Here is a 144,179-nt window from a genome sequence, read left to right as displayed (position 1 = left end):
TGCCCACACATATCCCATTCCAACTTATTCCTTAAATATCTTTTTCAAAAATGCTGATAACATAGCTGTAAATGTAATCCAGAGGAGTTCTGCTTTCAACATACAGAAATTAATATACAGCATCTAACATTAAGTACTCCAAAAATTAGGTTATAAGTTTGGGGTTTTTCTTCAATTTGTATATCTTGGATTATTTTATATGGATAAAACCACTTTCTTTCCTCCCTCATTTCTGTAGAAGATGATAGAAATAAAATAATTAAGAATATGAAGACTCAGACATTGAGCAGCATGAAAATGCAGTAATTCAGACTTCAGTGCAAAAATGAGCAACACAGAAGGCAGAAGGCTACATGTCAAATGTCAGGCCAACAAAGCTGAAATACAGTTGTAACTGAGACCTATATTTAATATCTACATATTTAATCTCAGTTGTACAGATTGCAGTCAGGGAGTAAGCATTGGAATTCACTTAACTGCAAGGGAGCAAAGAGTTCAAGAATGTCTGGTCATGGAAAAAGTAGTGGATGGACATGAAAAAGAGTCTGGAAAGAGCATTTTGACAAAGAGGCAAAGCATGAAGAGAAGCCTAAGAGTAGCTGGGCAAAAACTGGAAAAAAAAGCCACAAGGAGAAATGAGATAAACACTCATTGCATTTTAATACATGTACTGTATCAGAAAACCTCTGCCACATGGAGAGTAGGGAGGAAAATTTGCTAAGATGTTAGCAAAAGGTAAGAAGACTGGACAGTGCTATCAATGAGACTGAAAATTGGGAGAAGTATTTGGAGTAAGAGCTATAGTGGCTACATAAGAAATGTGGAACTGTATATGCAAAGCAGAAAAGAGATTTGACTAAGACAGTGGCTACACAGCAAATTAAACTTTTATACTTTTCATTTCTCACTTTCAGCTTCTCAGCCTAAAGCTACCTTCCAAAAAGTCTTTTTCACTATTACTTTCAACTTTATCCTACAGTTTCCATTCAGTTTCTCTCTCAATCTTCTAAGACTCAGCAGACGTGTTGTTTTCAACCTCAAGACGATCCAAGCACCAGCAGCCAGGCCAGGGCTCACAGTGGCCTAGCTGAAAAGAATTGCATTGCAAATCACAGAGCTGATGCCTCATTGCTATTCTGGCTCAGAACTGCTCTAAGAAAGAAATTTATTCTGAGTCAGAACTAGTTCAGTAGGAATGGCCCAGGTGCTAACTGATGAGGCAACTGCGTGTCTGGGGTGAATGCAGAAGCTCTTGTTAGATGTAGAAAATGCAAAGGGGAGAAATATATTCAGCTGCCATCTCTTACAATTACAAACTATGAAAGTATAGAGCATGCTTAGTGATTATGATAGAGCATTAGAAATTACATCTCAGGAAGTCCCTGATGACTATACATACACTGAGTATACAAACCCAGTTTTTCAAAAGATAATAAATCTTGAAGGAAGGGAATGGGGAAGGAAAAACCAAGTGTGGAAGCTTTTAGTAGAGACTTTTGCAAGCAGTAAACCAAGTCATACTTCTGATGTAGCAGTTAGTCCCATGTCAAAGCACAAGAGCCACAAAGTATTTAAATTAAAGACTGCTTTTTTTTTTCTTCCCCCTCCCCGCCCCCCCCCCCCCCCCATTTCTTTTTAGTTTCTTCCTAATAAATGACTGGGCCATTTTTGCTCTAATGACCATAATAAACAGGCTGAGGCAGAAACCAGCATGAAAATTTTTGCACCAAATTTTTAAACTTAGGCACGTTCTAAATAAATGAAAATGGGCCTGTAATACTACTGATACTATATCCATACCTGTCAAACCCTTCATTGGGAAATACTATTCCTTTGCAAAGACCAAACTATTTGTAATTATCATATGATTCTGTCTTTTAGAAAGAAAATGTTTTAGAAACATTTTACCACATGATACATGATAACTTTATCCTTAATGCCATCCATTTTTTAACTTCACTTCAATTCCTGACTGTAATATTGGCATAAGCTACAATGAAGATCCCATTGATGGCATATTTGTACCACAAAATAAGTTTAAAAGTAAGTTAATCATATTCTAAAGTTCTTTAAGGTCTACCTTTTGAAAAATGCTTAAACATTCATTACTCACCAAACAAATGAACACAGATGTGAGATTATTTTTTCCAAGAAATAAGGATTTCTTTTTCTTAAATGGTAATTAGCAAAAGTAGAAAAAACTTGCATCATATTGTCTTGGTGGTCAAGAGGTTCCATTGAGAGGTCAAAGTGATTCTTTGCTCTACTTAAGAAATAGAAGAAGATACTCTGAAGTACACTGATGAACTCATGCCTCTACTCAGCTTTATGTTAAATACTTACACATTCATGCTAGCAGACAGAAAAAAATCACTTTCTGTCTACGTAGTAAAATTATTCTCATGGAGAGAAAGAAAAATAAATTTGTCTTTCCTGGCACAAAGGAAGAAATTGCACTAAGATCTCCCACATCTGAGCTGGACATTCTAGCATATAAACTCTCACACAAAATAGATAGGGCAACACCACTATCGTTTTACATCATCAGTCTAGTCTTTCTTTTTATTTTTTTCTACTTTTTCTGAAGGCTGTTGTTTGGGTAAGTCCATCCCAAACTGTGATTTGTTTTAAGTAAACCAAAAGCAGAGACCTAGACTGCATTTAAGAAAATGAAAAAAGCAGTAGGTTTCTGATTTTTTAAAAGAAAGCTTCTCCCAGAATTAGTAGCCTAAAAAAGACTTAACATCAAGGAAGAATGCAACAACGTATGATTTAGTGTCGCTAGAGGTGACAACAGAGCTGTAAACTACAAACACCTAAAAGCTTACAATACAAGCTGTCAAGCAAAGAACTCCCTGCAGGTTTAGACCATCTGGATAGCTCCAAACTTTTCTTTATCTCAGTCAGAAAAGAACATGAACATGAACATGGATGTATAAACAGTGGAATCTCAAACAGGAATGGAGACACTACATAGCATCAGCTACTTGGTTATTCAAATAACACATCTGATTTCTGCATCCACAAACCAAAAATAACATCAGTAAGTAGCTAAGTATTCACAATATAACCATCAAAGTACTCCAAAATATGACCGTAAGTGAGAGAATCAATAAATTTCACCTTCTTAGTATAATGGATAGCTATATTATAGTCTATAAATATATACACAGGAAGACAAAATTCATTTCAGTCTCACAGAGAGAGATGTAGAGCATAACAAGACCCAGGGGCTACAAACTGAAGACAGAAAAACTTAGAATTAACATCTTAATTACCAATGATGAGTACCTCATTGAAAATTGTGACAGACACTCCCATCCTTGAAGTATGCTTTTTAAAAAGAAAGGTAGAGAGGTTTTTTATCTTTAGAGAGACATGACCTAGTTCAAATAGGAAGAAACTAAGACAGCCATGAGGTCTCTGTTGTACAGTATGCCAGGCTAGATGATCACAGTACTCCCTTCTGGCTTTTTAATCCATGAAACTGTGTACATTTCCATTTCAATGAAACAGCATCTTTCAATGAGCATTTTTTAAAGGAACAGCTTTCCAGTGAGCTCTAGTTATGCCTTGAAGGCATAGCACTCTTTTGGTGGAGGCTTGTGAAAAACTTCTGGATAGCACAATATGGTGTTACTCTGAATGGAGGAAGCATTCAGTCCTTTCTGAGGCAGAGCTGGGACCAAGTACAGAATACAGTAGAATCTGCTTTATTTAACATATTAATTTGAAAATTAACTCTTTGCAGCATCACACTGAATCAGTTTAAGCCCTCGGTTCCCCATAATTTCATCAATTTGGCAATCGCTTGGCATAACCTAATTTTTTGGTTGTGTTTACCAGATACTTTCTCTTAAATAAGTATAGAATGGGGGTGTCTAATGTGAAAGTGTTATGCTGGAATGGGTTTGGATAGGGACTTCTGATTTCATTTCTTCAAAAAAGAATCCTATTTTTGCACATCAAACTACATGGAAACCTGAACCAGAAAAAGACAAATGGATATCATTGGGCAATTCACACAGAATATTTTTTATTACACCAAGACAAATTGCTACGACAGACACAGCCTGCAGACACCCTCTGGTTATGGCAATCTAACCAGTTCATTATTTTACATCTGAGTTAAACTATCACTTTATAATATTAGATAATAAAAGATTTTTTTTTCTAAAACCACCTCACTATAGGATTTTGAAGTTTTGCAGTCACTTATTTTGACAGTTAGCAATAAATTTAAACTAATCTGTTTTCAGTATGGAACACAGAACATTACTTACTCATATCTATTTCATTTTCTTACAGCAGTTTCCATTTCATTAATATGTTCTTGTGATTTTTATCATCTCATTTCAGATGTGTAATGACATCAAGGAATCAGACAAAAAAATAAAAAAATGAAGATAATTCTGACTGCTGACACACAGAAGTAAAACTATAGATCCTTTACATGAAATTTTTCTGCAGGTAATACAATGAAGTGCAGAAACCTTCAAGTTCAATGACATAATAGCAGCTTAAATGCAGTTAAATAAAAAACATAGTGTATAAATACTTAAAATGCAAGCATATCTAAGAGGTAGAAAGGATAATCAGAACAGTTTACTACCTTCTGAAAAGATTTCTTTATTTTGTGAGTCAATCTCTGACTGCAATTTGTATGTGTGCATGCACTGTAATCACATTTAACCTTGAGAAAATCCTGCATCTGTTACATGCTTTCAGCAGGGAGTACTTGCACTAGTAAGTTTTAAAAACAGATCTGACTTTATACTTCCTGTGATGCCAGCAATGCCTCGTGCAATTATTTGTCTGCTTTTACATGAGTGTTTGTGAATAACTTCTTATACCAGCTATTAGTTGTTATCTTTTTGTTAATATTTTTCATCATCATGTCTGTAGAGGTCACTGTGATAGAAAGGGCAAATCATATATAAAATATATGTAGTCATGAATAAAGAGTTTGAAAAGAATGCTATTTCTTTTTCACTGTTTCATCCACAATGTTACCTCTCATGGTCTGACCTCAACTGTGCAACAATATCTGATGAGAGCATAAGAATAGCAACAACTGCATGTTTCTCCATAATTGCTGTTTGTCAGCCATTTCTTCAGCATTAACAACGTTCCAGACAACTCAAGGTCAGCTGTATTTTATGCTAAGGAAAAACACCCCTCCTATGAAAAGAAACAGGCAAGCCAACCAAATATATTGCTAGCTTCCAGATGAGTGCTTGCTTCTGGCTCAGTTTTGTACCCACAACTAAGGAAAGCAAAGCCATTGAGTAAATTCTGCCAGTATAAAATGGTAATCAAAGGAACTAAAAATATTGCCAATACTGTTTTCCCCTTTATACTCAACTCTGTGTTTTTGCATAGTTTTTTAACTCAGAGAGTTAAACTACTGCCCTGAGATGACCTCCTTTATAGATCTAACCTTAAAAGGGTTCTAGAGGATGTTGATATGATGACAATTCTCTAACAATTTCTAGTGTATATTAAAAAGTATAAAATTAAGTATCACCAATATTTCACCTTCAGTCTTACTAAATTTACCACTGAAACTGGTAAGAAATATTAACCTAAAATAAGTTAAATAATATGGTGTTACAGATTTGATTAAGACTTGTACTAGGCACACAAGGGTTGAAGAATTTAACCAAGTACTGTTTTAGAAGAATTGCATACAGAAAAGAAACAGAAATAAGATTAAATCAATTTAGAGAGAGCTTTGCAAAGAAAGCAGCCATATGTCACCAATTACAAAAATAATGTATCTTAGGAATGTAAATAGGAATTACTCTTTGTGCTAGATAAAACTGTATGAAAAGAAGTATTCTATAGTTTGATTTCTCTTACATTAAAATCAATGAGAATTTATTCATTCTCCATAATTAGCTAACATTCCTAACAACAAAAAAAATAGTTCTCAATTTTTTGTAGGAAAATTAAAACAAACACATGAAAAAGCTATCAACTTGAGTTAGAAAGCATAAAAGAATAGTGCTTTATTCAAAGATGTAAATGCCATTCTAAAAAAAAAAGCTTTAGATTCTTTTTCATTAGAAAATTACTTTCAAATTTAATACTGGACTATTCAGGCTTTCTGTGGAGTACTAAAGGACAAGATTCATGTATTCCACTCTTTCAATGGAAGATTTTTTAAAGAAAGATTTAGAAGGGTCTAATGCCATGGAGCATTTGGCAAGAACATCAGTTGACCTTATGCACCAATTGTTTCATGTCTTTTGGCACTGAAACTGTTTTTTCTTCAGCTCCACAATATGACCCCTGTTTCACTGCCAAAGCAGACCTTGACATTAAGAATAAAAATTCTGGTGGGAGCAGATTTTAGGGCATCAAAAATGGCAGATTCCACATCATCAGTCTCATGAGAACATTGCAGTATGATGATGGAATTTCCCCCTCAAAAACTGTTCAGTATCAACCCTGCTCATAAAAACTGTGCCACCTACTTTTCTGTTGCAATGAAATTCATATTGATAAATTTTAAAGCTTGCAAAAACATATCTGTTTCTTTTCTATCTAAAAAACTATTGGTAACAAAGATGCATGTCTCAACAGCCAGATATCAACTAATGAAGCTTGACACCATGCTAAACATACTATTATAAGTAATCTATGAAGTTTTACAGAGATTAAGTGATAAGTGCTACAAGCTCTGCTCAGTCCAAGTTCCAGGTTTAGAATTATGATGTGCATTAACAAAATTTGTTTGGACTCTGTACAACAGGGTTAAAGTCTTGTCATTGTAATAATTCAGTGTATAATTAAATGCCAGATTAACTCTTAGCTCAGTTTCTTCCATGTATTAAAAAAAAAGAGACATTCTGATAGAAAATCTAGGTGTAAAGGTATCATTATAACATGTAGCACAATAAATGTGTAACATATAAAATATGTTTGTTGAATCTTCGTGGTTTTTAGTTATTGTAAAGTGACAGTCTACCTACAGATCCCAAAGTTTAGAGCTATTTCACTGACCACGTAATCACTGAAGGTCTCAGTAATGTGTAAGTGAATACAAAACACAGAATAGGAAGGATCAAAAAGATGACAACACAAACTGAAGAGAAAAAAGATTTAGCGACAACAAAGACTAAAACAACATTACCTCTAAAATTTCTTGCTTGTGTTAAATGTAATGATTTGAAGTTTTGTATATCTGCACAGTACTAAGGGAAATATATGCCTATAACTCTACATTTTTTGACTGTATTTCATCTTCCTGACACTCTTCTGTTTGGGCCTCAAGTTCACTGCAAACACGTTTAATTTTTATGTGTGTGTAGCTCCAATGAAGTCACAATGAGGTATTTGGTATATGGGTATCTTTAGTATGTAGCTTCTCTAAAGGAATCATCATTTCACTCTTTATATAAACATCTCCTAAAGTAAAGTTGAGATTTAGTGTGGGACATTCAGGCAATTGTAAGCTTAATTTAATAGTTTAACAAACTAAATAGCAATTATGTTTACATTGTATAATACTGTTAACCAGGTATAAAAATATAATATCTTCTCTAAAGCACAATTATTATGTTTTCAAAACCCTTTTTAAAGCAGAAAAAATATTATCCAAGACATTTGTTTGTTAGATTTCTGTTGAAATTACATTAAAAAATTTCTTCAGAAACACTTAATGTAATGCAGCTATTCCAGAATAAAAGGAGGTACTTGCTCAGCAGGGTGCTGACACTGCAAAGCAAGTACAGATTTCTCTATATTATCTTTTCCAGCATTCTTTAGAAGCACATAATACAACTACCTGGCAGTATACATACTCTATTCAATATTTTTAATGAGAAGAACAGAAAAGTTATGCAACTCCAAAAGTGTGATGAAGTTATGTGATGCAGGAGGGGTGTATTGCACCAGTAAGTGATAATAAGCCCGTTTCCCTAAAATTTTTTTTTTAATTTGTTAAGCACAGTAAGGATGTTTCAGAATTCTTCTCTTGTCTGCCCCTTCACAATTACAGGAATAATCACAGCACACCAAAGAGTATAGGATTAGATCTTTCTAATGTCATCTATGTCAGCTGGGCACCAACAATGAAGCCAACAATGAATTAAGTACTCATGCTTTTACTCATGACGACAAGCTACACTGACTTATAGCAATGATTAAATAATCTTGATTTTATGGGAAATATGCATTGGAACTAAATTGCACACTTAATTTTTTTTCTGAAATAAGTCTGATCAGAAGTATAAAGCAGACATTTTGCTTCTACAAGAGTCTTTTTGAAATGGGTGTGAAGAACTTAATTCTCCTCTCAGCAATGCTTAGCTAAGATGGCAAGTAAAGAACAAACACATCTTAGAATGCATTGTTAAACTTCTGGTATGCATGACACTGGAGCTTTTCCTCTGCTTATTTACTCCAAAGGAAACCATTGGAAGACATTTCTTCTATAAGCTAATACAGCATTACTTCACTAGAAAACACAAGTTACAACGTCCTTTATCACCAGTGTTTTTTATCCAAGATAATTAGGAATATATGATCAGAAATAGTGAGTTTAATGGAATAAGTATTAACTTTGGCTGAATTTACAGGATCACAGAATGTCTGAGGTTGAAATGAGCTTCTGAAGGTCATCTGGCCCAACCCCCCATATTAAGCAGGGCCACCTATTCTTCTATTGCAGTCATGCAACCATTCCACCACATCTCAATGATCTCAACAAGATAATATCCCTGCAACTGCACATAAATCTCTAACTTTCCTCATATTTATTCCCCACACTAGTGTACAGACCATCACAGATGCATGCCAGCATGCTGATATCTCAGAGAGAGTTGGGGTTGTTGGTTTTTCATAATGGCTCTTTTCTATAAGGCAATTCCTTCTTTAAACACAAACGCCTGAAATGCCCCCACTTTTGTCTTGTTTTGTTGGTTTTGTGCTCCCTTTCATTCACATCACCCCAAGATTTTTGCTGTTAACCCCGACTGTCTCTCACAGGGCTACTGGTAACTCTTGCCCTTGTTGACCTGGGTATTTGAAAGCCCTAATTACCAGGTCAGACACTCCGCTGCTAAAGACACCATTGGTCTGCTTATGGGGGTGGATTCCAATCTCTTCCAAGCAGGTGTTGGTCCTCAAGCAGGGCCCCTTGGTCATAGAAACTCAATCTCAGTTGCCACAAATGCTCCATAACCAAACCCTGATGTGCAGTATCCTTACAACCTCACCTTTCCTTGCAGGATGGAGAACAAGATCTGGGCCCCCACATCACTGACTATATCGTCCACAGCTCTGCTGTCAATTTTGGTACTCTCCAGGTTTCCACCAGCAGTAGCACTGGCATCCACATGGAAGAACATCAGAAGGCAACAGTCACAGGTCTGGACAGGATCTGGCAATACAGCCCTGGATCCAGATCTCAGGCAAGAAGAAAACTTCTCTAGGTGACAGGGTGGCTTGGCAAACCGTTGCCTCCAGCCCCCACTCCATGGAAGTTCCTAATTCTATCACTCCCCATTTCCTCCTATCAGTCTTGCATATTTAGGGTAAGGTGGCCTAAACGCTTTCTGTAAAGTATGCCAGGTCCTCCTCACCTTTAAAGAATCTCTTTTTACTTCTGCCAAAGCCTGTTTTCTGTTGCTGGGTATCCAGTGTGCAATCACATCCTTAATTCCAGAACTACCGGTTCCAACCTTCCAGATACTGGTTAGTTAATCTCCTATAGAAGGCACAAACTCTTGCATTTTTCTTTCAGAGAAACTACATCATGGATTATGCATATGGAATATATTTAATTTTTGAACATTATTGATTAAGAGGGTGTTAAAAGGACACTTCCTGTATTATACTGATACTCTGAGTTACATGATTTATTATTTCTATGAAAGGGCTTTGGTTATTGACAAGAATTTATTATGAGGGTGTAAAAATAACTGAAATAAACAAAATACTTTAAGTATATTCAATATTGCAAACTTAGTTTTGTATAGTGAGTATTCCAAAGAATTAATGTTTGATATATGAGCCAATTAGACAAAAAGAACCATTCAATTTACTTTATAACAAATACATTTTATTCAAAATGCCCTTGAAAGCAACTATACACATCCTGAGTGTATAGTGTTCCTTCCTACGTACTCTCTAATCCTTGCCAATGAAATTAGTCTTTATTGATTTCCCAGCTCACTAACAAAAATGTCAAAATAGAAGAGATAAATGAAAATATTACTGACCTCAGTTCTTCAGTTTTGTACTTTTTGTCCCTCTTTACATATATGACAACTTTATTCATAAAGTCACTTTTTGTGCCTTTTTTTTTTTCAGATGTTCCAGTTTGTCTAACACAGGATTTAAGAACATCAGGGTCTCACTACAGTTTTTAGTATTACCTGCTGAGGCCTACCTTTTGTTAGTTTAATACCGCATTTTAATACTGCACAGACCAGTGTGGAACTATCCTGCAAATTTTAGGTTCATCTCCATCACATGCAACCTGAACCCAGGTCACTTGGCCTGACTGAACCCCATGATATTCCTATCAGCCCACTCTTCAACCTTGTCCAGGTCCCTCTGGATAGGATTCCATCGTTCAGGCAGGCCCGCAGTACCATACAACTTGGTGACATATCTGTCAACTGCAGACTTGCTGCGGGTGTACTCTATTCCATTGTCTGTGTCACTGATGAAGACATTTAATAGCATGGCCCCAGGACAGACTCCTGAGGGACACCACTTGTCACCGGCATCCATCAGGATGGGAAGTCATTGATGATTTTGCATTATTCCTGTATTTTGTCATGTCCCAATGTTGAGACTCAAGCTCTTTCATTTGCTGCCAAGTCTTTTTTAATTGCACAATTGAAGGGACAAAACCCCAAAAATCCTCAACCAAAAGTGAAACAATCTCCCCTTTGTTCTTATTTTCCTTCAATTCTTCTAAGAAAATCTGTTATTTCCTTCAGTTGCACTGTTTTGTTTGCTCACAAATCTGGAAAATTTAGAGGTTAAATATTCAAGGAAGTTTATAAGATCTTTCAATATAGCCTCTTCAAAACACTCCTTCTCTTTTGTAAATTTTTAGCAATTATAGAGTGAGTCTGGGATTTTTTTTTTTTTTTTTGAGTATTCTCCATTGATCAAGAAGCTCATGAGATTATTTTAGATTTTACTTGTAGGTCATACAGCTATTAATTAGATAAAAAGAAGAAGTAGTATCTTGTACAATATTCTTGAAGTGCTTCACTTTTTTTAGAATTATTAATTTGTGCAAAATTGGCTTAGAGTGCCCATGTTTGATAATATAGAAAGATGTGCAGAAAACAACAGGAAAAATATGTGTTGTTATACTACAAATTTTAATCCTGTCTTTGAAAACTAATTTTTGGTCACCTAAATGCACACACACAAAAAAAAGCAAAAATAGAGCAATTAAATGACTGAATATAAGTGAAAAAAGTCTTCATTAGTTATCCATTATGTAATTAGGATGACTTTGAAGGGGATCAGAGATCTCTAGAGAACCATAATGTAGCCAACTGTACACAAACATATACATACTTACAGATATGTATACTTAGCTTATACTTGTATGTATACTCCTGCATATACATACATTTGGAAAAAATTAGGTCCTGCTACTTTTCCACAAGACCAGAGCAATAAGTCCAGGTTGGCCCAGGAACTGCTACAACAAACAACTCTCAAGTTGCTCTTTAAATTGTTTTGCCTTCACTTACTACATTTTGTATCAAATACAGAAACTTTGTACTTAAATACTTCAAGTGAATTCACAGAAAAATAGCCAAGCACCTCCAAGAAGAAGCCCCAGGAACTTCTACATACAGTTTCAAGTCTGCTCCCGTTGTTATGGTATTAAGACAACTTAGAATTTAACAAGCTATGCTTTATAGAATCACAGAATCACAGGATGGATGAGGTTGGAAGGTACCACAGTGGGTTATCTGCTCCAGCTTGCCTGCCTGGGCAGGGTCATCCTAGAGCACATCCTAGAACCAGATGGTTCTTGAATATCTCCAGTGAGGGAAACTCCACAACCTCTCTTGAGCAATCTGTTCCAGTGCTCAGTCACCTGCACAGCAGAGAAGTTCTCCCTCATATTCAGATGGAATTCCCTGTGCATCAGTTTCTGCCCATTAGTTGGTTGTCCACTGGCCAGAAAGTCCTTCTCTGCAGAGCTGCTTTGCAGCAGGTCAGCCCCCAGCCTGTGCTGGTGTCAGGGCATTTTTCCCCAGGTGCAGGACTCAACATTACTTTTCTACAGATTGCCTTCTCCAGATTTGCAGAACCATGTCACACATATGTGCTATTGAGACTCAAGAATGAAAACTCAAACTGGATTTGAATATTTCCCCTTAGCAGACAACTTGTATACTTTTTCTTCTCCATGATGTTCCTTTTGATTAATAAAAAATATAGACTTTGACAGACTAAATGTGGTTATTTTTTTCTAAGTGTTGAAGCATTTGAAACACATAATATCCCAATACACATTTAAAGATTTATTTCTTTTACTTTTCAGTATATTTAATTTTCAGCCACCACAAGAAGCCAGGATGGAAGAGCTAGAAAAAAAAAGGCACTTAAAGATCAAAAAGAGTAATTGTGGCAAGTATACGACCTGAAGATTCCTTAGGTCATACCATCAAAATTATTTCTAAAAACTAACTAGAAAAACTAAAAGGTATAAGATGGAAATATCAGGAAGCTTAGACTCCAATTCTCCAAAAAAGAATCTACATTATACTAAGTTTTTAAAAAGCAGAAAGTCAAATCAATGATTCCCCAAAATAAAACATCTATCAGTCACTTTCATTGATAAAAGTGGTAAGAAGCGTCAGTCACACAACTGACACAGTCAGAAAAAAGATATTGCATGAAAAGTCACAGAAATTTTTAAGTATGTAAGAGTGCTTTTTCTTGGAAAATTAATTTCAACATACATAATATAAAAAACTCCCCCAAAATACACTGTAAATATCTGTGATATTGTAAAAGGAATATTTCTTTAGGTGCTCTTTAGGTGAAGAATCCTAGAAAATTAAGAATCTGGAATATGAACAGGTCTTGAATGTAGAGTTTTATTACTCTATAAAATCTGCACCTGCATGCATCAGTGAATCCAATTTTAAATAAACACATTTTTCTGCCTATTTTTTCAGGGCTACATTGTAGGCAGTGGCTGCATATTTACCTGTATAATTACAATACTCCCTAACCCTGAACCATTAACCACAATGTAAAACATAGCAATACAAAAATAATGCCCAACAAACAATCTTTGGATCTGCTAACGAAATTCCATGTGCGTGGAGTCTCATTCTCTTTGATGGATCACGACTGATACGTGAATTTCCATTCTAGATGACTGTTAAATTTCTCGACAAGGTTATCAGTTTGGGGCATTTAAATTCAGCCAAAGCAGCAGATGTTTTGTGTTAGTTCAGTAGCTATTCATGAGCACATATAACAGGTACCAGAGGAGCTGTTATCAAAGATGATTCTATTAAAGTACTACTACCAACTGTCAACTTTTTACTATTTATCACTTCATGTTCGTAGAAATATTCCAATATTTTTTCTTTCCCTAGATTAAAAAAATTGATGACACAGAGAAAACATAAAATTACATAATTTTAGCTAAAATTTCTAAAGATTTTTAAAGAAATAAGAAAGAAACCTGATGGGTTTTTAAAAGCTCAGAAAATGTCTACCTGTCAATAACTGGTGATTTTTTTTTTATTTTTTTTATTTTTTTTACTATTGATTATGAAATAATTGAGGGAAAGGAATAGAGTATTTGGGGCTAGGAAAGTGAATAATCCAAATGCAAAATAATAAAAAAATTGCTTGAAAAAAGAAAACTGTGAATACTGTAGACCATAAAATAAGAGATATGAAGAGCAGAGGACGGTAAGGAAATAGAAATGCAGGGCATGTGGTTCAGTTTTCTAGGGTAAGAGTAGAAAGAAACATCAGTAATGGCTTTCCATCAGAAGCTCTTACTCCTAAAAGCCTGGCACCTGACCTGATTCTTCAGGATATGGATCAGGTTTCTATGAATAAGAAATAATGAGTATATTTAAATTAGTTTAAATGAAAGAAACACCATATCTTTACTAAGACACCAAGCTTGGCAGCATTTTTTGTAGACTCTGAGAGAACAAAAAGCTCCTTGAACCAAAGACTATTGTTCCTTTTTACATGGTTTCCTGAAAAAAATGAGCTGCTTTGCTCAGCTCCTCTTGATCACTTCCAGTAACCAATTCCATCTAAGTCCAATACATGGGAAAAGGTCTCAAAGATTTAACATTCCTCCAAACTTTGTGAAAGCAGACAGCTGTATGGGGTGTCTGCTAGCTAAAAGAAAATGCAACATGAATGCAACTTTTACTTAGTAGTGCAAAACTCACTTCTCAGTAAAGGCCCCCCTTTCAAATTGATTCTCTCTTGTTTAATACAGGGTTAGTTTATATTGAAGCCTGAGTATTACTCAATTAAAATACCAACTCACAAATCCAAACCCCTAGGCAATATGGAATAATTCAGTCTTACAGGACTATTTCTTAAACCAAAATTCTCTAATTCAAAACATAAAGCCAACCAATATGCTGCTCATTCCACTCTCTCCCTCTCTTTGGCATGCAGCCCACCTCTCTTTCTTCTTCTCCCTTGCACTAAGAATCTGGCATTTCTGCCTGCAGTGTGGCTCAGCACCCACTGTCTCCCTCAATCATCCCTCTCAGACTATTGAACAACCTGGTACTTAAAACGTGCTACATGAAAACACAGATGTGATCACACTTAGGGATTTCTGCAGATCTTAGTGCTGCCCATCTGCACTGAGAGCGTACCATGTACCTCTCCCAAAACATATCAGACACCTTCAAAGATGAAGGCAGCATTTCAGCACCACCCTTTTTGTCACTAGATTTTAACAGACACTGAGGAGAAGCAAGAGTGCAGTGGTCACACCAGGTAGCTAAATGCAAGAACCTAAATTTAAGGGGAAATTAAGATCATGGTAACACATATGTGCTGAGTTTAAGGGATGTGCTGGTTTAGGCAATTTTAAGAGCACTGATTTCCATGCCATTTTCTAGAATTTATGTATCAAACTTCAACAAATCTCATTTTAATAACCAAGACAAGCAATCAAGTTCTCACTGCTCTTGATCATCAAGAATCATGCACATAAACAATGCCCAAAAGTGGTATGGAATTGAAGTGTCTTATACATCTTCTACTTTTTCTAACATTATGCCAAAAAATGCTGCAAATAACTAGCGAAATGTGCAATGTGTTGGGAAATGTGCATTTTACTACTGTGCCACACTGTTTTCTTTGCAATTGGAAGCTCGTCTATTCTTTGGATCAGATTTTAGGTATAACAGTTGCTTTAAGAACATTTGAATGGGATCAGATCAAAAGTCCAACTGGCTCAGTATCCAATATAGGTGGAAAGCAACAGTTGGAGAACACTGTTAGTAACAAGACATGGATCATATAACTTCTGTTATTACTGTAACTCAACGATGCAGAATTTAAATGGGAAAAAAATCTTGTATCAGACTGTTGTATTATACTGAGCTGCCATGACAATTTACTTGGTTTATTAACAATTTATTAACAATCTTTACAGTTGAGCTGGAATGAGAGAAAGTCCATAAACAGTGTTAAGACTGGTAAAATTAATACTGCTTTGTCTTGTCAACTAATAATATTTTGAGAAGCATTACCATTTTGAACCTTGAGTTTCAAAAATCTACTATTCAAAACGTATATGGAGAGCGACTCCAATTTGTACACTGCAACAGTGTATTGGGAAGACATCCAAAATATTTGTTCAGATCAAGATATGTCCTGAAGCAGAAGTAGACAGCAGTATTGCATCACCACAAAGCTGTGTTCAATTTAGCTGCTGTGTAAAGATTTACAATACATCAGCTCAGAAAAAACAATATGCTAGTTCAGTGATATAATTTTTGAGATCCTAGCCAGTGTACTTACACTTCAAATATAACACAACCGGCTTGACTGACCCTCAGTTTAGGGTAAGGGAAAATTTGTGGGTTAATTATCATACTGTTTATTTATAATGGATAGGTGGCTTTTGTGCAGCCATGATTATCTCATATATCTAGCTGATTTCCTGCTAATAATAGCTCGCTCCAAGAAGTATTAAGAAACAGTATTGATTTCAAAAAGATTAAACCACTGTGCTAATATACAAGAGATTATTCAATTAGTAAAGATTACTGCAACATTTATCTACTGCAACATTTATGCTCTACAGTGAATATCTAAAGTATAATTTAGCTAAATACATAAAATCAAACACTCAAAAGCAGTCAAAAATGTGAATTCTAAAATTTCAGGAACAAGAAACAATTTCCAGAAAATAAAGGTTCAGAAAACCTGATCTTGAAGTACCTCAAACTGCTGCTACTAAATAATCAGCTGTTATTTTAAAAAAAAAACTCTAAAATAAATCTAATATGAATTAAATTGCCAGATTTTCACTCTAAGTTCTCCAGCACATTCTTTTCCATAAACCTGGCAAATTTTTGTCATCCAGTTGCTATACTGAGAGGTATAAAGGTTTTCTCTATTGGTAAATACTGAAAAAAGTTAAATTACATTCTCTTTTTCAAGTTTCTTCGTGAGATTCCTGTTGGCTTTCTTTTTATTTTTTTTTCTGCACGATTTATTATATCATACCTTCCATTAAAAAACTAAAATTCAGCTTAAATAGGCTCTAGACGAGGTCAAAACTATTTTCATCATTTCAATCAACAATATTGTCTCTAGTGTTCATTATGTCAAACAAACAAAAAAAAAATCTCTTTTCTTTTCATTAGTGTAGAAAGAATTTATTCTCAAATAGCTGTCTATCCAGATGTCTGCCTCAGTGAGCAGCTGTCCACACTGAAATAAAACTAAATTTTCACTATTGAAAATGGTAAATTCTTAGGGTTTTTTTTTGCTTTTTTACTAAGAACCATATTTGTTCATGCACCAGGACAAGGGACTATGCAAGAACTTTTTCCATCAAACTGCAAGGGCCAGCCATATGTGCTCAGAAGGATGAGGGCTACTTATAATTCATCCCTTGATGAAACACAAATATCATTCATTTAATGTACCTCTGAAAACCTGGGTTTTTTCCCAAAGATACAGTGATAAGAGAGGTCCATTGACTCAGTTCTTCCTTTAAGATGGGCTGTCACTATCTCCTGGAATGTTCAGCTTGAATTTGTAGTCAGTGTTGAAGTGAGAAAGGTTATTTTTCTAATTTAGTCCATAAAGGATAGCCATATACTGAAAATCACATCAGTCTGAGCATGGGATAAATTACAATATCTTTGGAGTGTTGTATTACTGGATAAGGTTGACTAAAAGCATCTAGCTCTAAATGTAATTACAGAACAATTTTACAGCTTTTATCAACCTACTTGAAATTATTAGGTCTAATCTGTTATATGACACCATTGCATAATTTTCATTTTCCTTATTTTGTAAGTATTGTTAAATCTATTAGAATATGCAATATGCAATTAGGTATGATTCATTACTTATGCCCAGTAGTTAATTTGAGATGCATTTTCTAATACAGTTTTCATGATAACGTATTTTCATTCCTCTAGTTTTAGCTTGCTGTGAGACAGCTGCCAATTTATTCTCATTGCTCTCTACTTTCATTGCTCCAAGCTTAAACTTCACATCAGATTGACAACAAGGAAAGTTTAATGTACTTTGAAGTCTTACAAGCATACCTGGCAAATTACGACACAAAACTCTCATTAGGAAACCTAAGAAATCTCTAAAAATATATAATTCCTTTCAGCTTCTCTGTATGTGTTTACTAAAAATAGTGGAGCTAGAATAAAATTTAAGTCATTTTACAAAGTGAAAACTACTTCAGATAGACAAACTTCCCCTTCTCTCTTGCCAGAAAGAAATTTCCCTCGAGATTTCAGATCTAGTCATCAAACATCATCCTCACCCTTCTCTCTCGTATAACCTTTCTCTGCCAGAGAATAATACAACTCCTATTCACATCCTACCATGGACATCTGGAGACAGGATCATCACAACAGCATTATTTGCAGTTATCATACAGACTCAGGCCTTCGAAGGTTAGATACTAGATAGAGGAACAAAACTCTTCTGGTTTTTATCCATGACTGACAGACATTGCAGAATAGTTCCTTTGTACAGTCATGTTAAAGTTTGTTATTATGAACTCTTCAGCCAGAATGCCTGTTTCAGCAAAATCTATTTAAGTTGTTGCTGTCAAAACAAAGATTACATCATTTTGCACCCATGTTTTACAAATTAGGTAGCCAGGACATCTGCAAAATGAAGCGTAAGCTCATTTACTTTGGCAAAGACTTTGATATCAACTGATAAAAACAGTATCTGTATACAGTGTTCTTAGTGTACTGGCTAACAGCTCATATTTGGACTACCTGTACTGATTTCTAGGTACATTTTTAAAAGCATTTGTTTTCACTGGTTCCTTTTATGTTTCAGAATGCCTTTAAAGAGAAAAATCTTCCTTTCTTCATGACTTACTTTTTCCAAAGGGGGAAAAAACCCCAAACACAAACCCCATAAACTTAATAGGAAATAGTTTTATAAATATCTATTTTAGTATAGGTAGCTAAAAAGTATTTTATGACACGGTTCAGATGGCCTTATCCCACACACTGAAACAAGTACCATGGTTAACAAAATCTAAATGGGTGGGGAAAAGCTTCAGGGATATATGATGGTGTTCCCACCAAGCTCTAAGAAGCAGAGCAACGGGAAATCATATTAAAGGTGTGCGAAACATGAATGCAAAAACATGACCTAAAATTAATAAAAAGCAAACTAAAACTAAAACACACAATTTAAATTTGAAGGCTTCAATGCAGAGGTCCTTCTAATAATTAGTATTTTGATAAATTTATCTTGCAAATCTTGAAATAGAGTTTTAACAAGATGTTAATGTAAAAGATATTTTACAGGCAGCATATTAAATGACCTCTTCTGCAAAGTGTTTATCATTTTAAGAATCAACTCTTTCCCCACGTCCTTTCAAGAATCTCACTACACAGATGCTCAGCAGAACTCCTTTAGGATAACCACTAGAAACACTTTATGATGACCACTAGAAACACTGTATACTTGCTCATACCAACCTGGTTTTATACATTTGCTCAACTCCTGGAATAGCTAGGAGCCTCTCAGTGTCTTTAAACAATCCTAAGATGTCACTGGTGTGCTTTAATGACATACTAAGAGACAAAACCTGCATGAAAATTCATACTGTTCAAAGAGATTTGAACTTTAGATTCTGTGAAAAGTAGGAAGGTTTCATTTTCTATTACACAGCTGAGGAATGGAGATGCAAGAATGAAGTGAGTTCCTGAAATCATGTAGATGAACTATGCAGAATGAGAAACTGCATATGAGCCATCACCTTTGAATCATTTTTGCTAATTATATCTCTGTTTCCTAAGTTGATAAAGGAGGACCTGAGGTATGCAGAGCACTTTCTTCCTTCCACTATATAAATATTACTGTAATGTTCAGAGGGGGGAAAAATCAACATATTTTTAAATACAAAGTCTTTGAAGTTTTGCTAAGTATCCAATAGTCATCTGATTGTTTTTTTTTTTTGGTCAGGTTACATTGAGGCAAAGAGCACAAAGCACTGAAAAAAGAAAAAGGGATTATTTCTGAGCTTGCATAAGAATGGACAAAATAGCGTGGTGCTGGAAAGCACAGTTAAAGCTTATTGGAGATCCACTTTTTTGAATGATTTCTGTAATTCTCAAATTACACTGGTCAAAGCTAGCTATTTTGCTTTTTATACACATCTTTGAAAATATGGTTTACACTGAGTGCCTTTGTATGATATCTGCATTCACATCACACAAAACATTGATCTACTTTCTAAACTTAGAGCCTCTGGACAAGTCAGGAAAAAGAGCTTTCCTGACTAGCAAAGTGGGAGCCCAGCCTTTTGTCCCAACACTAAACAGTGCAAAGTAGACAGTGATAGTTGAACTCAGAGAATTGCATCACTTTCAAATTAACTGCCTTCATTCAAATAATGTCAATTAAAAATCCATGCAGTGGTGGTAAAGCAAATATTCTGGTTAAAAAATTTGGTATGAAAAAGTTTGTGATATGGTTTAGCCAGAGCCTCCTGCTAAGCTTCATATTGGACTGCACAGTTGTGCCTTCCACTTCCCCAAGTACATCTGCATAATTGATACTAACAACACAGTACATCAAAATGCTGATAGACAGCTGCATCACAATCACTCTCATCTAAAGCTACTCCTTCTGGAAAAAACCCCAAAACCTCAGTCTACTGAACTGACACAATCAGCTGGACTGACACAATCCTTCATCTGGACCAATTGAGTCTGTATTGTCACTGTGTACCACACACCAGAAAGAATTTAGGTACCTAAGAGATGAAAAGCTTTCTGAATAATATTGGATCTAGGGTCTCTCTGACAAAGTATTATATTGGAGAAGCAAAGATAGTAAATAGAGGGCACTGAACAGAAATATTTTGAGGATAAGTTCTGCTCTGATGTAAGTGGCCCATTTATTTGTCAGTTTTCTTGTCGACCTGTCAACTTCCCAGAATCCAGATGAAATTCTATTGCAAAGAGGTTAAAAGGTGAAAAGCCTGTGTTACTAGGGATTAGAAGGGGGGCAGTTAAAATTATTAACTTCACACACTTTATGTATTCCTACTATTAGAAAGAGTCTAAACCCTCTTTATTTTGTCCTCTCTGCAAGCACAGAAAAACCCCTTGTTTCCATCAATGATCTTGCAATCTAAATACTGCAAGAGACAAGAAATGGGATACTACAAGAAAACAATGAGAAAAAGATAGTGAGATATGAAGATTTCAACGACTGTTGCAAATACTTGTAGAAACAAACCAAGAATTTTAAGGAGGGATGCTTTGGGAACTGCAAAAGCCTCATGAGCTTCAAAAAGAGCATGGGGAGAAGCTTACAAAGACTGAAAAATTATGACACAGGAAATTATAACTCAGGTTTAATGAGGATTTGAAGTAGTTCCTGGGATAAGAGTCAGTATGGAAAATATGTAAAAATGATAACACAGAAGAAAAGCCACTTGGAAGCAGTGAGATGCTTTTGTACAGTATTAAGTATTCCTACTACTATTTTTTCTGGGCTACTACAGATACGATAAGAACTACAAAGTTTTATGGATTAACATTTTCCAGAAGATTGAGTATTTGAACTCATCCAGTACATTATGTAATTTCCAGCTTGACTTTGCAGAAAAAAGCCCAAACTGGTTTCTACTATGAATATTTATTGCTATTCTATTTTACATAATATATACATAGGTTTATATATAGGTTGGAATTCTTAGCAGGAAGCCAATTATATGGAATCTTACAGACTAGAATGCATATGTTCTACTTGTGAAATATTTCCTAGAAAGCATTAGTGAATATAAATTCATTTGAGATTTCTATCAGATCTTCTGACTACTGTCATTCTATTGGCATATATGCTTCAGTGGAGAAACAGATAAATTTGGAATTAAAAATATTATCAATAACTCTCCACTCTCAGTATGTATTTCCTTTAGTCAACTTTCTTCTTTGTCAATCAAGTTAAAACAATGACTCAAAATGAAGACATCTTGGCATATGCATCTATTATTCCTTCTATAATGTACTACTCCCACTGGTTTTCATGGGAATTATGCATATGAAAAGACTGCATTATTAGGCTAGATTAAGAGAAGACATTTAGAATTACTTAACTCATCATACCACTTCAGAACCTAATATTTATAATGATACTTAGGCCTGGAGCAATATAAACAAAAGTACAAAATACAAATCTTGGAAATATACTATGGATGGATTTTTCTTAACTTTTTTCAATAAAATTTAATTGACTTAAATCTGGTTTTCTTGGTTTTTGACATATGAACAAATAAAAAAATATGAATCAGATCACTCCAAAAGACTTGCAATATTCCCAAACCAGAGAAGTCACAGGTCAGTAGGAGGATGGCAAAAGGGTTACATTGCACCTATTTGAACTAGATGTCTGCTTAACCACGTAAAGGTCCATAAAAATTTTCTTGTTAACCCTACATCTTTTTTAACATATTAAAACTGATCCTGTGGAAGCACAGCCAGTCATCTTTTACTCTTCAGACACATGATTTCCATTTTGACTTCCTAAGTGAGGTTCTCCCATGTCATGACAACTTAAGCATAGTATGAACTATCTTCCTCTGACACAGGAAAGATATTGGGCCCTTTCCTTCTCTGAGCTAAAATTGAATGGGTCTCCACTTTAACAGATTGGGTAGACAAAAACAGGCTCTTTCCTGGATGCATAGTTCAGATGTAGAGTCAACCTTCTAGGCTAGTTAGAATGGGATAATTTTCTAAAGTTTTCTCTTTTTTTAACTTAAAACAATACTGCTGCACAGTTAACACCAGACTGTAATTTTTGATTGCCAGTAATACCCTTGCCACTTTTGTAAAAAAGTATTCTCACCTATCTGTGATAATGCCTCAAATTAAGATTGTCCAGTCTGACTGGAAAAGTTCAGATTTTAACTTCTAGCCACCTCTCTACTTTAAAACATGGGCACAGTTATAAAATTTTTACTCTGCAACAGTATTTCTACAACTTTAAACAATCCTCTGAGGACTGAGCACTTCAGATAGTCTTTACAGTTTAATAGCTCACATCTGGACATCACTAATTGGGTCAGTCACAGGTACTTATCTTGTGAGATAAGGATATTGGAAACAATATCCATGAAGACTCCTGCTAGAAGCATAAATCCTTGAATTAAAAACCTGTTCAAACACATGCTGCATCTTTTCCCATTGTACTGTAGATACCCTTTTCTGAATCCTGGGTTAACAGATGTCTTTGTGCAAATCATTGTGTTAAAATTTTCTTAGGGGAACAAGGTTTTCTTAAGCAGTGACAAGCCACACTTCATTAAATGAAAATACAGAACTCATATGGAGTTTGAAATCATGTCTATGTCTATTTCAAGAAAGAAATAATAAGATTCCAGAGCATAATAATAAGAATTAAAGAAATACAAGAAAAATACTGTGGTTTTTTCTATAAAGAAGGAAAAAAAAAAAAAAAGTAGGTACTGTTTAAAATAATAACACAGTGGAAACATGACTGAGAATCTCAAAATTGTAAGAGTCTGGGGCAAAGAGAAAAATAAAAATCCCAGTAACTAGTAACTAACAAAAGCTAATGGGTTCAACTAATTTACTTTTAGGAAGTTAAGTTTAAGATCAGAAAGCACAAAAAACATTCCAATGGGAAGAGTAGTGAAATACTGGAATGGATAACTTACTTAGGTAAGTAATCACAAAAAATCAGGCAAGTGCTCACTTAAAAAGACAACTTTTATTGATCATGGGTTTGGAGGAAGAGTGAGAGGGCAGGTATGACACATTTTGGGAGTAAGTTTCAATTGTATGATTCCATGCTGAAGTCACTGAAGAAATGTAGCCATGTAGTGACCCACTTGCTGAGGGATCTTGACTTGGAAAGTCTTTTTCTAGAAAAGACCAAATCAAGTTTTTCATGTATACAATCACTTGGATTCTGATACAATCTATGAACCACCTAGCTACATTGATCCAATCTGCAGCTTCTTTATTCAACAGTTTAATGATAACAACTTTCAGGACTGGACTATATACAACCAGTATCTGATCCAGCCTTAGGATATAGGATTCTGCTTGCTAAGAGGAATTAGGAATATGTCCCATGGCCTTGAGGCCAGACAACACTAGCAACAGATGCTAATAACACTGAATTCCAGATGTAGACTGCTGAAAAAATTAAAGAACTAGTTTTACAATATTAAAAATCTAGATGTGCTCCAAATTCTTATTCTCATATCTTCACTTTACTATTAAGTGGGGATATTTAATGTTTTATTTGTTTGTTTTTAATTTAAGCCTAAAATTTTTACTGGCAGATCAACTTGAAAATCATAATTCTGTACAAAGGCCACAAGTCTTTGAAGTCTTTGGAGTCTTTGGAGTGTTAACACTAAGTAAAGAACCCTCTATAGTCAGTTATTTTGTTTCCAATAAAAATATCTCCTTAATGGGAGAACACAGGACAAATATACAGCTCCTAGTCTGATTAGCAAATAAGGATGGAAAAACTATAATTTTCCAGCTTCATTTCAATATTCTTGCCTATTATTCTGTAATAAGCAGTACATAGAAGTAGGAAAGTTACATAGTCATACTTATCCCCTACATTTAAATCACTTGATCTAACACCAGGTAAATGATCCAAAGAAAAAAGAACAAACCTTCACCACAGTTCATCTTTCAGATGATGAGAACTAAAGTATTAGAAAATAAAGTTTTTAAAATGTATAAAGACCATGACAGCTGAAATAGGCACAACAACAATACAGCGAGTATCAGGTGTTCTCAAAGTTTCTACACATAACAAAGTAGCTCCCATTCAAAACATCGTAATTTGACAAAGTTACGAACGTCAGTGCCTCCAATGAAATCCTTTAAAATACATCTCACCTATACATCTCACATGATTGCTCTCTGACAGTGCGTACGTTACTGCCCTTTTCACAACCACTACAAAGAGGCACCAAACGCAGCTCCGCCTCCGCCCTCCGATCAGTAAAGTTGCCAAAAACACAGTCCCGGAGTGAAAGGAGCCCCCGAGTTGCCCCTTCGGGCTGTCCGCGGTGTACTCACCATGGCGGGCTAGTTTTGAAGACTTTCTTCCCCTCCCCCTGCACCTACGCACAATGAGGGAGAATGGAGAGCAGTTTCAGCATTAAATTTGAACTTCCCTGCTTTTGTTAGCATGAGTCACCACCTTAACATTATCTCAGCTGTAGACTTTTATCTGTGAATATCTAAGCCCTGTCTTGTGGAAAACTAATTACTGAGCCACTGAGAGGCTTCATAATGTCCTGCATTTAAGTCCTGAACATCATACATAATGCATAGGAAGCAGTCGCTGCACTCTGATTACAGAACACTGTCATTAAGAGAGCAAATTAAAGATGTGAATAATTCACTGGCTGAGCTTATTGTCAGTGCTGCATTGTGAAATTAGAATTTCTAATAAGTACTGCAATTTTTTTAACCCAATTAACACAGAGAACATCTTGAGTCTGATTAGTACAATAAAAATTATTACCTTATTCTTTTGCTTCACAACAGCCAAATTAAATACTGTACTTAATTATGCAGCATTCATCGCTTCTGTGCTAGAAATAATAATAATAAAAAATTCTCACTATCGCTTTAATAAGACTTCCAATATTTAGAGTGCAACTGAAAAATAGAGCATATGAATCTCCTGCACAATTTCTTATCACAAAGTTACTGGCTTTTTTTTTTTTTTTTTTTTTTTTTACAGTCTTTGAAAATAGGGTTTAATATCAGCAGCCGACCATGATGTCACTGCTGAACTCTTCTCTGGAAACAAAAAGGTATTAAAAAAAAAAATCCCATAAAACGACCCTTCTGAACAAGCTCTGAATATATATTGTGAATTAACTTTCTCCGGGTTTTTTTTATGGCATAAAAAAAAAAAAAAAAAAAAAAAAAAAAGCATTACCACCCACCACCTTGAGATCGAATACACAAATATACAAACATAGAAATGTGTACACAGACACACACACACACACACACATATAGGTTGTTTCAGAAAAGATGCTTAGGAAATATACTAGGAAAAAAGCCGAGCTGGATCAGCTCTCTTACCTCAGTTCCCTCTTGGCACGGGATAGATAACATCCTTTCATCCCAGAAAGGAGAAAAGTCCGATTCAACATCCAGCGTGTTGATTTTTCCCCACACGATGTCTGCTGCCATGTTAAATAAAGAAAATGATCACTGAGGATGCAGCTTTTGTCTCCAAATATTTGAATACTGCCTTTTAGTGACAAGAACCCGAGGAACCTTCGCACATCTGGCAGCAGGCACCACTGGCTACAGCTGCTGCAATGGGATTTTTCCTCAACCCTATTTCATTTCCAGCTCCTTTTTCTTCCCCATCCTGAGGAAGTTTAATCACCGAGAATGGCTGGGGCAGAAAAAAAAAAGAAGCAAAAAAAAAAAAAAAAAAAAGAAAGGTGGCATTGCAATCACAAGCTTTCTCGGTTTTGTCCTAGAGACAGGGACTGCAGCAACCACCTTGCATCTTTGTCTAGTTATTTTAGCATGTGCGTGCAAGAGGGGAGAAAAAAAAAAAAAGACTGAAAATTATTCAGGCATAATGCAATAGACATAAAGAGACAAAAAGACAAGGAGAGAAAGAAAAGGGAAGAGAAAGAGGGAGCGTGAGGGAGGGAGAGGAAACAGAAAGACTAAGAGAGGGAGAGGGGGCTGTCAGTGCAGATAAATCTGCATATGGAAATCAGGGTTATCCTGGGTACAGTTTTATTTAACCATGATGTACTGTTTTTTTAATTAGACAGGAATTTAAAGAAGGAAATGAAAGATTCTTACAGACACAGGAGCAAATGAAGCATTTTAAATCACAGCAAAGCTTTCAGAGCAAGCTGTAGCAGCAACAGCAAAACTTTTTATAGCAACTTTCTTACTAGAAGGAAGTTTTGTGCATTGCTGCTATTTTGACCCAAAATCCAGGCAAAGCTGGGAAAGCATTCATTTTGAAATGAAATCAAGCAATGGCAATCTAAAATAATACAGCACTTTTGAAAAAAAGATCCAAAAGCCACCAGGTGCACAGTATTCACTTTAAGCTAAGTTATGCCAGGCACAGATCTTAGGACTTTTGCCCTGGCCCCCATTCTGTGGTGACTGTCACACTCAGTGGAGATGCTGCAATAAATGCTAGGAGTGATACCTAGCTTGAGTTTCAAATGCACTAAATGCCACTTCCCAAGCTTGATGAGAATTGTGTTTGTTTGGGGGATACGAGCATTACCTGACATACATAGGAAGATTGGATCTGGATCTGTAAGGCATCAGAAAAGACCAGGAGAACCTCATGACCATCTCTGTGAGGGAGCATGGGAATGAGGGTGAGAAGGGAAATGAGGTTCAGGTAAAGTCCAGACAAGACAGACACCAGACCGAGGTAGGGGACAGTTGCGGTACAAGGAAACTTAAGAGGAAAGATGGGGCAAGGCTTTATAACAGCATGTAGTGACAGGACTAGGGGGAATGGGTTCAGTTTGAAAGAGAGTAGGTTTAGATTAGGCATTAGGAAAAAAATCTTTACTGTGAGGGTGGTGACGCACTGGAACAGGTTGAACAGCGATCCTTTTGGATGCCCCATCCATGGAGAGGTTCTAGCCCAGGCTGGTTGAGGCTCTGAGCACCGTGGTGTAGTTGAAATCACCACAGGAGAGTTGGAAGTAGATGATCTTTAAGGTCCCTTCCAACCCAAGCCATTCTGTGATGATTCTGTGAGCACAAGGGAGGCAGCTGAACAGCAGGGGCAAGATGGTGGCCTTCACGTGAGGGGTGGCCAGAAACCACTTGTGGCAGCTGCCCCGCCAAGGGACGCCCAGCCAAGCAGCGAAACCCGCCGGCCGACCAGCCTTGGTAGGCGCGGCGGGCGGCGCTCCGCCCCGGGCTGGGCGGGGATGGGAAGGGGATGGGAAGGGGCGGGAGCGGGCGGGAGCGGGGCCGGCGCTGGGTCGGCGGGAAGGAGGCGGGGCGGGACGAGGAAGCGCGGCCGGGGAGGAGCGGCCGGCGGCCAATGGGCGCCTCGGCGCCTGCGCAGTGCGCGGGCGGCGGCGGCGCGCGGGCCGTACGGAAGGCGCCCGGGCGCGGAAGGGCAGCGGCGGCCCGGGCAGGCACCGTGAGTCCCTCTGCGGCCCGGGCAGGCACCGTGAGTCCCTCTGCCGCCCGCCCGGGGCTGGCCCGCCGGGGAACCGCACCCGGGCACAGGGCGGCGCTGCGGAACCGAGGCGTTACACGTGCGGGTCGTGTTGGTGGGCGCGCCCCGGGGGCCCGCCGTGCAGCGGCCGGCGGCTCCCGCCGCTTTGCAGCCTCCTGCCCGCGGATTGCAGCCGTCTGGAAGGTTCTGCTTGGAGGACAAGGAGGTTGAGGTGCTTAAAGTCCTTAATTGTTTCCGCTCTATCAGGGATGTGGTAGACAAGTAGGGAACTGGTGGAAGTTATGACCGGGAAGAGCTGCTCTCTTATGTAACTGTTCCCCCAGGGTTTTCTATCGCGGGGGGCGTTTTGATACCCCGAACTGAACAGGATTTCCTTAGGAGCTCTTGTGGGTGAGAGCATTCCCTTCAGCTGCCTCACCAGCTGTGCCAACACCCGCACATAGGGTCCTGCTATAAACTGGAGCACAGAAGTCACTTTTTCCCTACTTGCACGGCCGCCTGCTCCGCAGGAATATGAATGCACGTGAGAAAGTGGAACAGAAACTGTTTCCTTCTCTGTTTTCCCTTGAGCTTATTTTTTAGTTAAGCCTGTAGTACCAACCTCTAGCCGTGCTGTGTACTAGTTTCTGCAAGAACCATATCAAAGTCTACCCGCAAAGAAGTTGAAAACTTTAACGTTTTAGTTATATTTTTTGTATATTATTATAGGATTCTCCAAATCCTGTTGCCTCTGCTGTTTCAGTATACTGTATCAAATACGAGTACACTAATATTAACTGTACAGTGAACTTCTTTTGGACATGGTAATCCACATGGCTTTTTTTCTCTTATTTCAGAGTCCTAGGTAGTCAGAGTTTTTTAAAATATTGGGAGCTTATAATACATGATGTACTTCCATAGCATAGCTATTCTGGTTATAAAATGGAATGTTGCTGGAAGTAGCTTTGTAATGCATTCCTGCCTCGTGTTACAACCTACCGCTAGTCTAACCTCATCGCTAATTAATTTAGAGAGCTAAACAAGAAGAAAATGTACCTGTTTGGGGTATTTTTTAAGTCACTGACACATCTTCCCTAACAGTCTCTGTTCAATGAGGGCGATGTGGTTGCACAAAGTGGCAGAATTGCATGACGGGGCGTGTGAGCGTGACTGCCCTTCTTGGTGGTGTCTCAGCTTTTACTTCAGTGTTACAGCTGGTCAGATCTGTGTCCTCACTTGAGCTGAAGGATGATGTGGAGTTGTAACAATGAGAAATTTATTTGAAGAAATGCTACAAGTATTTTATTTGTTTATTTATTTATTGCCAGGTGAAAACAATGGAGGATGACGTTGGGGCTTCCTCCACATCCCCATTTCTCACTGAAAGCTTGGAGCTGGCAATGGAAGTGGAGAATGAGAACTCAAGGCCGTCTTGCTTTTCTTGTGCTTTTGACAGCCAAAATGGAGGAAGAAGGTTCTCTGCAGAGTCTTATTTAGCAAGTGGGTCTCTTAAGAGGTATGGGATCATTTTAATTACCAATATAAAAGCCTTCTAAAATGTTCTTTCCACTCATGTTTGGTGCCTTTGAATCCTAGCAGGTTGCCAATTCAGTTTGTTCTTCAGCTCTTCTGATCCTGAAATCAACTTGGTGATACCAAAGTAGGAAAGGCTGTTATGCTCTTGATGCAGTTCTTAGCTTTCTGAAGTTACTTTTAAGATACTGTAATGGTCATTTACAAGCCTGTTAGGATCATTCAAAACTGGCTTGCTGGGCAGCAGCATCTGAGATCACTTAAATTTCTGAGGAGGCTTCAGCACTGCTTTTCCCAGTCTTGTGCTATATTAAATGCTGACCATTTTTTCCCTCTTTTCTACTCTGCCTGGCTTCCCCAGATTGCTGGGGCTGGCCCTAGTAGCTTTAAGACCATTGTTTTAAGATGAAGCTTCACCCTTGCATGCATTCTGGTTTAAGATTCTGAAGTCCTAGGCATAGTAAGTATGTATTTTCTGTGAGATTTTGAAACGTCACTTTAGTTTAGTTGTCATCTGCCTTATTGTCTGTCTTTCAGCTTAGTTTTCTGTGCTGTTTGCTCACCTTGTAAAGATTGTCTTGTTTTTCCTACAAAAGCCTAATCTTTCTGTCTGTCTGTCCTCCTGCCAGGCTTTGTATTTTGTGTTGTTAGCTTTTTTTCCACAGTGTTTTCCCTAAAGGCTTAAGGGAGGTTCCACTGCATGTCTCCCTTTCTCTGCCTTATTTATCCTGTATTTTAGTTGCATCAGAGCACATTCATTCAAATTTATGTCAGGTAGATGATTGGGGGATCCTTTATGTGCATGAATATATCAGTAATGGATTCCACATTGACAAAGAAACATTTCACCTGGAATTGTTTCTGTCATTAAAACTCACTGAAGAGCTTGTATGTAGACAAGTTTCCCAGTCACTATAGTTGTGATAATACTGTTCTTCTACTGTGTATTTATGTTGTCTACCTGGATTTCAAAATCCTAGAAAAGCCTCCATGTGAGGGACTCTTCTCTTCATTGCTTGGAACTGGAGTAGCTGTATTTAATTGCTAGAGGCTTCAAAACAGTCCAATGTTCATGAAGTTACCAAATGAACTAAGGTGTTATGGGAGGTTGAGCCAATTATTCAGCAGATTCTCTTTTTGTCTTTGAGAATGAAATTGGAAATAGTGCATAATTCATGCAGAATATGAATTTTATATGTTATGTAATGGAAACTAAGCGCTTACCCAGTATATATTTTTAATTTTTGAAAGAAAATTACTTTTTACATATTAGAGAACTGAATTTCATCTGTGTGGGATTATTTTACGAAAGGCAGTGGGAAAATTCTGAAATAATTTACTGTGCTATCATGCAGTTTACTGTGAATTTTTAAAATTTGTGTTAAAGAAACATTTTTATTTGCACAATTATGATGTTTTAACAATACAGGCGTCTGATTTTCTCCTCTTTGAGTAAAATGGTAATTCTGGTGTTGTTTTACTTTCCTTTAGCAAGAGCAAAGGGTAATTATGGCCTAGTGTTAGCTTAAGTTATAATGACAAGGTCTCATTTTGACCCTTATCTGTTAATTTGCCTAAAATTGTATTTTTAGCACTGTGTTCAGCATATATATCATTAAATGTATGTAACTGAACAAATGTATGTTCTAGCATTGGTTACTAGGGGTGTGCTAGTACTAGTGTGCCTTGAGACAGATCCCAAACATACAGAGCAGTGTGTTATCTTACCTGCTAGCCTCTTCTCTTCACAGTCTGTATGTTATGTGTCAGCCCCTTTGTAAGTATGAAAATACTTCAAGTGGGTAACATGTTAATTTTTGTTTCCAAAATATACTTCAGCCTGTGACTATGTCCTGTTTTTATGCTTTTGAAGCTAGGAGTTGTCATATTTCTGTAGACCATATTGCTGTAAAAGGTACAACTGTCTTTGAGACGTCTGTCACGTACATGTTGCTGATAAATTCAAAAAGTATTGGTGGTACACATGTATTTAGACCTGTAAATATTGTACTCCATAGGTTTATTGCTGGAAAATGTATAAATTTTGTTTGCTCTATTTTGCAGGGTTTTGCTGAGACTAGATCCTTATCCAAATGACTATGAAGAAAGTACAGTGGAATTGTTTGGCTTTCAGTGGGTTACTGAAATGGCATTAGTTGAATCCTGTGAATTTCTCTTTGGATTACTTAGGTATGATAACATTATATTTTGTAATTAATCCACATCTGTAATTATACCTACTGTTTAGCTTGTTTATACAAGCTTTTCACATTTTCAAAAGTAACATCATAAAAGACTGGGCTGTGCAATGCATCTAAAAAAAGATTAATGTTGTCTGTTTAATGCTCCAGTAAGTGATGGATAAGACACAGATGGAATTGCAGGAAGAAGTACATTGTGTCATGGATTCTTTATATTATGTGACTTATTATTAAGTTTCTAAGTAGTGTGATGCATATCTTAGGCATCACCAGATAAAAAAAAATTAGGTGTAGCTATTGCAATAGAGTGTTTGGGTTAATTTAAAAGGCTCTAGCTTCAGAATTATATGAATAGACTATGTAAGATTTCCTTGAATGAGATTGTGCTACCATATAATTGAAGTTGTCTTTTGAAGATTTTTAGTCCTTTTTTGTGCATAAAGGAAAGTGGAGGTTAAAAATCAAATACTATAAATGCCAGATGCAGTGCTTTCTTCAATTGTTTGGATTAGGATAGCTTCAGCAATCTCTTCAGATTCAGTTACTCAGTGTTTGACTAATTCAATGTAGATGCTTAATCTGGTCAATGCAAATACACAGATCACTGATAATCCTCTTTGCTACTGATAATCCTCAGGATGTACAGCACATACAGAGAGTGGATAGGAGAGGAGCTTTTGTATGATTTCACAAATATATGTGATGTATTCTATCATTCCTTGCATTACAGTGGATTCTTCCATCCCTTTAGGGTATGACCAAGGGCACGATGTGCAACATGATTGATAGGGTCTGGCTTATTGGAACATGGTGACATAGATGACTGGAAGTATATTAAAACCACTATTATTTAGCTTTGCTCGTTTGATGGAAGCTTTGACCTGACTGTGTTTTTAAAAAAACACGAAAGTGATAAAGGGGGAGATAGGAGTATAATTAAGTTAAAAATTTCAGCATTTAGTCTGATTTTTTTTAACTGTTCATTATTATGAAATCACTTGACAGTGACACAGGAATGTTGAACTAAATGGCTATTTTTAAAGGGCTTTTTCCCTGTAACGTAAATTGCTCTGTAATTGTAATAGAGATGAACGTAAGACACAATGTGTTTTATTGTGATTTTTAAGTTATTTAGGCTCTACATCCTTTAAAACCTACTGACCTGGTAGGAATAATGGATTTCAGCTAAGTCTTGGCTGAGTGGTTGGTTGCTAAGTTGTCTTTTGGTCTGACAAGTCCCTCTGCAAAGGGGAATGTCTCTGCAAAGACATTCAGTTCATTTGTTCAGTCATAAAATGGAATAGTTTCATTTATAGGCCAGCTGACAACTGAAAGTTGAAAAACTCCTTTTTCCTCTGTGGAAACTGAATATGTTAGGTACAAGTTACGATAGTTTTGGGGGATAGGGTGGCTGTAAATAGTTAAATTTATGAAGTTCAATGAATATCTATGTTTAAATACATACTTAGAAAAAGCTAGTCTCTTTTAATGTCTGAGATTATACTTAATATTATAATTAAAATTATTTACAATTTTTAATATTATAAAAGTATACTGAAGAACTGCAAGTTAGAATAGTAATTGCTGAGTAAAAATTCTTATTTATGGGTTTTCATGTGATAGAAGTGTGAGTCAAAGTGAATGAGGCTATGTAACCATTTAAGTGGGTATATTAAAATAATATATATTTGATTAATAAACAGAAGTACCAATTTAACTGTTGCAATGTGTATTTGCAAATCAAATGATTTAATAATTAACAGCCATGAGGATCAATCCTTGAGGTGCAAATGCAAATTTTAATTAAAATTATATATTTAAATAATGATATTTTTATGTTTCTTGTGTCCAGTTTGTGCTTTAATTTTATCAGCCCACTGTATTCTGTCTTTGTCCATTCACCAGAGAGTCTTTTTCTTTTTTTTTTCTGTGCGGCTCCTTCCTGGTACCTTCCTTCTCTGAACACCAGTCTCAACAGCCCTGTTTCAGACTTCCTTACTTTTTACACGGTTGAAATCCTTGAAAAATCCAGGCAGAAATTCAACTTTGGTTTCAAAACAAACAAAAAACTCTACAACCCACCTAAATGATGGAAGGATAGCTGACATGGCTTTATCCAAGAAAGCAAGAAAGAGCTAAGGGAGATCATTTTGCTGTGTGTTTGCACTTTAATATGCAAGTTACAACCTGTAGTTTTGTGTATTTTAGATGCTTCCTAGTTTTCAGCATTTTCTTCATAATAACATTTGTTTTGTGGTAGATCCAAGTAGCCTGTTTTAGAATCCTTCAGTAGTTATTGCTTTGACTGCATAAGAAATGAGGCAGGGAGCTCCCTCCTCAATTTATGCAGCATTTTCTTTCAAAAGTCTGTCTGACATGGTTGTGCTTTTCATATATTCAGTTTAGTACTGCTTTATCTCTGTGGAAATTCTACTGGAAGACCACTTGCAAATAACAATTGTTACAGAATATGGCCGAATATTTACCTTGGTTACAGCTTTTTAAAAAATACTCATTAAAAAAATGCAATGGCACTTAGCTTCTTTAAAAATCTTCTATTTCCTCTCCAAGACTGAACTGAGCTTTAGCTTTTCTAAAGACACCTCGTTTTACAACTGTATTTGTTGCTGTTTTATGCTTTGTGCTGGAACTAAGGAGCTGACCACCCTAAGCAGGAAGCAGGAGAAGCTGCTGGTGGGATGCACAGAATGCACATTCACAGGTGGATTAATTTAGCATATACTGAGTGTATGCCATGAGGACTAACTTTTAGGTTTATTCTGTGGTCAAATATGAAGAGGACTTATGCTTGTGGAAAGATCACTTGTGGGGGATGGCTTTTGGGGTTCTTTGTACTGTTTTTTGCCTTCCCCAATATTCAGGCAATTGTAGGTTTTTTTTGTTACTGCGTTTAATGATTTATAAACGTGCAAGAATTCTGTTCAACGTCATCCTTTCACACTTGGATATGTCCTTTGTCTTCCGCTAAAACTCTTTTCTAAGTTAGATTTCCATAAGCTTTTTCAGAACTACAAAGCAAGACACCTCTTACCTTTCTCTGTTCTATTTTGAGCTTACTAAAATGCAGTTAAACAACTTTTACCTATATAAATACCATAAATCTTTGTATTCCTTTAATTAGGCAACAGATATACAGACTGGAAAACCTAGTACAAATGGGTTCATCTGATTTTGGTAAGTTTTACAAATTTAATTTGACATTGCAATAGGCAACTGACTACCTTTCATTAAAGAAGTAAATTCTCACAGATCACACTTGTGCTTCGACTCTTGACCGATGGATTTTGGACTGTGCCTCAGAACAATATATAAACACCATAAAACTGCAGTAGGGGTTGAAATATGGGCAAGCAGTGAGGTAAGATAGTAGGGAAATAGGTAGTGGAAATGTTGGGGAGTCACTTTAGACACAGATTTGCCTGTGTGGTAGATGCACAGGGCAATTCTTACTGACCTTAGTGGAGCATTTTGCATTAATCTGACTTGAGTTACAGTGTCACCCCTAGAGCAGAATTTGGCAAAACTATTAACTTTTTATTAAAACCAGAAAATTTCACCAAACATCACAACAAGTTATTTTAGTTACAAAAGGAGTGGCTTGGAATTTCTTTCAGTGTTCCATGGGCTTATGTTTAAACCAGTTAGTTATATTTGCTTAGTTTAGAGTTATTTACAAACTTAATTTGTCTTTGCAATAGGATCGATGAAATGGGATCACTACAAAATGCTTTGTTTCAATTAAATACTGAGGCATGAGAAGCAGCATGTTTCTGAAGGATTATTGCAGCCTTGGGCTTAGTGTAAGTTGAAGGCTGAATTACTTAACAAGTTTAGAAGTTCAGTAATTACTCAGAAATAAACTGTCTATAGTGTCTTCTCATTATATATAACGTGCTAGTGTTCTATGAGTGAATAATTTTGCACATTACAATTTTTTATATCATCATTTTCTGCCATTTAAATCATTGATATGAATTTATCATCAAGCTTTTTTCATATGCAGTTATTGAAAGTACCCAGAAAATCTAATTTTTTTACATAGATGGAAATAGCCTGTTTTAAATTACATTTGAACTTTTATATTGTAGTTGGACATTAAGAAACTGTTCTGCAGCTGGGTTTTTTTTCACTTAAATTTAATCACCTGCTTGGTTGTCTTCTCTTCTTTGTATCCTGTTTTGCACTTGTCAATTAACCTAGTATAACAAAGAACTTGAATTCTGTGCTTTGCATCAGGCTTTTTGAATCGGAGCAAGTCCCTGGTTCAGCTATGACTAAGTTCCTCCTTTATAGAAGTGAGCTAGTAGAAGAAGAGTGTCATGAGGATTGAAGTATTTATTTAAAATGGTCAGGCAGGGTAGTGTTAGTTATCATTGGTATCTTAAATAAATGTGCTGTCTCCACTGTTTAAAACCCAGTTAAGAGTTTTGGCTCAGTAAATATATGTTATACTGTGTGTTTATATGGATATCAATATTGTACATTGAATTTGTGTCCTATCAGTCTTGAGTTTGGAGACTGAGAACTGTGTAATGTAGAAGGCATGTAAAAATACTGTAATACAGAATTTTGCTTAAACCGAACTTCTGAGAATTTAGGATACAGTATTTGTTATTGCTACAAATCAGCAGTAATATCTATAATTACTTTAAGAGCATCGATTCACTCTGTTGTAAACTTGTGGTTAATTACCATGGCAGATGCTATGGCTTCTAGTGTAGGAAGGCCATAGACTGGAATATTCTGTTGCCTGTATCAGTTGATTTGCTTTGCCCATTGAATGTTGTTCAGAAGATGATGAGATAGGCTTGTATGCACAAAGCTTTATTTTTGGGGTCTGTAACAAGTGACATACATGAACTGCCAGGTTAACTGGAGGAGTTGGGGGAAAAGAAAAGGAAGAGTAGAGCGAGATAAGGATTGAAAAAAAGGAAGACTCCTCAGTGGTCACGTGGGGAGAGGAGCAAGGATAACTGTCTCTCCTTGGCTGTGCAGTCCAGTGTAGTAGGTGACCAAGAGTTTTTGCCAGGCATCTCCTCTAGGATGATGCACTTTTGTTTGGCCCTGCTCAAGGTCCTCATTTGATGCTTGCATTGAAGATGCTCTGAATAATCAGCACATGTTCTAATCAGGTACATGTGTTGTAAATCAGGTACACATGTTGCAGGCTGACTGCTTGCTAAAGTTTTAAGCTTTTATGCTAAGCTTTTTTGGGCTTTTTAAGCAATATATTATTGGGCAGTAGTTGTTTAGTATTTAAATGACTATATTTTGTTTGTTATGCACTAAGTTTCATCTTTCTCTAACATAAGCTGAAAGCCAGAAGCCCAGATGTAGGAATAAATAAGGAGTGATTCTCACACTGTGGCAGTAACTTCCAGTGAGTCTCTGCTCTAATGGGGTGTTTGAGCGTGCAGGTACAAGGTGAGGATGGTAACACCCTGAGAGCAGCAGCTTCAGAGAACAAAGGAAAGGAGACATATAGCCAGAATAGCTACCTGAAAGGATACAGAGCTGCAAGTGGAAGGCAGGATTGTGAATGGATGGTTCTTAGCATTATACAGCTGAAAGTTCTGTGCAACAATGATGCTTCCAAGGAAAAATTATAAAGTGTATTTACAAATAGGTTCACCTGTTTAAGTCTGTCAGGAGAAAAGGGTGCTGATTAATTGTTTTACCCATGTCTTTACTGAAGGTGTCGTGGAAGTAGTCAGGGAAGCAGGGCAGTAGGGCTGAATGATTTTTTTCTAGCACTGAATGCTTACTCTCACCTTTCCTGAGGGTCTTCTTTTCTATGTGTGTCTGGATATGTGCCTGACATGGTAAGATAAAGAATGGATCCTTCTGGCAAGATGACATTTAGAAGTGGGTGTTTACCATCAGTCCCCTCCCAACTTGTCCTCAGAGGATGTCTTTCCAGTGGTCTGGTTTAATTATTGTGGAGAATGCAAATGTTAAATAAGTCATGGTATGGTCACATCTGCTTTAAGCTATTTATCTCTTTTACTTCAGGTCAAGCTGCACACTTGCACTCTGAAGCAGAGAGCATCAGGCATCAATGTCTTAAGTTTTTGCATTATGTGAAAGTTTTCATCTTCAGGTGAGATTTACACATTTTACTAAATTGGGTACTACAGCTGCTACTTACCTGTTTTCTGACTGTGTGCATTTTTCTCTACATTCAGGTATCTGGAACCCCCTAAGGTGGAAAATGATGGAATGCTGCATCCTTATGAAGAGCTAGAAGCTCAGTTACCATCAGTGTTGGTGGAAGAGCTTCATGCTTTGACCGTGCACGTTGGTCACCTTTATGAGCTTCCTAGTAATGTTCTGGCAGCATTTACTATTCAAAATCAGGCAAAGGTTGGTTGGTGTCTTTTTATAATTTGAATTTTTTATGTGATGTTATGTATTCAACTTGAAAAATTTTGGTTTAATGTAAGTTCATCTTTTTTTTTTTTCTTTTTTTTTTTTTTTTCTTTATTAAGTGCCATCCTCTACTTGCTAAACTCAACTAATGAGGTCTGGATTTTCTGTTGTTCTATTTATCTGGTTTTGTTCTATAGCTTTAGAATTCTTCCTGTGGTATACAAGAGATAATACCAATTACAGGTAGATAAGTAGGCTTGAATTAGCATAGCTTGTTTAAAAAATTCTTTGGTGTTTGTCTCTAGTAATGTTTAAAATTTCTGAGCATCCCAGTAGGCGGGGCATTTCTTTAAAAATGCATTCAGAATGGGCAGAGATCTTTTATGCAAAGAAAAGTGCACATGTGGAAGGAGGCACAGCAACATTAAATACTAGTGAAGCATGCACCAATAGGATTTGTGCATACATGTAGCTAATGACATCAATTCTTTTATAATGACAGAAAAGGAATTTCAGGCTCATGTTGTATAAACTAGTATCTGGAGAGGAATGATCCACCAAGAAGAAGCAGTTTGAATTTTTGTTTAGCTTGTCAGTAGTGGGTGAACTGATGAAAAACAGTGATTTCAAGTAAACTTTAAGGAAGAGAATACTAAAATTTTGGAGTTATTTTAAGTGCTCACTTTAGCAGTTTTTGTGCTATGTAATACTGCTCTGTGAAGAAAAGGTTAACTTAGGGTGTTAACTTAGGGTAATTTCTCAAACTTGAATCAAAACTTCATAAATGGCCTAGTACAGACAGAATTGTAATGAAACGTTTTGTTTCTTTTTTTTTTCTTGAGTTGAATGACATGTTTGTATTTGATCATAGATATTCATAATGTTCATTGCAAACAATCTTAGAATGTCAAGTCCAACCATTGCTCCATCACCTCCATATTCTCCACTAAACCATCAATGTGGTCCCCAAATGCCCCATCCACATGTGTTTGAACACTTCCAGGAGTAGTGATTCCACCACTTCATCTGGGAAGCTTGTTCCAAAGCCTGGCAACCCTGTCTTTGTACAGTATCCAGAACTGACTGAAGAATTGTTAAATACAAGTAATTATATTTCTAATCACAGGTCCTTCCTCCATCGTGGCACTTACTGCATCTCCATTTGGATATTAACTGGCTAGTGTTAGAAATTCTTCACGTACTAGGTGAAAAACTGAAGAGTAAGTATGCAGGCCTTTTTCTTGAGCTTATTGTTTTACATATGACTTACATAGTTTTCCCACTTTGATTTTTCCAAAATCAAAACTACTTTTGGTAGTTTTTAAGCATAGCTGTGTTTAATGGAGTAAACTCAGGTATGGTAAGGGTAGGTGAATCATCATGTGGCTCAAATTAAATAAAATTGTATTAGGAATTTGTTTTGTCAAAACAAAGATCACGGCGTTCATACTCAACTGATACAACATACAAAATATTTAATAACAATGTATTTCTTGACATCACAAATAAAAATACATTTACAGATATCCAGAATGCATAATAATGAATGGCAATTCAATGAAAACAATGTAGGAAAAGTGTCCAGGGATGGAAACCAGAGCAAAGGTTCTCAGAGGAGAGAATTTGTATTATTAACCATGTGCAGCACTAAGAAAATATTGGGCAAAAGAAGAAGCCTCAATCAGGGGAGCTTATAAAAGTACAGAAAGAAAAGGGCAAGGCAATATCTTTTAAAAAAATTTTATAAGGCTTTAAAAGGGCAAAAAGTAAGTTGATAAGAGTAAGCTGTTCATAGAAGTTAGATTAAAAAGGTCATAGAATGCAATTGAAAAACTCAATTTCAGAGTAGTTCAGTTTGCTGAAGAATTGTTAAAATACAGAAGAGAACTATATTTGCTTTGTGAGGCTTATATCTATCTATTTTCTGTGTCTATTCTATCAGAATAAATCACAGAAGTGTGTTTTCTTCTATAAGAGTGTCACTGCAACCATATCTCCCCTCATGCCACCTGATTATAAGTTGTTAATATAAATTCCGCATAGGAATTGCAACAGTTGAAGTAATGTTGAGGTATATAAACATATAGTGCCTTCCAGAAAGAAGGCACTATATGTTTACCCCAGCAACTTATGTTGAATCTGAACTCTTGGATTCACTTTTGCCTGCTCCAAGTGCTGTCACAATGCAGCCTTTCTCCCATTAACACATTTTCTCTGTTTCTACGTTACTGTATAGTGTGTGGGTTAGCTTTTTGTTCCATAATTCTAAGTTTCTTTTATGATCCATTGTGGGATAGCCTGTTTGCCTTTTCTAAGGCATTTTGGAGAAGGATAGTGAAACTGTTGGAGGCAATTTATTTTCCAGAATTCAATATTGATTTCTAGATAATGTTCTGAGTAATAATGCAGTAATATCTTTGTAAGAGAAAGCTCACGATTTTTAACAAGAAGAATACAAGATGTATATGTAGAAATATGACTGTCTTGGCTAGTAAATTTATTGTGCTTAGAATTTCTTAGGTTTTTATCTCATTCTGTAAAGTGTTCTGAGTGAAAACTTCACATTGCTGAGACCAGTTACAGGATAGTGGGTTCAGGGTTTCACCTTACATTTGCAGGAATAAAATACAGGCGCATTCTACATATTGTCTGCCCCACTGATGTCAAGGGAGATGTACTGTTGAAAAGCTTGTGGGATAAGATCTTACAGCCTCTTAACTTCACCATTTTATCTGTTAATGCCTACAAATGCTCAAGTTGGAACATGATCATGCCAGCTTTTTACATCAACACATCCAAAGGAAAGTGTTAGACCTCTCCAGAATTGTTTGTCATCAACTTGCATATCTGCAAAACATGTCATGATTCCAGAACATGCGCACTGGCATGTGACAAAGAGGAACTTGCAGATAAATAAATCTTTATTCCTTTGCAAAATCTGTGCCAATAAAAGGCTGTAAAGTGCCAAGCTTTTTTACTGTCAACCTGAATAATACCAGATTTCAGTGCAATGATGAAGGGATTAGCTTGAATTTAGGATGAGCTTTCTCACATGAATTTATAAATTGAAATTGCATACAGGTCAACAAGCCCATTCTAAAATATATAACTATTAGAAGATAAATCCTGTCTGTTTTATATTGCTAAAACTAAACCTGGAACTAAACAATTCTACTTTTCTTTTGTGTTTTAGAACAAGTTGTATATGCTAACCACTTCATTAATCTAACCGGAGAGAATCTAACCAGTACCAGTTTATTTGAAAAACACTGTGGAAATCTCATATCTGATTTAATAAGCTTGGCCATCAACAAGTATACAAAGGTAACTCTTTCTCTTTATTCAGGCCATGGACAGTTAGATGCTGATACTGGGAACCATATGAATTGGGCATTGCATCAGTGCTTAGATGACTTCTTAGTGCTTAGTTTTAAATGTTATGTATGGCTTTGTATTTCCATGTTTTAAAGAGTGTTATTTGTTAGGAGCTCAAATTGTGTTATATTTATTCATGACCATCTGGCAGTTGAATGAGAGAGTAATATTGAAATGCACTGTGTACAGAGCAGAAGTGAGTGCCACATTTTCTAAGTTCAATGTTCCAGGTTTAATGCCAAACATGGCACAGTCTAAAAGGTTTAGATAGATGCAAAAAAAAAAAATCTTTTCAGTCTCTCTCAACAGGAACAAAAGAGGCTAACACTAATCCTGGAAGTAAGCTAACTGGACATTTACAGAATGTCATATTAAAATTTATTGCTGCAGTGCACCTATTTCCACCACCTCAACTTCCTGTTACAGCACTTCTTCATTTGTCATGGGAAAACTTTTCTGTGTCTTTTTTCCTTTTTCTTTCCTTCTATAGCTGCAGTATTTTTCTCACTTATTTTGAGCACTCCAAAGCTAGAAAGCCATAATAGCTCCATATAGCAGCCAGTAAAAGGGCTTTGTAATCATTGTGTCATTGTGAAACCTGATTTAGACGGACATGTGAGATTCATGAATACAGAACTGAACTCTGAGAATAAGTAGTATTGACCACTGCTATAGACAATATAGCATAGTATAATTACTGTTTTCCTAGTAGAAAAACATAAGAAATGTAATCCCTCTTCTTCATGTTAGTTTTGAGGATGGGGGAATGGCTGTATTAGCCTTTGATAACTGTTGTTTTTAAATACCTTCCTGTAGTAAACTGTTACCTTTAAAATCAATTTTGATCTCTTAAGTTATCATACAGTAAGGCAACCTTCTCCCCTGACAAAAGGCAAATATATGAGAATAATGTTTGATAAAAGAAAATTCAAATAGTCTCTATCTGTTGAACATAATGCTTGATGGGTAGGCTTGGAAATATCAGATGATAAAATGACCGATTTGACGTTCTTTCACAGAGCCACATTACAAAGAGAGAAGATTCTTTTGCCACTGCCTTTTCTTAAGCTTTCTCTAGGTGTGGCCCACACCATTTGAATTAGTTCTGTTTGAGATTAATTTCTGAAGTGAAGCTTGCACTTCAGCTGGTGACTCCTATAGAATGCGAGCATTGCTGTCATCCTCTAATGGAAATAGTATCCCTCAAAATTGTTGAAAATGCAAGTAAAGCATTTCCATCATAATCAACAGCTCACCACTAAAACATGTCCTTGGGCTTTTGGCTGAGAGCATTCGTGAGTGCAGCTCTTAACATTTGTGGATATCCTTGGAAAGGGGGACATAAGCTCTAGTGTTCCAGACTCACATTTTCTGATTGATTCTTGGGCAGCTCTGATATCAAAATGCTTGACTTGGTTTCTATAATGAGTCCAGTGTACTGTGGGGCATATTTGGCAGAGAAATATATATCCATGGATATCTTTCTTCTGTCTTCAGTAGTCACACCTCTGGCACCAGAGCTGTATTGTCCCAACAGCACCACAATTGGGGGTTTTAAACATTCTTACCGAAAAACTAACTGAGGATGTTGTGAGAGGAAATCCAGAGTATCTCTGAAGAAAGCAGTATCTTGGCTATCCTTAGTCTAAGCAATATCTTACGGTGTCTTGCTTTCATACTAACTGCCCAGACTCTATCCTGAATGGATATGCACATTTCCTGCAGAAGAGATCTTGCAGTCTTGTAGCATAGCACAGTAACAGATGTAAACAGTAGACGAAGAAACCTTCTGCAACAACTGATTGTCCGCCTAGAAAGCATGAAACTCGTTTCTAAGATAGTTTCTGTGCCTAATACCTCCATAGACACCTGCTGTGTTACAGTGCATCTGTAATAAGTAGACTGCTCATTTCCAATGGATCTGTTTTTCTCTTTGGCAGTGAGTCTTAACCAGAGTTATTTTTGAGGTGCTTCAGTTTTGGAAAGCTAGTAGAGAAATAACAAATTTTTTCAAGCGGCTTAAGTGGTCATACTGCTTATTCTCAAAATAATATTTACATAAAATTAGTTGAGGTTTCTGAGAAATTCCTCTAACAGATCTTTAACTAAAAGTGTGAGGAGAGAGAGAGGCACGTGAAATGCCATGAGTGTATGCGGAAAGTGAATAAAGCATTATTTAAAATAGATCAAGTCTGCCATGACAATTTATAGGATAAACAGGGTTCTTGAGAGAGAGAAAAAACAAGTAGTGTCACATTTACATATAAATGTAAGTTCATATTTATAATTAAAATTATTTAAACCTGATTTGGAGCTGTATGAAACTGTAGTTGTAAACATATTATTGTAAAGGCGGATGATAAAGAAGAAGTTTGCATCCTTACAGAATATTATACAGATTTGAAATTATTGGTGATATACTTGTTGTTCTAATTGTGAAAATGTGGGGTTTTAGTCATTCATTCCTGCTTCAGTAATGTCTCACAGAGCCACTGCTGTCACTGGCATTGCATATTCTGATTTAATTTTTAATTTACGTTGTTAGGCTTCCAAATTCAGAAATTATTTTAAGTGCCAATGTGATTTGAGAATAGTTGTGCATGAATGGATCAGAAAAAGCATGAGGATATAAAAATTTAGGCTCCACCTCATCAGATGTACATGGCTAAGAGTTAGTTGGCTGAAGTAGTCACTCGAGGTAATTTTTATTGTCATGGAAGGATAACAACAGTTCTGCAGTGAGATTCATTAATCTCTCTAGGTACCTATTCCCCTCTGTTTGCTTCGAAGAGGTGTAGGTTGATTATTCAAACTTGGACTACTCATTGTTTAGAGATAAAATGAGTATAAGCTGCTTTGTCTTCCCTCTTTTCTTTCTACATTTCTGCCGTTATGTACTTGCTGAAGGAAAAAGGTGCTGAATTGTGCTATTTAAGCAAAGCTTTTCTCACAATTTTTGCCACCTCTGAATACAGGTTATTGGATTAATATGTCTAAGGATAGAATAAGTAAAGTTTTGTCTATAGTGTGATTATTTCAAATACAGGTCTGGTTGATCTTAAAAGCATTAAAGTATACAGAGTTTTTTATGTATTTAGCACTTCCTTTTGCTGTTTTGTTTTGTTTCACAATTCAGAGAATGTAAAATTGAAAGATGAATCACAAGAAGACTATTTTGCATTTGAAATACATCAGTCTGAGTGAATTTTGTTAAATATGGAATAGTAATCAAATAATGTACATGACTTGAAATATGCTGTTTTCTGCATATTAAAAGAATGCCTTGCAGTAAATTTACCGAAAAGCAGATTTTGTGAAATGTTGTGGGAACATTAACATCCTCATGCCAACAACAACATATTCTACTAGCATTATGCCTAGTCATTAAGGATTTTTCAGTTAAAAATAACAATAATAGCTGGTAAATAATTTGAAATCTTTTTCTTCTCAAGAACATCAGGAAAATGTAATCAATCATTTTCTTTTCCCTACTATCAGACAGTGAATTAGTATTTATTGTAACTTCTTTTCATTTAGACATGGAATGACACTTTTATGTGATTAAATAATATCTGAGAGTGGATCAGAAGAAACTAGGAAATTGCACAACCTATAGCTTACATAGAATTAGGAAAGAGTCTCTGTTGTATGAGAGAGATATTTTGTATGTTAGTGAAATAATGCACCTTTGAATGTGTAATTGTAACTATATTATTTACCTAAAAAAAAACCACCCTCAAACCAAACAGCCAAGACAAGAGGAAATATTGATATATAAAACACAATTTCAAAAGTTAACACTTCTGTGAATAATTTTATTCTATATTCTCTTTCAGGTGCGACCTTCTGAGGCCCTTAACAGTAGCCATTATCCCTGTACCTGCATTAAAGAACTATGGATTCTACTTATGCACTTACTGGACCACAGAAATAAAGGGTCTAATACAGAGGTAAAGGAAGACCACTGTTATATGTACAGTATAGTCACCAGATGTTCCCATATGGCCACAAATGCACAGATCCAATGGTAGAACTGAACCTCATACTTGCTCCAGGACTAACATGCTGTGGTGTCTTGGGCCACTGTCCTGAATGTGCATGAAGTCCTGACTCTAGGTTTGCAGTGAACTGTTGAGTTATGACCTAGGGCATTGATAAGGAGTGCTCCTAGTGCTAAACAAAGCAAAGCAAAGGAATACACTGTGGAAGTTCCATTCTTTTTATGAAAGAGCAAAGCACAAAAAGCCACGTTTAGTTATTTTTTAAATTATTTTGCAGTTTCTGTAATGTGTTGTGCAATGAGTCATCTCCAGGCATTAGAAACATGGGTGCAAGTAAAAGCAATGATCCAGGTAGCTCATGTTTTTGTTACCTATCTATACAAGAACAACCTGTGTACAATTTTGAATCTTGTAGTTGGTGACTTCTCTAGATGCCCTGTTATATACATCTATTGGAAATCGGCAAGTCACTACCTGTTTTCCCTCTTTATGCCAGTGCAACCTTATATGCCTCTTCAGTTTGTTTAGTTTTTTTCTGATATATCCTACCTTCTGCATTTTCTAGGCTGAAGAGTCTTACTTCTTACAGTAATTCTTTTTTTCAAGTGCCTTTTTCTACCTCTGGTCATCTTTGTCACCCTTCTCTGAACCATTTTCCATATTACCACATCCTATTTTGAATAACAGAGTGCCAGGATTACGTTCAGTATTCCAAGTATGGGTTAGGAGGCCAAATGATTTTATACGTTGCCTAATGATATCTTCTATTTTGTTCTTTTCATTTGCTGATATTTTCTAGCATTTTAATTTTTCTTTCTTTGACTTCTGGTTAGAACTGGACTGATGTTTCTCTGAATGAATACTAAAAGGTGACAAAACTTTTTGAAAGTTTTCTGAAATAGTCTTTATAAGAACTGAAGTGCCCATCTGTGCCATGAGTACAGTTCACCTAGTACAGAATGAAGTACTTCGGAGTAGAGGGTTTGCACTGATGGCTGTTTACTTGTTAGTGGCAACAGATGTAAAGGTGGACAGCACAAGTGAAACTGTGTTACTGTTAAGCATTTGCACTGGCAAGAACACATTGCAGCTAAGTTAGGATCAGGACCCAGCTAAGTGGGTGAAATACACATGCAGAGAAGTCCTGGAGAGCTTCCTTAAAACTAGGAATGATAGGCATAGGATTTAAATACTGTGATATAGGCAAGGGTCTGAATCAATGAGAATTAATCAGCACTAGAAGATTTTCAAAAATATAACAATTCTTCGTTGAAGAACTCTCACCTTCCTCTTGTTCATATTGGTGCACCATCCTGTCTGTATATATCATCAATCCATCAGCTTGTAATTTTGTCTGTGAAATATTGCACTGAATTCCTCCTGCTGCCCAAGCTTATCTTTACATGTTGCTTCCTACTGACGTTTGAGAGAGGACTTTCTAAGGTAGCCTTGAGTTTTCTGTGGTAATACTGACCACTGCTTTTTGTTATTTTCTTTAAATGACTGTTATCTTGCTTGTTCTCTATATAAGCAAATTAATCAATAGGGCAGTGTTGTAGAGAAAATTATTAACATAGGTTTTGTTGTTGAAGAGAGTTCAAATTACCTTTTGCATTTTCTACAGTGTTTCTGGAGCTTGGTGAATACAACCCTAAAGAACATCTTTGAACGGCCAAGTACTTCTGAAAGTGTGTCTGGGTTTGAAACAGTTCTTTGTAAAGACCCACTGAGTTTTAGCTGGTGGGTTGTGTGTCATCTGGCACCACTCTACCAGTTTGACCGTAATGGAAATCTAGATGAAAAGGTGAGTATGCTTTTTTCTAAATACGTAAGAGTTATTTTAATTGGTTTTGATCTCTTTAGTTATTTTGGTTGACAGAAAACAATTAGTTCCGTAATGCAGGAATCTTCATACTCCTTAAAAGAAGTTGGTTTTATGTTGGATGTGTTAAGACTTTGTCAAGTCAATAGATGTTCGAGGAGCCCCAGACAGATTCATGTTACCTACCGGATATTCAGTAGAGTACTGTGTGAAGGAAACGGGAAATATCTCAACTAGTCAGTAGCATATACTTAATGACATAGCATATGTTTTAAGATTGTCTGCCTATAGCATAAATGCTTCACTGGATTTGATGTTTTAGGAATTGAGCACATGAGTTTGTGCTTTGTGAAGTATAAACCTCAAACAGACTGTGCAGTTATTAATGCCACTTATTTTTCTGAAGTGGTAGCTCTGCTCTGGATAAATTTCTATCTGTCTAATTGCATTGGCTTTGCATCAGAGCCATAACATCATAAGATGCATTTGTATTTGTGTATACAGCTTGATTTTTACATTGATGTGTTACTTGAATTCAAGTTTCAGTTTAGGGAATTTGTACTTGCTGAGGCAATTCATCCATTTTCAGATGTATAAAAATCTGACAATTTTTCTTAATTGTCTACAGAGGAAGCTTGTTAGAAGCCTGTGAGATGGATGAAGACCCAGAAACTGAGGGGTTTGGGGTGTTCTTGGTGTAATGTGTTTTGCCTGGGTTTTTTCTCCCTGACAGTTTCTTTTGCACTAGGGAGACTGGTCATGCCATCTTCTGTCATTTGTCCTTCTGTTCTTTTATCTTCTTATTGTTCTTTTTTTCTGTTTGTTTTGGTTTTGGGGGTCTTTTTTTGGGCAGGGGGAGGTTGTGGTCTCATTGGTTTTGGCTTTTTTTAGTGTGATGGCTTTTTTAACCTTTCAGCTGTGTTGCCCATATTCCCTAATTTTCCAAGCATAAACTCTCTAAGGCATCTTCCACAAACTGGGTGTAATTGCCCTTTGTTGTGAATTGTCTTTTATTATTTGTAATTTCACAGTGCATATTAAAACTGGAAAGGCTGTACCCTCTTTCTGTTAAAATCTATACTGTGGTTTAGGATAAAAGGCTAAAACCTGGAAACATGTTTGTGAACTGCAAATCTGTAAGAAAGGAAGAATCATGATGTAGGTTGAGCAATTTTGGTAACTTGAAATCTCTCTTTTTGTCTTTAGATCTTTAAAAGCATTAAGTCTATAAATTGAGAATGAAAGCAAAGTGTTGAAATTCTGGGAATGCTTGCAATCCTAAGTAAAATTAGACTTTCTAAAAAAATTAGGAATTACTTGGATTTTCTACTCTAAAAATTTGTAAAAAAGTTTTTAAATGTAGCAAAGGTGTTTCAGTGCTTGAATACTTCATTGAAAGACTCATGACCGACCCTGTCTGTTCACTGGAGGACTATTCCTATGTGGGATGCTTATGCTTCTGTTTGCCAGTTGACAAATCCTTTAGGAGGCCATGGCAGGCTGCTTGTTATCATGTGGCAAAATGAAGCAACTTCTTGCACATTTATACAGTGTAAGCTTGCAGTTAAGACAGTGTAAGGTCTTGTTACATTGAAGGTTGTCTCAAGCTTCCCTTGTTTTTGCCCCCCCTTACTACGTGTTGGGAGAGAGAGACATAGTCCAGAGCATATTATAGAGGGACATTGGAAGATAGAATTACTACATTGCAAGGTAGAATTCTGCTTCTTAGAGGAATTTAGAAAGTGAGAAAAGGTTATTTCCAGGTGAAATGCAGAAGTCGGTGTGAAGCACACATTTATACTGGCTTTCTTGTAGCTAATGCCTTAATCCAAATACAGTAACAACTGATTACTTTTATCATTGAGGCCTTTTTCCTGTATCTCACTCTGATAGATACTATGGATTTAGCCTCATGAGAGATTATTTTTTGCCCCAGGCACTATATTATGTTCATAAGCCAAAAAAAGGATGTAGACTGGAAAAAAAGGATTCCTGTTGTTCTCATTTTAAAATAGGAATCTGAGACACAGTGCCAGAAAGTGACTTGGCCAAGATTAAATAGTAGTGTTTCCTTAGACCCCACCTGGGAGAAGAGAATTTCCAAGTCTTGATTTGTGAATCATGAGACCATCCTGTGCATGCTTCTTTTGATGTTTCCAGTAGTCTTTCTGTTCGAGCTGTTAGCTGTGCTTTGCATTTTTGAGTGTTACTATGGATTTGTCCAGAGATCTCTGTTCTCATGCAAGAAAATCTTATCTGTAACATTTCATCCGCCATTTCACCCACCACAGTAATATAATTTGTCATAGACAGCTGATGGTAACCATCTGTTTAGGTCCTGTTCCCCTCCTTGAATTGCAACCTCAAAATATTTTTTGAACATTATAAGGTAAAACATTCTGTGATATGAATTTTTGACGTCAGTAGAAATACATGAGGACTCAATAGTCCTGTTTTGTTGGTGAAAGATATGATGCAATGGCTTTGTGACACATGCTTTCTTTTAATTAACTATGATCAGGAGTGGAAGAGTGATGTGGCACAATGATGGTTATTCATGTGCTCTGTAGAAAAAATTGCCTCCAAGCCTGTGTCACCTGCGGAAGATTTTCAATTTTTTAATGTGGTCTGCATGGCTGTAAGGTTGTTATGAAAGCTTTTAAAATTCTAAGTATGTTTCAGACTTGCTTCTTTTTATTTTTCCCCTTCAGCTCATAAAACACAATTTCAAATATGCAGTGATTCATGTATATTGAATATATATTTCACATACATGAAACCATATTTTTAAACTAGAAAATTTTGGACAGGTTTCTTAGAGACTGTTCTGAGGGATGTACAGTACGTGTCTCTTTCCATATTCCCCTGTTCAGGTCCCACTTGTCTCTTCTGAAAAGCAGGATTTGTATATTTAAAACTCAAATGGGACCTGATGAGAAAATTTGCTACTTCTGAACATTGCAGGGGTCAATTTCAATATCCTGTGGGCTAAGGAAATATAGCCAGAGTTACTTGGGGCTAAGAATTCTTGCCTTTGAATAGAATAATCTCAAATGACTACGTGGCAAGATATGCAAACATGGACTTCCAGCTAAGAAGCCTAATATGGCTTTTCCAGGTACGCAGCTGTTAGTCCTTGCAAAAGTTTCTTCCTGCAAACTCAGCTCAAGTTTTTGGTTTTAGCAGCACTTCCATGCACTGTGAGGTCTCCAGGTTCTGTTGATTTTTTATTTTTTTTTAGGACTCTCTAGGGGTAGAGGGAGGATGTTTTAAGACACACAGTTTGGAGTCAAAGATGTAAGTTCTTTGTATGCTTTGACAGGGGCAGATTGTAAACAATGGTTAACAGGTGCTGTGCCGTATTGCCAGTGCAGCAGGGGAATACTGTTGGCTATAAATCTATTGGGATTTGAATGAAGCAAGTCTGTTAAGATATAGATACAGTTGTAACTAAAAAGAGTGCAGCAGGTGGTTGGAGTCCTTCTTTCCTGAGTTCAGGCTGAACTTGGGTGCACTCTTGTAATCAATCCCACTTGGTGTCAGGAGTTTGCCCTACATTTACTCTGAGATCTTGTAAGGTGATCTGCATACTGCAAACAAGCTGCAGCTTTGGCAATAAACACCTGTTGTATAAAGCATGTGTCCTTGGTCTATGGTACTGCTAAAAACATGTTCTAAGCAGCTGATCCAAACATTCAGTGCTCCCATAGACATTTAGCCTACCTTTAATAGCTACTTGTTGCTGCCAAAACTTGCCTTTTAGCAGTTCCATAGCTTTACTTGAAATCTGCAGTAGGATGTTGCCAGTTTGTAGGTGTATTCACGTAACATGAGGCTCTAAAATACAGTCAAAAATCAGATGTGAATACCGTCCAGATCTGTCTGGAAATGCTGGTGGTTCACTTCCTGGATTTACCTGTTACTGAAGTGCTGCCTTTACTCCTTGGCTATCTGTTGATGCAATGTCCTCTCCTGGCACAATGCTAGTTCTGGCTTCATGATACTGAGCCTTTGGCTTAAATCCTGTTCACCACCCTAGGCATGGTATGTCTTCTGCTGTTCTGGCACAATTTTTGCCCCACAATGTTTGGCACAATGGCACAATGTTTGTCCCACAAACACAAGTACCAGAATAACTGAGCATTGGCATGTTATACAGCTGTGAGGAGAAAAGAAGAGCTGTCAGGATGAAGAAGCAGCAGTGGGAATTTCTTAACTGACACGAGTCAAGTTCCTGTGTCATGAAATCACAGCTTTAGTGTAACTTTCTGTAGCTCTGTCCTTTCATTTATATTTGTTCCATAAACAGTGTATGGACTGTGGCTTGCTTCCATTTGTCTTTCAGTTTTCTCTTTTTCTTGTGGTGCAAAAATGTCAAGTTACCAAGTAGTCAAATATTGTTGGATGAGTATTAATCATCTTTAAAATGATTGTTGGATGAGTATTAAGCATCTTTAAAATAATTAAAATTTTTAAATTATCTTGGTACTTTCTGAAATTCTGTGTGACACTGTCACCAAGCCACACCATTAACCAATTTAATCAGTAGCAGAGGAGTGTGGAACACAGTGGTGTTGCTGCTGGAAAGTAGTTATATTTCAATTACCAAAGCATAAAATGCTCTTTATTGTAAGTTCTAAGCTGAACTTTAAAGGACAGCTATCTGCAGAATAATATACAAGGCTTAACAGTTGTGGTGGGAACAAGTGTGGCAGGCAGTACTTCCATCAGGAAGTACTATATTCATACATCTGCTTATCTACAGAAGCTATATACATAGCTGAATGTAAGAGAGAATTGTTGAGTCTCCTGGAAGTGTAAGTATGTTGGCCTGGTTGCTCCCCTTTTTTTTTCCCCTGGGAAAATGGCCTTAGTTGCAGAGCCTTCTACCCTTTTCTTTCCCACCTTGCATAAATAGATGAAAAAAAAAAGGCAAGAAAATGTGCGATTGTACCTTTTCTTCCTTCTTAGCCCTTACAGCTTCCTTTTTACAGAACATTAAAGAAACTGTAGGGCATACTGCTTGGACTAATAAAAAATGCCTGAATGTTTTGCCTCTCCATTAAAAGTGAAGGTTGGGATTGCAAATGAGTCACTTAAAGTGGTTCAAGATGCATATTTTTTAATTTTTGCTTTTTATTAGCTTTCTGATGGCTAATTTTTAGGACAGAAATCAATTACATTTGTATAACAAAATGTTCTTTTTGGTGATGTCTGCAGTATTCTGTCATGAAATTAAATAATTCTGGAAATATTTTGCTTGCTTAACTTTCATGTTATTACATACCACTTCCTGTAAGGGATACAAATGCTATTTCATGTTGAAAATTATTTTTCAGAAACAGAAGGAACCCAATTGGAAATTTGTGGAAGAACTCCTCAAAAAATCCACTGATGCTCAAGTAAGTGTATAAAGGAAAGAATAATGAACAAGGAAAGTGTCAAGGATGCTTTCAGGAAAAGACAGTGCATGAAACAAAGTCCAACTAACAAGTGTATTTTTGGAGTTGTAGTGTTTTTATCACTGGTAAATGAACAACCTTGATGTAGCTGAACTATGACAGTGTACAGTTCCCTCCTTGTTAGCAGTTCCACTTGCTTTAAAGTGCTTGTGCTTGATGCTAAATTGTCAGATAAAGAAAAAAAGATAATTATCCTGGAAGGGTAGTATATGGCTTCTCAGACAAGATGTATTCAGAATAAGAACTGGATGCTTAGAAAATGTAAACCAGATACTGAATGTAAGGATATCAAGTTGAGGAGACATGATGAAGGAGATAGTCAGTTGCATTGAAAATTCAGCTATATCCTCATCACAGCAGGAAGGTGACTTGCCTTGCTGAGCAATTTGTCTTACAGGCTTGAATCAAGCTTATACTGATAAGGTTCTAGTTTCTGAGCACTCATTTCATACCTTATCATTTTTCTTTTTGCAGAACTGTTAATGCAGTGCTTCATGGCCCAGAGGTCAGAATTGACCTCCTTTTAATATGCTTTTAAATATGCTGTTCATCAAGTTTTTAAAATAAGTTGCATTGTAGCTCGGTAAATTTGTTCTGAAGTTGCATGGTACAAATTGCAAATGTTGCATTGGCAATGCCTGTAAAAATAATTTCTTTATGTATGTTTAAGACAAGAATAAATGTGTTTACTTTTTCATTTGGTCTATGAAATTTATTTTTTCATTTGGTAAGAAATTAAGAAAAATCCTGCAAAGTTCCATTGTTGAAAGCTGAAGGGGAATCAGTTATTTCAGTTTTTTTAATTATTGTAACTGTCTTGCTCATAGACCAGCAACAACTGTAGTTAAAGCTGGGCTATGGAACAATGCTTGTTACAACTTTTCAACAAAAAAGTATTTATGGCTGTTAAGAGAGTTGAAATGATAGCATGATTTTTCAGGTGTTCAATACTCTAAACATAAACTTTAATGCTTGCCTATGTAGTCTTTCATCTTAAAAGATAAAATCTGTTTGAATCACTTTACAGTATATGACCGAAAATATAAACTGCATATACATTAAAACCATAAGTGATGACATTACTTATTGGATGCTTACCATTCTGCAAGAGAAATTGGAGAGAATTAGATAACATGCATAAAAACTGAGTAGCTTATTAGCCACCTTGCTGTTTGCATCTTCTGTATGGCAACAACCTGAGACACAGTAAGAAGGCATTTGTAGTTAATGTTCTTTTCTTCAAAATTATCCCCTTTTCTTGTGTTTATTATTTTGAATAAAGATTACTTTGAAGTAGACTATATGTAAAATACACAGTATTTGATGCTTCTGTTAAAGAAATTATTGAACAGTAGACAGTTTAGAAAGGCAGCTAAGTAGCCAAGTTCAGAAGACTTGCATATTGAGCCAGTCATGACACAGTAATGTGAAGCAAATATGTGTTTTAATTTCCAAAGGCAACCACTGTTGGAATTAAAACAAACCCTCATTTGCTAAAGACATGGTTGTAGCTATTACCAACCATCTAAAGGGCCATCTAGTTTATTTCCTTTTTTATTTGTTCATTATTTTTTTCTTGCATTATGGAGTTAACTGTCCAAGGGAAGTGCTCCTTTAATTCCTATATGTGCATGCACAAGTGAATGTAGGACTTTATTGAAATATGCCCCCTGTCCCTGAACAGCAGCCTTCTTGACGGTGTCTAGGAGAGAGAATTCTTTTGCCAGTAGACTTGTCCATCTCTCTGTTGATCTGTCAGCTTCACGTGGCCACTCCTACCTTTTATCTTAGACTTTTGCGTCTCTTAAGTATTTTTGAGTCCAGAAAACGTAATAATGAGAAGTGCAATGAGATATCAAGAAGTCAATAATGAAATGGAATGTGGAAAAGTGGGGAAAAAAGCAAAAGTCATAATAGTACTCTTCGAATGAACAGCAGGACAGAACTGCTGATACTGCCTATTAACACTTGACATGACTTTGTTAGTTAATCCTATTTGAGCCATCCTTTTCAGCATATAGCCTATTGTCTACTAAAGTTGCACAGCAATAGCTGTGCAAAATAAATTAAAATAAATAATAGTGCTGAATCACTTGTTTGCTAGTGAGGGCAGGAGTTGGTAGTTAAAAACTTCATTTTTAGGTATATGGGAACTTAAAAACTAATAATATTTAGTACTGTGTTCGTCAACCTCAATCTTTTTGTGCTTGTTACTCACTTATTTCCCTATAGCTTGTAGACTGTACATGCTCAGAAGAATGCCAATTACACTGAATGGGGGGAAATGAAGAAGAAATCAAGTATATGTAGTTTTATGTGTTCAAAAGCATCTGAAAAAAGGTGCAGAACATACGTTTGTAAGCTAATTGATAATCCCTCTCCTACCAATGATTCTCTTCATGTGAGCTTTAAATTCTATGCTGTGAAAAGATAATTCAATAGGCACTGTTGCAGCTGTTGAGGGTAACAGACCATCATGAAGCAGCAAAAGCTGGAGTTAGCTTTAACATCCTTAGGACAGTGAAGTATTGGGATACAAAAACACCTAACCAGTGTTAAATCTGCAGCATTTTGGTAGTTTCAGTGATATGGTTGCATTTAGTGGTCCACATGCAGGCAGTAGAGCGCCTAAGGATTAATCTAAGATATGCTGGATTTTTGGTGTGATGAAGACCTCCAAAGGAAGGACATGCATGTCCACGTGAAGGTGGTCGAGGGGTGCCACAATGCCCTGTTCCAGATAGGAACTCCTTTAATATTCAGTCAGCCTGCTGCTGAGCAAGGGAAAGAGATGAATGTGCCGTCCATCTTACGGGATCAATAGTGATAGGAAGCAAAAGGACCCAGTGAAAAGTAATCATGGGTACCTGGGCAAGTGTAGTGTGCTTCTTCCTTTGATACATCCTTTCAACTTCAAACAGTTGACCAACAGCTGAGTTCTTCAGCCACAAATCATTCTCCTTTTAAATTCTAGATGAATAGGAGTTGAAGAAAATTGCTCATGGGAGTTTTTTCATAGTTCTATCACAAAAAAGGGCATTTTTTGGGAAGCTAGTCATATGAGGTGTTTCCCATCTTTTTTTGATTTTTTTTTTCCAAAAGAAGACAAAAAGCTGGTTTACAATTCCTTTTGTACTACAAACCAAAAATTGTTGTTCTAGTAATATTATCATAATTTTATTTGTCTACTAGGCAACATCAAACTGACTAAATTTATGGGTTGTCAGTATAAGAGGAATTTGTGTTTATGAAGTTTTCTTGTGAAAATCAAAAGCTTTTTAGTTCAGAAGAACTAATAGTCTGTCTTATTAGACTTCTCATTTTGGAAAAGAAATGCTTTGTGCCGTTTCATTTCTGCCTCAATTTTGTTATACTTTTGCTGTATTTTTTGTTTAATTTTACCTTAAGAGAGATAGAGAAGTATTTCTTGAGTTTCCAGGAAAAGCAATTTTGTTACTACAGTAGGAGGTCATAAGAGAAAAATGTTATGTTTAGATAGTACTATCATTTTGATAGTATCAGGTGTTCTTCCCTTCTGTGATAAATTAAAAACTGACTACCTCAAGAGTTCTGATACTATTTCCAGCAGTGAAAGAGACCATTTTAAGCAAAAGAGCAATGAGAGAATCCATTAATCCCAGGGATATTTGAAGCCTGGATAACTCTTTCATATTAAATTTGAGATAAAGCCTTCAGTGCTGTCTTGGTTTTGGAAACTGTTCTAAAGCTATTGTTGGACAGATAAATAATGGTTCAAATTGGAGCTGCTCAACTGCTGTGTTTATTGTTGAATTAATTTAACTGAAGCAGTCATTGTTGAATTAGGTCCTAGATGTAACCCTAGACTCAAAATACAACTTCAAGACCGCATTCCTTTTCTGAATGTTGTGTGTTTTGGTTTGTTTGTTTTGGTTTGGTTTGGGTTTTTTGCATCCTTTTAGCTGGGTAAATTCCTCTAGAGAAACAGACATCTTCAGCTGCAGTTTTTTTTGTTTTACAAGACTCCTGCTTTTATTCATTAAAAAAAATAGCAGCTGTTCTGTCGCTTATTTTTGGTGCAAGATGGTTGTTTTTGGGGAAGTCTATTGAATTAATAGTTATGTCATATATAAAAAAAATACTTGAGTATACCTTTCATCTGTAGGTATTTTTATTACATTTGAATTACTACTCTGGATGTTTTTAATGAGTCTTTACTGGAAAGTTGCTTTCCTATTTCATTGGGTTTTGTATCTTATTCATAATGTCTTTAATATATCATTTTCTGTGACAGCTGAAAATGTCTTTTCAACTTTCAAGTTGTTTTAGGAATGTACCACTTTAGAAGCCATATACCCTGCATTAATTGTCCATGAGAAGAGAAGGCAGATGTGGTTAGAAGCTACTGTAGGTGATTGCATAATTGTTTGCAATGTTGTGATAAAGTATAGCAAGTCAAGTTTTCCACGTGAATGTAGAGCCAGGTAGAGACAAGTTAATGAGTGAGACTCATTTGTGTGGCATTGAAAACAGGAAAAAACACCACTCAGAGACATAGCAAGTCATAAGAAATAGCACTGTAAGTCATAGCATCATGGAATGGCTTGGTTTGGAAAAGACCTTAAAGATCCTCTACTTCCCACACCCTTGCCATGGGGTAGAAGTGTTAGACTCAAGCATGTAAGAGACTACACTTAAGACAACTGCATGCAAGTTGGTCCATTAAACCACTTTTGCAGGCAGTGGAGAGAGTAAAGCACTTATAGGAATTAGCATCCTAAAGTAGATGCCTAAAATAGGCTGGGTTAAACACATTATTTTAGTCAGAGCATAGAGCTCTTAATATCCTATTTCCCGTAAAATTTCACTTTTGTCAGCAAAAGCTGGATGATAAGAATTGCACTTTCATTATCCCACAATTACAACGTAGATGCTTTACTGTGTTCAAATTGTTTAGTAATCTCTATTTTCTTTCCTATGGACCTTTTTAGAAGTCTTTTCTGACCTAGGTGACCGACATTCTATGATTCTGGGATCAACCAGCACTGGCTGTTTTGCAGGGTGCAATTGTCAGCTTTTGAGTTCATTGCTTGTATTAGCAGATTATTTACTCTGCAGTATATAATTTAAAATATCTTTTGTATTGGAACATTACTTTGAATAGTCTGGTAGTACTGGTTTTGTGTATCCTACAATTAATTTCTTACTTTCTTTTCAAGGCTGGTGTGCTAGAGGAACAGTTACGAATGCATCTTCAGTGCTGTTTGACTTTGTGTAGTTTCTGGGATTTGAACCTATCTGTTGTCACCATACTCTGGGATTATTACAGCAAGAATCTGGTAAGTAGATGAATATATAAAAATGTAGAATTGCGTGTAGACAGTCCTTGATTTTTGCCAAATAATTCTGATTTTCCTGTAGCCAAGCTTGATTGCTATACTTCTGTGAAACTATCTAGTCAATGGCAGGATCCTTAAATTTGCTGTTTGTTTAATGAGTGCATCTCACTGCCTTTGTAATATTGGCAGTTACTGTTATTTATAAAATTTTCTGTTTTCATCTATTCTTTTAGAACAGCTGCTTTACTGTTCCTTGGCTTGGTCTGAAGGATCTGGCATATATTAGTAAGACTTCTTTGTCAATGCTTGAGTTGGTGAAACGCTGCTGCTGCGAACAACAGATCCCTTCTCTGTACAACTCCAGCAACAGTTACTTCATTTTCCTCAGCATTTTGGCACGGATTATGAAAGAAGAGAACAATGGTGTGCATCCTTGGAAACAAATTAAAGGACGGTATGGATGCTATTTAGTTTCTCATTTTATAACAAGTGTAGTGGGTCAGGGGCCCTTCCAGCCTCATGAGAGGCAGAGGGCACTCTGCTCATGAAAAAGTAAAGGGGGTGAGACATCCAGGGTGACTCATAATTTGAAGAAACCAGTTGTTCTCTGAAGTTTCTGTTGCCAGCTGAGGCTGTAACTAGGTCCAAGAATCACCTTGGCATCTGTAGCATGGGATGATTTACCCCATCCCACTGGCCAGGAATTTGGTAGACTGGCAACCAGTGCAGTGGTACAGTCCAGTTGCCAGACAGATAATGTAATTTAAAGCACAGAAATTGTGTTTGAGCTGCAGGTAAGCCATGTGTTGTTCAAGAACATGCAGACCGACACTTGCTAGACCTGCATTTTCATTTAAATGTTTTATTTCTTTTCAGTGGTTTTGAAAATTTCTCATAGTAATTTTTTGAGGATTTTAATTTTTCACTTAATTTTGAAACATACTAATTAAACACAGTCAGTCATTATATGAAAAAAGCATAAAATATATGCTCTAACTGAAAGTCTTGGTGTTTTAGATGCTTACTGAACCCATGAGACTTTTCTTAGAGAAATGAAGAGAGCACTTGTAATGATTACTACAGACTTAAATTTTTTTCATGAGATAGAGAAAACAGAAATAGTTTTAGCTTTGAGTTTTGAGTTTTTTTAAAAGGATTTTATTAAGTATTAATATAATTAATTAAAACTTAGCTAAGTATTAGTAAGATCTTCATGTACAGAAGTAATAGACGTTAAAGAATTCCCTTGTGTATGCACACTTTACAAAGTTGTGGTTTTTTTCTTCCAGGAAAGAAAGGTTATCTTGGCTGTCAGAAAAGAACAATATGCCTAATGTCTATGTACACTCCAGAAGTTGCTATAGTCACTGAAGTTGGGATTTATAAATCTCTGAACTATGTAGAAACAAATATGTTGTTGAATTCTGTATCAGTGTTGTGTTTTTTTTTTTTTTTTTAATTTTAATTGGCTTACTCTGTTCTTACTGAAATGAAATTATATTTACATTTTTGTGCCCTTATAACTTGTTACTTTCCCTGACTTAAGAGGGGGAACAATAACACACAACACACAGTGCATCAGTCTGCTCAACCAGTTTTCTTCATTTCTACCTTGAAAAAATCAATTACACAAGTAGCAAAACTTAACAGCCTACAGCTATGATTTTGGAATGAACTCTGTTTTCAGCAGCTAACCAAGCATTAATTGACGCATGAAAAACATAAATGCCTGTCAGTAGTAATTTACTACTAAACAACATTAATTGGATTTGCTGTAATTTTTGGTGGCTAGATTTGATAACCTCAACATCACTTCCAACTATTTTCCAGGTGACAGAATAGGAAAACAGCACTTATGGATGTTTAACTACTGTAGGTGGAACTTATTTTAAAGTAAAAGTGAAGGATATACCCAAAGTTTTAAACACAAAAATGAAAAAGTTACGCTGTTTTCATCTTACTCCTCTGTTAGCGGAATGGTGATTTTTAAATAAAAGTCGACATCCAAGCAAAGGTCCCAGAAAAGATCTCTTTGTATAAGCTTTTTCCTTTTTGCCAATCACTTTAAAGTTTCAAAGTCACAGTGCTTGTCACCATCAGCTGTGTATGAATTGAATATTGTCCTGTAAGCAGTGCAGATAAGGTTTCCTAACATCGTCCTGCCCAGAGAGAGGTTTTCTGTCCAAATGCCTCAGTCCCTCCATTTTCTTTCAAACCTGTCCATACTGTAGGTGTGCAGCACAAGTTGATACAGACTTTGGCAAAGCACTGTGGATAAAAGGAATTTTCTATCAGAAATCTTCCTTTTACTGCAGTGATGGTTTGGTGGGTGAGACTTTGATCATTGCAGCTGCAGCACTGGCAGAAACCAGTAGCTGATTTCCATGTGGAAATGAAGAAGTTTCCAGGAAAGAAGTTGGTGTACAGGAATGGTTTGCTGTTGCAAAGAGATGCTACGTGACAGCTTCCTTTCCTAGGAGTCCTCATGGGCTAAACTTGATTGATTTGAAGGCACCTTGTGCGGGACATCCATCACAGACAGAGTAGAGAGTCTACTCATAGCATTGTGCTCGGCTTGGTACTAGAGGCTAGATAAGGGGGAAAGGTTAGGCTGCACCTCTGATTGGAAACAGTGTGTGCTTTAAATCAAAGGCAGAAACTGAAAGAGCATGTTTGTTCCAGTAGCCGTAAGAGTAATGAGAAAAAAAGAGTATTTAAAATTTAAGGGTTACTGGAAGTGGATAACCATAAATTAAGCCCATAAAAATGCAGTTTTAGTCACTCAAGATAGAAAATTGCATACTTTAAAAAACTTTTAAAGTCCTTACTGGTTTTTTTAAATTTGTTTTTCTAATGCAGAATTTATTCCAAGTTCCATCGGAAAAGAATGCAGGAGTTGACAGAAGTGGGGCTGCAGAACTTTTTTAACCTATTCCTCATGCTGGCAATTGTTGTGGAGACAGAAGATATAGTGAGTCGGGTGTTGGATCTTTTGGATTTCCTGACTCCATCCTCCATCACCGCGTCTCGGAGAGCTCTCCTCTGGAGAGGTCATTTTGCTTTCCTTTTAATTTATGTTGAGAAGAATATGGACATTAATGCCCTGGCTGAAAAAATCTCAAATGCTTTCTGTGAGAAGGCAAAGGAGTTTTTAGTAACCAAAAATGACTACACACAGAGACAAAATCTCTGGACTCTGCTATCAACCTACATTGATGGTGTCCAGGAAGTGTTTGAGACCAGCTGCTACTTGAGTCTTTCTGAGGAAAAGTTGCTAAATGATGGCTTTACTATGCTGCTGCCTGCATGTCGAGGAGCTGAGCTGAGCATGGTCCTGAATTTTCTTCAGGTTGTTCTAGCCAGACTTCGGTAAGTTATTTATTTAAGTTGTGGATATAGAGTAGCATTTTGTTTTAGGGTTACACTGCAATTCCTATTTTTTTTTTAACTGAAATTGAGTACATGGAAAGGTAAAGCTCTGAAGGGCTGTGAATGATATGTTAAATTTCAAAATCCACCAGTACTTCAGTGCATATAGAATCTTTGAAATGTTTCTTTACTATTTCAGGAGATTACGTTTGACATCGTGATGTTTTGTTATAAATTAGTGTCGCTTTAGAAAGTCATCCAGTTGTTTCTGTTTCAGATAATATCTCTTCTTTTGGTACAGGAAACTTGGAAATTATTGTCTGTGTTATTTACATTAATTGGGGGAGGTGGTTTTTTTTTGGTTTTGTTTCTTCATTGAATGTATTCTCATTTTCAGACTTTCCATTCTATTTTTTTTTCTTTTACCAAGGTTGCATTCAAATATAGAGTTATGGAGATTTAAATACTTGTCTGGGGTTCGATAGGAAGGAAGGAAATCATATTTTGCCACTTTCAAGCAGTTTTGCTTTGATGTACTAGTTCATTTTTCAACATCCACAGTGCCCTTCAATAAGCATATTTTTTTGTCTACTGATGCCTTTGAGAAGCAGTCCTTCAGTTTGAAGCCCAAACTGCTTTTTTTTTTTTCATAAGATATTAAGAAGCAGCTATTGATCTGCCATTACTTCAAATGTGCAAGACTGAAATATGTGTAAAGAGCTGTGGAAGAGTGCATAATAGGAATACTGAGGCCCATATGCAAGATCTCTCTTTAACTAGGTTCTTTGTTATTGTCTAGTAGTTTGACTGCAGCTGTCAATAGCTTATAGATCCAAAGACAACTGTTTTTCAGGCAGTCTTTTGAAAAAAGATGAAGCACAAAACTAAGTTTAGTTGATTTATTATTTATTATTTCAGTTCAACTGAATGTATTTTCTGGAATAAATTGGAGACTTCAAATATACTTTGACATTTTCTCTATTACCTAATACACAGTATTTGTTGTGTTGTTTTTAAAGATGAAGTAGGGATAAATTTGAGACTGGTGAAAAAATTGCCTATTTTATAACTCGGCATTATTTTTAAGCTTTCCAGGGCTGGGGGTTATGTGGCCCTCTTGTAACACAGAGAAGAGGGCATGGAAGTTCAATCTAGACTTCTCAGGTCATCACAGACAAGGTACAGGACAGTATTAGTACGCTTTCTTACAAGAAGTAGTTCTGCTGAAATATTTGAATTACGAACAAGCTCAAATAGTAATTGGTACGAGTGAGATTTTTAGAGCCTTACTTTTAATATTTATTTATTTCAGTTTCTGTATTTACACGTTTGGTTACTGTTACCAGCCTATTTATCCCATCTACAGAGGAACTAAGTTCCTTAACACTTCGATCTTCGAGCTGTATAGAACAGGAAAATGTTAATGATTTTCCTGCTTGGACAGATGCACTGAAAATGGTCAGTCCTCTGTTACCATGCAAATAAAACGACATTAATACCATGTTTTTTTGGTTCGGAAGATATGGATGACTTTGTGCTAACCAGATGCTAAAGTGTTACTGAAGTGACCAGAGTGATTAGGCCTTGTCTGCTGTCAAACTCAGAAAAGGATGAAATGCTTGTTTTTAAAATCCAGACTGATATAAGATAGTAGGCCTTTCATAAATATAAAGTTTTGTGTACACTGCACTCTTAATAATTTTGTAACTGTATGATGTGGAATTTAGAGGTAGGAAGGAAGGGAGAGCACCAATTAAAGAGACAAGCTGCTCCCTCTAGGCTGTTAGATAATAATAACTTCATATGTTACTTTCTGCTAACCCCTGATGATGGTTCACAGGAGCATTTCCTATTGCTGATTAAGTAGCATTATAAAAATACTTACTTGGTTGTGTTAACTAAGTGCCTCAAGATTTAAAGCTCATGATGTCAGATAGTTTTCGCAGTCCCCTTAAACATATCTTGTTGGATTACTGGAATCTCATTCCAGGTTTCCCAGTTGTTTTTATTTGAGGATACTGTAAAAAAAAATTCTAGTCTTTTATTGTCAGAGTGAGGTGTAGCCAAAAGCTCTTCTTTAATTATAGCTATTCGCGCTGCTGTGGTTAAGGGTCTGTCAGCATTTCCATTATAAACCCTTATTTTCAAGGGTTTGTAACAGCAGTAAAAACTTGCTCTGGGCTAAAAGTTGGCAAACAAGGATTTGAAAGTGCGCTTGTTTTCTTTCTTTCTTTTTTCTTAAAAGACATCTGAAAAGAGACCCCACCTTCACTGTTTTTACACTATACTGCTTTAAAATATCCCTTTCCAGCTTTTTCTTGTATTTTTCTTGTCTGTCAGAAAAGTACTCGTAGCTTTTGATTTTTGTGTTTACCTATGGTTAAACTATTTAAAATAAGGTTTCTTATACCACTTTTTTTATTGGTTGTTACAATTATGATTATTTGGGGATCCATATGTTTAAATAGAACTATGTCTTGGCAGGAGAAGTCATTTTTATCAGTTTTTGATACATGGTGAGTGAGTAATTGGAATCAATTCTCAGATACTTGCTGGCACTTGCAAGTATCTGATCTTCATAGTAAAGTTCACTGTGAAATGTAAGACTGTGTTTTAATACTGTCTCCTTTTAAAAAGCATATAATAATAAACAGTATTAATAAACAGTAAATAATCAAGAAGCTCCCCTAAATCAAAAAAATTAAGTGCTTCCTTAGTGTGTTTGCTTATTCTGCTTCTAGCTCAGACATAAGTTTTTTCAGGTTTTTTTTTTCTGTTTTTAAACAATGGTTTAAAATCCTATTTGCTTTTTTTTTTTTTTTTTTTTTTTTTTTTTTTTTTTTTTTTTTTTTACTGAAAGGTAAATGCAGGATGTTTGCCTGTGTGTGCTTTCATTTGTTCCAAATCTCTAGCACTATCTGTCTGTCATTTGAGTGCCTCATGGCACAAAAAGAAGCCCTAGATTAATAAAAATACAGACATTAAATACATTTGGCAGAACTTGCTGTAAAAATGGATACAAGACTCAGAGAAATTGGCTGTAGGTGCCGGCACTGCAATATGGAATTCTCAAAAGAAGGGTTTGAAACATGCTAAAATTTCTTGTATTGTAACGGGGTATTGCTTTGGCATGAGTTTTTTCTTGTTATTGTCATCCTGGCATTTGGATTTTGTTGGGTGTTAGCACAGAGTTACAGGAGTAATATGTAACATGTAATACATGCCCAGGTGTAAAATCACTGCTCTGCTCCAAACATTTTTGCTTAGTTTCAGGTAGACTTGATACTGATTCCCATAGGAGAAATGAGAAGTACCACTAACCTAATACCATAATAAATGGTAATTTTACTTTGAAAACAGTTCTTATGCATTTGTGCCCATTTATATTTTTTTGGTAATTTTTGAAAATTTCAGTGTGTAAATTTCATAAGTTCTTACAGCAATATTGACCAAGTAAACCTGTCTCTAGTAGAAAGTTACATTAATAATTGGGCCACAGGTAACAGGAGAACTGGATGTTTCTATCTGTTTCAGTGTGTTTAGCCTTGAGGTTGTGAGAGAAACCACAATAGGAATGGATTATCCAGTATATCTTTGCTATGGAAATGTACTGTCATTTGTAATTTTTTTTTTTTTTTTGAGTTATACTTCCATCAAAACAGCCTGTGGGAACCTTTTTGAGACCAACAGAACCATCTCTCCCCCTCTCTGTTACTGTGTAAGTCAGTAGATAAGCTCAGGAGGAGAATAGAAAGGTCCTCCCTCCTTCTTTTCTTCCCCCTCAGGGGTTATAGTGTTAGTCTTTGTAAAATCTTCTTTCTGATGTTGAGCTTCTGAAAACAGTATTCAGAAGAGTTTGGACAATCATGAATCTTCACTTACCCATCCCATCCTGTGAGGATATTTAGAGCTACCAGCTGTGATGTCCTGATAAGCACAGAAGGCAACTCTGTGGCTAAGCCGCTGAACTGAGAGTCAGAAGATGTTACTTTGACTCTAAGATCTCCCAGGTTTAATGAATGACCACTAAAAGTTGCTGTAAACTTGGTTCACTGGTGTGAAAAAAAGGAAAGAAATCCTTCCTTTTTCACTCTACAGCAAATGTGTTATGCTTGGGGAGCAAGCATGCCTTGCTATGTTAACTTGACCTACCTTTAAAAGTATTTTTACTGGTTTTTTTGAAGTTCAGTTATTCCATTAACTAGACTGCTGTTTAAATGAGTGTAATGAAAATATAGTCTCTGAATGCTCTAATGCATGAGAAGGAAGTACTGGTTTAGAATATAGCAGCATTTTGAGAGGTTTACTGTGTCTAAATCCTTAAAAATAATCTGTTACCCTCCAAGGGAATGCAGTGTGTGTTCTTAACTACAGTTGTTGCCTTAAGGTGTGGCTCTGGTAATTAAAACTGAACTTTCTTTTCTTCTTTGTAGATTTGAGGTTTATTTTCAGGTTTGTATTGGAGACTAAAATGTTTTAAAAATTTGTCCCTTGTATTCTGACCTTCAGAGATGACTACCTAAACCTAATGTGTGTTTTGATTGTTCCTACTCTGCTCTGAGACTATTACCGTGTAAAGAAATGAAATGAGACAGCAGCATATGCTGGAAATGTGTAACTAATACTTTGCATACAGAAAGTTCCTGTATGTGTCTGTCATTGGTCAAGGTTTGCAAGAACATTCACTTACCCTTCTCAGTGCCCATTTTCTTGAATCAGTAGGTGGACATGTCAAAGTTGAACAATTGATTAACGTTAATTTCACATTGATGTTTAGGATGCAATAGAGAGCATCTGCCTTAGGAGGAGGGCAGCAAGGCTGGAAAGCATGTCCTATGAGGAGTGGCTGAGGTTTTGGGGCTTGTCTGGTTTGGAGAAAAGGAGGCTGAGGCCATTGCCCTCTACAGATTCCTGAGAAGGGGAGGTGTAGAGGGAGGTGCTGAGCTCTTCTCCCTGGGCTCCACTAATAGGACATGTGGCAGTGGTTCAAAGCTGCATCAGGGGAGGCTTAGACTGGACATTAGAAAGCATTTCTTTACTAAGAGAATGGTCAAACACTGGAACTAACTTCTAGAGAAGTGGTTGTTACCTCAAGCTTGTCAATGCTTAAGAGGCAATTGGACAATGCCCATAATAATTTACTTTAGTTCTTGATCAGCTCTGAATTACTTAGATAGTTGGACTAGATAGTCATTCTACATCCCTTCCTACTGCAATATTCCATTCTGCTGTTCTATTCTAGAATCACTTTGGAGCAAACTGAAACACTAAAAGCTGCCAAAAAAACCCTTCTAATTGTTGATGCCCAAAAGAAGTCAGGCTTAGTAGACACCCAAAGCTAAAGAAACTCACTCAGGTCTAGTATTCAGACATGAATCATGAAGATACACAGTTCAATCCACTGTGCTACAGATGGAAACACTTTGTGTTCTCTTGTATCCATTTAATCTTCCAAAAATTAATCCACATAAGCTTTCTGTAGCCTACATGACAACAGTACAAGACTTCTGTTGTGAAAGAGTAAATCCATGGAAGAGAGAGTAAAATTGTATCCAGTTGTACTGAGAACCTGCTGCTTGGGACCCTGCAGTTGTTTAGAGAAATATGTGCTCCCTGAAGGACATAACGCGCAGATTTGTTTTCTGATGGCAGTGTCTCACTTCTGAAACTATTTTCCCTAAATTAACTTTCCTCTCAGTTTTCCTTTTTTTCTTCACATGAGGTGTGAGAATGACTTTTCATATGGAGTAGTTTTTTTGTTGTGCATGTTAAACAAAAGAAATATTTTTGTCAATAAAATCATTATTTGCAAGTAGCCTTCTAATCTCTTAATTTTGATTGTTTCTTCGTTACCTTACAAGATCTATATTTCTTCTCTCTTTAGGATATCTCATGTCAGATTTAAGGCTTATTTAAAATGAACAGAAAGCTGAAGCAATTTTCTTTATTCCATTTCAGTCTCCTAAGGCCTATTTCCCCCTGGTGAGCTCATAGCAACAGGGGGGTTTAAGGGAATTCAGCTTTCTGCAAATTAATGTCTCACATCATGAAAATTCAGGACCTTTTTTTTTTCTATGTCTTGAAAAAGTAATACAGTGAGTGCGAGTATTATTTCTTGCCAGCGGGTGGAAGATGAATGATTTTGTCACAGTTTTACTGCTTGATGAGCAGTGTCCTGAGGGTCAGGCTTAAGTCTGTGTCACTATGCTGCTCATTACTCTTGAGCTAAATAAGGGCTGATTGGATCTAAATTGCCTAGCACATGGGCCGCAGATGAGCTCAGTGAGTAGGGGATGACCTGCTATTCAGGCTGGGAGTAACCCCGGTGTGCAAATGCTGCATTAGAACACCGTGGGAGAATGAGAGGCTACCGACCGCTGCCAGCAAAAGAAATCGAAATGTAAAAACTCTTTGATGCTGCAATGTTAGAATTTGAAATGTAGGAAGTGACAGGTTGATGGTACTTATCAGCTTTGGCTGGATTAGAGAACAGTGTCATCTTGCTTATATAATGACAGAAGAATGAAGCCCGCTCCCAAGTACTTTGCGGTGTGGAGCTGCTGCTGGCAGAGGCGATGCTGCCTCCTACTGACAGCCAGCGCGGGAGGATGGAGGGAACCACGGGGAGCTGCCTGTCGGCCAGGGCCTGCCTGCCCAAGTGCCCAGCTGTGCCCGGGCTTTCTGGGCTCTCGGCAGAGAATCAGAAACCTGGCTGATTCAATAGCAAGTGCACATTTTGGGACAACGGCAAGCCGCTGCCTTGGATGTGTCAAGAATGTTTAGACGAGTCAATTATGTGCACTGAACCAGACACATCTGGCTCTGCTTCACCCAGAGTATTTCCCTTTGCGCTCTTGTCTCCGTTGCTGGCCTCTGAGATGGGAGTTGATATCTTTGGAGAGGAGAATTAATTTGTGCCTATGTGTTTTAAAGAAAGTTGACCTTTAAAGTGGAGGAAAAAATCTAAACCAACTCCAATGAGAATCCTTATGTTAACCAAACAGATAAATGTGCTTGTCTTAATGGAGGAAAATGAAGAGCAAGGAAAGCACCTGCTGGGTGCTGGATACAACACAGATTGAAGCACTTTGTGCAGTTCTGAAAGATTCAGTTCAGTGGTTCAATAGAACAAGCCTTTGGGTTTTGTTCACCCCCCTTCCTCCCCATCACTCATACTTTGAAAACTGGTTATTAGCTACAGTGATGAGAAATAGCCACTTCCTTCATTTTTTCCAGATTTGTTTCAGATTCTGTTACTGACAGCTGTAACCTGTCAGCATCAACCCTTGCTACTAACTTCTGGGACTGCCTAATCAGCAAAAACAATTTTATATGGTCTCTTGAAAGCAATGACCAAGTGAAGAAAAGGGATGAATCTCAATACATTTGTGTTTTCCATTTACTCCTCAGTGTTTTCCTGTTTTCTGGGTATATGCTGTTGATTCTTCATCCCTTAGGATGCTTTTGCTTATGATTGAATTCCTTCTTTGACATAAACAACTTCTAGTGTACTCATTCCTGGATAAACCTAACCAAATCCTAACCAAAAAAAAAGGCAGAAAAAAGAAAGCAGCAGTCTTAAAAGTCTGAACAGTTTTTCTGTAAAGTGGTGTGAGTCTGTGGAAATGAGAGAGAAAATTGTCATACAAATCATCAGTAGTGTAAGGCTTCAGTGTTACTTGTGTAATCTTAGTATGCTTAGTGTTTAATGGCATTTGTTTGGATCACTGAAAGGGAAGAACTGTTTAGCACAAGTAGTTGTACTAGATGAAAAAAAAATTAGGGTTTGAGTTTGTATGTAGCACAGATTACTGCAAGCTCCAGTATTGTCCCTGCTCTAGCAAGTTGCTGCCTAATGCAGGGGGAAAAGCTGAAATTGTTTATAAAGTGGATTTCTTTGTATCTTATAAGGAGTGGGAAGTGAAATTACCCAGTATGTAAAAGGATGTTACAGGTTTTCTGCTTTTCTTCATCCTAGTGAAACAGAAATAGTTAATTTTGGACAGAAGTTTAAAGTGGTTATTTAGAATATGCTGCAAATGTAGCACCCTTGCAGGCTTCAAGAGAGACTTGTGGAATCGAACTTATTTATTTTCTTTTTTTTATTTTCCTGTTCTCTCTGGGGAGAAAAATTGAACTTGTTTGGTGCTAGTGTAGCCTTCTTGTTCTTGGACTTTCTGGGATGGGAGTGTTAAGATGGCTTCTACCGTATGCACTAGACGGTGGCCCGGCAGAAAAGGGTGATGAGTTTTTGGTGGTTTTGTGTTTGGGTGTTGAAATCTGTCTAGAAAATCACTTTGCAAATGCTTTTTTAGGAATTGATACAGGGCATGTAGATGTGCATTGCTATGTTTTATTTGGCTTGGAGCAAGTCCAAGTGGCACTAATTGCCAGCGGCTAAATGCTCCAGCTTTCTTTACAGTGGCACTAAGACAGGGACAGTGGAAATGTGTCTAGTGGGAAATGAGCCCAAAATAGTAGGCCACCCTATATATCCTCCTTAAAAACAAACTGGAAAGAGGAAAACATACTCTGCAACATTGTGCAGGGTCTTGTGGGGGTCTCTTCCTAACATTTCTATTTTTGGGAGGAGCAAGTAGAGAAAGGTAAAAGCAGTTTGTGGTTTACTTAGTTGTCTGATGAGCTGAAGGTACTGTCTATTCCCTCTTTCACAACCAGAAGGCCCTGTTTATCTCTAATGGGGGTTAATTAAAGCCTCAGGGCAATACTGATCCCCTGCCAAGGGCTGTAAGGTACAGACGTAATACAGGCTGCAGCCCCTCACTGTAGGGAAGAGGGAGGTAACCATGGGCTTGTCACAGGCTCTGATAATGCAGATGTGCTAAATGCTTCTAAAAATACAGGAGTGAACATAATTTTGGTTCATTCATTAATTTCTGGCAATTATCAAAGACTTGTATGAAGTGTCTGGTTTAATGTGCATGCTTGCAAATCTGTTAAGAGGCAGAAAGCTCCTGGTTCTCTCTGTGGTAGTGCAGGGGCTGCACAGACAGCCACAGCAGCCATTATGCACACAGCAGGAGCGTCCTGCTGCCAGGGATGTGTCAACCTTTACTGAGGGGCAGGAGAAGGGAAGAGCAGCCAAGTACGGATGTGCTTGCCAGGACAATGAGGTTTCCTTCTACTGCTTTTTTGCAGTCTTGTTTTTCTTACAAAAAGTCAACCATGAGAATAAAACAAAATATTTTCATTTATATTCTTTCGTTTTTCTGGACAGGAATATATTGTTTAGCTATTGCAGACGTGCCTTTAGAAATACTTCATTAAATGTTCCACATATCTGCCTATTAAAAATATTTTAGAGTGGCTAAAGATTTTCTCGCAGGGAATTCCTCTGATTCACATCACACCTATTTATATTAAAGGATATTCTACAGCAGCTTGAATTGGTGAGGAAAAACTGTGTATATTTGTAGTGTGTTACATTTGTGTAGATTTCTGTAATAGGTGCAAAGATGACAGAAAGAGTAATGTGATCATCTTTTAAATAATAATTAACTGTAACACAACCATGATCATCCAAACATCATAGGGAGAGTGAATATATTCAGGCAATCAAGGGACTTTACAATATAATTATTAGGCACTGGGGAGATGTGACCCTGTTTAGGGTAATGGGGAGCTGTGGTTAATTGATGCTAGGATAATCAGATTTTTGTTGTTTTATTGTTCTGGGACTCTAGGCTTTGCAAGAATATGTATGCATGCACTTAGGGGAAAAAAAAAAGAAACCCCAAGCATATGAAATTATAAGCCTAAAAGTGAATCTTAAAGTTATGCTTATATTATCTTGCCTTGCTGTACTGAATTACTGCTATGATTATAACTGTTCAGAAATCATTTATATTGTCTGTAAATCATCCCCATTTTACATCACAGTGAAAATTCAATACATCTTGATTCTGAGTCGTTTGTAAAGGTATCTATTTTCCTAAGATGTGAAAAATGACTAGCTTTTTCCAAGTCAAACTCAAAAATTGAAGGTGTTCTTTTCTTGCAGCCAAGAAATTTTTATTTTCTTTCGTGAAAGAAAACCTTTGATATGTGTACAGTCTGAATGTTAAAACTGAAAATACAGTGGATGCAGTCCCCCTTGAGCTTCATTGTCTTCTCCAAAGTTAGAATGTGAGATAAGAAACTGGCGTCAAGTTGCACCAGGGAAAGTTTTGATTAGATATTAGGAAAAATTTCTTCGTGGAAGAGGTTGTCAAGCACTGGAATAGGCTGCCCAGGTGGTATTTAAAAAAAGGAGATGTAGCACTTGAGGACATGGTTTAGTGGTGGACTTCGCAATGCTTGGGTAATATTTCGACTTGATGATCCTAAAGGTGCTTATCAACCTAAAGGGTTCTAATGATTCTGTAGGATGTAAAACAGAATTTCATTTCATTAAATATCATTATGAAAGTGTTTCCACTGCACTGCTGTGATACTGAAACTCTAGAATATCTAATAGCTCAACCTGCCAAGATTTGAAGATTAAGTGTAGCATTGCTACTGTCTCTTACTAAAAGTTTGTCTCTCGCTCTTTTTTTTTTTTTTCCTGTTCTCTCTCTTTTTCCTGTTCTTTCTTGAAACAGAGCAATTTCTGAAAACTCTTTAGCAATCCTATCTCCATGTAAATTAATACTGTAAATTGTGCTCCTAGTGAGGGTGGAGGGGAGTAGTAAGAGTGGGTGGGGGGAGAGAAGAATTAAAATCATTCCAATAAATGGTTTAATTTATGCCTCAGCAGTTAAGCATGCTCCTGGTTAACAGAAATACCCTTCAGCTACACAGGATTTGGGAGGGTTGGAGGGCACTCATTTGCACATAAATAGCCATTAACTGATAAATTCCCAGAGGTCTCCTGTTGCATGCTAGTGGTTCTGACCTACTTAGCTAGCTTAAATTTGTTTTACAGAATTATTATAATTCCATCCTTGGTACTTAAACTTTGTGATTAATGCATGCCTCACAATACAATTAAAGTATAATTACACAGTTTTACAGTTTGCTATCATGGTGTTATTATTATTACAAAGAGCTGGATTTTGCAAATATTAGAAGAATTAGAGTTCTGATACCCATCACTTTGCTGTTATTAAGTGATTATGTTAAATGGGACCCCTTTATGTCTGAAGAATGAAGTGGAGAGAGGGGAATCATTAACTAGCACATCAGATGGTTTCTGATTGAGGGAGAGATGTGTGGTGAGTTTTTTTACACATCTGTAGGTGATAGGTGCAAATACCTTTTGTTCATTTTTGCCAGCTGCCTACGACATGCTCTAGCACATCTGTGCTGTAGTGCTGGAAAAGTTTCATACTAAACATCTTCTCTCTGTAATATGGCAAAAAATATTTGCATGTGTTTAACTTTGATTTTATTGTACTTCAGAGAATCTTTTTATTACATGAACTTTTTTTTTATACTCTTATAAGAACATGAGCTGCCAGATAGGTCTGTGTTCAATAGGTCTGTGCAGTGTAGAGTAGAGTGTGCGTACAAAGATGATACAGGTCTTTCTCTTGTGCTCTGTAAACTCGGAGCAGTTTTCTTTGAGAGATCTTCCTGACTTTTCAGTTTGTGCATGAGTGTGCTGCATATTTATACCAGCTGCAATTAACAGTAAGGCACAAACACTGCTATTTTTACCTTAACTGTAGGGGTTACCTGGCCCTCCTTGTTTTTCAGACCAAACTTTTTTCTCTGACTACTACTCATTCCTCAAGGAGTGATCCAAGAATTAGTAATGTTACTTGTATATGACCACAAAAATTTGCTGCTGTGGTATATAATTCTTATTACATCCGTTTTCTTTTTTTTTTTTTTCCAATGCAGCTGTATCAGAAAACTTAAGTCATTAATGACATTAATGATTAATATAATTAACAATTAAAAGGACTGAAAAATATTTTAATTATATTTTCCTTATTCCATTGTAAGTAAAAAATCTAATTTTATTTTATCTGTAAATATGTACTATATGGCAGAGTTCACTGGCAGAAATGCATCAGTTCATGCATTTTCTGAATTACACATTCTGTTCTTCTAAAGCTATAAGGTTATACTATAGTATTTTTTATCTATAATTGCAACTGGAGTGAGAACTCCAAATGTGATACAGAAATCGAATGTTGCACTCTCTAGTCTTACTTGATCCAGTGCCTTGGTTTTCATTTTTGCTTAGTTTAAAAAGACTTGTTGCTGATGTGGTTTTCCAGTTTTTCTAAGTTGTGCTATTCATTTCTTCAACAATGAAAATATTTCTTCTTTTTAATTCCAGAGAACACAAAGAGTAAAAGGCAAATAGAAATCTCTTTCTTATAATTACTCCTTTTGCTTCTGTGGATTTTTGTCTGTATTTATGCTGCTACAATGATATAATCTCTACTTTTGCTGATATCATTTGAGCTCAGAAAACATTGGTCATTATTATTGATGCATGGAAGCATTCAAACAGGTAGCCAGTAATTATGCTTGGGAGAGTGTACTGTATTTCAAGGCTTCCTACTTGAATATTCGTGAATTGTTTTTATTTCTAGTCTTTAAAAAATACTGCATTGAAGTGATTTAAATCATTTTCATGTGACACTGCAAAAATGCAAAGGCACATTACCAGAAAGAAATGGTCAGCGATAAGAGCTGTTTTGCAAAGTTGGCTTGCAACAGCTACAATATTATGTGGAGAAAACAGTTATCCTGTAATAATAAGACTAATGAATTCAGAAATCCATTGATTGAACTGGCTCTGGGTAGATTATGTGCAGGCTTGCTTCAAGGAGAGGAATTTATGAAATGTTTGCTGCATCCAGCAAGCACTGCTGCTATAATACAGCTGCCTCCTCAGTGGTTTGCTTTGATCCTGTGGAATGAAAGGACAGGAGGATCAGCTCAGGTCTAAATGAGATTACAGCTGGTTCGGCAGCTTATCTGGTCTAATGCCAACTAGTGTGGCTTTGCACGTCCTAAGGGGTTTACAACAGAAACTGTTTATTGAGTATCATCGGTTTACTCAACACAAGCAGGCTAATCCTTCCCAGCCTCAGCATGTTGTAGGATTGTGTATGAGCCAAACCAAAAGCTGGTACAGCCAGGGCCTCCAGAGCCCTTTGTCTCGCTTCATATTGATTTTTTTACCTGTGTTAAAGACAGTAAAAAATAAAACCAATAACCGGCCCTATTGTGAGCAAAAGGTTAATCTGACCTAAAAATCTTACAAAAGCATCTTTTAACCCTAGAAGGGATGGTAGCCTTTCTCTGACTTTTCACTCAAGTTATTTTCTAGTTTAGGGTTTTAAAGAGCAAAATAGGAAAAACAGCTTCAACATTTAACTCTGTATCTTGAAGTTGTCTCTGAATTCTTTCAGCAACTGCCTAGAAAACTTTAAAAGTTATTTGTGACCTTATTAACAATGTTGTCTACCTGTGGTAGGTGATGCTGCCTGACAAGGACATGACATGCTGAACATAGGCAGAGTAGTAGGAGCTGGTAGGTGTCTTAGGGCTCATGGTTTTTCACTGTAGTGGTTTTTATGTAAAAAACATCAGAAAACACCTTCATCAACTGCTTTCTCAGAGAAAAAACAAATATTGCAGCCTAGCCAAGTGCATCTTAAGAAATTAAGTAACAAATGGGCACATAAAATCAGAATGTTTTAAAAATTATGTGCTGCAAGTTTTTAAACAATATCCATTTCTGTTTTGATAATCAATAAAATACAATAGTGAAAATCCAACACTATTTCTTACAATCCTATTTTATTGAGCATATTTTTTATCTGAAGTGAGTCTTTTGGAAGGCATTACAGCATGTGTCATTATAAGCAAATGTTTTTTATGGTATAGAAAAATATTAGATTAAACTTTAGGAAGCTTTACAGAGTAGTAGCAATACATTTACATTGAAAAGAAACATGGTAAGTTATTGAATCTACGTTGTTGGAATTATTACTAAATTTTTTTTTTTAATATTGTGCATATTATTGGGAGTAATTTAATTTCCGCCATGATGTGGAAAAGAAAATTTCTTGGCACACCCATCTGTCATCAACTGCATGTGACAGACTTAAACTGGAAACTGTTTGCAGGCTGTTGATTGCTATGTAAAAGAAAAGATGACAGTAACTTGAGGAATTATGAATGGCTGTTTTCTGTTTACTTCACCTAATTGGAATGAATGTCTATTTAAGCTACATGTAAGCAAAGATGTTACCATGGACGCAATGGAAGCATTAGGAGTGTTTTATGGAGAAATTGCTAAAAATGTGAAAGATAAATGTGAAGTTTAATAATACTTAAGCCTAATGTATAAGATGTGGACAAGTGTAAAATGTAGCAATTGTTCATTTACTTGTATTCTCTCAAATCTGATCTTAAACCAGTAGGTTGCTCTCATGTAGTATTACACTTTAGCATGTTTGAAGATAAAAACTATTGCTGATGATTGCTTAAAGTCTGTTTGTTCAATCATTTGAACAGTGAAAATCACAGTATTTTGTCAGACTGTGAGAAGCTTTGCCTGGATAAGGCTTCCCACACACAGGTCGCAAGATAAATTATGTGCACAGTTTTACAGCATAGCTGATGCTGAAAGTTATGGATGCCCAGTGATAGAACTTGTACAACATTTTCCTGTTAACACTACCAGGCAGAATTGATATTGCTGATGGTACCTTTGATCTAATAAACTATCAATTCTAACAGTTATTTTTATTGTGTTTCAGAGAGGATGATGGTACAAGTTTAACAAGGCTGCCATTCTTCCTGGATGACAGAAGATTAGCTCTACTGTCTATATTACCCAGTGTTAAGAACAATGTTAGTACAGGATGTTTTGTACCCAAAGTAATCACCTCCACTAAAAAGATATATTACATGAACAGCATTCTTTCCTGCAACAGATACTCCATAAGGAATAAAATTGATTTTGCAGGAAGGAAATGAAATACTTTGTTTTGGAATTTGGAAACAAGTTAGCTCATTATCTTGAGTAAAAGTTTGCCCGTCTTCCAAAATCTGTTTTCTCTCTTGAGAGGAAGATTTTCCTAAACAGCTTACAGTATATGACTCTGAACACCTTGCTAGGCAGTATCTATATGCATATAGGTTTTGGTTTTCTGCAAAGACAACTAGAGAAGCTGGAGCAAGAGAGTTTCATTTTAGAAAAGAAAAACTTTATTTGAGCTACAGTTCCTCTCTCTGTTACAGTCTTGTTTGAAATTAAGAGTATTTTAGAAGTATTTTCCAGGCTTCCTGCCTGAAGAATGAGTTGTGTGATAATAGTGTTACAGGTGTAATGGTAAGAGAGACCTGTTACTGAAAATTATTTCAGAATATCTGAAGAGATAACTGTGGGCAGTAGTACTTTTAGTTGGTTTGTTTTCAGTATTTGAGGTTTAATATTTAATATTTTGATACTCTCCTCAGGACTTTGTGCAGTTATCCTCAGAGTCCATTTCACATCTGCTGATCCCATCAGAAAATTTTAACTGAGGTGGCACCAACTCAGCATGTGAATTTCTGCAGCCAGAATAGCAACTTTATTTGTTTGTCTTTGCTTCTTTGTACTTTGAGCCTGGGTGAGGACATGCTCAGTGAGAGAAACTGCATTTCTAAAGCTGTGCTATGTAGTGGAAGGCATTAGAGAAGTTGTCCTCAGTGAATGTTTCACACAATTTGTTGAACTTGGATTTTTTTTTTTTTTTTAAATAGCATGGCTAAGAAGGATTTTAATGATTTTTTGCATAGCCATAATTTTGCCATCACATTTCTAAGATTGTAAACTCTTCCAAAAGTATATATATATACTTTATGTATTTAAATTAAACACTGTGAGCTTAAAGAGAGATCCACTTTAGTAAAGTGTGTGGGTATCTCTTCCCCCAGTCCATAAGCACTGGGAGTATGATTAACTACTGGGGTCTGAATTGTAAGAAATAATCTGTTTAGGGCCAACCTTTAAGCTTTAATCTTTATTTCAGCCGTCTGTACAGTGTAAGAAATTACTTTTTAAAGTGTAAACAGTAGTTTAGAGAAGAGATGAACCTGTCCCATCATTATTATTCTCTGTCAGCTGCTGTTGTCTTGATCTCAGAGTCCCATGGAAGAGCTAAAGGCAGGATTTTGGAAATTACTATACCTAAAACCGGATTTCAGTGCTAGTCTTTCAGAACCGTTGTTTGGCATTCCAGTCACGTTATATAGTTATTATTTCTCATGATTTTTTTTCTGAGAAAAAAGACAGTAAGGAATTGGTAAAAAAGACTTAGCTTGTAAAAATTCAGAATATTTGTTGTATCTGAGTCTAGGCTATTGTGTAGCTATAGACAGCTACATTTCATTGCCTTCCTGGTGTTCTACAAGAATTAGCTACAAATAAATTACGTTGTATAAGTAAGCAGCATATTGGGTTCCCAGTAAAAGAAAAGCATTAAAATACCGATTTAAGTTGAGCAGAGGATGAACAAGATGATTAGGGGGCAAGAGCAAATGCTCTTACAAGGAGAGACAGAGAAAGATGAGTTTTTCATCCTTAGGAAAAGAGAGTTTGGTTGGGAGGTGGTGAGTGGAAGGCATTTTACTGATTTGTAAACGAGTCTAACTGGGGGAAGCTTATAGATGAGATAGAATCAGACTCATCAGAAAGGTGTATAGTTGTAGGAAACAATGAACTAAGATTCTGAGGAAGGAAGTTTTTATTAGAAATAAGGATAAAATTTTCACAAGCATTGGAACAAGTTACTAAGGTTGTAGACATTCCCTCCTCAGTTTAGTGAAGATTTGCATTGCTTTGAGCCAAGGGTTGTACCTTTGGGGGTCCCTTCCAAAAAGGGTTTTTTCTATACTTTAGATTTTAATAAAAAATGCACAAAACAAAACCAACAAGTGACAAACAAAATACAAGTGGAAATCCTGTTTAACACATAATGTCTAGAGTATGATGAATTTTAGAAGTTCTGCTCAAATGGTAGAGTTTTATGAAAGATATTTATTTGCAGTCTGCAGTTTGTTTATTAAGTAATATGACTTATAAAAGCACTTGCTCCTCTCTTCAGCATTTCAGTTTCTCAGATAATCTGACATTCTGATTCTCACTATGAATTATATTCATTTATGAGTCATATTATAGTGATGTGGGAGGTTTCCATATACCTGCATTGGGGATTTCGGCAAGAAATATGCCTTTGCCACCAAGAATCCTGATGGCATCCTGTGCTGCAGTAGGTAGAGCATTACCAGCTGGTTCAGGGTAGGAATCCTTCCCCTCTGCTTATGGCAAGGCCACAGCTGGGAGTGTCCAGTTCTGGGTTACTCAATACAAGAGAGACATGGGCATATTGGGTAGGGTCCAATGGAGGGCTACAAAGTTGATTTTGGGACTGGAGCATTTCTTTTGTGAATAAAGGCTGAGGGAGCCAGGACTGTTCAGCCTGGACTGGACAAGGGGGTTTTATCAGTAAATAGAACTATCTGAGGGGAGAGTGTGAAGAGGACAGAGCCAGGCTACTACTGGTGCCCAGTGATCGGACCAGAGGCACAGGTCAATCCATTTGAATGTCAGCAACATCATCTGAACTTTTATTTTCATTGTGAGAGTAACTGAACACTGGTACAGCTTGTCTAGGGACATTGTAGAGTCTCCATACTTGGAACTATTCAAAAGTCTCTGGATGTGATTGTGGGCAGTCAGCTTTTGCAAGCCAGGAATTCGCCCAGAAGATCTTGATGGGGTTGAATGGATCTTTCTTTTGACTGTTTTGGAGGAAGATACTCTTTAACAGGGAAAAATGGTGCTAAACTTATTAGCTGGGGCCCTTGAGTCTTTGGTTGTAACTGTTCTGCTCTGATGGCAAGAAGGAAGGATCATGATACCAGCAGTGATGTGTTGTTTTCATACAAATACCTAACAATTAATACTGTTCCCTATGTGGCAGATATTACCATTTATGTTCCTAACAAAGTCTAAACTTGAATAAATATAATCCAAAGTGATCTGGGCTCCCTATTCTTTCAAATATAAAATAGTTTGAAAACAAAATCTCCTGTTAAAAAAAAAGAACTTTAGTCGCTGATAACTTCAAGTTACAGAAGTGTAATGACAGTTTCTCAGTTCTCAAAGAAATTTTTTAGATAAAAGAATACTACTGTTTTTTTTAAGCAAACAAATTAACAAAATCTTCAAAACCAAAAGCTGAAGTATCTCATGGTCAGGGCAGATGACAGAACTTACAGTGATTTCTGTAAGCCTCCTTCCCATCAGTGATGAATGAGTATGTTTTAGTTTTTCTTTTAAAGTCTAATTTTGTGAGGTGACAGGGAATTTATTGGGGAATTTTGTCTTAATTTGATCAAAACTAATTGTAGTGTTGCACAAAGTTTCTATTCAAAATAAGGCTTTTAAAAATTGAAATGCAGCTATTTTAAGTTCTGTGATATGGCAGTGACTTTGTAAATACTAATTTTGGTTTAGGTGGGGATTTTTTGCATAAATGTGTGTGTGTTTCATAGGTGAGCTAAAAAAAGGGACTACAACAGCCTAGAATAGTATAAATGTCAATGCAGCTTGTTACATTTTTTCTTTATTTTTCTTTTTGTTATTTCAGTGGATTAAAAAATTCTGTCTGACCTATACTCAAAGCCTGCTTGGGGAAACTAAATGTCTTTTTATCTCCTTACTTTTTCTTCAAAAGAACTGAGAAAAGCACCTGTTCTTAGCAACAAGATGACTCCCAGTGGTTTGAATAGTGCAGAACCTAGGAGAAACTGCTTGGCTGAGATCTGTGAATGGCTGAGCACTTCATACTAAAATGAGTACCTGGACACTCTCTCCTAGGACTTCAGCTTTTGGGACAGCAAAGCATCACTTTGTGTGTTTGTGCTTTCCAGTTTGTATTCTGCATAAGAGGCACGAAGGAAACTGCAATCTTAGCATATGCCTGCATAGTACAGGGGAGTAGCTGGCGTTGCTGAACATCAGTGAAGGTAATGAAGGAAAATTGCAGTTGGCCTCAAATTAGGTGTCTGTTTTTCCCAACAGTATTCCACAAACTGAAATGTGAACTAGTTGCACTGAATTAACATAGATTGTGTTGTCTTTGCTGCTCTTGCAACCTTATCTTTTGTAAATGTGATTAGGAAAAGAAAAGAGCTCTCTAACACAAATTTTCTAGGATGACTGTGGCAGATGTAATATTTCCCCACAGCACACCTACACAAGGCAAGCTCCAGCTCTGTTGCTTGCATTTAAATTATGGTCATAACAACTTGTCTTTTCAGTGATGCAGTTAAACCCACTGAGAAGGGTTAAGGAGAAAGTGCTAAGTAATATTCTGCAGCTTTGACTATTTAGCTTTTCCATACCATTGTGTTCTAGGGTTGTGTGTCTGTTCTTGTTAATATCTTTACTTTGTCTTTGAGAATGGTAAGGATGTTGGGGATTTCTTGTTCTCCCCATGTATTTTAAAAGTATTACTGAGCTCACACAACATGCTGTCACAGTGAATGCAGGGTTCTCTATTACTGTGCTTAGCTATAGAGGGGATTATATTAAACTCTGTAACCTTGCTGGAGCACCTCTGTACATTGCTGCTATATTGATAATCTTCACATGATTCACTTGCAGTTGAAAATATTTTATTCACAGCATTAACACTTTCAATCCCAGTGAAGATTAGAATCTTTGCTATCAGGAGATGAGCCCCTCGATGGGCAGGTAATTTTTCTAATTTTTTAAAATTTATTTGGTAGTGTGGTCATGCAGCTGTTTCCTTGGACATTTCTTCACTTAGGTATATAGAGGGAATAATCATCAAGCCTAGCCATTCAAAAATGGGTAAAACAATTTATTGATGAATGAGTTAGCAGTTAACTAAGAGGCCCTTATGTTGTTTAATTGTTTACAAAATAGCGAATGCTTTTGGAAAATATGTGTTCTAAAAGAAAGACACAAGAACATTTTTGAGTAATTAAGAAAAACATTTCCTAGTGTTCCCTTTCCACAAATTATCTATGAATCAATGGATTGAAGAAGCAACGTAAGATTTGTTGAGGTCTTCTGACATTAATGCAGACATAATAATGAAAAGTTTTCCTTTAAAATCTGATGTTAAATGAATAGAAAAAATCATTGGAACTTATTGCCCCATCTTCAATATTGCACATTATAAAATCAGAATTTTGGTGACACTTGTATTGCCTGTCTTTAAAGTCAAAGATAATCCAGTCAGTAGAAAAGAATTCCAAGTTTGATTTCCTTTACTTTGTTCATAATTATATTATATGCTAGTTCTTTTCCAAATCCTTGTAGTTTCTTATAATTTAGTAGGAGTTGCTTCAGGTAGGCTGCTGACCCATTTCTCCACTTATCTAAGACTTTCATCATTCAGCAATCAGTGGAAAGTTCTTGTAAGTGTTTATATGGAGTATTTATTTGGAGCTCATGATTATATCATCTCATTGCCTGCATCATTGCAAGTCTCACTGAGGATCCAAGTCTCTCTTCTGTTGTAAGTGCATGGGGTAAAGGTCACTGCGGGTAGAATGGGGTAAAAGAAGTGGTATAATATGGTAGGGAGAACTGGCTCTGCTTGACATTTTGTGTTTGTGTTTTATTTTCTTTTTTCTTTCTTAGTTAAATTCTACAGAATTTGCTGTGTGCCCATTTTCCTCTTTGAAGGATATCCACATTTGTCCCTGCAATTTCTTGGGTTTTAAAATACCATCTCTTTTTTATTCTCTTGTCTCTGCCAAGTCTATAGGTGTTATCTTGGCAACTTTCACTGCTCTTCAACGAAGGGCAGGAATATTCAGGCTAGAACCACTTTGGCCTTTGTGCAACTTCTGACATCCAATAGAAAAAAAGTAAAGGGGTATATATAAATTACACCTAGATTTTGAGTCTTTGTCACACCAGTGTGCAGTTTCCTTCTAAAAGTCCGGAAGGTGAATTCCCCAAGAATATTTAAAGGTTCAAGGGGTACCTGTGTTCAGAAATGTTGCAGATTGACAAACTAACATCCCTTACTCTGAGTACTTGGTTTGAAAACTTTGAAGAGGATTATGTCATGGCTGCTTTTGCCAGTTTTAGCGATTCCTTTATTGGGAAGATCATTCAATCAGTGAGAATTTTGCTGGTTTTATATCATTGCACATTATTGTTTCCATATTGCTGTAGAAAAAATGGCTGTCTTAAAAGCCTGAGACTTACAGTTCAGTTTTTTTCTGTGGTGCATACTGTTTGCTCTGTTGCATTCAAATCTAAATAATTCAGTGAAGAACATAAATCTAGTAAATTCTTCTGTATTAGTTTCAGACAAAGTGCCCCATTTCTTGAATTGTATTTCTGTAAAGAAATAGCAGTTAAGCCATCTATTAAAAAATTTAGGAACTTGGATTTAAAATTTGAATAGTGTATATTTACCATTTTTGTGTATTATGGGATCAGTTGCAATGGTTATGTTTTGCAGGAGAGTTATTTGTTTGCTTTGTTTTGTTTTTAATAACCTTAAAGTTGGAAAACTATACATACTGGTTTTGATTTACTTTTTATTTTATGTCAAAATGTAATCAATTGCTTTTAATTGTGCAGTCCATAGGCTGATTTGCAGAAGATGCATGAAACAAACAAAAGAATTTAAACAAAAGCAATTAAAAAATGCTTATGAGAATATTTTAAAAATCATAAACACTAGATTCCCTCTCTGTTGGTAGTATGATTCTTTAATTACTACATCTTGTGTCATCTGTTTTAACACCCTCTCAGGTAATGTAAGAAAATATTGCTGCTGTACTTCACTATAACATTTAAAGGATCTGAAACATTTTCTCCTCTCTTCCCTATGTTTTAGTGAATATTTCAAGTAATGGCTGAGAAATTAAATTTGGTCCTAGACTTCAAATCAGTAGAAGGAAAAAAGTAGTGGTTTAAAGTGGTTATATTCTTAAAATGTGTATATCTTTGAAGAGTTTTCTGTAATTTCCTGAATAGGTTTAGTTATGAGTAAGGATCATTTTGTTTAAGGCATTTTCTGTTGGTATTATTTAATTTGGGAAGGTGACCCTGAGCTAAATTGCAATGTGTAATTTGAATGCCCATGGGCTGCCCTTCATTGGCTTGATTGGGAGAGATTATCTGGATTTCTAATATACTTTAATTACTCTGCTTATATAAATTGTCGCATTAGAATCTTCTTAACTGTTGAGTCTGTTCTGTCAATGAGTCACTAACAATAGGAATATACTAGGCTCTTCCACTGAGATTTGAAGATTTATACCACCAGTGAAAGAACTGGAATGGCTCTATTTAAATCTGCTGTATCTTCAGTAGGAAAGAGTATGTGATCTGCTTCTACCCAGGCAATGATTGATGTGTGGTAAATTGAAAGGATCTATGGCCTTTTTTATTTTGTTAAAAGGCATTTTTTCAATTAAGGCTATGCAACATAAAATGTGTTTTAAGATGTTTGGGGGTTATGTATTCCTAATGTGCATGTCGCAAAAAACCAAACACAGTCTGAGTAGGAGTTTTGGGTAGAGGAAGGTAGAATATCTTTTAGCAATGGTTAGCTAAGGTTTTACAGAGAAGCTGTAGTAACTGAGATCATAGGATGTATCAGGTTGGAAGGGTCCACAGTGGGGTCATCTGGTCCAACCTCCTTGCTCAAGCAGGATCATTGTAGAGCCTATGGCACAGGTTTTTGTGCAGGCAGGTCTTGAATATCCCCAGTGAGGGAGACCCCACAACCTCTCTGGGCAACCTGATCCAGTGCTCAGTCACTCATACAGTAAGGAAGCTCTTCCTTATGTTCCAGGCGGAACTCCCTGTGCGCCAGTTCCTTTCTACAGTGTTGTGGTGATATTGGCTTCTTTTGACCTTTTATTCCTGGCTATCTCTCTGCCTGACAGTTCTGTTCAGGTGAACTTAAAGGTTACCAGCACTTGGAAGAACCCTGCTCTCAAATGGTGTAGGTGTCTTTCAAGATAGGATGATCTGATGATCTACAGAAACAGGTCCAGCTCACCAGCAGCTCGTTTGACACAATGCAGCATATGTGCCTTGTACAACAAACTGGTCTTGCCTCCTCTCTGGGATTTTGTCTCCTGTTAACCTACACAAAATGTAAAGGATTGAATTCGGCATGTGTCTGGTGGGGGCCTGGAGGTATCTGATTTAGTGTCATGGAGGCAGAAATTTGTGTGTCTGAAACCACTTGTGGAGTCCCAACTGCTATAGATGCATGCTTAAGTGTCTTGGGGTTTTGTTTTGTTGTTTGTTTGTCATTTAAATCACTGGCAACAGCTGGAATGATTAAGTATCTGCTCTCTAGTAGTTAGTATGTAATATTGGGAGAGAAGAGTGTCAAGGGCTCCATTCCTTGTTCTGGGATTTCACATTTTTATCCAGTAACTTACTTAATATAGAACTCACAATCAAGGGCAGAGCCCAAAATAGTATCAAAAATAGACCCAGCTACCCTCCACCCTGATACTGTGATTCGTTGGTTGTTACATAAAGAACAATGTGTATTCTGTGTTTGAAAATGCAAGTAGCTACGGCTGTACCTTATGCAACCTGCTGGTTTTTTGTTTTTGTGTTTTTGTTTTTTTGGGGGTTTTTTTTGTGTGTGTGTGTGGATTAGTCGTGATGAAATTTCTAGGCCTCAGTAGACAGACATTGTGAATCAGGTGCTCAGCTCAAGGCTTTTGTGTAGATTAGGTGCAGGTACCTAAGGAACTTTCTGGTCAAAAGAGGGTGATCTGACTAAGTGAGCAGTTTGGGAATTACTGTGCAGGAGGCTGACATCTGTCTGTGCCCTGCTTTTTAACCATTACATCCTTGTATCCCTTTGGATCTCATCCAGCATCCTAGAGACATCACTTTGGGTATGCTTCCTGTTGTTCCTGATTAAAGCATGCTGTAACACTGATACTAATGGTGTTGTGCAAGTCCACTATAAAGAACTTAAGCCCCATGAGTGAATTTAAGCATTTGATAAAAGCTCTATATATTAGAGTTTGGAGAAACATCCCTCTTCCCTTTTTAGCCCTTCCTACCCCATTGTGTAAGTCAGTAATCATCATACACATTCATAACCAGGCATGTTATTTGGACTTCCTTTCCTGAGTAAACATTTAAACAAGTGGTTTATTTGAGCTAATTAAAATGAAAGGACAACATTAAAATATCATTTAATAAATACTGAACTGCTAGGGGTGTGTTGATGTTTGATAATACTGTGTCACGTTTTTTCCAGTTCAGCTTGTACACTGCTGTACAGCAGTATAGATCTGTGGTGCTGGTGGTGCTCTTGTTATGGCTTACACAGTGCTGACACATTATAAACTGTGGGATCTTTCTCCAAATGTTTCATTTAATGGATGAGAAAGTTTATTTTTGGTCTTAAGTTTCTCATCTTGCTTAGGTTTTTAAAATGTAGTTTTTAATTTCATTAAAGTGGTTGAAAATTCTGTGCACTTTGAGAGCTCCTACTGCAGTCATACCAGACTCAATATACTGGGTGCTATATAAACGGATATAAAAAGGAAATTGTATCCCAGAGAGCTTAGAAACATATTTAAAGGAATGTTTGAGTTGGATATTTGAATCAGACTTAGGTAGAATTAAGTCACCTTCCTTCATGCCTCACTGAAACAGACTGAATGTGGAAGTGTCTGACAGTGTGTAGGTGACTCCATTTTAAGTACTCAACTTCCCTAGGTGCCAAAATGTGTGCCCAGAGACCTTAAGGCTGTTTTCATAGGCCTTAGCTTTTTAGCATCCAGCTTAGGCACTTTGAGGCCATAAAGTAGATGTTCTACCACTTGAAATTCTTGTAAGCATGCTGTCAGTGCCCTTACTAAACATGCTGATAACCAGGAGTTCAGTGCGGAGCTCTGCCACTTGGCACACCTGCATTCATAACTGGGGCCAAGGGAAAGGAGGTTCTCCTTTTCACACATCAGGTTAGATGGTCGCAATCATTCACCAGTGAAAAGAAAGCCATAAACCTTTATCATGAGATGGCTGAAATCCACATCTGTGACTTGCCACCACTCTCTAAGCTGCACCACCATGCAGGTAGTGTGCCTCTTCTGTGAATCCAGATCCACTTCTTTTGCGTGAATATGCATTTGTAAGAGGTAGGATCATACAGTTTGTTACCTGCATCTTGCATTTAGTGCTATGATACTGCATTGAAAGCAGACTTGAACCTAGATGCAACCATTTTGGTTTTGCCTTTGTGAGTGCCAGTACTACAGTTCAGACTGAAACAAGCTTTTCTTTTTTAATGGTTTTAAAAACCCTGTATAAAAGTATTTAATTCTCTCTGAAACTGTGTTTTCCTTTACACTTTGTATGATATTTTATGGTATTGGAAGTAATTGTGATTCAGAAATGCTACATGTATTTAATGTTAACTACATATTTGAAGCACAGACAAAAAATAAATGCCTGTGAACAAATTACTAAGTAGAAGTTAAACAGTGAATTTGTCAGCATGGGAGTTAGTATCCATAGGGATCAATGAAATAAGTATTATAGTTGAAATTTTCTCTAACATGTAATTAAATGACATAATACTCAACTAGTTGAATACTCATACTGGAATTTCAGAGGCATATGGAGGGCACACAAGGAAGTTTTTCAGCTTAATTTTGGATAGATTTAGCTAGTGGAAATGTGTGTGGCTTCTGCTGAAACCTTGCTTGCAGTTCTGGTCACCGTAAATAGTAGTTCTGATGGCATGACAAGAAGAAATCAGTAGAGGTATTAAAAAAGTTACTGGTGTTTTATGGCATTTGAAAAAAGTGAAATTGAATGAGTAGTTTGTAAGTAATTCTGCAATGCTAAATGTTGTTCAGTTGCCCAAAGCTGAGAGTACTGCTTGTCAGAGACTTGAGTGTTTCATGTGTTGAAAGAACTTGGATTCCCAGCGTCTGTTTCTGGGGGAGGGCAGGCCAGGCTTTGCTAAAGGTGAGGCAGCTTCACCCCCAGGCCCTCCCCAAGCCCTGGCTGACCACGTCAATCATGGCATCGTCTGGGGACCTGAGTAGAAGATAGATATGGACCTGTTGGAGCGAGGGCAGAGGGGGCCACAAAGTTGACAAGAGGTCTGGAACACCTCCCCTACAAAGGCTGAAAAAGTTGAGGCTGTTCAGCCTGGAGAAGAGAAGGTTGTTTGGAGACCTCATGGCAACCTTCCAGTATCTGAAGGGGGCCTGTGGAGGAGCCAGAGAGGGACTCTGCATCAGGAACTGTTGTGATAAGACAAAGAGTAATGAATACAAACTGAAAAGAAGGGAAATTTCACTTACCTATTAGGAAGAAATTCTTTACTCTGAGGGTGGTGATACACTGGAAAAGGTTGACCAGAAAAGTTGTGGATACTCCAGAAGTATTCAAGGCCAGGTTGGATGGGGCTTTGAGCAACGTGGTCTAGTGGGAGATGTCCCTGTCAATGGAGGGGTGTGGGAAATAGATCATCTTTAATGTCCCTGACAACTGAAACAGTTCTATGATTCCATGAACTGTATTGATAATCTTGATATAAAGCAGTAAGAATGTTTGAAAGGGAAATCTCAAAATTTAAGTATTGTGCAAGTTCCATTGATTTGCAAAGGGTACAAAGCATTTACTACATCTCTTTGAATCCGATTGTGATGGTGCTTTGCTTCCTTTCACTTTGTCTGAGTTTTTCTGGAAGTAACTGATGACTGTAGTTGAAATTCTATGCATCAAAACCATTTACCATTTTAGAAATACTCATATATCTCTTCCCAATTTCCCTAGTTTTATCCAAGAGCACTGGTCCTTCAGGTGGTGGTTTTTAATTATTTATTTGTTTCAACATCGAAAGGTCATTCAGGTCCTTTAAAAATACTTTCTTGAGCTTAATCCTGGCTGTACTGGGCAGCTGAGATTTGTAGATGCTGTGGCTGGCCTCCCTTGGGCTGGGAGTTGAGGAGCTGGGAATACTGTCTGTGAAGAAACCAGTATCTGTATTCATAGCCTGTGTGAGCCTGAGGGTGGTAGCCCCTGGCAGTGCTGGTAGGAGAAGAGGTCTTCTCTCTTGTTGGGGAGTTCTGAACCCTTGTAGATCAAATTAAATGACACTGCATTAAGTCTGGATGCTATTTTGCATCCAGTGCAGATTATAGACTAGTAGTAACTTGAAAGTTTCCGTTATATAGGCAGGCTGATGAGTTTTGTGTTTTACGCTTCTGGTTTGACCTAAAGTTTGGTTCTGTTTTAGTAATGCAGGCTTGCAAGGGCATATTTTATGATTACAATATCTACATCCAGATAAACGGCTGCAATTCATTACCCTAGGTGTAGGATGTAGAAAATAATCCTGTATGCTGCTATTATCCCTACACATCCAGCACAATCCTCATTCAGGTAGCACAAGCATTCCCTTCTTTAATAAACCCAGAGTTTATTTGATCTGATGGGAAAATGAAAAAAACCCACATCTTTTTTTAAAGAAATAAGAAATTAATTATTTAAAAGGGGTAAAACCCACACCAAGTTATTACTAATGTAATAAGGCAACTCATGGTTCCAGAATTCTTAACAGAATAGAAAATTAAATGTATAAAGTTTTAGAAATTGAGTGATGTTGGATAGTATGCTTGTCTAGTGAAAAAAAAAGGAGAAACCTGAATAAAAAATAAAATTGCATTTATTCATATTTTTGTAGAGTTAAAAAATATGCTAGTTGGTAGAAGTAGCTGGCTACATCAGCTGCAGCATATATTGATGCCTCATCGATTCCAAGCATTTACCTTATTGCCAGCATTTGTGTAGGTTACTATGAATAAACATAAATACTGATTTGTACGTGTTGCCCTTCCACTGACACAGAGATATATTACCTTACTTTGGAAGTCTGTACACCCTTCTACTTTGCATAGATGGCTAAAGGAGATGCAAGGCACCCGTCTTTGGAGAGGCAATTTAGAGGAGAGAAAAAGGTCTTTGTGCAATTTTACAGCATAGTCTGGGAGTAAGTAGGGCAGAATTTGGTCCCAAAAGTTTTACTCTTTGCATTGAGGCATCATGCTTTCCTTTCCGAACAGAACAGAACAGAAAAGCCCTTTGTTTTTACTGTTAAACTTTTTCTTTTTATAATAGGCAAAAATATTTTTTTTAACTTTTGTTTTTAGCCTTACTGTTACCTTTTCAACATTTGACCTCTAGACTTCACCCTTTTCTTTGTCCTTTTTTTCATAAGTGGGATGCTCCCAAAGAAGTGTTGCTTTACTTTTTATGCTAATCTTGCTTCTATTTCAGTTAATGTTGACTTGGAGAATATGCCTTGTAAATAGGAATACCAACTGACATACTGAATATAATCCTCAGTTTCTAAGCATTGATTGTTTTCACAGCATCCTTAAAGGGTAAGCTGTCTCACTATCCAAATATCATGGCTGGGAAACTGAGGCTAACAAAGGCTGTATGATTTATGTGAAGCCACAGAGGGAATAAATGTTGGGTTTAGAATTCCTGGCTTCTGTTCCTGTGTTTGGACTCATGCCATCTCTCAAAGAAATCCTTGATTCCCCCTAATGCTGCATACCTTTCCTTGTCTGTTAAATGTAGCCGTTCGAAAAGTAGCTGGTACTCAATGCTCTCTGTCTGTCCTATTGAAACTAATGAATGCCTGCAGGCAGGCATAAGGTATCGTTACCTTTGACAGCCAGTATGTTTTATGTTTTAAATTATGTGTTGGGTAGAATTTTTGGATACTAATTTGATATAATGAGATGCGCTTCTAATATCAACCGTAGTACGGGAAGGCCTTGCAGCCAACCTACTCTTTATTTAAAATTATTCCATTTCAGATGTCCTAATGAGTGCTGTGAGTTGTGTAATTCTTTCATAATTTTCCTCCGTTCCCAGAAGGGAACTATGAGCTGGAGTTTTTTTCTATTTTTGTTTTGGTATATTTCAAATTAGGGTAAGCATGAAATAAAGATCTAGGGGAAGATTTTTGTGAAACAGTTGCTATCTGTGAGAATGGCAGTTAAGAAAAACACATTGTAGTCTAGAAATGTTAGTGTTAAGACAGTTCCCAGTGCCTCTGCGGTTTGCCAGTATCTTATAAATATCTTGACTCTGACTTTACAGTGCTGTTTATAGAATTTAATAAAGCAAATGTAATAATGCTGCCTGTGCTTTAATGCACAATCTCAATTGGGTTGACCAGAAGATAAATAGGAACAGGAATGATAGTGCGTTCCTACAGATTGTTTTTAATAAGCATGTTATTTAGTTGATCAGCCCTGTACTGTAATGCCTCCTATCCTGCTCTACCAGACAAATTTATTAATGTTCCCCCCCCCCCATTTCTCAGAGAACATTGATTCCCTGCAGACATATCTCTATTAAACCTCTAGAAAGTCACAACTTCCAAATTAGATTAAGTAGCAGGAATGGTACTCGAAGAATCAAAGAAAATTGAGTGTGTTATTGAATTCATGCCACATTGTCTGAGGAAGAGATGGGAGTTATGTGTAGTGGTAACTTTTGTCTTTACTGTACTAACAAAGCTGTGGGCATTGCTGTCAAACCTAATTGTCTGCAGTGCATCAGGATAAAATGAATCTTTTATCTAAACTCATACCTAGTGAGATTTTACAAGTGAGAAGTAGATTTCAGAAGGAAGCTGTACAATTGATTAAAATCATTTGCCATTATTTGCTGTACACAGCTCTATCCTAAAAATCCTAGTGGCAAAAATTTTAAAGAAGCACCTGGCTCTCGACTGGAAGCAGACTTCGTTGTCATGCTAACAGTTGCAAAATGCAGATATTAATTTTAAAGCTGCCAATTTCTCATTTTGATCTGACATATTAAAAAGCATATAATTAATGGTTGACATTAGTAATTAACATTAACTTTATGGTGCTTAATATGCCATCATTCATCCATCAAATAACTGGTATGCATAATGTCTTTGCATAAAGGTTTTAATTGCTCAAAATGATCTTGCAGGTTTTAGATTCTACAGTTTAAAGTAGTTGTAAATGTGTTTTAAAAAGACGTGAATTTTTCACTTATCGAACATAAACATTGTTTTTGTTTCTCCCTAGGAGCGTGTATGAACGTGTAAGCCAGCGACTTCAATTGGGAAACACGGCCCTAGACGCACAGCTTCCATTAGTGGCTAAAGAGCACCACCTTGCTGTCGCCAGTGCTCTCTGGAGAAATTTCTTTCCCTACTTGAAGAGCCAGAGAATGTCACAGACGCCGCCTTCCCCACAGCTTGCTGATACAGCTGCAGGTTAGCACTGACCCTGCCTGCGACCTACTGGGTTTGGTGCTATTCTCTGGGTCATAGTTTTTCAAGGAGTTTGTACTTCGGGATATTTCTCCTTCCATTTAGTAACTTCAGTATGTATAAAAGCAAAAAGTAGAATCTGTGCTAAATGTTTTGACAAAAAGAAATGTTGTAGTATCGAATATCCTTAATGAGGTACAAACACATTGAGAATGCCAAAGGGGTTTGAAGCTATACGAAACTAAATTTTTTTTCACTACTATTCACAGATTATAATCAGCATACAAGTGGTATACAGTATAAATAAGAATACTGTTTTTCCCTATATTCAGAATTTACTTGGTTTTGTATAAGGTTTTTTGTGTTGAACTGTTCATAATGGTTGAGATTCAAACTAAGTGTTTTAAAATATTTTTCATTTGAAAGCAATTTTTGAAAGGTTGCTTACTTGACTGTTGCTTTTTGCCAAATCCTTATGTCCATGGCCATAAAACTATTTCATAATTCGTTCTAATTATTTGTCTTGCTTTACACTGAAGGCTTTTAATCTTGAAGTACAGTATTCCATATGTGTATGAACTCCACAGGCAATGAGTCAGCTTGGCAGTGAATAGAAAGATATCCCAGTTTGATCTTTCACATCAGTAGCTAGCATGGCATTCTGTAGTTACAATGAAATCTTATATCCAGTTAACTAAAATTCAGAGGAGTGAAGCATAAAATATTTTTTCCCATCATGATATGAATTAGATAGAGTTACGAGCTCAGGAGTACTGAGTTGGTAATGGAAAAGCCAAAAGACCCTTCATTTGAAGCAGCTCTGTGGTAGTTAGGAGGCAGCATTAATGAAAGAGGCAGTGTGCAACAGTAGTGGTCTCACACTGCTGAAACATGTGTGAGAAACAGCAATACAAATCAAAGGAGGAGGTTGTTAATGTCAAAACTTTCATTCATTTCCTACAGTGACATAGATTTTTATTTTATATTAGCACTGTGAAATAGCAAGAGCAGCAAGCTATTATAAACTCCTCTGAGAAGGAGGGGAGTGCAGTTGTGACCTGCTTTATAGAGATGTGTTAGGTAGCACTACAGAGACAGGCAAACCTTTCCCACGCTGTTTGAGCTTCTCGCCTTAAGGTTGCAGCCCAGAGGAGAGAGAGAGAGCAGCTGTCACAGCTCTCCTGCTCCCCCTGCCAGGCAAACTGCCTGGGCCTTACAGAACTGTTCTGCCTCCCGTTTCTCCCCAACCTCTGGTATGGCTGATGCTGCAGAAACAAGGTGATAATCTGGAAGAAGGCTGGCACAAATAGTTTCCTGACCTGAAGCAGAGTGGGGACTCTGTATGACCTTATTGTTTGTTCTGAGGCACATAAGGAAATGGGAAGTCCTTCATGGCTTAAGATAGTCTGTCTCTGTACTGTAAATTAAAACTATTTTATTGTTGTTCCTGAAAACTAGCCTTTTCTGTCTAATTCAAAGTCAGTTTTTCAATGCATGTAGGTTTATATTTATCTGAATTGGAGAATTTGGGAACTAATGAGCCCCTTGTTCATTGCCCTCCGGAGTCAGTTTTCCTCATTCATTTGATGGTTCTCATTTCCTAGAACCCAATAACTGCTCAGCATTTAAGATTGCGTCTAATTTATGAGTTTTAATGCACTTATCATTTGCAATATTAAGAATGCATTATATTTTTTATTTTGGTGGTGTTGGATGCAGATTCTACAATAGACATAAAAGAAACAGCAAAAGGTTATGCTTCATTAACAAAGTTCTGCACAAAGATTCTAGGTCTGCAGTAGTTATATGGAGATCCTTTTCAAGAGTAGATTTGTTCTGTAGTGCTTTATTTATATGGTAACTTTTGATACATGAAAGTCTTCTAAAAATTGAGAGGTACCAGCTTATACTGAGTGAATTCTTTCCAGATACAGTTTTTCACCGTGAGAAGTGTGTAAAAACAACAAAACAAATAAATAAAACTCAACCCTCTGAAGCACAGTAATACTTAAGTGTACAGGGCAAGATATAGTAGATGGAGGTAAGAAAGGGAAGTCAAGAAGATGAAAAAGCAGGTTTTAAGACATTGCAGAAGTGGTAAAACTATGCCTTCAGGATTTATAAACTGTGGTTTTGTGAACCTATTTTAAATTGCATATGTTAGGATCCATTTTTTCTCCTTTGCTGCCCATGTATCTTGATGATTTACAAACTGCTTGGGATAGAGACTACATTTTTAACATGGCTACAAAAATCCCTCTTAGAACAGTTGCCCAGTTTTAATTGAGATTCTGGTACTTGCAGACTGCACATTAGTAATTGTAACTAATTTTCAGTACTTAGTGTGGAATGGGGTTTATACTGAGAAATTATTAAAACGGTGCTATGTTTTTGTCTTTAAAAACAGGTTTTACTCTCTTAGCTTTGGATATACCCAGCAAAGCCCTATCAGATCTCCAGCCACAGCCTGTTCTGTCAATGATGAGGCTGTTTGGATGGGATGACATGGTGTGGCCTCAGCTGGTGTCAAGATATCTAAGTCATCTAATTCAAAACAGGTGAAAAATTGTGACTGTTTATTTTTCCAGTACTTTTTTATCCTTCATTAGACTTGAGGGAAATCTTGCTTCAGACTGTAATGTTTCATTAAAATGCTCCAGATTCTTTTCATCTTCTCAAAGAAGGTCAGCTAGTGCAGATTGCCCAGGACAATCCAGTCAATTTTTTTATACCTGAGAAACGTTATTTTACGAAGTAAGCTTCTGTGAACCTAAGATGGATGGTGGATGGGTGGTTGTTTTTGTTGTGTGTGTTTTTTTTTGCCTGCCATGCCCACTTCTGAATCAGGTTTTGGAAGCAGGGGAGGTGAGAAATGTGAGAGAAAGGGAATATTTCTGTGTCGGACTGTATTTGAAAGTGAAAAATGTTGCACATTTATAGGGTACATAGTGTACTAAGGACAGTAACTGTAAATCAGGATATGATAAAGATTATTTAAGTGTGGTTGACAAAGATGGGGCTATGGCTTTCTTGCAGGGAGGTGTTAGAAAAGGTTGTATTTAGTTCCTTGTGTGTCAGTTTGTAACTTGAGAAAGGAGTATTCAGCCCTCTGCTATATTTCTTTTTTACGGTTTTATAGGGCGAGTTTCATTCAAGGTTGCAGATAATTAGTGCGTGTTGAATGAAATAAGAGTTAGACACATATAACTTTTATAATTTGAACTTTATAATTTTGAATTTACTTGCTCTCAGGGCAAGATCAAGAAAAGAATTTTGAATTCCTCAACTTGAATTTTGGAATTATTTAGGTCTTAAGGTTAATTACCAATTCTCTTTGCTCAGGTAGGTGCTTGAAAGCAGTTACTTACGTATTTGTTACCAATATTCATTAAATACCTGGCATATTGGTACAATGTTATACAATAAATACATTGTTATCCTAGCTCAACTTCCTTGTGAAAGGACAGTGAGTTCCTAGAGGTGAGATATTTTTAGTAGAATATAGAAGTATCACTGTTGTCTTGAAAGCATTTTTTTGTAGTATGATTCTTACTGATTTGCTTTATTCAGTTTTACAGCAAAAGTCATCAAAGTATCTAAGTGCTGGGATCTGAAGACTTCATAGTTACTGTGCTCTGATAATTTTCATGTCAAGCATTCTCAGTTAAAAAGTAAAAAGATTCTTTTGTTTCCAGTACTGTTATACCCTGCTCTGCAAGCTCTGGCAACATATGCACAAGCTTTGGAATTTCTCCTGTAGTAGAGCCTAAACTTTGCTCTCCAGATCCATGTTGTGTAGTGCATGTTAGTGTTATGGCCTGTCTAAACTAACTTTGGGCATGTGAATAAGGTCACAGTTTTAAAAGGATCATTTGCCGTGCTTCTGGCAGGTAGTTCTTCTTTCTTTTCTAAGGATTAGGAGCATATTCCTTTCCAGTTCTAGGAAGATGCCTTAGTGGCCCACCTACCAGCAAGCAAGACAAAACAAGAGTGAGACTACAACAGAAAGTGGTTTTGGGAGCCTTTAGGACCAAGTAGGCTGTGTACATCAAGATTACATGAGACTGAACTTCTTTACATGTTACTGCAAGGAGCATTAAGTCCATAGGCAACCTATTTGTTCTCTTTTGGTCTCAGAATTCAGTGTTAATTTTTTTTTTTTTTTTTGTTTATTTGCTTTCATTTGTCTCCTTACTTATTTTGTCAATGGCACTTCAGCAGAGATGTTCAGACAGAATATACAGATATCACTGGTTTTAAGTAAATGAAGCAGAAAAACTCCTCAACTTCATTAATGTTGTTCAGTGAGAAATAGAATCCAGTTTGGTTTCCATCTGGACCTTTGTTGACATTCTGTTGCAAGCATGAGTAAAAAAGTCAGTTAGAAAATAAGTAGATTTACATGTACACATATCAAGAAAAGGGTACAAGCATTTTTCATTAAAGCTGAAGTATCTAGAAATAACCAGGGAGGAAGTCTCTCAAATAAAACGTGTAACTATTTTGAAAGAATATCCCTGACCTGAAGCACACATGCACCTCATTTGATAGGTAATTGGGAACACAGTGCAGCACACACCTGCTGTCTTTTGGCAAGGAGTTTCTCCAGAATTAATTATGCAAGGTTGATATGCTTGGGAAAAACAACTGCAGCACCTACTCATGGTAGTGAGGCAAATAAAACTTTGGAAATACAAAGCAGTAGAGTACTGGGACTGTGCATTGAGGGACTCTGGTCTGACGCTTGACTGGTAGAACTGTAGCAAGTGTTAGAAAGTATATATAGCAAGTTTGTGTGGGATTGGGTATACTTATGTGTGTATACATACCTGAATGAATATTTCTGTAAGTGTACTGCCAAGTACAGCAGTTTCCTTTGTCATCTCCAAGGTGCCCTTTTATGTTTCCCTTTTGAATCTCTTTTGAACATGGCATATCTTTATTTGCTAAAACAGACCGCCTCTTCTCCGTTTTTAATGTAGTTAGAACTAAGAGGATTTTATAGTAGTGTAGTACACTTGGGCTGGCTTTGTATGAAAGGCTGGAGCAGCATGAGCAGTGTCAATATGAAGTTCCAAGATGATTCAGATAAACTATTTCCAGCATTGTACATTGTCAGTTTAGATAATACAGTCAAATCATCCGTTGTTACAGTAAGGCATTTCCAATTATGTGATTTTCCTCCATTTTTTGTAGCCAAAACACATGTACACGTGTATATGTGCATCTACAGCCAAATGACACACTCTGACACCTTTCTGCCTACTTTTATTAGATCTCTCTACCTTTTTTCTTCCTCTTCTACCTACACAGTTCACTGTGTGAAGCTTTTTCTAGCATGGGCTATACATCCTATGAGGCTTTGACAGTACGTTCGTGGTTTCGCTGCGTTTTGCAAATGTTCCTCGATCAACCAAGTGGTGCCTTGGCCAAGACAGATGCTGAGAGAACAGTTGGTAAGTGCTCACATTTCCCTCATGTTTGCAGTAACGGGGCTATATTGCAAAGCTGGCAAACGTTTTCAGCTAATTACAAAATGTATTTTTGTTTGTATTCCTTTACTTTTACCTAATTACAAAATGTGTTTCTTTACACTGCTTGTGCTACTTATTGATAGTTTGCCTGCTCTGCATATGACAAATTTATCACAAACAAAGATAAAAGAGCTTGTTTCCTTGGAAGCAAAGAATAAAAACTTGCTCCCAAGGAGACAAGTTATTTTTCCCCCATGGAGAAACTGCTCTAAAAAAAGTGAAAATTTGAAGTAAATAGTCAGAAATCATGCTGTGAATGGCCTAAATGAAGAAAAAAAAAAAAAAAAAAAAAAGGGAGGGGTGGGAGAATCTAGCTGCAATTAATTTTCCCCTTTTATACACTGGATATTTTGCTTTCTTAGAGCAATATTTCATCCTTTCTTCTAAAACCACTGCAATTCTCATTATCTGTAGAACATGTCTTCCAGTCACTATTTCTTACGCACATTTGCAGATTTCTAAAGAAAAATGAAACCCATCAATTTGGTTATCCATATTTAAAACTTTATTCTCTTACAAATTATATCAGAAAAAGAACTGGTTTGGACTTGTGTTTTTTATCTGGAGAGATGCAGTTGGTTGCCAAATAGCTGTGTTTTAGATATTTTAAAGTAATCTTTCACTTTATCATTTTGGAGCTAAATGAAACCTAAAAGCATAACTGTGTACTGTATTTACTGATATGCTCTCTTGTTATAATCAGGAAAAGCCTACATGGAGCAGCTGACTGAAATGACAAGACTGATTTTTAAACTCTCAGAAGTAGAAAACATTCTTTTAAAGGCTAATGTTGGACAGTCAGTTTTCAAGCAAGACCCAAAAAATGCTCTTGTCCACTTCATTAAGGTACTGTGCATCTACCCTGTGTTAGTTTCATGGGACAATTTTTGTGAAAAGAGACTATGTATCAGATTTAGAATGCTGAAAAAGAAATTACTCACAAAAATCTCATGAGAGACTTACTAAGCTGATTTAGTCAATGTTTTTGTTTTCTCAGGCCATTGGTAGAACTTACAGTGGTCTTCAGACACTCCCTGAGAAATCTGCCATGGTAGCAAAGACTCTGGAGTATTTGGGTGATGTGTTAAAGTACGTAAAACCGTATCTGAAGGCAAAAGGACCTCCAGAAGGTCTGCAGCTTACATATTGGATCATAGGTAATTATTTTACACCTTTTTTCTTTTAGGAAATAGTTTTAAAGAATTAGTAAAATAAACCTAAAATACTTTTTCCCCTCTAAACTATCCATATATATTTTTTCTCTATACTATTTAATGTTTGAAAAAAGAAAGTCACCAAGATTATTAGATATTTTTCCAGATTTTCTCTAGATCCTGATGTCTAACCTCCTTGTGGTTTTTGTTTGTTGGGTGATTTTTATTACCCCTGCAAGTCAGTATTTTCAAAAGTAAGTTATTTTCCCATCTTTCATTACTGAAAACCATCTGTTTTACCTAAACAAACTCAGTAGCAGTGACAAGAGTTGGTTTCTGGCTATTTAGCTGCAGTGAGGATTGTCACAAGTCATAGCAGTTCCTGACATTACAGCAATTTAAAACCACAGTGGATCAGCTCTTCCCATCTCTTCCCAGAGAGGGTCATGAGATCTTTTTGTATGACATCTCTTATTGTTTCCTTCCTCATTTTAAACAGAAGTGATGAGCTCTGAGTTCTTTCTGTAGAACATAAAAGTAGGTGTACACCCTTCTGAAAGAATTCCAAGTTTTGAACCATATGGATTGAGACAACAGGCAGCTTTAGTGTTAGGTGTCCACACTATGGAGCATAGCCTGACTCACCAAAGAAAACACTGTAGTAATCCCTTATTTGAATGGGTTTTTTTCAATACTGTATAGTTAAGGTGGAAGTGGAACTGCAGTCAAGAGTCACAGAATTCAGCTAATTGTAAACAGATTTTGTTAGAGCCTATGTGAAGGGGTAAGGTAGAGTTTTAAACTATGGTTTTAGGGAGTTTAGGAAAAGGTTTTTCACCCAGAGCATGGTAGGGCACTGGAACAGGCTCCCCAGGGAAGTGGTCACAGCACCAGCCTGACAGTCCAAGAAGAGTTTGGACAATGCTCTCGGGCACTTGTGTGACTTTTGGTAAGGTGGCCTGTGCAGGGCTGAGAGTTGGATTTGCTGATCCTTGTGGGTCCCTTTCAACTGAGGATATTCTGTGATAAGCAGTATAATGATAGGCTATATGGTATTTAGTGGAGTTGTGTTAGTGGCCAAATTGGCTTAGGTGTGTACTTCACTTCTTTTTTGGAGCTGCTTCTCTGACATGCACTCCCCACTTTACTAAAATGCAATTCTAGCATTTATTCATTAAGTGTGAAACCACTGATAGGGTGGAAAAAGAAGAGTGCTTTAATTATCAATGAATGTGCCAGTCTGACCCACTTAACTTTAAAAACAGAGTAAACCTTATGTATCTTAAAACAGACATAGTGATTTGCATTCACACGCAGTTTGCATCATTATTTTAAGGAGCACAGGGAAAGCATGACCAAGATACGGTAGGTGCATCAAATGTACTGGAATTAGAGTTTTTAAAAATACTTGATTTTATATTTTGACATCAACATACTTTAATATACAAGATGTATATAATATTAAACATTTTTAGATACCCGGATGTGGGTTGGAGCCTTGGAAAGTAATTCTGGATTGATATTTTAATTTTTAGATTGGTATTGTCCTTATTATCCTTTGCAGTAGGAAACAATCTTCAATCATGCTGTTGTGTGCAAGAAAATGTCCTTTCTTTTTATTTAAGAAAACATAAAGAATGTTTAAAAAAATATCCAAGTGTATTTCAATCACTGTTTCACATTCTGTGGGCTTGTTAAATTATATGGACAAAGCACAAAACTTAACCAATCTAAACACCACCTGTCTGTAGTCAGATTGTGTCTTGTACTGTCTCATACATCACAGCAGTGATAATAGAAGGAGTACTTTTAGCTGGAATGACCATGTCTCTTTCAAAGCAAGAAGCTTAGACAACATTATTAGAAGTATTGTTAGGTGATCGTTCTCTTTCTCTATGATTGATCATTGTGTTTTCTTTCACTCCACAAGATTAATGTTGTTTTGCGTTGTTTTTAGAGATGAGAATGAATGCCTTTTATAGATTAATAATATCTTGTAACAGCCTACTTTTGATTTTCCATTATTTTCAAAGTCTTAAACTTGTTTCCTTGGGATTTTCCTGTCTTTTCAACCCAGCAAACTTTTTCTTGCCTCTAATAAAATGTAAAGTTGAAAATGTCTACATAAGAATCTTGTTTTATTTACTGTGTGTTTTGAGTATTAACATTTCTGAGTATGGAGTTAGTTTTTCAAGAAAAATTACACCAACAAATAAGGTTGCTTCTCAAAGTTGGGATATTTACATATCAACATCTTTTTTTTGTTTTGTTTTTCCCCAAGTCAAAAGAACAATCTTAAAACCGGCTCAAAGCTGAGTAAGTGATATATTAGTGTGCTGAAAACAAGAAAGATGTTCTCTGAGACTCTCAGTTCATGAGCTGAGAGCCCACAAAGACCTGGCAAGAGTGTGCTGGTTTAATGGAGTTAGCTTCTTACTCTGCTGAAATTAAATGCAATTTGAAGGCTATTTAATGTTCTGCTGATATTAAATGGCTGTGTGAGTAGTTGCTGATGTGGTGTTAGACAAATGTGAAAGGACGGCAAAGGCAGCATTTCTCTGCAAAAGGGGTGAATGCACACAGCAAGGTAAATGTTTAAGTGCATGTGTGCTGATTGCAGTAGGGTTATGGATCAAGTTTTCTGCAGGGATCTAAGAGACTCGTCCTTTCTTTAGTATTGCTGTACTTTTCCTAAAGCATCTTCACTTGCCTAAAACCTTCTAACTGTAATGCGTTGAATCAATTTAGTATTTTATTTTGATCAACTGTAAATGGACTTCTGAGTTGTTTTGACTGGGATTTTTTAACAGATGCCATGAAATGAATACATAGGAGTGAGACAATTCAGTTGCTTTTGCTACTCTCAGATTTTCTAATTTAACATAATTGCGTCTTTAGGCTTTCGTAATTTTTTTCCTAACTGTAAATTTGTTTGGAATTTTTTTAATTTTTTTCAACAGGATGTCTGGTAAAGTTCTGTGCAGCGATACTGGCGACTTCCAAGGCTCAGCAACTTCTGTTTCGCATTGTGGATTGCTTACTGCTGCCACACTCTGTACTCCAGCAGGACAAGGAGCTGCCTGTGGCTTTGCTGTCTGCCATTCAGGAAAGCCTGCCTCTTTACCTCCAGGTAAATGTCTCAGCTGCATTATCAGCACACAAATGAATCTTCAGGAAAAGATTAATATTGCAGAGGATATTTTCTTTTTCCCTAGTCAGAACAAGCACTGACTGAATTTACTGAAGCAGTAAGAGAAGTTTTTCTTATAGAATGGAAGGAAAATTGCCACCCCTTTGGCTTTCCTCATTGCAGGCAGCTATGCTGTGGTACACTCCAGAGCTTCTAGTCTCATCACTGCATATGGAAAGCCTTTAGCCAGCCTGCTGGTTACACTGGTTTCCAGTGTGACAGATTTCTCAAACAGTGCATCAAGTAATCCTAATATGTAGTGAGAAAATTGTTAAGATGACAGAGCAAACAAATATTTTAAATAATCCTTGATTTAAAACTGTAAACTAAGTGTAAGATAGTTATAGATACCCTTTTTGTTGTTGCTCTTAAAAACAAAAGAAAATCCTTGGTGTATTATGCCACTGGTTTGTCTTAATACTGGGAGAATATGTTTTGCTAAATCAGGTTCCTGCTGCTTATGATTACATGACTAAAGCCTTCTTCCCCGTTGTTCATCCCACTCTTCCCTCAGTCACCCTGTCACTCTTGAAACTCCGTAAGGCTTGTTGATGCTATAGAAAGAGACTGATTTCTCCTGGTGAGAAAGAGAAAAGACTGTATTTTGAAAATAAATAAGTTGACACGTTTCCCTTGTAAATCTTTGTGTCTTTTTTGCTTACCATATTCCCTTCTCTCTTAGTCTTCATTTTAATTGCAGTTTTAACTCACTACTTTGTAGGATTGTATTGTGAAACAGTCCAGTGGGGACATTGTAAACAACACTTGAATTTATTATTTTTAAATGCAGTTCATTGAGAGTGAAGGCATGTCATATGGAAGTGAATATGGTTATGTAATGCTCTGCACAGTATGCTTTGCTTTATTGTTCTGTAGGTATTTTCAGAAGCTGTGTACATGTAGGGCCATCTGGACAATGGTATTAGCATGAAGTGTGAGTGTCTGCTTGCTAATTTGGTATTTCAGTTGTACAGCAAGTTCCTCTGGAGTCTGCACAGACAGATGCAGTCTTCAGATGAAACCAGTTGAGTAGGTTTTGAAGTCCTGAGTATGGTATACCCTTGTTTCCTGCTTTATTTGCCAGATTCTAACTTCCAGACCTCACTTTTGTACACTTCATCAGTCTGCTGCATTGTCCATATGCTTTCCAACAATGCTAGATGATCTTGTTTGACCAAATATTTTATTTTAGACAAACACCGCTTCTAGAAAACAAGTAATTCTTTAACTTGATAAACAGTTTCTTGGAGGAAAGTGGAGAATTTGTGAGTTATTTTTTCCTGTTTCAATATGAGACTTTTGTTTTTATTAATAGTTTGTATTTACAATGTTCCAATATTTTTAAGTGTTTCAAAAATACTTCCTTCTCTTTTATGTGTAAAAGTGGAAAAATTCTGATTTAGAATCAACTCAAAACAAGTATATTTCAAGATCAGTTTAAAAACAACAACAAATCCTCTTCTGAGATCATTTGAGATTGGATGGATTCTAGGCACTCTCTGGCATCTCAGGTTATTGTTTCACAGTTGGCTTAAGGCTGTATTTATTCACTTTCACCATCATATGCATTCGCATTTAATTTGCTTTAATGATTTGGTGAATAGCAATTTGTGACTTGAATCAAATAGTAACTAGCCTCATAAAACAAAACCCAAAAACCCAAATGGGCATATGAGAAAAGTGTTAAAACAGTTTATGTGGGAAGGAAGATAGAGGAAGAGAATTCTTTGGGAATAACCTTACCTTGACTAATATAGACTGCAGGTGAAATGTGTGATGAGGCCTCTTGGGTAGCTGCCCTGTGCCTGGAGCTCATTTGTGGAGGTAGAGTACTGGTATTTTACTGCAGGAGCCTTAATTCACCCTAATGTTAGACAAACATTGTCCTGTGGATCTGTCCCTGTTAATACTCCAGCTTACAACTTAATCGTTTGGTAGTTACATGAAAATAAAGAAACAGGAAATTGGAGACCATGCAAAGCATCTTTTTATACATGTCAGTTCTTTATTCATAGTCCAAGTATAAAAGCCCTTCAGTGGAATTTCTACTCAGCAGCCTTTCCTTTTTAATTTTTTTTTCTCTTTCTTTAGTCTTCTGAAAAGTTCCAGGCTCCATCTTTTTTTTTCTTTTTCAGTTCCTACAGTGTGGGCTTTGACTTTGCTCAAAAAAACTACTTCAGATCTCAGAAAACATTTTACTTTTGCTAGCAATGACCTGAATAAACTTGCCTCTTTCCAGATTTTTTAACAGCTGCTCTTAATGTGGTTCACTTGGTCCTTTTTTTTGGTTTTAAAAGGGTGTGAAGTCAGTCCTAGTAGCAGTTTATTTTACGTATCCACTGATGCAGGAATTTTATGAAATCCTATAGAATTCCTGAGTATTTTCATCTTTTAGGACAACAGATTAAGCTTCTCTCCTCACAGTGTAGTTTATTACTGCACAGTTCATCAGAACCAATGCCTGTATCTCACCATTCTCCACCACCCCAAGCCTACGAATTTATTTGTTTAATTTTATACAAGCACACATAATTGTCAAAGGCACTGATTAAGACTGGATCAGTGTTTCCAGTATTTCTCTCTCCTTGGTCCAGACTGACTGTGTATACTTGTTTGTGCTCATATGGAACTTTGGGCTATACTCCTTTTTGACAGTTTTTGGGCAACTGGTCTGGTCTCTATTGTACAGGGAGCTTATCAAGAAGTTTTTTTCAAACTCAGTCACTGATTCTGCCTTTTGAAAATAGCTTAGCTCTAGCAACTTTTAAAGTATATTTTTGGATTTTTTAATCTCTCCTAAACTGTTACTGTCTGGGTGCTATTTCTTTCACTGCATATCAGTTTTGATAATATTTGATGACCTAAGAAAGTTTTTTTTATTGAGATATAATATAAAAATTGCCCTCAGAATTGTCTGAATGACCGACTTTGGAAAGTTATGCACAAAGAATGTGAGTGAACAGCCATTTTACAATTGTATGGGATTGTTCATAATTATGAGATAGTGAGGTATGTAAAATTCAACTGTAGGTATTTCACTACTGCAAAAAGAAGTTGAGTTGATTTATGTAGATTGCTAAAATCTACCATAGGAAGTTTCAGACCAATATTGTTCTTGATGGATTTTTTGGAGAAATTTTAACACACATTTACGAGTAATATGGGAAAGAGCTGAAGCGCAGTGTAAGAAACTTGTTTTGGAGAAGAAATATTAGTTTAAATACATCTTGCAGAATACAGTGTGGGTGCATGGAATAAGCACTGTACACATAATGATAGGGAAGGTAAGATACCCTGCTTAATTTATCAGTGTCTGCCCTCTCCAAATACAGAGTATTGGTTGATTTCTATCTAAATACTGAGTATGGCAAGAGAGCATCATTCTGAGTAGTGCTTAGCACATGCACTTCCCAGTGATTTTAATGGCTCTGTGCAGGCTCAGCATTTGTCAGAGATCAGACCTTAAAAGCCCTCCCATGAGCCACATCTGTGGTCTGATATTTGAGCAAGCTTATTAATACATTTTGTGAATTATAATATGTATTTAATAGGAATTGTACAACATTAATTGGTGGACAGCAGATTTATTCCAACAGCAGGACTTACAGTATAAGTCATCATTAGGTAGCTTGGCATTTCTGCAGTGAATAGTTCCAGTAATCCACACTAATCGGTTCTTTGCTCTCCACAGGTGATTTACAGATATACAGATAAATCAGAAGAGGCAGCTCTGGCCACAAAAGGTTCCTGCAGTGAACACACACAGGAATCAGTTGCCTTTCTGCTAAAATGAAGAGCAGATGATGTCATTCTTCTCTGCTCCCCTTAAAATATTCTCTTTTTTTAATCTTAACTTCAGAAGATGGCTTAAGAACATAGTTAAGGAAAATAAAGCAACTCTAACAACCCTTTAAAGTCCATCTGCTTTGTAGAGATTGTCCTGGGAGTCTGATATGATAGATTTCAAATCTCAGGTCCAGAATTGTAGTCCTGTTGCACGTGTGTTTCTTTTTTCTCTCATTTGAATGATAGTTTCCATCATCTCTCTTACTGGTGGGATTAACAGAAGAAATTTCTGTGTGATTACCTTGCAATCACATCCTTGGCCAGCACTGCCTAGAATGTTTTGCCATTGCAGCTGGAGTTTTGCAGCTACTGTGCAGTGATTTATGCCTTGTGCCACTTGGTGTTGTCAGACCTTGTTCAAGTCTGTTGTTCTCTGCACTTTGTGAGGAGGAGGAGTCCAAAATAAAGAACACAGTGTTGACCTGAAGTCTTTAGGCCTTTTCGTCCAAGAGAGAAATCCAAGTTCTTGTCTAATTTTTTTGGGATGCAGTTTCCAAATCAATTCATTTCACCCCAAAAAAATGAAAAAGCTTTTGTTTTCAGGATCAAGATAGGTTTGTTGGTTCACTTTCAAATGAAGTTATTGGACCTGCAAAAATTAGTCAGCATTCCTTCAGATATCTAAATTCTAATATTCTTTTTATTGCAGCTATTTAATAACTCTAGGATCATTCTTAAAAACAGTAACTCTTACTAGTTAATAACATGTCTTCTTGATACTATGTATCATTTGTTGATCCTCAGTTTGAAGAACTGTCTCATTTTAGCAACTGTAACTGTTAGTTCTTCAGAGGTGCTGCATTCTTCACATATTCCTGCGGGTATCCTCTGTAGGGCTGTGATGTTCTTTGTGTCCCTTTATCAGATAAATTAATACACTTTGTCATAGATGTTTGGGTTCTTGTAGTGTTAAAGCAGTCTAGAGTGTTAAGAGTGCCACTTCTGGTATTTGGGTTATGGAATACATTCTGTCTCTTTGTATGAGCTTTGCCACAGAAAGCACAGGCAACTCTTCTTCATGCCTGCTGCAACATCTTACTGAAAACATCAATCACTTAAGTTTACACACTAAATAGTCTATCATCTCTAACAGTCTCTCTGAGTCTGCTACTTGCCAAGAAGTAGCACACTTCTTTTTTAAGAATTCTGATACTGCAGCAGATGCTTTTTCTGACAATAATTTACTCTATGTACACAAAAGGAGGAGAAAATCTGAAGTTTTACTCAAAGCCTCAGTTCAGAAAGTGTGTTTATCATTGAGGCTTGCCAGAATTATCAAGGAACCCTAGAGGTATGTGAGGTGAAACCCCTAACCCAAATCTGCATTCAAGAGAGCCATCAACAGCAAGTCTTCAAGCACCTCATTTCTTGAAATCTCATGTTTCCTTTGGAAACAAATGTGGGAACTCCCCATTTCAAGACCCTCAGCTATGCTTCAGCCTGCTTTTTTTTGCCCGAATGTTGTCACATTCACACAGACAGGTATAGATAAAGATTTTGGGGGAGGGGCTTGGTTTCTATGCAAAAAGCAACAGAAATACACTTTTTCCATAGCTGGGGAACAAAAGCTGCTTGACTTGATCTGTTCATTCTTATATTAGGGGCATTAGTTTACTTCAGCAACCATAAATATTCACACAGATACTCCTACCAAAACTGGAGGCTGGATTGCAATGCTAATGGAAGTTTGAAGTACTGTTGAAATTGCTGTCTAGGGAGCTCTGTGCTTGACCTTGTTTTACACCATTATTCTTGTTGTACAAAACTATTGTGAAAACTGAGCTCTCAAGAGGCATCTGGTTGTGCTACTGACTGTGACCCTGGAGACAAGAGATCACGGGACCTTTTTATTTTTTTTCTTAGTGATTTGTTCTTCTTCCACTCAGTAATCAGAGGAGGGGGAAGGACTTTCTACTAACTTTCTCTTATGGGAACCCATTTCAGTAAGAATACTACTCTTTTTCAGGGATGGACCATATATATGTTCTATAACTACAGGTAGAGTTCAGATAAGCACTTTCTGGGCAAGTACTTTCATTATAGATTTTTCTCTGGATCAATACAGCTTATATTGGATAAATCACAGTGGTTTTAGCCTTATCTTAAACAGAATTTAAAACCTCCTCTAAATCCCTTATAAATGGTGCCTAATTTATCCTAATTTCTTCATACTATGAGCAAATCTTTTCTTGTCGGAGCTCAATTCTAAGTGCTCATTTTTCTGCTGTATCATTTATACAAAAATTTTTCATGATCCTTTATAAGCAGATGAGATATTTATTCTTTCTGTCCCTTCTTAAATCTTATCTAACATACTTTGTTAGACCATGTACAGGATTGAAAACAGAAAAGAGAAGCTTTTGGGTGCAGCAGCTTTCTCAACCTGAAATGCCATGGTTTTGTTTTGATTTTGAAGAACTTGCATGTCCCAAAGCTTATCTTCTAATATATTAATCTAGTGAAAGATTTTTCTCTCCTTTACAAGCCTTCCCTGCCTCTGTCTTCATTTGCAGATCATCCTATCTGCAAGGTAATATAAGGGCCAGTGGAATATAAACTGGTTATATAATATGGAATATAATGGAATATAAACTGATGCTTATTTGTCAGGCATAGTTACTCTGTGTGCGGCAGTTTACAAAGGATGTAGTGAGTGTTTAGCCTACAGTTGTTAAAGGTTTATTCAACTGCATTGGTAAAAAATTTATTCAATTCCTTACTTTGTAAATGTTCTTCTACAGGGCCTGTCCTTCATATGTTGTCAGTCCCAAACACAGGGTGCCTATTTAAACCAACTCCTTGGGAGCATTATTCGACATTATTTTGGACGGTTTCTCCCTTCCTCCCCGACTGTGGCTGGTGCTGGGCAGCATCCTCTGCTCACTGCTCTGAACAGCTCCATCACGGCCCCCCAGCTGCTCCGTCTCCGCAAGACCACTTTGCATGTCATAAGGTAAGGACCAGTGGAGTATAAAACACTTGGACAGGTTTCAGATTTCACAAACAGCTCTGAGCTCAGGCCTTTGCTTTCCTCTCAGCTGATGGTGCGGCTCTTGGAAGAGTCTGGGAGTAGCTGGGCAGGGAGTATCAGGAGAGTAAAACTGGACAGATTTGTGAGAGAGTAATTAAGGATAGAGGTCCTAAGCCACAGCAAAAAATATTGCTGTGTCACATGAAAAGCAAGTATTTTTCTAGAAAAATTACGCTCCAATAAACAACATCGCGTGCCTCAGGCTGTGTTTAGGGGCACAGAATTGTAGTACTTACACCTGCCACAGTTACCTGTGCATGGGGGGGGCGTTGTTGCTCTCTAAGTGTCAGGGCATACACAGCTGTGGCAGCTGCCCAGGGGACATGGAAAACTGCAGGTGTGGGAAGAGGAAGACAGAGAGGCAGGGAGACAGCGTTTGTGCAAGTGGTGACGGTGCAGTGAACAATGTTAGCAGCAGCTACAAATCTGTGTTTCTGCTGCTGAGAAGCTGGCACTTGGTTTTATGTACTGCAGAGTAGTGAACAATCTGTACATTTTGTCTGTGTGGGGAAAGGATTTTAAACCCCTCAAATACAGGCTTATATCCACAGTGATTGAATCTTTATATGTTAAAAAGAGTGGATATATATGTTGATCAGAAAAAGAATGTCAGTGCTGATCTTGGTTAAATGTGATTGGAAATCTTGTAAGCAGAGCCTGTATTATCACATATTAAGGGAGTGAATTAAGATTTCACAGTCTTAGTTCTGACATGTTTTTGGATACCCAAACTTCTTCATCTTATAAAGTTATTTTTGAATGTGTGCATGCACGTGTGAACATGGGGATTAAGAGCGGAAAGTTCTGAAGGTGTAATGGCATTTGGTGATTAAGATGTGAAACATTCCTTAGTGATCTGGGCAGAATGTGTTAGAACTGAGCAACACTCTGGTTTGCAAACTGCTGGGTGGTCATGAGGCAGTCACAGGGTCTGTACACAAATAGGTGCAGTTTCCTTGCTGCTTTGCTGTATGAAAGTAGTGGATGTGCTGCTGCTGCTGCTGCTGCTGCAAAGAGGAAAGGGAACCACACCATCAGGATTGTATTATCCAGGTCAGAGAGCTGTTGTAGTGGAAGAACACACAAAAAAAATTGTGGGAAATTTTCGTGAGACAGAAGATTTTGGAGTGGCTAATATTAAAGTAAGACACACCACATGATACAAGAACTATGGATGTCACAGCTTTCATTTGCCAATCCACACCAGTGCTCTGAAGCAGTGCAATGAAGAATGCAGAGCTCTGAATGTGGCATTTCATTTGAAAGTTATAGAAGCACCCTTTATTGAACTTTTAATAAAGATACTGGTTTTTAATTGATGCATTGCTCAGTCAACATATGTGCCTCATTTGAGTAGATAACAGTACCTAATATTAAATATCTTAAAGGCTTTTTTCAAGGTTCTAGAAGTCCTCTTGCTGACTGGTGAATAAACACTGTGTTCTCTTTCACCTGTGAAACTTGTTGTCTTCAGATTCCATTAATTTGTGGTGCCAAACCGACAGTAGTTCATGTTCTTGAATTCTTTTGTGGAAAATGGACAAATCAAGGTGTTAAAATTTGAACACTCCATGTGCATAATGTTAAAATTTGCTCTTGTTGCAGATTGACAAGTCACCTTTTATCCTTGTGCCAGATTTTATATTGAAGGTGTTTGTGTTAATTCTGACAGAAGAAAATCAGTCATTGGCTGTCCTGCTACTACAACACGTTGTTGACAAAAATCAAATAACAGTACCAGTGTAACAGTAGAGCTGTTACCACAAGTATGGTTGTGAGTTTGCAAAACCACATAAAGCTAAATAATGTAATTAAATAACAGCTGTATGTTGGTTTAGGATTTTAGAATCTTGATTCCTTCATGAATTCAATTATATTATCAAGCTACCTTTGTATTTACCTTTTAATAGTCACACTTGGGTTTTTAAATCTAATTATGATGGCTCTTATTTCTCACTCCTCTCTGAACAGAAGAGTCAGAAGGTATCACTGTCCTCTGACAAATTGGGAGTCATTGCTATGACTAAGACAAATAGAAGCCATTATTTGAGCCTAGATAAAGATAGAAATCTATGTAATAGGCCTCCTGCTGAAACATCACAGTTTATTTAAGGTATATGATGCTTGCATTGCATGGGGAAAAAAACCCAAGTCATAGAGTTTGTTCTGGCTTGCTTTGTCTTCCCAGGGAAAATTACCTGCAGTTCAAAGGTCATGCTCCACCTCCTCGCTTGGCCTCTGTTCTTGCTTTCATTCTTGAAGTACTTCAGAGAACCGACAGCATTGAACTGTGTGACATCGACTTGGTTCTCCCAGCTGTGTTGAAATGCTTGGTACTGGTTAATGAGCTGCAAGGTGAGCTGTTTGTTTGCTTTAAGTACATCTCTCCACACCTGCAAGATTTCTGCACTGTTGAGCATCTTTCATCCCAGTATTTAAGACTCTCAGATGGGGTGAATAAAACAATCTGGTGACCTAAACTAGGTGAGACCTTATTTTCATTAACTAGTCTGGGACTTCTGTCTCTTAGGCAGAGAAGTCCTGCCTCATTTAACTCTCTAATGAACTAATCAACTTCTCAAGAATCTGAAGGCATTTCCTTTTTTTCCTCATCCTTCCCATATAATCTCCACCATTAGCAATTGTGGAATTTCTCTTCCACCTAAAGTTTTGGAACCAAATAAGGCTAGTGTATGTTCTCCTTATAGAGGCATTATAAATGGATTAAAAGCAGCATGTTGCTCTCTAAAGGTATCTTTGAGTCTTCTTTCTTCTTTTAGCATGGTTTGTTTTGTAGTAAGAACATCTTTATTTTTAGCTACTTAAAGAATGAAGCACACTTTTCACCCCACCATTGTATAACGAACGTACCTGAGCTCAAAATTTCCATTTCTTGCTGCTAGAGTGTCATTAGGCAAAATTTGGATTCACCTCTGACTTCTCTTGGGAATTTTCTCTGATAAAGACTGTTTGTCTATAATAGTTTCAAGGACAAGATATGCTTAGGAAATTGGTTCAGTCATCACCAATTTTCTTCCCCCTTTTGCCATCACAGGCATATCTGCTAAAAGCTGAGGACCCATGTTGCAATGTGCCAGGGAATGAGCTGGAAGTCCTGTGCTGCTGTAGTCATCAGCTCCCTGCCTGCCTGGACAGGGCTCTGCCACACCCTTCTAGAAAAGTCCTTGCAGCCCAGTTCCACCTTTATAAAGGAGGAACTGTATCTTGCAACTTGAGTATTTATTTGGAAACAACTATTGAGAACATAGTGGGGGAGGTTGTTGGGGTTTTTAGGTTTTTTTTTTTTTTTTCCTTAAAAAAAGAGTTAGGGTGCATTTCAGAACAATCTCCACCACTGAAAGTATGGAGTAGATCCACATGGCTTTGAGCAGGATATAATGTTGTGACTGCCTTTCTTTTGAATCAAATAGGAATGCTTAAAGAATATAAACAGAACATATGTTTAAATAAAACCTCTATTTTTTCTAAATGTGTATCTCTTGGCTTTACTTAAAAAGACCATAGTTTATTTAAAAATCTGTTTAAAGGATAACGGTGGTGAAAATAAGACTTTTGCTTAGACACATGACTCATTCTGTTCTTTATAGCCCATCTAAGTGCTCTCACAGTCATTTCACTTGCATCAAAGAAAGATGAAACCTTTTTTTTTTTCCTCATATAAAAATCTTTGTCTTCATAAAAGACATTCTCCAGATGGTCAGTTCAAGTGCTCTGTGTGAATCTTATGATTTTTCTTTTGCAGTTAAAAAAATATCTACAGACATTGTACAGTATGTGGTAGAAGGCTGCCAAGCAGGGTCAGGAGGAGAACATGCCACCCAGCTGACTTCTGTGTTTAGGTAACCAGAAAATATGCCAACTGGCAGCAAAGCTGCTGCAAGCCAGTTGACAGCAAACATGTTTCCTTAAAATAGCTAATTATCCTAACATGCTGCATTGTTGCTTGTTTATGGTATTTTAGTAATGGTACTTTTGGCACTGGATTTGAACACAGCTTTGCCAAAAAGCCAGCACAGAAAAATAGAAGTGAGAGACATACCTGTTCCCTCAGGGATGAGGTACTGTTTGGGGAGGCATGTAGTGGGGAGATGCGTTGCTCCTGCTACGGGAAAAACTCCTCAGGAATGCTGATGGTGCTGTGAAAGATGTGTGTGCCTAATTTGAAGTGCAGCTAATCTTCATATAACAAGCTTAGCTTCTTTTATTTGTTTCTATGACAATAATAGATTATTATAATGTAAATTATCTTTACTTCATAGCTCTGCAAAATGAATCCTGTATCTCACATGGTTATAGTAGAAGAGCTGCATGACTTGGCATTCAAAGACATTCTGCAACCCTTAAGCACTGCTGCTCTGTTGGGCTAGGTCTAGGTGAAAGCTTTGAGAGACACTCACTGAAAAAATAATGTGTGTTTGTGGGAATGCCAGTCTGTATGTGATACATCACTTTCATGTGATGTATCATCCTTAGCATGATAATTTTGATTTGAATGTAACCTGTGAGTTTTAAAGGCCTTAGATACTAGGACAGCAAATGGATGTGCTTCCATCCAATGCCTTGCCCTGTTTAACATCCAGGACAGCTTCATAAGAAATGCTAACATTGTTTCTGCAAATTTGAATCTAAAACTCTTGTTTTGTTAGTCTTTTTATTACAATTATTATTTACTAAATAAAAAATATATGGTTTAGTTTTGCATTCACACAGATTATGAAGTAAAGTGCTCTGGAACAAGGCAGTCCTGGTAAGACAGCAGCAAAATCTGCCAAATTACTTGAAAATAAATATTTGGAATTTTAGGATTAGGCCTCAAAACCATGGCTTTGTTTAGAGAAGGTATTCCAGCTAAAATATTCCAGTGTAAGAATATGAAAATTGCTATGCAGCCAGATTGCTTGTTCTGATTAGACTCTTCGGTTTCTGTTGGCATGTTCTCTGCATCTGGTTTTGACGCTGCATTGAATGCCCCTGTGTCCCCCTCAGGCAGTTTATCCAGGACTACATTGCTGTCTATGATCACCGAGTTTTCAGCATACTGGAAACAGTGACAGTCTTGGATCAGACTTTGGTTACCAGCCTGATCCCCACAATCACGCAGTCTCTGAAGGATTCCGAGCGCAAACAAGGCCTTGGGAGAAACGCTGCACAGAGGTTTGATTCTCATTTTATATTCTTTTTTGACAATGAGTAGTATAAGTTTATTCTGTTGAAAGAAAGCAATGTTAAGACAGCAGGACAGACACTCAAAAATCAGTGATTTTTAAGTGTTTTCAGCCAGAAATCTCCCTTACCTCAAGCTTTTCATGGTTTTAAGCCATCTGTATTTGCTATATAGTTTCAGAGATGTTTTGATACCACGGTCCACAGACCAGAGTATAATTTATTTGAAGCCAGGTTTGTCTCTGACTGTATGTTGTAAAACAGAATTAGGAATTCCTTACCTGAAGAATTTTCCTGTTAGTCCCCATTTTAGAGGACTTTATGGGTCATATGTGAAAATTATAGTATAATCAGGCATGGTATGAGATGCTTGGAAAATAAATACCACTTAATATTATGAGCTCTCTCATAATCTAAACTTAGAAAAGTTGTGGGTGTCCAGGAAAGGCTGGCTCCAACAGGCACAGCAGGGTCACACTCCCTCTGTTTACCCCTCAAGAACTTAGGACAGAAATATTTGACATGTGAATCCATCTGGCATTAGGAGAGAATGGCACAGGAGGGGGGCAGCCCTGCAGGGATGGTGGTGTCTCTAGGTGCAGATGCAGCACTGACCTTTCAGCATCTATGCAAGTATTGTTACAAAACTCCAGGAGGCTCTGCCTGGTGTGGCACCTGAGCCAAAAGGGCTGCTCACTGGAAGGCTGCCCCTGTGGTCTGGGCAAGGAACTGGCCCCAGTGTTTGCATTACTGCACATCCTGGGACTACACAAAGGGCAGGAACCACTCATGCCTCACACTGGGGAAGTTTCAAGGTGTCTGTCACCAGGGCCTGGGCTATAAAAAGTCCAAAAGACAGAGTTGTGCAAGAATAACTTGTGAGACACTGAAGGGTAACCAGTGCTCAGGGTATTCATTTTCCATTTAATGAAGAATGTATTTAATTCATTTGTGATTGTATTCTTCACTTATTACTATTGCACTACCAACAACTGCATTTGCTTTTATTTAATTTGCCCAGGGTCAGCCTGATGTACCATTATATGCAGGATTTCCTCATGACCTGCTTTTCCTCCTTTGATAATGTGTTTCACAGCTAAAATATTTGTTTGCTTTCCTTTTGTTAAATACTGTTAATATGGTGACAATCATCCCATTATCTACAAAATACTGAAAGCACACAGGTTGTTTGAGCTTCCTGAAGTACAGGCTTGGAGATTACTGAAGAGCCACATTTTCTTTATCCTCATCACTTAAACCATATATATTATCTAATCTGTTGTTGATGTTTTCTGTTAGTAATTTGTGCTTAGAATGTGCTCCATCACCCAGCAGCCTGAGGTGATCCATAAGTGTTTTATTGTAAGAACACTAATTTTCTCTCTTGAAGAACACCTGATTTTCTCTCTTCAGTCCCAGACTCTAAACAACATATTAACATATTCAGTGCAATTACTGTAGACATTAAAGTGCAAATCCATATCTATAAAAGAAGTAAGGTTCAGAAGTTGCATTAAATGCTTACAGTGGTGATGTCCAGTGCTGTTATTGCAAGGAACTAGTATGAAAACTGCAGTTCTGTTTGCTGAAGTTAGTATTTCATGACAAAAATAGATAATTAGAAAAGACCTGAATGTCAGAGGCAGTACTTTAACAATAATTACATTGTCTGGGCTGGAGAGTATTAGAATGAACTTAAGGTGAAAAGTCTCATCAACACATATGCACTCTTCTGGAAAATCCACTTGAGTGACAGTTCCCTTCTGAATTCCAGGTTTATTTTAAAAGAGTCATTGTCCTTGGTTGAGGATGGTGGTCTAAATCTGGGTCACTGCTGGGCTGCACCAAGTGTGAGGGGCTCAATCACTGTGCTGAGAGTCTCAGAGATTGCTGAGGCAGAAATGAGAGAGCAAACATCATCAAGTCTGAGTGCTAATATCATCTAGGCTTTGGAAACTCCACATTTTCAAATAAGGAACTTGTATTTTACAGCAGTTTATTAACAAGTAGCCTTTTAAGCAGCTCCACTACACTTCTAGCTGTAAACAGTGCAGCTCTTATTCTCCCTCTGATCTGGCCATGCTAAAGAGTCACAGCAAACAAACCAGTTGAATAGGTGGAGGGAAGTTACTAAGTTTTAATATCCCAATATCTAAACAATGTTTGGGAATTACAGACTTTTACTGCTAGGATCTGTGAGATTATTGAAGTAACATATTATATGTTTTGTTTTCTTTCACCCCAACAGAGAAGCCTATAAGAGACTCTTATCTCACCTTGCAGAGGCTGGACAAAATGAGATACAAAAACTGGAAAATGAGGCAGATCAGTAGTATGCTGGTGATTAATCCTTTCCTCTTGGACGTTATGACATTGTTGGTACCTAAAACTACAGACTGCGACACACTAAACAAGTTCTTTATCTTTACAATGGAAATACATGCATCAATTTTGTGCTTGGTTTTTTCCCCCCAATTTATGTATTAATTTAAAAAAAAATCTGTGGTATTTTATTATTGTCATGCATGTGAAGATTGGCTATCCTGATGAACAGCAGTGGAAAGACTGAAACCTAATTTATTAAAAATTCAAATATCTATATGAACAGAGCCTGTATTGCAACATACAAGTAGGATTTCAAAGAATTTCACAACTTTGTTCACATTGAATGAGACCCTCTTAATAGTGTACTTTTGAAAATCTTTCTCAGTCTGTTGTTAAGAAAACTATAATTCTGTAATTTCTTATTTATTATTTTAGTAGAATGGGAAAAACATGGGCTGTCTAGTACTCAACTTGTTGAATGCAGTGCATTCACCAGGAGTTGTGCCAGTGTGATAAAGCTTGTGTTAAGAGAGCATATTTTTTAACATGTTTATATTGCACAGAATGTATATAGCTGTCTTTAACTTCTGCCTGTATTAAAACATTTCAGTGTTTCATATTCCATTGTAAAACCTCTCTGTTTTCTTTGTGGGTAATATAAGAAAAGGCAGGTTCAGGTTTCCTGTCCCTTCCTTTTCAATGCTACATTCTTAAAATGGACCTATAATTTCCAGGGGTCCCAATGGTCTTTTTATTAGTCATCACATTATTAGTTATCCACTTAGACTAGGTGTGAAAGGTGGGTGGGAAAAAGAAGACAGGACAGACTTCTAATTAAAATACTCATCATTTGATGATAGGCTAGTAATTCCTGTTTGCTGTGAAAGTTGGATCTTTCAAATACTTTGCTGTGTCTTTCCAGGGTGGATCTTGCTCTGTAACTTTTTCTACAGTTTGAGGGTTTTTTTTCTAAAGTGCTCAGGAAACTTTCATTAATGGCTTTGGTATCCACACTTTTCATTTTGCTCAGTAATTTGAAGCTTTCTGAAAATTTCTGAAACTACCTGCTGGACTTTGGAGTGGGTTTGCCATTAATGGCAACATCGGTGTGCAGGCTCTTACTTTTAAAGTTATTCACATTTTAATTTTAAAATGTTAACAGGAAGGAGAAATTATTTCTGTGTCTGATAGTGCCACAAAAATCCCTAAAATCTTGTTGAGAGCAGCTTCCCTTTCGTTACAGTAATCTTATCAAGTCGAACTAGATAATCTTCTTGCCTAAATCGGCTATTGGCACTTCAGATAATGCAGTAACTAAAAGCCTCTTTAGGCTACTTAATTGTGCAGAACATGGAGGTTCTTTTCATTATGAAAGTGACTTATTGAACTTGCATTGTAGCTTCTCATAAGCTTATACACCTAGGAATTTTATTCATCCCAAGAGGATTCTGCTTCTGAAAAGCTCTTTTTAAAGAAATAAAAAACACCCTCTCCAAGAGAAATTAATTGAGATGCCTTCAAAATTTGAGTCCTATCACACAGTAGATCCCAGAACAGATGTCTGACTGTAGGATTACTTCCTAAAAGTAAAAACTGTGATTTTAAAGGATAGAACATATATTACAACAAAGCACTTAATGATGTGTTTAGTAGGTTATTAAAGACAGCCTAATTTCAGCTTTTATAGGCTCCTTGGCCTGCATCTTTGTAGCACTAGGGCAGCATTTTACTTAAAGGATGGCAAAGGTGGCTTCCAGTACATTGTTTAAAAATAGCACTGCTTGCATGGATGGACATTTCCTGCATCTGTAAATTTCCCAACTGATGGTAAAAAGATCCTGAAAGTAACACTGTGGCTAGAGTACCTAATTCAGAGAAATTTCATCATTCAAAATGAAAAGTGTGTGGTATTAAGCTATTTTGAATGTTGTGATGGTTTAACCGCAGCCAGCAGCCAAACCCCACACAGCTGCTCCCCAAAAATGGCATCGGGGAGAGAAGTGAAAGGGTAAAAGGTAGGAAACTCCTTGGTTGAGACAAAGACAATTTAGTGGGGAATGGCATGCAAATAAAGCAAAGCAAGGAATAAATTCACTGCTTCCCCAGGGCAGGTACGTGTTTAGCCATCTCCAGGACAGGATAACATGGGAAGATGAATCCTCTATCACTCCAAATGTCTCTTCCATCTTCCCCTCACTTTGTGTACTGAGTATGATGTCACATGGTCTGGAATGTTCCTTTGGTCAGTTGGGGTCACCTGTCCCAGCTGTGTCTCTTCCCAGGCACCCCCAGCCCCCTCCCCAGCCTGGCAGTACAAGCAAAAAAGGCCTTGTTTCTGTGTAAACCCTGCTCAGCAATAACAAAAACATCTCTGTATCATCAACCCTGTGTGCAGCACAAATCCAAAACAGCCCCATAGCAGCCACTGTGAAGAACACTAACTCCACCCCAGCCAAAACTAGCAGACATCTTAATTAATTAGTCATAACTATAGAATCACTGTTTGTCAGGTGAGTTTGAACAAAAATTCATTTCAGTATGCTTTTCTTGCCCTGAGCCTGGTGCCCAGTCTGTGACCAGAGTGTCCTTTTGTTTGGAAATGCTGATACTGGTGATGGGAGACCTGTCTGAAACAGAGCCATCATGAGCCGTGCCAGATTTTTCCACACTGATTTCCTTGGCCAGAGGACTGTTCTACGATATAAGAGGACTATGTGTGTATAAATTCTAAGCACTCTTTCTTTTCTGCAATGTATAGAATTGAGATCTAAATAGACAGTATTATTCTTTATATTTCCCCTATTACAGAATTCAGGATACCAATCACCTCTGACCCATTATCATCCTTGTGATATGAAACTCATGTCCAGCACATGATGAACAATGGCAGGCAGAGGGAAGTCTGGCTTATCATTCCTTTAGTAACCTTAACAAGATAACATGAAAAAAATGCTGTTCAGAATTCACATGACTTCCATTAGTCCCACAAAGCTGTCCCTCTGTTTCATAAGTGTTTTACATTTGTTACTGGTTTTGAAGAGGAGAAACATGCTATTTTAAATTACTCTTTGCTTTCATTTTCAATGAAAAAAAAAAACAGGAAGGTTCTGAAATAGAAAAATTCACACCTTTTATGCTGGAATAGAGCAGCAGACGTAGAAAGAATAAGGTCCTGGCTTATCTGTTATAATTGAACAGAAGAGGAGTTGCCAATAGCAAACTGCTTGGTCATCTAAGGAACTTTGATAAGTCTGCACTTAAATGCAACATAGGAAAACAAAAAAGTTTTACTGCAGTCTGGTTTTCCTTCTTTCAGAAGCTTTTTGAAAATTATGTATGCAATGGGTATTTCCAGTTTAATCATATTTTAGAATTTTTAAACTATTACTTAAAACTCAAATTCAGTGTAATCAGCCCATCTGTTAGCAATGGTTATAAAATTATGTTGAAGATTAAAAATCTGATGCACTGTCAATATGTCCTAGCATAATTAAGCTTGTTTTATGATGAATGACTAGGATATAGCTTTTGTCTACTTGAGCAGCTTTAAAGTGGTAAACCTTTTGCACGCTTAATGTACAAAAGTGCAAAGGTATGTACAGAACAACAACAATAACAACAAAAAAGTAAAAGCTCAGATCCTCTACGTGTAGATGTGGTATCTTTACCGGCCTTTGGAAATGCCAGCAGAGTAATTCCACATTACAACCATTCACTGCATTTGTCTGTCCATCAAACACTATCTTGGCTCTACCCTTCTCCTTGCAGAATGACACCAAAACAGGCATTAAAAATGCAAATTTGCTAAATTCATTATTTGTTTTAGAAAGGCCCAGCATGACCTGCATAGGCAATGGTGGAAAAATTAGCACAGCACTTGCTTACATGAATTGAGGGTATTGCTAAAAATACTTACTCTGTTCTTCAGCACTTGAAGCATTGCAACATTAACATTTTAAGCATTTTAGTTCTGGCATTACTGTGAAACTGCTATATATAATCATCTCTATCGGAAAACCATTCTTTTTGTGGACACTTTATCCCTTTATAACATGTGCTTGGGGGGGGGGGGGGGGGGGAGAACCCCTCATTTTGTAAAAACAGAATTGCATAAGTCCTTTATACACACTCAATGTGCTAAACTTCCTGCAGTCTTTCTCCCCTACAAACTCTGCCTGCAGATGAAGTGTTTTAACCTTGCCCTCTTAATTTATTCTACATTTTAATTTTCAATAAACAGATGCCGCCTCTTTTCGCGCTTGTTTCCACATTGTTCCACATTCTGCCTGGGTTGTTTCTGCATGTGTGAATATTCAATTATCTGCTTCTCCACGATTCTGCAACTGATGTACTAAATGTCTATACAGGTTTGGGGGAGGGTAACTGGGGAAGGCCAAGTTTAGAGGAAAAAGAGTTACAGAAGTTTAAGCTCTTCTAAGAGTCAGAATCTTGGCTCAAAAGCTGCTAAACTAAAGAAAATCGTAAGCCACAAGTAGAAGTTGAAGGATTACAAAAACATTACTGTACAGAAGCAGAACTGCTGCACACTGGCTTATAACATGTCAGTGTTTCTTTAGTCAGCACTTGGGTGTGAAATGCTCAAGAGACACCGAAGTGGCAGAAGAGGCTGTTGGTGCTGCTGCTGCTTGTGAAAATCAGGCGTTTTATGGATGAAAAGCAGAAAGTGGGTGATTCACTTGTGGTTTTTTATAGCTAAAAGCTGATAACACATTTTAGGACTCAAAGGTAAAGTATATATTTATATTCTTTAATTAAATCTATATAAAGGATAGAATATTATTCTTTATGGGAGTGGCCTGAAAAAGATCAGAGAATAGCTCTACAGTACAGCTCTTCAAGATCTTATGGCCCAAAAGTCTTAGCTGCAGATATAAATAGCCTTAATGGGTAAATCTAAGGAGTTTGGGGCACAGAATTGCACTCTCTTCCAAATGCGACAGTCAGTGACTGCTGCATTAGTCACTGGTAAGAACACCTCTATCCCTGAAGCAAGTGAGTTCTCACTGGTTGCAACTTGTCTCTTTACCTTGCACACTCCCAGCTGGATAAATGACTTGTGTTGGCATCTGCTCTCACACTGTGATGGTCAGACTCTGGCAGCAGAACCAGCAAGCACAGAAATAATATTCTTGTTCTGGACAGCTTTAAGGCTGTGTGGAAAAACTGAGCTAAACTGTGTGTCAGAGGTACTTACCAACACCAGTAGGCTGAGTAGGGACAAAGGTTGGGTTCAGAGTAGTATGATTACCTCAAGTGGTACAAAATTTAGAACATCACAGGTGGATCAGGAGGTCACACACAGGACTCTGCAACCATGGACTCTTCTAAAACCAGTTTTAGAAGCGAGACATTCAATAGAAGGATGGCAGAGCCAGAACATGGTAATTCAGAAACTCAGCAGACTCACCAGGCAGCCTTTGCAGGAGTCCTACACAGCTGCAGGCAGCAGGTGAAGCCAGCTTTGCTCTCCCATTCTCACTCCTTCCAGCTGAGACCCCTCAGCCACAGCAGTGTGCTCTGTCTGCTCTTGCATCCACACTGTTCTCTTTTCTTACCTGGCAATAATTAACTGGGTTTTGCTCATCTGGCAAGGGCTATGAGGCATTTTCTGACTTCAGGTGCAACAAAGCACCCTCCATCTGTTTTGTAGATCCTGCAAGAAAAACAGAAAGGCACAGCTAGAAAAGTGTAACACAAAAACTTGAAAGACAAAGAGGTTGCTGTGAAAGACCTCTGTAATCAGTGGAGCCTGATGATTAAGAGCCAGAGCAGGATCCTGACACTAACAAGAGCATATGTGTTGTCCTGAGGCTCTGTAGCAGAGGTACCCTTAACTAATATAATGCAATTGCACAGCTGTTTAAAACTGCCATTCACAGTGCAGACAATTGGTGACCACAACCAGAGCAGTAGAAGTGTCTAAAGGGCAGAACAAACATGATAAATAACTTTCTTGCCTTTCAAACCTCGAATCAAGAGGCACATGCTGCTTTGCATGAGGAAGTTGACCCCCTCTGCTTCTCAAACCCAGGGCACTGCTGCCACTTGCTGCCACTGTTCAGCAGTCATCTCGATCCAGCCTAATCCCTCCCCTTGCTCTCCAGAAGCAGCAGTTTAGAAATGATTCCACAGCTACAGCTGTGGTAAGCTATGAGACCTAGGAATAAAAGTCTCCAAGCTAAGTTGAGACATAGAAGACACACTGCACAATTGTCCAGAAGTGCCCTGGGTTTTACAGACAGGAAGTGTCAGTTCTGCTCCCAAAACAAAAGTGGATGAGACTCAAAGCCCCTGCACATGTTTTGATTATTTTAGTCACCCTCCTCTTGAAAATGAAACATTTACTCCATTATTCTTTATGGGAGTGTCCTTGAAAGCCATGTGTCCCTGAAAGCCACACCTAAGTCAAAGTTTGAATACTTGCCTGGCTTGGGCCCTGCAGCCCACACAGGAAAACAATTTCTGTAAATGGACTGTTTAGAGCTGTCCCTTGCTTGCAGATTTCCAGGAGATCAAACAAAACAAGGAATTAAAATATGTCTTGATGTACAGCCTACCCAGCTCCCACGCAGCATAGAGAAAAGTCCTGCTTAGATTAAGGCATGCTTGGTGCATAGAGGGGAGATGGTGTTAGCAACTTGAGTCAGTGTGCCAGGCAAAGACTGTGAGGCTGCAGCTGTACTCGATGCAATGAAAGTGAGAAAGCTCAGAAAAAAAAAAAAACCAAAAAAAAAAAAAAAAAAAAAAAAAAAAAAAAAAAAAAAAACCAAAAAAAAAAAACACCAAGAAACTAAAACCCAACCATAAAACATTCTAAACTGATAAGTATGGAAAAGGAAAGGTGATGTTCCACCAGTCCACTGCCCAGCGGGAGACAGAAATGATAATAAAGTTACCTCTCTGTAATAAGAACCTTAAAAGATGGTTTTGATTAGAAAGTGCTGCTCACTGCACACAGTCAAACCTGTTCCCATCCAGCAGGCACAAGCTACTGCTGCAGCACATTCCACATGTGGCATTAGCAGGAGCATCAGCAGCAATTTGATAGGTCTGCTCAGGCAGACAGTGGCAGGGAGCTGATCAGGAGGTAAGGCAGAGAAGTGCAGAGTATCCATATATCAGAAATAGAGAAAGATTTAATTACATGCTTGGTTAATATTTACAAACATCGACATTTTTGTTCAATATGTAAATAAAACAGAGATAAGAGACAGGGGCTGCAGTAGCCAAGCAAAGCCAAAGTATACCAGGTTAGAGTATTTGCTGTGAGCTGGCATATGCCTGGAGAGTAGAATGGAGACACACTATATAAACTGAAAGAATAAATAAATAAATATTGACATTGTTCTACACCTGTTTAGCCTCTGGAGACCAATGATTTGTGGGACCATATGTTGGACAAAATGAGACTGTTCATTGATAATTGTAAATGTAGTGACCCCTTGCAAACTGGATATTAAAAATATTAAGTAAATGGCACATTGTAATTATACAGTAAAGAGGCTGATCTCCACCATTAAAAGACTGCAGCTGTCAGGAAGAATTGATCATATGACAGAAGGTAACATTTATTTGGTAGTAGACCTTGGTAAATGACATCCCAAACAATCTTTAGATTCTCAGACAATCACATTCAGTTCAGACTTGAGTTTAACCATGAGGCTTCATTCTCTTTGCCTTTCAGCTGAGACAATTTTTATCTGTTCCTCATATCCTATAGGGATTGTTTGTTTTTTATTTTTGTTTTAATCTCTTTTGAAGTATTTAAATTTCAAATGAAGTATTATTAAATGAGAAACTGTAAACGATGGAGTTCAGAATTGGAAGTCAACACATCTGTTATTCTTTTTGCCAAAGGTACTCAGTAAGTTGCATAATTAGCACAGTATTATATCATCTTTGTCAACATAAACAGAGCTTTTTTATTGTCTTTGAAAGCGCCACTGGTGAACAACTGAATGTGCAGACTCCAAAGAGCAGCAGCCCAGGAAGAGCTGAGAGCAATCCACATCGCCTGACGAATTTGCATAAGGAAATGAAAAAGACACGTAGCAAATAGTCACCAGCAGAAATGCACAGGGCTCTCATGGATCTGCTCCTACGTCTGAGGCCGAGGAGAGAAACCGCACACAGGCTTTGGAACTTCCTGCCTGCCGTGATCCGACTTTAAGACAAATGTGTGATGGTAAAGCAGCAGCCCAAGTGGATTGATTCTTCTCACTGACCCAGAGAAACCCTTCTATACTCAGGGTTTGATGTTTGCCCCCTCCACTTCTGGTTCTGTGAAGCGCAAGGAATGCGTCACATTGTGCCAATCCTGTGGTGAGGCACTTGCAGAGTCTGAAGGTTGGGGCACGTGAAATAAGGAGCGGGAAGAAAGCAGGCTGCTATTCCATTGGAAGCGAAGGGGAGCGTAGGCCCATAGAAAACCTCTTCCTTCCCCTCCTTGCTTACATCCAGCACCTGCAAGGCAAAGCATACAAAGTATTTTTGGGATCACAGAAGAAAGCTGAAGCAAATTTGCTGGCACCCACCTCATGTATTTACTATTAATCCCAGCCAAAAGACAGTTTTAGATAATTTATAGATTATGGATCTGATGATCCATTTGCTGTTCTCATCACCCAACCCAAAACCTGAGTGCTCAGGCAGTCAGGAGCAAACAGTGACATTGGATCCTGCTTCCTGGCAGGAGAATGTGCAGCCATGCAAGTGGGTTACTCTGCACAGAAGGGCTCCTGTTAGCACAGAGCACAAATCATTTACCAGCTCCAAGGTATTTAGGAGGCACAGAAGCTCTACGGAAGATGGGAATGCCAAATAAATGACTGACTTAAAGTAAGTCAGTCATTTGAAAAAAGTGGAGTTTTTTCTTCTCTCTCTGAGAGAGCAACCTCAGTTTTCCTCAATTGGAAGATAAAAGGGCTAGTTTTGCTGGTTAAAGGTAGGCACACTGCCAACAGCTGAGGAGGGACAGCACTCAGAGCTCTGCCAAATCACTCATTATTTTCTTTTCCCTTTTATGTGGGGACTGTGTCAGGCAGGCTGCCAGTTCACCACCAGTCTGGGGATGTGGACAAATGTCCATTTAAGAAAGCAAGATCCCAGGATTATTTTTGCTTGTTGCTAAGCCGTATTTAAGCCCAGGTGAAATACTGCAAAGTACCTGTTGATTATAAATGAGCCCACTGGTGCAGCACAGCTGCTACCTCTATACTGTGCTATTACTCCATCTAAGCATTATGTGTCAGCTATAGGCAAGCCAGCCTGAATGACTTTTTCCAATAAATGTTTTGGTACGGTATCCAACAACTTGCTAAAACACAATTATACTAATAACCAGAATCTGTTTCTGTTTACCTTGTATTATCTTACTCTCTACAAATTCATGCTACTAAGTGTTCAATATAAGCAGCTTGGAAACCTAATATACTCCTTTCTTATGCTATGCCTAACTATTAGTCTTATGGGACAGTTTGGAGGTGAAATTCTAAAATCCAAAAAGTTGGAAGCTAATAAAAATATTGTTTATCAGCTAAAGTGCAGAAACTGAGATATAAACAAGAGTTTCTGTCTTTAATTGCCCAGCTGGTCACAAACCAGTGGCTGTGATGCAGAACTGCTTCACCCAGAAACATGCAAAAAGATAAGAATTCCTAACGTCTGTACCAAAATACCTGAAAGCCATGGATCTGCCAGTGAGCTGCTTTTATAAAAGATGGGAGAGCAGAAGAGTTTGCTGGACAACCTATTGCCTAGAGCAGGGATCAGAAAACTTCCACTGAAGCTTTAAAGCAGCAAGTAGTAGGGCAGGACACAGACTGGCTTCACTTGGTCAGTGAACAACTCATGAACTCAGCTACCCTTCAGAAACTTGGAAAGAAAATAAAAATCCCAATACAGGCTTGAAAAATTCTTAGCTCCATCATCTATTTCTGCCACCCTTTTTATTTTGAATTTGATTGTGTAACCTGTGAATATATACACATTATTTTATTCAAACCTTGCCAAAGGAAAGACAATTCAACCCTGGTTTACTGGAAGATCTCAGAGGAATTGCATCTATTGGCTTGTCTGAAAATACTTTTAATCTCTACAGTATTTCCTCTCTGTTTATGCAGGTTCAGTGGCTGCATAAGAAATATCCTTAATCTCTCCACTTCACATGTACTTTCCTTTTTTAATAACTGCTGTGCAAAACTTATACTTGCAAAATTATTGGAAAACACTTTAAAAGAAACCTAAATCGCTCACCTGGATACATGCCAAAGGCTCATTTGTCCAAATCGAATAGCCACCAACTAAATATATTCTACCATTGTGGACAGCAACTCCAGACTCATTTTGACCTAAAGCAAAGAAGGAAATAGAAACCACTTTCAGTGTTAAATTAACCCTTTTAACACTGAGTGCTGTAATGGGATGCAAACACTCCTGGCAGTACCTTGACTGTTTCAGAATTCCCAGCATGTTGGAGTGAAGGTGAGGTGTGAGGACAGTTCCTTGCTCTCTGCAGGAGCCCTGCCTGGTGCTGCTCAGATGAGCAATAAGCCCAGGTGGGCATTAACATGGCTGTGCAGGGGACCACCTGCTCCCTCCTCTCTTGTGTCACAGGTGACAGGCACAGTCTCCACCTGCCCCTCAGCCTCCATCAGACATGAAAAACCAAGCAGCCACAGAGGCTGGGTGCCCCCCACGTGCTGCCCACACCTGTTCAGCCCTGCTCCCCCAGGTAATGTATGGTGAAAATCACAGGAGCTGCTGCACAAGTTCATCCCCATAGCAACGGTCTCCCAACAAGTTTGGAAGTTTTGAAGGAAAAACACAGCCCTAGAAAGATCTGCACTACACAGTTCACCAGGCACATTTACTGCCAGTTGTACTGACAGAAAGAAAGGCTTAGAAAGCTTCTTGAGGCACAGGTTGTGGAAACAACCTGGAGGCAGTGGAGAGGAGGCTGCCTCACAGCATTTAGTGGGACAAGCTCTGCTCCAGAATGAGGAGGGTGCCTGCAGTGCCAGGGTTTTGTAGTTTTAAATCAGATGGTATCCTTCTCAAAGGCTGTCAGTTCCTCCACATAATAAAGTGATTAATTAGTGAACAAAAGACACATGAAAAACTAGTTGCTGATTTTTTACCATGTGTTATTCCTTTTTGATCTATGTATCTCTCCCTAGTATCCATCAAGTACCCTGAGGGCCTGACTTGGAAACCAAGCCACCCTACTGTTGGTGCTTCTCTAAGAACGTGTCACATGCCTGACTGGCAGCGTGATTCAGGTGATTCAGGGCGGTGATTCTGCCCCTCTACTCCACTCTGGTGAGACCCCACCTGGAATGCTGTGTTCAGCTCTGGGGACCTCCTTACAGGAGGGATAGTGACCTGTTGGAGCAAGTTCAGAGGACACCAAGTTGACTAGAGAGATAGAGCATCTCTCCAGTGATGAAAGGCTGAGAGAATTTGGGTCTGTTCAGCCTGCAGAAGAGAATGCTTCAGCATGACCTAATTGTGGCCTTCCACTACCAGCAGAGAGCCTACCAGAAATCTGGAGCGGGACTTTTTAAAAGGGCATGTAGTGACAGGACAGGGGGCATTGGCTTCAAGCTGGAAGTGAGTAGGTTTAGATTAGATATTAGGAAGAAAGTCTTTACTGTGAGGAGGGTAATGAGGCTGCCCAGAGAAATTGTGGATGCCCAATCCCAGGAAGTGCTCAAGGTTGGATGGGGCTTGGAGCAGCCTGGGTCTAGTGGGAGCTGTCCCTGCCCATGGCAGGGGGTTGGAACTAGAAGACCCTTAAGGTGCCTTCCAACCCAAATCATTCTGTGATTCTGCCTCTCCCTGGGATTCAAGGGGGGATACTATATCTGGGAATTGTATCAGGTAGGGGTGAACTTTGGTGAACTGGGTGGCAGGGACAGTGAGCTGCAGTGTTTTGCAAGTTCCAGCTGTAACAGTTGTTCTTAATAGGAAGACCTTTACAGATCCTGTAGTTAAGTGCTCAATTCATTTCTGACTTGATGGAATTCCAACAAGGACATGTCCTTTTGGGTAATTTATTAAGATACTGTTTAGAAATAAGTGAGAGTTAACAAATTTCAGTGAAAGCTTTGCCCTATAATGCCAGCAGAAAAACCACTACAAAATGATGCTACATGGTAAAGACACATCAGTCTCTTGCACACTCAAACAGGGAGCCACACTAATACCACAGGCAAGCTTTTTGAGAATTAAAAAATAGTACTAGTAATATTATGACAAATCATTTTTGGCTGCTTAATTAAATGAAAATTATCTGCATCTTCTTCAAAATTTAATGCACAGTGTGCTAAAACAAATGTTTTGTAGACCACTGAATGACAGAACTGTAATGCAAAATGTCTTCTTGGCAAACAGTGGTCTCCTAAATTGGAAGCATTTGTAGCAAAGTCATGAAGTTCCACATACTAAAGGCATCTAAAGAGAAAAGATGTTTCAGTTCAACAGTGGTGAGTCCCCCTTTTGCAGAGTGCTCACCTGTCAGCATGTTGAAGCTGCAGCGGGTCCACTGGTCGGTGTCGATGCTGTAGGAGTCTATGTGACGCACCAGGATCCGGTCGTTGTTGTAGTCGAGGTCATTCCCGCCCAACACGTACAGCTTCCTTTGGACAGCGGCCATGGAGTGATACACTCTCCTCTGCAGCATCGGGCTACGGCTCAGCCACTTGTTCTGGGAAGAGAGAGAGCTTGTCTAAGCCCTGCTCAAAGACACACCCATAGTGCTAGCGCCATGAAGAGCAGCACAGTACTGGTTTCTTCTTACCCTTGGTCAGGAATCACAAGTGCATACACTGGTTCTGTTCATGTGCTAGACTTGTGTGTTGGTTTTAACGCTGAACAAGAATAGTGGATTTTCAACATATGGTATACAGTTCTCACATTTAAGTTCATTAATTTAATGGCATTTCTTGCTCTATTTCTTTTGTCTACCTCATCAGGCTTCAAAGGTCTTTTTTTCTTTCTTTATAACTCAGTAGCAAATTCTCCTTAAACCAGACTATTAAATGTCTCCTTTGTATACAGTGCTAAAATTATCTGTACCAATGAGCTCTGTTACGAGAGAAGAGAGATTCTTCTGCCTTTCGTTATTCAGAAGCTTATTTGATCTCATCCTTGGGGAATAAAGCAACAGGAAAAATAATTTCCTAAAGAATCTTCTCGAATGATTCATTTGGTTTAATGTCAACCCTTTATTTGTGGCAACTTACAAAGTTACAACTGCATATTTTTCTTACTCATTAACAATATTCAAGAATTTTACCTGTTTAGGGGAGAGGCAGGAAGACATGAAAGACAAGGGATTAAAGCAGAGTGTTTTATACCTGAGAAACAATTGCTCCTGCTGTGCCTACCAAATCAAACAACCTGGCAACGGATAAGATTAATTTAAGTGGAGGAAGTTAAAAATCTGTGAGGAATTTTTTTGTGATACATGTGCAGCAACTCCAGAGCCTCTAAGCCTTCTGCCCTTTAACCTCCACAATATATAGCTATACATTTCAATGTGTAATAGTTGAATATTAGGCATTAATGTTTGCATTAGTAGTCCAGTCTCTTAACACCAGACTATAGACACCATCTGCTTTGCAAAGCCTGCCTGCATCCCCTGATTATATCTTCAGCTTCCTCCACTGCAGTGCCTGCCAGGTGAGCCTCAAAGCACTGCAAAGGCAGCGAAACAGAGGGGCCTGGCAGGGTCATTTCTAATAAGGCGGTGTGTGAATACTAATCAGTGGTGGGGAAGCAGAGGTCAGCCCAGCCGGCTTGTTGGCAGGTAGCTGTGTGCTCGGTGGCAGATGGCAGGCATTATCGACTCGCCACAAAGGCCTCGCGCAGGAGCCGGCGCTGGGGCTCCCTGATAGAGCTATTGAGATTCCGGGCGAGATGCAAGCAGATGTGATGGTTTCCAGTACCCACCGTAAACAATATGCCAGCAGAATTTTTAAAAAGAGCCTGTGTGTACAAACACGAAGCAGGCATCGAAGCAGGCATCGTTTGAAGAATGCAAGTGCACAACTGCTCTGTAACTCTTTGCACGCCAGGCCGGGTTCTGAGCCGTCAGCATGGTGTGCTGAGGCTGCCCCAGCACCAGGATTTTGGGGTGTAACTTTCACATCAGCAAGGGAAGAATCCAAGGGAAAGGTAGGCAAGGGAAGAATCCAAGGGAAAGATACACAAGAGAGACATGGTATCCAAATACGTGTCCCCCTCACAAGCAAAGTAAGATTGGTGCCTGTAATTGCTACTTGGATTTAGGACAGTCAGCATTTGCAGTCAGTGATAAAACTGCACCTGGGAAAGAATGAGGCAGATGTGTCATCTGCTTTCTGCTTCAGGACTCATATGAGCTATGCTTTAAAAAGTCAGTGGGAACCACACAGGAGTATCTCCTGGCACAATTTTGTTCCAAATATGGCAATCAAAGGCCCTATCCTACAATCAGAAAAGTCAATACTCTTCCACGTGGATGTAAATCAGGCTATGCAACTCTGATTGCAAGCTTAGGACTTTTAATTCCTAATACAAGCAAGAGGGCATAACCATGCCCTAACCCTCTGAAATGGTTACTGAGCTGTACTAACCTAATCAAAACACATACATAATGTATGAAATAATCCCTAAAAGATATTTTAGGTGCTTGGGTAATGAAATGATAGGCACCCTTGCAGTCAGCAGAGTAAGTCACAGCCAGGTAGTACAGTTCCCAAAGTATTCGGGAAACAAAAGGCCCTGAATATGGAATTCAAAACAGAAATCCCAATGACAAGGAGCGGTTTTGGAATGCTGACTTTGAGTATACATTGCCCAGGGCTGCTGGATTACAAAAAAAATAACAAGCAAAAAAAAATAGTGATAAATACAGAGGATTTAAAGCACATTTCTGTATTTAATCTAAGACGTTTCTAATTCTGACAGGCTTAAAAAACATAGTAAGTTGTCAGGATCTCCATTACTCTGTTAAACTCACACCATCACTACAAAGTGAATTTAAAACACCACCAATTCAAATGGTCAGCACTCTTAGCCTTACAAAATCTTTGTATGTATTTGCAAAGAGATCTGTTTGAAGCAAAACAAAACATATATAACACAGATACTCACCTGCTTAGGATCATAGACCATGAGTCTATTTTGATATTGTGCAGTATTTGTTACTCCTCCTATAAAAGAGTTTATACAAGTTACATTTTTTCACATAAGCAAAGCCAGGACAAAGATCAGGTACAACAAAATGACCAATTCTAGAGTTCACTTGCAGATAATAATTACATTACATACTTCCAACTTCTGCTTACATTCCACTGCATTTCTTTAATCTAGTTACAAGGGAAAAAGCAGCCCCATTTGTCAAACATACAGAAACACAAAGAATCAATGAACACACCTCCTACACTTACTTTGTTGACCTAATTCTATGGGCCAAAAATAAGTTAAAAATTAATCTGTTTATGCATAATTGTGCATTCAGCCTTCATCAAGACAAAAATAAAACCCGTTCCTGTTCCTAGGAACATACTGTGTGTGACATGGTCTAAAAGAGGAGGAGATGGGCTTGCATCAATGAGAAGGAAGAGGTCAGAGAGAAGCTCTGCCTTACCAGGAGCATGACAGGGGATACCACTGCCAGTTAGAAAGCACAGTTCAAGCCTGTGCAACTGTGATTATCTATACATTTGAAAGAAATTCTGTACTTAGTTGCATTATGGAGACAACATCTCCTCATTTAGTTGGAAACTTAGGTTGGAAGGTTCCTCCACAGTGACCAGAGACAGCCCTACCCTTTACTTGTCAATAGTGATCAGGAAAGTGTGATGTAAAGCACCTCAGAAAAGCTCAGAAGAGAGTCTGACCCAAGTACATGCTGCAAACCAGCTGCTTACCCCAACACAGTAAAGAGGCATTTAATGCCCAATCATCCTCTTCTTGTTTTGTTTTAAACGGCAAATTTCACTAAGTAAACATGGAAAAGCTCTTCAGTCTGTAATCTTACCTGTGCAAAGACATTTTTGAACGTGCTCAAGCGTTCTGGGGACATGGTGTCACTACAGCACTGCCACAGTTCCTAGTTCCCCTCTGTCACAACGCTGGGCCCATGGGAACGTGGAATCAGAAATACCATAACACCCGCAAGTTGCACCTCACCTTCATCCTGCCACAAGCTCTGGGCAGAACTGGGGCCACACACCAGTGGAACCCATACTGATAGACAAACTATTTATATCACAGTTTTAATGGCATGTACCAACAGTGGGCAAAATCCACAGCGATGAGAGGAAGGATTTTCATCTTACTGCATTTCATTTTGTTGACACTTCTCTTTTTGTGAGGGCATACCCTATTTCAGCCAGGACAGCAGCACAGTGACTTACATTCCTGCTAGCTGAGCTATGGCCCAGTCCCACTAAGGTTGGTTTTCCCCTTTTTATCCCCGAATCCTGTGCTGGGGAATCCTCATTTTCCAGCCTCCAGCTAGGGCAAGGGCAGCATTTTGGTTCAGAGCTATATTGTGATTTTGAAGCAACTCTTCCACCTCTCCCATGTCATTTTAGGCTGTAGGTTGGGGCTGGGGTGCATTCAAGTTAAATCAGAAGCTCTGCTCCAGATGTGCACCAGCTGTGCTCCAGTTCCTAATGGCAGGCTAAGGGTGTGAAACAATAACGGGTCTTCTGGCTTTGGACCATCTGAGTACTGGGCACATTTGAGCTAGAGGACCAGAACAAACGCAGTTCAAAGCAAAAAATGTGAAGGCGGCATAGAGTAGAGAGAACTTGGTGCCAAGGTTTTACCTGCTGATCTGCTCCTACTGGGCTGAGCTACTTGCTGACATAGAAGCTGACATTTTGGAATGACTCTGATCATTCCAAAAGACCTTGAGTGGGGCCAGGAATCAATATCAGAAACTACAGATGTATCTATTTTAAAGTCTTTTCTTCCACTGCAGCAGCAAGGAGAAATGATGCTGTTACTTGGGTGCATCTCTGCAAGCGTCAGCCTGTACTGGCACCTACACAGGGACAGCAGCCCAAACTCCCAGCCCAGAGGTGCTCACAGGCTAAGGGATAGCTGGGATGACAGGCAGTCTCTCCAAACTGTTTCCATCACACTATGCCACACCCTGCCCACCACAGCACGTGTGAAGTGTACACACACAAGAATAGGCACTGGAAGGCAAAGACTGTTCCTGTGTCTGATCTCACAATCTGTTACTTGTCTCTACACTGTTGAGCAACCCTCACATTTCTAGAGGTCATCATCCACACAGACAAAACAATATTTTCTAATATCTGTTTTGCAATTTGATTTTCTTGTTTTACATACAGTTATTTTCACTCCCAGCACAATGTCTAAAATGAGACATCAGATTAGTATTTTGAAAAATAAAAATCATAGTTATTTGGATTATTACCTCCAGAATGTTAAACTACAGGAGACATATTTGAAACACAATGCTGGGTTTTACATTTCTATTCTGAAAGGACACCTTAATTTGGGTGGGAAAGATGTGAAGGAAGAAGAAAAAGAAGAGTGTTATTTCCTCATAAAGTAATAAAATAAGCAAATAGCAAAATTATTTCCTTCTCTTCACAAAGGGCCCCTCACATCAAGTACACAGCTTACATCTTTTCCCTGCAATATTGCTCATCTCTGGTGTTTTATCATTACATTCCCTTCACATACCGCTCTTCACTTTTAGATTAATCTGCCAAAATGAGATGCTAAGGATTTGCATACAGATTTGACTACACAAAAATAGATCTGGAATTAATAACAGTCTCTATATGTTTTAATTTCTTCTAGACTGGAGTACCCTTGCCTCCAGCAGTATTCTTGGCTTTGAAAGTCATCAAGCTGATTTGTCTGCTCTTAGGTTATGATGCCACATGCTGCTACACTGTCCCCTGCAATCAAAGTGCTCGCAGAGATAGATTCCATGCCTTCCCCTAACAAGTATATTTTATAGATTGGCAGTTTTGATCTCCCCTCCCCAGGGGGATAATCTGCATCTTAACAGGTTTCTATAGATACATCTGTCATTAAATATGCCATCTTATATCTGCATCAATTTTCAAACTCTAGTTCCTTCTAACTTTGAAGTGCTACAGCAAAAGTTTAAAATTTTTTGCCAAAATTCAGATTTAACAAGTCTGCAATGTCCTCTTGAACTATTTTTTTAAAAAATACTACAGACAGCTGGGAAAGGTCGAAAGAGCAGCAATATATCTCTTAAAAATAAGAAAAGAAGGGGAAAAGGAGTTTAAATGGTACTAAAAATAATACACACTTTCTCAGAAAAGAAACAGGGTAATTCTGAGAGAATTTCTTAAACTTCTCTCTCGTGTTTTCTATGAGGAAAGGAGAGGATAGAGAGGCATCATAATGAGAGATAGTTAAAAATACAAACTATGCTATTAAATTTGATGTCAAGCAATAAGAGCTAATGTGCTAGTAACCCAACAGTTAGAGAAAGAGAGAAAAAAAACTCTGTCTGGTTAAATGACAGAAAATTTACAGTTTGGTCAGCATTTGCTGTTTTTATAAACAGAGTGATGATTAGACCACGTTAATATGAGCAACTTGCTCTGAGGACTTAATTCCTGGGAGGCAAGGAGCACCCTCAGGACAAGACTGTCTTGCTCTTAAGACAGGAGCACACCCTCATGGAAAGGCCATCATCCAACCTGTGGGCTCACAGTGTTCTTCCACTGCCACAATAACTGTCCCTCACTCCCTTGTAGGCTGTAAATGTTGTTTTTTAAGCCTTCCAATACCTGTAAATTCCCAACTCATGCAACAGTGCCCCACTACAGGAGGAAACTGCTCAAGGATTCCAAAAGACACCTCATCCATCCCTTTGCCACACTTGATAAACATTTTGTGTTCTTACAGTCCCCCCAAACACGCCACAAACTGCATTGAGAAACACCTTCAAGACACACTTCTAAAAAGAGAAGGAGGTAGGAGGCAGCAGATTCAACATTTTTCAATGACAATCTATAAGCCATGTTTAAAATGCGCCCCAGCAAGGCCCCCATATGACTTGAGAAATCAGATCCCATCCAAATCCCCCAGAAAATATCACAACCCTCTCCGCAGTCCCCAAGCGCGAGGCTGTGTGCAGGAACGCGAGTTCACCGGGAGACGTGTAAAACTACATGTTGGCAAAGAGCTCCCATGTGTGCTCCTTCCATCAAATCCAAGGAATATATAGAAACCCACGACATGAGCCCTAAGGTGCTCTGCTATTTTAAAACAGAAATCTCTCCTCTCTAAGGTGTCTGTGTGTTCAACACAAGATTATCCTTCCTCAACATGCAAACCTGCTGCCTCTCACTGCAGTCAGCCCAGGTGCAGTGAGGACAGCTGAGCTGGAGCATATTCTCCCAAGGTAAGGAGTCCCCTGGAAGAGGCCAACAGCAGCTCTGGTTAGTGCTCTTTGCCTCCAGATGCTATCAAGACACAAATAAGAAGGGCACAAGCCCTAGGTTTGCTTAAATCATTAAAGCTGGATGCTTACATTCAAGCTAAGGACAATCAATGGCATCAAACCAATAATGTCCATCACTGAAAGATGTGAGAACATTCATTCAAATACAGTAAAAATGAAGTCTGTATATACATGGAACATATAGAGACAGACTGGGCCAGTAAGGCAATTTTTATGCACTTGTTAACCTCCCATTCGCAGTAGATCCTGTGCCAGCCACATTGAAAACCTGATTTGGATAGATTCTGTAAACTCCTATTATTCCAGATCTATTTTTCACAAAATAATTTTATGGACATTTGCTGAAAAAAATTCTTTACTTCACAACAGCATACTGATAAGTAAGGTCATACTTTTCACCCCAGATCACTTTCAAACTCAGAATAATTCTTCAAGGTATGTAATCACCATCATTTCCTTAGTCAAAATCTCCACCATTAGGAAAAAAATAGTTTAAAAACCAAAAGAATGAAGCTTGAATTTTGAAAAAAAAATAAATTATCTCCTCTATTAAGTACAAAGCAACTGTGCAGGGATGCCTTGTTTACCCCTTTTCCCCAAGCTGTGTTTCTATGTGCATGTCAAGATGTTATTTTAGCTGACATACTTGAGGTCAGACAACTCGGGCCTCTGCAAAACACCAGTGTAACACTTTGGTTCTAAACAAGACTTTTCATGTGCTAATCTCTGGAGCACCTAAGGCAAGGGGAAGTGTCATTATCCCAAGATGCAGGTGCAGGAATGGCCGAGAGCTGAAATACCTGGCAGAGGTTCCCTGCCCCTCGATGTCCCCAGGGGCACTAGCCCTATACTGGTGGAGGAAGGTTAACATGGATAGAAAAGGAGGTCTCCAGATTTACATGTGCACTCCACAGAGGATGCTGGGAAATTGGCATAGTTCAAGTCCTTGCTCTTATGGAAAACATTTCCCTGCTTTTATAGATAGTGATTGCTAGTCATGTTGAATTCCAAACTGTTTAGTGTACTTTGTTTTTCTTTCACTGAAATACTTCACTTTTCAAGCACTGTGGCATGCAATTCGTTTGTGAAATTGGTCATGGCATCAGATGTTAATTGGGGCCTGGAAGAAGCACCTTTCTATAAAATTTTCAAACCATCTGCCCAATGCAATGTCACTTCAGAGAACTTACTTGTTGTGGTTTAAGCCCAGTCAGCAACATAGCCTCTCACACAGCCACTCATTCACTCCCCCAGCACGGGATGGGGGAGAGAATTGGAAAAATAAAACAGAAAATTTGCGGGTTGGGATAAAGAGAGCTTAACAGGTAAAGCAAAAGCCATGCACACAAGCAAAGCAAATACAGAATCAATTCATTGCTTCCTGTGAGCAGGTGTACAGCCATCTCCAGGAGAGCATAATGGTGATTTGGGAAGTAAAAGGTCAGCACTGTGAATATCCCCCATTTCCTCCTTCTTCCCTCAGCTTTATATGCTGAGCATGACACCACACAATCTGGAATATCTCTTCAGTCAGTGGGGGTCAAGCTGCCCTGGCTGCGTGCCCTCCCAAACCCTTGCCCATCCCCAGCCTCCTCACTGTTGGGGTGGGGTGAGAAGTAAAAAACACCTTCATTCTGTAGAAGCACTGCTCAGCAATAACAAAAATATCTCTGTGTTACCAGGACTGTTTCCAGCACAAATCCAAAACATTGCCCAGACTAGCTGCTATGAGGAAAATTACCTCTATCCCAGTCAAAACCAGCATATTATTTTAATAAGTTCTCATATTCTGCATTTCTTTAAATAAGAAAATAAAATGAGGAAAAACAATAAATAATGACATAAATATAGAGCTCAGAAAATTCAAGGGCTGAACCCACTTGTGCTGGCTGAGGGACTGACTAGTTGCAGTGTGCAAAAGGCTCACTCTTTTACTCTGCTTCTGTCAGGTTAAAAACCCCAAAGAGGTGGTAGCAGCTTAGGAGTCTCTCTGTCACCTGAACACCAGCCACCCACCTCCAACTGCCAGTGAGTAAACTCATACAGCAGTTTGCTTTGTCCATTTTCCATTCCTGCTGCCTTCGCCATGATTTTATTATCTATTATTTTTGAATCCTTGTCATATTTGTCCCAAAGGAGCAGCAAAGCAAAGCTGAAAATGAATCCCAATAATAACAGAAATCCCTTAAGTCTAGTTAGCAAAGCCTTTTGATCAGCAAAGCCTTTAAGAGGGCATGGGACTGTAGCAGAGGCACTGAGTAAATGGTCAGCGTGCAGATCAAGCTTTGATGATGCTCTCCACAAATAGAAGGGCTAGAAACTTATATTATCAATATTTAATTTATTCCCTCACTAAAAAACTGGGCACATTTCCATGGTTCCCCTGCCAGCTGGTAGTAGCAGACTGACTTCGAGAGCTCTTTGCTGATGACCTGTATTTCCCAGAAAAAGCAGCAGGGATACAGCTAAGAAACATTTCTAACTCAGACTAATTTTTTAATCACCTAATTTTAGGCCACATACTTCAAAATTAGATTCCCTCCTGCATTACTAATTACTTTTATGCTAACATCTTACATTCAATGACAAACAGTGGATTTTCCTGCAGTCACTATGATACAATAAAACATCTCTCTGTATTATTCCCTTGCTCCTTGAATGTACATGAACCACGAGCTACATTCTGGTCCTAAGCAATTAATTAATAATAGAAAGCTAGCTATAGCTATTACATCTCCATCCTTTTTTCTTTTGTAAAATAACTCTGTTCAATACACAACCAGGTTTCAGTGTGAGAGTACAAAATTCAGATCAATATCTCCTGAAGTGTAGCGCAGTAAGTACGCTCTCAAACTTCATAATAACCTGTCATAATTGAGCAAGTCAAAACTTCTAAGCATTTTCTCAGAACCTATCAAAATACAACTGAAAAGCCGTGTCTACCTTATTCCACTGTTGGTAGCATTTTCCAATATAAATGGAACAATCCCAAGAAAATATTTTTGGTTGTTTTGCCTAGTTTTAAAGAATTCATCCAATAGGCTTCCATTTACCTCCTCCACTGATTCTACAGCTCTATTAGAGGCATATCCCTGAACACAGTATCCCATTGCATCATTTTCCAACCACAAGTGGAATTTAAAACACACAGGCCTGCATGACTTTCACCTACATAACTAAGCATATGAATAAATCCTTAGAATAATTTCCCCTTTCCTAGCAAATCTGGAAAGATTAAATTTAGTCTTCAACCAGCCCCATGTTTGACTTAAAAATTCCTATCAAATACTTTCTTAAGTTTTGATTGTTTAGTTTTGTTGTTTGGGGCTCTTTCTTCACTGAAATTAAGACAAAAAATATTACTTTTTTCATTTACTGGAAGAAACACCACATTGATGGATTTCTAGGGAACATTCAATGAATTTATATGGCAAAGTTTAACAGCATCTTTTAAAAGGTCCTATTCTTCATAAATACTGACAAATGTAAACCACAAAAAAGGAAAAAAAAAACCAGCAATCAAGACACAGCAGTAGTAAACTCCATGTACTTGAAGTACTCACTGAAGACACACATCCCTCTCCACTAATAAGATAGGAAAAGTAGCGAATAAACAGGATAATGCTCTGAATACACCCAGCTGGTAGCCTAATGCAGAAATCCTGTTCCTGTACTGTACCTGGGTCTCACCTCAGGATTCACACAGCACAAACTCTACAAGACTCCCTAAATGACGGTCAGTAAATAAAATGACCCAAAGTACCTGTCAGGGATCTTGGTGATTTTCTGTGTTTTCTCCTGCTTTTAATTCCAAAGTCATCATTCATGACTTCAGTGTATATGTATTAAAATAGATACCTGCTCATTCCCCTTGGGAATGCTTGGGAATGCATTCCCATGAGGCACTTAATCCATAGGGACAAAAGGTACATCTGCTAGTCTAAACCACACAGTTCTGAGAAGCACAGCAAAATTAACTTCATCTTCCATTCATATTTCATCTTTTCACCAGAGGCATTCCAGACCATATTAAAATCCCCAGAGGGTACCTACAGTGAAGATGCCAATCACTGAACATTTACCTCAAGGGCTGGCCCCATTTACTCATTAACAAATATTATAACCTTCTGTGGCACACTTCTTAGTAAAGGGGGAATATTTCTCTTGACAAATTTTCTCTAGACCACATCGTCTGTATTCCAAAATAACTAGTACCCACTACATAAAGACTGAGGAAACTATCCCCATCAATGGAACATAATAAATAAAGTCTCAGTTGCAAATGACACGTTATTTTAGGATTACAGGGTCTATACATTTGTGCCATAAAGCTATGATTACATCCAGACAGCCTTGTGCACTTGTTACGGACAGAGCCATGGATGATTTCTAACAATAGTCATCTTGGCATGTTGCAAATATCCTGAAGAGCAAGTGGGAGCAAATCATATGAGTGCCTTCAAGCCCTGGAATAACAGAAGCTAACAAGCACTAAATTTTCAATTTTATCATCATGAGTAAATGAATCACAGACTTATAGAACATTCTGAGTTGGAAGGGACCCACAAGGATAATCAAAGTCCAATTCCAGGCCTTGCAGAGGCTCAGGAATTACACCATGTGCCTGAAAGTGTTGTCCAAATGCTTCTTGAACTCCATCAGGCTGGTGTTATGACCACCTCCCTGTGGAGCCTGTTCCAGTGCCCAACCAACCTGTGGATATCCAACCTAAAACTTCCCTGACACAACTTCAGGCCATTCCCTCAGGTCCTGTTACTGTCAAAAGTTCCAGATCACAGTACAGAAACAATGTCTTTTTTTGTTTGTTTTTAGGAAGCACACAGAATTTATCATTGGAAATTTGTCCAGAAGTGCATTATCATTCCAGTTCACTGTGATTTATGAATGGCAACTGGAGATAGCACATATGATATCAGCAGCTCTGAAACACCAAATGCAATGTATAAGATATATTACGCTCCTATACTTCTAATGAGGCTTCAGTTCTTTGTCCTCTCTGAAAAGTTATCATGACATATAAACCAAAGATTTATTACTTAAATTCAAGACAGTATTTTGGTATTTTGTTAGTACCTCAAACTGTGTGAAACGTTTTCTACCTGATATCCAAAGAAGACCATCCACCACATATCCCGCATGGCACGAGAGCGACCGATCAAAGGACTGTACAAAGGTCCACTTGTTCTTCCTGGGGCAGTAGCGTTCAACTGTGGGCAACACCTGACGCAACTCGTTCCTGCCGCCCACGGCATAGAGGTACTCGTCCACGGCTCCCAGCACGAAGTGCTCCCGGCAGTTCTTCATCGGGGCTATCTCCGCCCAGGAGTTACTGCGGGGGTCGTAGCGACAGACAGTCCTCACGGCACACGTGCGCCCCGTGGAGTGCTCCACCTCCCCGCCAGCTACAAAAAGAAAGTCTCCCATGACAGCAACGCAGTGGTGGCTCCTCCCCACGGGCATAGGCGCCAGCTCGCTCCAGTTAGCAATCCCCGCGATGTGAACGTTCTCTTGGTCCACGGGATTGAAGTACCGCAATTCCTTCACTTTACAGACTTCTCGCTTTTTCCCACCAACAATATAAAGAGTGTCTGACTGGAAGCGAGGCTTTGTCCTTGCAGTTTGCCAAACTGGCTGTGCATAGACGCTCTGGTGGTAAGCCAAGGCCTCATTAATGAGCGCTGTCGCAGTTTCGCTGGCTTGGACAAGAGGATGAGTAAGAGCTGCTGTATGCAGTGTATCCACGTCCATAAGGCCAAAGCGGACGTACTGGAGAAGTTCATCCAGATACTGGTAGCGGCAGTTGTGTTCCAACCACCTCACAGCCAGCTAAAAGCGAGGGGAAGGAAGGGAAAAACAAGACACATTATTTGCATAGAACTCTGCCAAAATGTGGTCTTTTGAATTTGCTTGCATTCCAAGAGCATATATATATACTTGCCTCAGTCGTGGTATCTACACATCTAAAAAGCAGCTGTGAAAGCCTATTAGTCCCCATAAAAAGATATCATGTATATACAAAAGCACTGTATTGCATCAGCTCCCCTAAAAAATTTCCACAGCATTATCAGCTGCTATGCAATACTCTCATTGTGCAGTCTGTTAGTGTTGCTGGAGACCATACTATCCCTGAATGAAACTGCAGGAAAAATATTATAAACATAGGGGCTATAGGATCACTGGATACCACAGGTACACTAGAAAGAAGACTAATGTCAGAAGATTACAAAGAAAAGCCTTCTCTGCCCTGCATATTTCATCCTATTTATGACAAAATATTCAAGAAATATAACACATTACATACTGAATCCTTCAATATTTTTACCTTCTTCATTTATTTTATTTATAAAGTGGAGAAAGGTGTAAGGGGACAAAAAATTAAGTCAGAGAACAGAGAAGCACAGAAGAGGCCCTGCTAGTCTGGGGCAAACAGAAAACAACAATTCAGCAACTGCAGCTAGTATCAACATTCAAAATTAAACATAACATTCAAGTCACATAAAGCTTATTGAATCCAACTGGTCCTAAAAAGAGGTTAGGAATGGCCTAAACCATTTCAAGAATTGTTGTATAAATTATTCTTGAAAACATCCAGTAATGAAGATATCAAAACTTCCTCAGAAAAACCATTCCCATGCTCTGATATCCCCTCAGACAGATTTTCCACTTACTTATGCAGAAGCTTTAAACCCTTAAACTCATCACTCCATCTTCCACCTTTGGGTTTATATCCCAGAGCAACCCTTGAAAATGATTCATCCATACAGGATGAAAAGGATTTTGTTACCTTCTTTCTCTTCTCCACCTCAGATGCATTTTAATATTGGTGTGAGTTTCCTCTTCAGTGAATAAAAAAAGTATTTCAATGCATTTTAGGTCATATTTTCTAAATCTCTGTTGCTTGGCTCATAGTTCTCTGTTATTGAAATCTTTACTGTTTGCTGTTGAAAACTGGACATAAACTTCCTCTTGAGGCTGTAGTAGTAGTGAATAGGTTGGAAGAATCTCTTTGATTGTGACAATCTATGCCATTCTTCCTTGGACATCATTACGTAAGACTGTCAGTGCACTATGATGCTGCTGATCCATATTTAAGCTTTTGACGGAGTACTGATTTTTTTTTTTTTTGTTTTGTTTGTTTGTTTTTGTGGTTTGTTTGGGGTGTTGGGTTTTTTTTCTGCAAAACTTCCACAGAGCGTCATGCTTTTTCTGGCATTACCAAACACTCTACTATTACTTTAGGCCAGTAAGTGACTGTTCCAGTCAAGATCATTCTCAATCCAAATTGTATTTTCAAAGTCCTAGGAAACCATTTCCCCTTCTGATTTTCTGAGAACATAAATCCCTTATTATTTTTTCATCCTAGTCATTATCAAAGACATTGACTAGTTCTGGATCAGGACTAACTCTACTTGATACTTCAAATCATTCTGACACAGAACTCATGGAGTGGGTGTTTCTAACAAGCTGAGTGATAAAAAAAATTCAGCTAAATCTTATGGCCCTGTGCTGTTGTTGGGAATGTCACATAAAGGAGCTGAAAAATAAAGGCTGCTCTTATTCATGGCTTTCATATATGATGTATTAAATTTATTACTGGTTCTGTATTTTATCAGAGAGGGAAGATGAAAAACCAAAACCACCTTCTTGTTATGATTAATTTGAAACACTTTTTCCTCACTCTGAACCCCTGTGAAACAAAGAATCAATGAAGGGCATAAAAATGCAACAGTAGTTCAATCAGTTAAATGCTGTATTGAGTTTCAAATACATGCATTATCTATATGTATTTTGACTTGCTAGTAAAAAAGACAATAATTCAATACATTTGAAAATGGTTTTGACTTGAAATCATTGAGTTTTATAGTCAGCTGTTCAAAGTCTACCATATGTCAAGTGTCTCCTACCAAGTTGTGTCAGACATCTTCCTATTCCATGTCTTTAGCCATGTGAATGATTCCTGAAAGGCACTCAGCTCTCATCATTCAGGCACTTGAAATTGAGGAGAAATTCAGGTTATCTTTAGCATATATTGACTAAATGACATGTGGGTTACTATACTGAGAAAGAAGAATTTACAAAAACTGAGTTCTTATCTGTCAGCACTTGCATCCAACAGACTGATTACTTTTGGAACTATAAGTTCATGCCTTTGCTCACATCTAAAATGGCATCACAGAGGTATCACTTGGGCTGCAATGACAGATATTACAGACTTTGTAAAAGACAGGCACTAATGTAAACCATAAGACTTTTAGAGAAAGTTTGATATTAATGCCTTATTAATATCTTAGAACTTAATCCATCCTTTATTGTCCTGCCTTTGGTCCCACAATAAATACTGTATAAACACATGAGCAACACCACATACATTCATACTTTCAAAGAAATGGTACCTGCATTCATTTCTGGATATGGGATGTGTGATGATCTGCACAGCAGCATGGACATCTCCATTATAAAACATTTTCTCTGCTGTAGGAAGTTTGGCATATGCAACTTGGTTCATACTGAGTTAAGTCTCTACTGAGAATAGTCCTGGAGTTGTAAAAAAATGTTTCACTGAAACCAGTAATGTTCAACTTTCCCCTAAAGCACTACAGTGATGGTTGCAAAGTGATACAAAGATTCTGTTGGCACTCATATGAGATGTACAATCTATTCCACATCTTGAACCTAAACCTTCTCTATCCATTCCACACTATTTTATCCCCACT

The 144,179-nt window shown here is 37.6% G+C and overlaps 2 protein-coding genes across 3 annotated transcripts in view; one reads left to right on the top strand and one right to left on the bottom strand.

Annotated features, from left to right (window-relative positions):
- Positions 1–28,076: 28,076 nt before the first annotated feature.
- Positions 28,077–116,572, top strand: MMS22L (MMS22 like, DNA repair protein). The gene is made up of 25 exons (XM_066315162.1): positions 28,077–28,150; positions 29,247–29,434; positions 31,516–31,641; positions 34,795–34,847; positions 37,686–37,773; positions 37,859–38,036; positions 39,169–39,262; positions 41,236–41,366; positions 45,254–45,367; positions 47,043–47,222; positions 52,580–52,642; positions 57,901–58,020; positions 58,254–58,474; positions 60,880–61,389; positions 91,489–91,679; positions 94,084–94,234; positions 96,990–97,132; positions 97,914–98,056; positions 98,208–98,367; positions 101,325–101,494; positions 108,142–108,353; positions 110,620–110,786; positions 112,195–112,291; positions 113,439–113,606; positions 115,864–116,572. The coding sequence occupies exons 2-25, from the start codon at positions 29,256–29,258 to the stop codon at positions 115,946–115,948; spliced, it is 3,744 nt and encodes a 1,247-aa protein (XP_066171259.1). The 5' UTR covers positions 28,077–28,150; positions 29,247–29,255; the 3' UTR covers positions 115,949–116,572.
- Positions 116,573–123,508: 6,936 nt separating this feature from the next.
- KLHL32 (kelch like family member 32) overlaps positions 123,509–144,179 on the bottom strand; it is a 121,047-nt gene continuing 100,376 nt past the window's right edge. For both annotated transcript variants that reach the window (XM_066315160.1, XM_066315161.1), the window contains 5 exons: positions 140,565–141,291; positions 131,100–131,158; positions 128,475–128,667; positions 126,216–126,310; positions 123,509–124,424 (listed from right to left, as the gene is read on the bottom strand). In XM_066315160.1, the coding sequence (XP_066171257.1) occupies positions 124,263–124,424; positions 126,216–126,310; positions 128,475–128,667; positions 131,100–131,158; positions 140,565–141,291 (1,236 nt within the window). In that variant the 3' untranslated portion in view covers positions 123,509–124,262. The remainder of the gene's footprint in view (positions 124,425–126,215; positions 126,311–128,474; positions 128,668–131,099; positions 131,159–140,564; positions 141,292–144,179) is intronic.

Source organism: Sylvia atricapilla, chromosome 3 (genome assembly GCF_009819655.1).
Source record: "Sylvia atricapilla isolate bSylAtr1 chromosome 3, bSylAtr1.pri, whole genome shotgun sequence".
NCBI classification, from domain to species: domain Eukaryota; kingdom Metazoa; phylum Chordata; class Aves; order Passeriformes; family Sylviidae; genus Sylvia; species Sylvia atricapilla.
The sequence above is the reverse complement of the archived record's forward strand: the minus strand, read 5'-3'. Positions and strand labels throughout refer to the sequence as shown.

What these genes read in the sequence shown, in the direction of transcription:
- MMS22L (XM_066315162.1), top strand. Translation starts at nt 29,256, where the DNA reads ATGGAGGATGACGTTGGGGCTTCCTCCACATCCCCATTTCTCACTGAA. An exon ending in ATGGAAATCTAGATGAAAAG is followed by an intron (nt 47,223 to 52,579) that starts GTGAGTATGCTT and finishes ATTATTTTTCAG; the next exon opens with AAACAGAAGGAACCCAATTG. An exon ending in ACCACTTTGCATGTCATAAG is followed by an intron (nt 108,354 to 110,619) that starts GTAAGGACCAGT and finishes TTGTCTTCCCAG; the next exon opens with GGAAAATTACCTGCAGTTCA.